The sequence below is a fragment of the Sitophilus oryzae genome, unplaced genomic scaffold (genome assembly GCF_002938485.1).
Source record: "Sitophilus oryzae breed Bouriz unplaced genomic scaffold, Soryzae_2.0 scaffold_170_pilon_pilon, whole genome shotgun sequence".
In the NCBI taxonomy this organism is placed as follows: domain Eukaryota; kingdom Metazoa; phylum Arthropoda; class Insecta; order Coleoptera; family Curculionidae; genus Sitophilus; species Sitophilus oryzae.
In genome coordinates, this window is record NW_022146402.1 from 534,772 (window position 1) to 645,785 (window position 111,014).

At 33.8% G+C, this 111,014-nt stretch overlaps 5 protein-coding genes across 6 annotated transcripts; 3 read left to right on the plus strand and 2 right to left on the minus strand.

The window, feature by feature from the left end:
• Nucleotides 1-3,804: 3,804 nt before the first annotated feature.
• LOC115881239 (glucosidase 2 subunit alpha-like) lies at nt 3,805-26,310 on the plus strand. Its single transcript, XM_030898656.1, has 7 exons — nt 3,805-3,881; nt 6,706-6,822; nt 8,812-9,036; nt 16,795-16,948; nt 21,301-21,518; nt 23,814-24,000; nt 26,230-26,310. Exons 1-7 carry the CDS (start codon nt 3,874-3,876, stop codon nt 26,260-26,262), a joined length of 942 nt encoding a protein of 313 aa, XP_030754516.1. The 5' UTR covers nt 3,805-3,873; the 3' UTR covers nt 26,263-26,310.
• Nucleotides 26,250-41,797, plus strand: LOC115881238 (neutral alpha-glucosidase C-like). Its single transcript, XM_030898655.1, has 8 exons — nt 26,250-26,803; nt 29,100-29,357; nt 30,689-30,938; nt 32,943-33,097; nt 37,652-37,762; nt 38,433-38,554; nt 41,514-41,587; nt 41,650-41,797. The coding sequence occupies exons 1-8, from the start codon at nt 26,690-26,692 to the stop codon at nt 41,742-41,744; spliced, it is 1,179 nt and encodes a 392-aa protein (XP_030754515.1). The 5' UTR covers nt 26,250-26,689; the 3' UTR covers nt 41,745-41,797.
• Nucleotides 41,798-54,739: 12,942 nt separating this feature from the next.
• On the minus strand, nt 54,740-73,819 carry LOC115881234 (protein Smaug homolog 1). 2 transcript variants are annotated; one of them, XM_030898650.1, is made up of 6 exons: nt 73,264-73,819; nt 73,052-73,180; nt 72,283-72,783; nt 67,476-68,100; nt 65,688-65,886; nt 54,740-55,236 (listed from the first exon to the last, which is right to left on the minus strand). In XM_030898650.1, exons 3-6 carry the CDS (start codon nt 72,778-72,780, stop codon nt 54,909-54,911), a joined length of 1,650 nt encoding a protein of 549 aa, XP_030754510.1. In that variant the 5' UTR covers nt 72,781-72,783; nt 73,052-73,180; nt 73,264-73,819; the 3' UTR covers nt 54,740-54,908. The 2 variants fall into 2 exon arrangements, with proteins under 2 accessions (XP_030754510.1, XP_030754511.1); XM_030898651.1 differs by having other exon boundaries at nt 73,052-73,194.
• A 97-nt stretch (nt 73,820-73,916) lies between these two features.
• LOC115881235 (ras-related protein Rab-32-like) lies at nt 73,917-94,234 on the minus strand. Its single transcript, XM_030898652.1, has 6 exons — nt 93,790-94,234; nt 93,700-93,732; nt 85,808-85,961; nt 81,602-81,662; nt 78,780-78,960; nt 73,917-75,060 (listed from the first exon to the last, which is right to left on the minus strand). The coding sequence occupies exons 1-6, from the start codon at nt 93,926-93,928 to the stop codon at nt 74,894-74,896; spliced, it is 735 nt and encodes a 244-aa protein (XP_030754512.1). The 5' UTR covers nt 93,929-94,234; the 3' UTR covers nt 73,917-74,893.
• Nucleotides 94,235-96,571: 2,337 nt separating this feature from the next.
• On the plus strand, nt 96,572-107,534 carry LOC115881246 (NADH dehydrogenase [ubiquinone] 1 alpha subcomplex subunit 9, mitochondrial). Its single transcript, XM_030898664.1, has 5 exons — nt 96,572-96,689; nt 96,805-96,998; nt 97,063-97,490; nt 97,813-97,974; nt 107,106-107,534. The coding sequence occupies exons 1-5, from the start codon at nt 96,659-96,661 to the stop codon at nt 107,470-107,472; spliced, it is 1,182 nt and encodes a 393-aa protein (XP_030754524.1). The 5' UTR covers nt 96,572-96,658; the 3' UTR covers nt 107,473-107,534.
• Nucleotides 107,535-111,014: the final 3,480 nt, after the last annotated feature.

A 111,014-nucleotide genomic window follows, 5' to 3' on the forward strand; every position in this document is an offset into this window, starting at 1 on the left:
CATAAGGATTAAAGTATAGCATATTTCAGATAAGGTGCAAACTTTTTTCTATAACAGCGTTAATATATTTTTTTTTACTTTCTGTATGTTAACCTTTACCTATAATGAAACTTTTACCTCTGTAAGTGACATTAGCTTTTAGTTATTAAAAAACTTTAGAAACTCATTCTAATTTATCTTTCATTTAGTAACCTGTTTACATAAAAAAAAGCTATAATATAAGCAAAGGTGGCCTGGTGGGTATCAATATCGCCCGGCCTGATTTCTAGTGCCAGTCCGCCGCTGGCTATATTATCAGTCTAATTCCAAGAAGCGTCATTGCCAATTCAGCAGAATCATGAGAAACCATGATTAATTAATAAAACCTTTGTATTATAAAATAATTCTTTGTCCTGTTTGTAAACTGTATACAGGCTGTAGTTTTTGAAAACAAAATTTTTGAATGTTTTTGGAAACAAAACTTGTGAGTGAAAATTCAAGGCCGTGACACACCAGCTCGCATTAGCCATAACTCGGGCCTTATGTGAGCTAGAGGGCTCGAAGTGCTCTATCTTTTCATGATATTTTCACAACGTTTTGTGCACTATGAAACTCCAAAAATCAATGGCAAAAAATCGTCAGATTTAAATAAAATTTGATATTACGATAGATTCGACCAAGGCCAACTTGACCGTGTCACTGTGACACATAGTTTTGACGTAAGAAACGTCAAAAGTGGATGTCGTCCGATCGCGACTAAATTTGGTGGGTAAGCTATGTGAGCTACGTGACGGTACACACGCTGCAAAGTTGGATACGATGTTTCGTTTACATCTTCACCAGGGTGGGACGGACAGACAGATAGACAGAAACGAAAGTCTGCTGAAAAGTCACTTAAGTGAAGCAATTTGTTTTAAACAAAGCACAGTTTTTGATAATATTGTTGTTTTTTATACCAGCAACGGCAACGTAAGCACTTAACAGAAGCGCACTTAAAATAAATAAACTTATTTTCTTCACAAACAATTTTATATAAATTATTATATAAACAAAGTTTTCCGGCAAATTATTAACTAATTTACCTATCTCTCAGGAAATCTCGAGTATTTTAATCAGCGTAGTAATAGTAATGACCATGTTATTTTGTACTATTTACGGTTTGTTTTTACATTCAGTCACTCGTGTAGATTCAGCGGAATGTTTATATTTAAAAACCTATATTACATGATAAAGATGTATAACACTACAAATATTATCTTTTTTAATAAAATAAAGATGTTCCAAAAACTCGTTTAAAAAATTGATATTTATGATAGTCCTTGTAATTTTGTGAAATAAATAAAGTCGATCCAGCAAGAGAAGGAGTGATTTTGACAGTCATATATTTTCTCGTTGGCACACTAGGCAGATGTAGAATCTAAAGCCGGTCCCAGACACTACGTGCAATTGGCGAACGTGCGAACATTCGAATTATGTACTGCGGCTTCGGTCACCTTCCCACACGCTACGTTATTTGTAAAAATGCGTCCAATGAAAAATATTTCCCGTAGTAGAGCAACGCGTAGGGGAGCGTGCCGCTAAAATAAAAAAACACGTAAACAAATAGCCGTAGCGTTTGGGAGTAATTCCGAAGTTGACTACGCCCAAAGAATATCTTAATACCGTACGAAATATCGCCGCGCGTAGTCCTCAAAATTTAAAATATTAGCATTTTCAGGCTTCGATTATGTTCAAAAGCGCCACCCTGTGACAAATCACTAAAGTTTCCACACGAGAGTTCTTAAAACTATAATATTCTTTGCTACGCCGCACTACGAGCTCTTTTGATTCGTGCCAGTTTACCGACAACTGCCGGGAAAATGACGAAGTACGAATCTTCGTCGAAGGTAACCTCCCACACGCTACGCGAATAAGCTCGAATACCGAATATTCGCCAAATGCACGTAGTTTCTGGGACCGGCTTAATAAAAGCATCTAACATTTGTATCTATTTGTGATGAGAATGTGTAAAAATTAGGTGAAGTTTTTTTTTACTTGAAATCACTTATAAAAAAAACAGCAAAATATCCAGTATTAGAATTTAGAATAAGTGGGAGGGGGGTTAATCTCTGCGACCTTAGAGATCTATTGTGTCCCCCTTTCTTGAGTTATAACTCATCATACAGTCCCAGGACTTCCTACGGAGACCCGTTTCCTTCACGGTCGAGGAGCTACGACCCAGGCCGGGTAGACGAAACGGTAGCTTGTGTCGCCTGTTGGGTTTAGAGGTAGGAGGTAGGCTCCCGACCCTTGGAGGAGCTGGTAACTTGTATGCCACTTGCGGAAGATGGTCTGATGCAAGTGTCAGCCACCTCTCCTGTAGTTCTCTTTGGGTTTGGCCCCTTGGAACTTTCATGGTTACTGTTCCCAGTGTTGCTAGGGGGTTTCCCCACAGCTCCACCGGTGATGTTTTTATTACTATTATTACCAGATCTCATAGTGTTCCCATGAGTCGCTAGGGACAGTCGGTCCACTTCTACAGAGCCCCGCATGTAGAAGTAAGGGGTAAAATACAATGGAGTGCCCCCCGGTGCCCCAAGGTTGAGGCTGTCCGTAGCCCCGCCCGGTATCGTTATATGTCTTGGTGCACTTCCCTGGCCACGACACTACAGTCAGAGACAAGACGATGAGTGAGATGCTTCTTAGACCAAGCAAAGTGCTAGGGGGGATTCCCCCCAGCACCTGACCAGGAGCTTCCCCACCAACGACAAGGTCTTGCATCTCCTAGGGGAAGAAATATCCAGTATACAGGGTGTCCCAGAAATAAGTGCAAGTATTTTAACTGGTGGTATAGTTCAACCCCAGAAAACGCCTATGAGTTTTTTTTTGAAAAATGTTTTGGATTTTTTTTAATTTTTAGTTAAAAAACATAATTTCCTGGTAATATGGCAACATAGGTATTACATTAAATTTACAAGAAAGAAAATCCAGAAAAGATCCGGTGGTTCTCAAAATTTTAGCAAAAAATCATCTTTTTTTTCGAAATTTTCAAAGTAAAATAACTCCGTTATTTTGGACTTATTTGAAAAACGATAAAAAGAAAATATATGTTTCTTTTATCGAGATCTACCAGCACCCCTTAAAATACTTGCACTTATTTCTGGGACACCCTGCTATAGAAGTCTCCCCAAACACAAAATCATAAAAATTTCTCTGCGGAAATGCATCATTCTCTTTTTTCCGACTTTTAACTGAAATTAGTTAAATGAAAATTTGTTTATGTACGTATGAACTTATCCTAGTAGATACTGTAATTTAGACATCAATACCGTACCGGGAGAAAGCGAAAATAAACAAAAATGAACCAACAAACCAAACCAAAACAAATCTAACCAAAGCAAACTTGAGCTTTAAATTTTATTCCCAGCAACTTTTGTCGCTTTTTTAGATAAACTGTCTTTTGTATAACTTAACTTTTTACATAGGTACTGGAAGTGTTCTTTTGCATATTGTTGCCATGACACATTCTTGTCACATATTAGTTATTTGAACTATGTGAACTTTTTGACTCACACTGTATATCTTTTATTAATATTACGTGATAGTTTTAGTAACTATTGTGATATTATCTTAGGGAAACAAGCATTTCGAATAATTATTGTTTTTAGGTGCTATTTTGTATGTCAATAATCTATAATTTGATTTTTTCGATGCCCCTAAAGTATGCACAGTACTTTAAAAAATTAAGTTACTAGGTGAAATAAAAAAAGACAGGAAAATCTCCTTGAGTGGTTTGTTTTTATTTATCAAGCTTAAGTAGGTTTATCAGTAATTAAATACTTTTAGGTATAAAATAGGAAGACGACTGGCTGTAAGACTTAGTTTGTGTCCATTAGTGGTACCTTGCTTTTAATAATGCTAAGGTAAGAGAATATAGATAATATATTTATTTTAATTAGATCTTAATTAACTGAAAATAGAAGTAGAATTCAGATGAAATTGCCTTTTTATAAATAAATATACAGGGTGAGTTTTAAATAATGTGCAAATATTTTCAGGGCTGGTAGATCTCGATAACAGGAACATATTGTCTCTTTATCGTTTTTCAAATAAATCTAATATAACCGAGATATTTTACTTTAAAAATTTCCAAAAAAAAAAATTTTTTGCTAAAATTTTGAGAACCACAAGTTCTTTTCTGGATTTTCTCTCTTGTAAATGTAATCTACTACCTATGTTGTCATATTATTAACAAATTATATTTTTAACTAAATTTTTTTTTAAAAAATTCCAAATTTTCAAAATTTTTTAGCGAAAAAACCTCCATAATCGTGTTTCTGGGGTCGGAAAATACTACTCCTAAAAATATTTGCACTTATTTAAGACTCGCCCTATATATTATTAGAGTAAATTTTGTTTTCCTGGCGTTTTTGGCATTAAAATTTGGTACACACATTTTAATGGCAAAGCGAATAGCCCTGAAAGGGTACTATTAGGGTTGAGAGCATTACTGGCGGTACTTCTTTAATACTTATAGATACAGTAATTTCAATAAATACCATAAAAAGCTAGGATTTTTGTACGTAAAAAAGGGCTCTTTGTTTAGTTGAAAACGGTGAACGGTTTTAAAGATATTTGCCTTTAAAAGTTAGGATGCATCGATTTTAGTATTAGCAAAATCAGGAGATTCATTTATTTATAATTTCTATACACCACATTTTATCATTTCACTAATTTTCTTAAATTTTAACACCTTGTAGATCAAAAATTACTTTACTTATTTTTAAATGACTTTATATTTTTAAAGTACTTAACCCATGTTCATATAAACTTTGTGTCTTAAATCACACCTTAATTTTTTTACACTACTTAGAAAACACTCTGTATAATTTTGAGTTAAAAGGAAAATCAAAACATTTATTATTCAGCTTCTGTATTTTGAAGTTTTAACGTTCACTGTTTTGTTTTTGTTCAGTTGAAAATTTTCATTCATAATTATTACAGTTAATTCCAGCATCTTCGTTTATTACATTAGGTTTTTTTATTATATCTGCCTTTACTTAAAAAAATAATTTTTGCTATTTTTCTTAAATAATTTTGTTATATTAACTTTAATTTTTTTAAGCTTTACTTGACTTAAAAAACACTGTGTTACAGTATCTTTTATACCGGGTGCATCTCAAACGCGGCTCACCCCCTATAACTTTTTTATTCTTTCAAATAAAAAATCCAGATTTGGTATGTTAGTATATGACATAAATTAGGATTGATTGACGTATTCAATTGTTTTTGGTCACTTTCTGTTTCACCGGAAATGACTACAACTTTTGATTTTTAAATGGCACCTTCGGTATTGTTTTACTTTATTCGATAGAAAATGACATTCTGAATAGAATGACAATTTCTTAAAATCATATGTCAACTTTTAACATTCTCGCTTAATAAAAAATTGTACTTTAAAATTCAATCTAGAGTGCCATGGCTATGTTAAAAACACTAATTCTTCATCAAGGAGCCTTGGAAAAATAGATTTGATCATCTAATGTTTTTCGTGTCTTGTCCTGGCCAGTTGGAAAATGCTCAAATCGTATTTTTAATCATATCTCAATTTTTTCAAATTGAACGAGGGTGGCTCATTAGCATATTTGGAAAAAGCATTTTTTACGAATAAGTTGATACCACATACTTGGTATTTCAAGTCGAATTTTCGTTACAAACCGCAAGTTATAATTTCAAATAAACCATATGCAAAAATGTCAAGAGTTGACACATGATATGTCTATTCAGAGTTTTGTTTTCTATCGAATAAAGTAAAAAAATACCGAGGGTGCCATTTAAAAATCAAAAGTTGTAGTCATTTCCGGTAAAACAATTAAATACGTCAATCAATCCTAATTTATGTCATATACTAACATACCAAATCTCGTTTTTTTCTATTTAAAAAAAATAAAATACTTATAGGGGTGAGCCACTTTTGAGACGCACCCGGTATACTTAAACTCTTTCAACTATTATTGTTTTGGCCCATATTTTGTAAAACTCGATATACATAGAGGATGAGTCTCAAATAAGTGCAAATATTTTTAGGGATAGAAACAACTCATCAGATTTTTTTCGCAAAAAAAATAAAATTTGAAATTTTTCCCAAAAAAAACTTTGATTTTTTTTAATTTTTGGTTAAAAAGCATAATCACTTGATAATACAGCAACATGGTAGTAAATTAAATTTACAAGAAAGAAACCCAGAAAATATTCAGTAGTTCTCAAAATTTAAGCAAAAATCTTTTTTTTTTAATATATAAAGTAAAATAGCTCTGTTATTTTGGACTTAAAAATATGTTTCTTTTATCGATATCTACCAGCCCTGTGTGAAAATATTTAAAAAACTTATTTAAAACTCACCCTGTATATCTAAGTGTAGTTCTTCCTTTGTTCTAATTATAAATACATTAATAAATAATATTTTCTTGCCTTTAGCTGTGTATTTTTTCGAAAGTAGAGAAAAAAAAATAAAAAGAAAATTGTTTTGCTTGTCGTAAAGGGGGGAACCAAGCTCCACCCCCACCACCGGTTTCTGGGCCTACCCGTCATCAGGTGGGCTGTCCAGGGGCTGGTTCTCACCGATACGGAAAGCAAAACTTTTTCAATATCAACAGACGATGTCGTAAAGGGTCGGTGAGATATTAGTGCATCTCCCGTCAAAAGATGGCAATATACATATGTTATTAATAAAAAATATTTTTGTAGGTACGCATTAGCAGTGGTAGCTGGCCTATTTTTGGCCTCTACTGTTACAGTAGTAGTAGCAGACAGGAATCTTGACATACCCTTTCCATTCAACTGTTCAACAAAGACAGTTTGCTCGTAAGTATTTGATTCTATTTATAGACACAATTAAATGAAACAATCGTTAAAAGCTTAATTTGTTATCTCAATTATTTGATAATATTATGACATTGATAAAATAAAATCATTTAAAGTCAATTGATTATTATATAATGACATCTTTAATCAGTGCGTTTAAATAAATGAATAAAAAAAATTATCAGGTTGTAATCTCAATATACCTTTTCTATAAGTAGTTTATAAATAAAATTCGAAGCGATCAACGATGATTGAAATAGTAAGATAAAGGAAATCCAAAAAATTGGCATAATTTGTCAAAAATTTTCGAAAGAATAGGTGTCTGTGTTTAATGCGTTCGTGTGTCGGCGGTACGGCACCCAGGTTTCGCTTCTATGTAACATGGTGAGGATAATTATTACTCGGTACACTGAAAGTTTCGTTTTTGTGCTCAAGTCATGATTGTAGAAAGTTCTGTCTTTTATCTTCTATCTATTTCAATCACTGTTGCTCGCTCAGAATAATACATATATCTAAGTAAATACACTAGAAACACTATTTTTTTCTTAATTCTAAATTAAATATCATAATTTTAAAAGGCAATATTTATTATTTACTCCATATCCATTATTATTAAAATCACGTTTATTTTTAAGTATACTGGCTGTTTCTCAAAAGTGGCTCACCTCTATAACTTTTTTGAAAGTTGATAAATAAACAAGATTTGGTACATAAGTAGGTATATAACATAAATCAAGATTAATTGACGTATTCAATTGTTTTCGGTCACTTCCTTAGTGATTCCTTATATGATTTTTCTTCCTTATATGATTTTCACCGGAAATGACTACAACTTTTAATTTTTAAAAAACACCCTCCGTATTTTTTTACTTTATTGTATAGGAAATAACACTCTGAATAGAATGACTATATCCTATCTCAACTTTTGAAATTCTCGCTTAAAAAATCGTATTTTAATTTTCAATTTTGAGCTAAAAACACTGTGTTAAAAACACTAATTTTTAATCAAGGAGCCTTGGAAAATAGATTTGATGGTCTAATGTTTTTCGTGCCTTGTTTTGGCCGGTTCAAAGATGCCCAAATCATATAGAATGAAGGTGTCTCATTAGCATATTTAGAAAAAGCATTTTTTACGAATAATTTGGTACCACCCATTTGGTACCGTATGATCGAAAAAAACCGGCATCAGTGATGGCTATGAAATGAAGATCGCTGTCATTTTATATTTAAATTTGTATGGGTAATGTCATCGATTGTCATTTCCCAGCCAACTGGACGCCGTTTTTCTTTCGAACATACGGTATTTCGAGTCAAATTTTTGTTGCATTTATGGCCATGACACACTAAATTCAAATTTAAAAAGCTATTTTTTTTAATTGAAAATGTCAAAAGTTGACATATGATATATGTCATTCTATTCAAAATGTCATTTTCTATCCAATAAAGTAAAAAAGTACTGGGGGTGTCATTTAAAAACTAAAAGTTGTAATCATTTCCGGTGAAACAGGAAGTGACCGAAAAGAAGTGAATACGTGAATCAATCCTAATTTATGTCATACACTATCATACCAAATCTCAATTTTTTTTGGTTAGGTATAGGGGTGAGCCACGTATACGCCACCCGGTATACAGGATGAGTCTTAAATAAGTGTAAATATTTTCAGGTCTCGTTGATGTCGTTAAAAGAAACATTCTTTTTTTTTCAAATAATCACAAAATAAACGAGTTATTTTAATTTGAAAATAAAAAAAAATTGGCTTAAATTTTAAAGATCACTAGATTTTTTCTGCGTTTTTTTGCATGTAAATTTAATCCACTACCAATGTTGCCATATTACCAAGACATTATGTTTTCGAAAAGTAGGAAATTTTCAATTTTTTTTCGCGAAAAAACACTGCACTTGTTTATGAGTCACCCTGTATAGTTTAACCATTATTTTTCTTTCCAAATAATTTAGTTAGAGTTATTTAATTGTAATCTATCTTGCAGGGGATTGAGAATAAAACTGCCCAACGAAAATGAAGAATATAACGCAGTGTATGATGACTATGTCGACGGCGCACTATATTTCAATGTATCAAACAAAGTTGGTAATAATTTGACTTTGCTCATCGGAGGACTCGAAAACAACAGATTCCGTATCATTATCGAGGAACCAGATCATCACAGATACAAGTTGCAATATTCCCTTGAAAAGGAACCTACAAATGTCTCGTAAGTTTTTTTTTAATTTATATGGAAACACATTATCATGATATTAGAAATGTTTCACGCTTCACAGTCTTCTTCTGGAATACATTAATCGTTCCTATAATTAATTATTTCTATACAGTCTATATAATATACGGTATGCAGGGTGGTCTGAACTGTATTCCGGAAAATTTCACACCTCTACTTTTCAACCAATAACATGCTTTAATGTTGACTAGTTACCATGGCAACTGAAAAAATTTCCGGAAATTTTTTCGAGGCGCCACGAAACTTTAGTGGAAATTTTTTGACAGTTGAAAAGGTAAACATAAGATCTACAATCATAATGTGAATGAACTACAATGTCTATATATTGAAATATTACCCATTTGAGTTTTAGCATTTGATGTAACTAAGGTTGGTAATATTTTTTATTTAAGGAAATATGTTAGATATACCTACATATGAATTTCTTCGAAATTGCCATGTTCTAAAAAATATAGTTCTGCCGCCTTTATTTAACTAAAGCTGGTATTTTTCTATTTAACGAAATATGATGGATATATCTATATGATTTTTTTAGAATTTATTTCATGTTGAATTATCTTCAATGCCAAATCTTTAATGATATCGACTAATATAGCAAAATAATAACGAAACACATTTAGTAATTATAGGTTTTATTAATATTAAAAACACAATTATTGTAAATGTTTGTAGGCTGGCTTGAATTGGTGGTTTGAATCTGGGTATTTTCTGTTTTATTTTGCATTGTGCTCTGATCATGATTGAACTGGCTAGTACTTGATGAAATGCTCCTCATGGATTCAATCATCTGTTGATGATGTTCAGCGTCCAACTGTAAGTAAGGTTTGATCGACTGACTATTACTATGTCCAGTAATTTTAATGAGCTGTTGTTCACCAACTCCTTTCTTGGCCAAATTCGAAACAGCTGTTGCTCTTGCAGAATGATTGGTTATTTTAACTTTTTTAGTGTCAATTCCTATATCTGAAGCTGCTGATTTAAACCATGAAGATACAATGTTCTTACCAACTGGGCTATTCTTGTACCATCCTTTCGAATTGGGTTGATTCCAGTATGGGTTTGGTGTTAAGAATAGTCTGTCGGTTTGAATAAGATTTCCCCTTTTTTCCATCAACTTTCTAAACAAGCGAACCGGACACATTTGTGGATTTTCGAAATTTCTAATCAACCATTTACTATCCGACAGTTTTTTAGAACCACCTTGTGTGGTTTTAGAGAAAATTGGATTATATTCTATCCGACCTTTTGGGTTTCCGAAATTATCAGTTTCTTCTTTGAAGTATTGGATACAAGCAGAATGTCCTTCCCCTCCTCTCCATGCCAGCTCATGTGAAACTATGTGAAAAAATTTACGCTGCAACCCATCTGGAGTATTTTCATCCCACATTTCAATAATTTTTTTGTATTCGTCACTGGTTAAGGCTGAAGCACTCACTTTTCTTTTTGCTGAATCTCTCTGTAGTATTTTGCGCTTAGCATCGCGTGCAGCTCTGGCGGTCACAAATTCCACATCAGAAAACGGATTAAATTTTATTTTATATTTTTCGTAATAAATTTCTTGCAACTGCTTAGCAGTAGAGTTCCACATCACTTTGACCACACTTTCCTTATAATCTTCAAAATTTTTCTTTTTCATATTAAATGCGTGTCCTCCAGTATAGTAGCCAGCTGTACTACACTCATACACTCATGAATATTATACGACTTTTCATCACAAAATTCAACAAACTGTTTCCATACACTTGATTTTGATTTTCGGGTGTTATCTGGTTTTATATTTTCAATTTCTTCTTTAATGACTTGTTGGTTTACTTTTCCAAATCGCGACATTTCGCTATACACTTCTTACTCTACGTACAGACGCACATAGGAGTATTTATGGCAAAAATGCGCGCAAAATTATTTTATTATTTTTTTTCAGTCTAAAACACGTATACTGAAATAAAAATATCATTCTAAAATATAACATTTTATATTTGAAAAAATACTATTGAACTCCGTGTTATATACAAGGGGTTTCACTAACGTCTCCAAGAAAAAAATGTGGATTGGTATCTTGAATTAAAAAACATACCAAATTTTTTTTTACGTAAAAATTATAAATGTGATGTAATAGTTTATGGTTAAAGATAGAATACAGGTACATATAAAAAGTAATAAACGAAGAAAAAGAAAAGTAATAACGAAACAATATGCGAAATGAAGTTTTTCGCAATATAGGTATACTCTGAATAAAACAAAGAAAACTTAATTATTTCAAACGAATTAGTCAGTCCTCGTAATCAAAATCCTGATCAATATCATCTACTAGGTTTTCATCACCCGATTCATCATCTAATACTTGATGGACGATGCTGATGTGTGGTGGATCTATTGCCACCATAAGATCCAATGCTTCTTTGGAAAATGGCTTTCTTTTCTTTTGATGTTTTGGACGGATAGAGCTTAGATATGGATCCGAAGTTAGCAGTAGTCTGTTTAAAATATCTCGGTTGCACTGCTCACGCGAAAATTTTCTTGAGAATCCAAGCCTGTACTGCCGAAAAGTTTTATTGCGAGCCTCTGCTGCCTCCTCCAACAACTGTCCTATTGGAAGAATTGCGTGACTTATTACATTGGCACCGTGCATTAATACTTTGTGGATTGTGGGTGTCATAGGACACCATCCGTATAACTGAACATACATAGTTGCTGTGTTTTTTGCGTATTCACTAAACTTTGGAATATCTATGCTCATTCCACTAGAAATTACTTCCAGAATTACTCTAAACCGTGTAATTAAGTTTATATCGATTCCGGTTATTCGGGCAGATGTATGTAGGTCCGCAAAAAATCTCCTTGACGTGTTGCCGTCATTGGTGTTCCCAAATCCTGCTTTGGGAACATCCACCAATAAACCCATTTGTTCCCTGAACATCTTTTGTATTGTTGCTTTCCGTTCCTTGACAATATCTTTTTCTGCTTGTGTACGGGCCTGCCACTTTTTAAGTGGAAGCTTGTAGGCTAAATGCAATAAGGATTCAAAGAACCGAATTCTTGCATGAAGAACAGACAGTCCAAATTGTAAAGCTTCGACATTTATTTCTTCTACATTTAACAATTTATTAAAGTCTTTTGCGGTCTGCCCACAAATATAGCAACGCATAGTAGATGTAGTGTCAGTGGCGGCATTACAGACCTTTCCGTCAACCATGGTTAACAACATGGTATATTTGATTTTTACAATACCATTATCTGTTTGTAGTATTGTTTTATCTAGACTATTTGCTTGGTTGTGTATGTATGCTATTTCTTCTTTTGTGATATCCTTTGTTTCGCTCACAAATCTTATGCGTATAGGACGACAAAATCTTATAGAAGAGGGAACTGGGTTTTGCCATACAATTTTAGTATCTCCATACGTTGTTGTTACAATCAGTCGCAGAGGAACTAGGGAACTTTGAAAAATGTTTCCATCATTATTGCTCACGTCCTGAAATTTTTGTTTGTACTGACTTTGTTGGGAGCCGTCACATCCCCATTTGAGAATCAATTCCAAATTTTCTTTTTCACTTTTTGTACAGGTTTCAATCACCTCGGCTAAATATTTGTACAAACGTAATGATGTATGATCCAATAACGACTGAAGCTGTACCTCAATATGTGTCTCTGTAACTATGATTTCTTCAAGGTAACATTCTTTTTTCGCTTTTTGAAGAAGGGAATAACAAGGGTAGATATTTTTATTTGCCCCATGAAGAATTTCCCACTGCCTCCTTGTAAAGTCACCTTCCACAAAAATGGCCAATGCTTCTTGAGGACTATGTTTTCTAACGCTTACTTGTTTTTCAGAGGATTTAAATGCTTTGCGATATGTTTTTGCTCTCGTTGGGGTAGACATTAGTTCCTTTAGTACTACAGAGGCGTCTGTATTGCCACTAGTGCGTTGACTAATGCTAGCTGCATACAGAAGCTCGTTAGCAGGTACTTGCTCTCTTAATTCTTGAGTTTTGCGTCTTTTACTGCTCTCGCTTAAATCCTGGAAACATTTGGTCGGACGCCCAGCTTTTTGTGTCCTTGTTCCAAAAAAAGGTAACTCTATTGAAGTTGCCAGCCACTTTTCATTATTTTTCATAAAACGGTCTTCTTTGCGACAAGCTGCAGACCATCTTTGCTTAAATTCGGTTCTAAAAAATCTTAATGCGCGATCCAACACAGCTGCTTTTTCTACAGGACATTTGGTGATTTCTGTAAGTTGTAATTGCAGTGAGTTAAGTTTTTCTTCGATCCTTTTTCCTTTATCTTCTTGCATAAGGGCGTACAAGAATCCTTTTGTATAGCGCCTAACAGAATCTACACGTTCTGAAAAACCAAAAAAAAAATGCTACAGTTTATCTCTAACGATATTGGTAATTTTCAAATAACTAGCAAAAAATCAAACATAACCAGATTATCCAAAAATTTTATGGAGTCTGAGAGCAGGGCCCTCGAGTAAGCAGTAAGCAGGTGCAAATCAGAGCAATAACTTTCAAAGTATTGCACTGTATTTCGATTTCTGTTGGTCTGAAATTGCCAGATGTTTCAATATTTTATTGGTCAATATTTTAATTTTCTTACCGAATACCACGCAAGCTTAAATTATTCCTGGAAATTTTCTTTCGGGCACGAATATTTTAGGAAAATTATCCCTCGTCTTCGACTCGGGATAATTTTCAAAATATTCGTGCCCTCAAAAAAATTTCCGAAAATAATTTAAGCTCTTGTGATATTATAAGTGAAAATTCGGCAGCATATTCTGCAGATAAAAATAAGTAAAAAAGTTCGTATAAATGTAAGTTCTAAAATGCTTAGTTTCGGAGGTACAGAGGGTGTAGAAGTTTCATTTTTATTTCTATTTTTTCCAAATAATTTCTTGATGTCAATATGGCTCCTACTTCTAGAGGGCGCTACCTACATATTTTTAACTCGTTTGAAAAGTAATAACTTTTCGTCCGTACCTGTATAAAATTATTAAGTAAAAAGGGACTCTTAAAGGGTAAGAATCGCTACGAGTAATGGTTCTCGAGATATTTGAAATCAAATTTATCAATACATTGACATAAAATAATTGACTATTTTTATTTAAATATTTTGAGAACAGTTGCTTATAGCTATTTTTACCAAGAGACATTTTTTACGTAAAAAATCACGGAAATGTATATTTTTTCACTCAGTAGTTTTATACAGGTACGAACGAAAAGTTATTACACTTCAAAACAGTTAAAAAATAATCAGGTGGCGCCCTCTACAAGTACGGGCCATATTGACATCAAAATCAAATTTCTTATAACAAAAAACTCTCAGACACCAATTTTCATCAAAATATTGACGTTAATTCAGGAATTGTATGGAAAAAATCGAAATAAAAATGAAACTTCAACACCCTGTATCTCCGAAACAAAGCATTTTAAGACATACCTACATTTATACGAAGGTTTTTACTTATTTTTATCTGCAGAATATGCTGCCGAAGTTTCCGGAATACAGTTCGGACTACCCTGTATATTGAAATTTGGGTAAATACTTGGTAAATACCCATGTTTTTGCACCCGGTACTTAAAGGGTCAATAAACGGTATATTGAATTTGGGTAAATACCATTATACCCAATCATACTCACGTTTTTAATTTAAGGTATTAATGCCACATAATAAAAAGAATAAAAATCAAAATTTTTGTCCAAAAAAATAAAAAATATAGACAACCTATGGGTGTTGCATCGTCGAGCGGGACATAGGAAATCCCATGTAAATTTTAATGGGGTCAATTATTGGCTTCCTTAATTATTTTAGAGAATAATTCTATTTAGGTTTATTGAAGAGCACTAAAACCCACATTCAAAAGAATAACTTTAGATATTTTTGATTAGCCCGTTTACGAGTTATCGCCGATTTCTTTTTATATATTTCTCCTTTCTTATGGCCCTGTATTTACTTATGAGCACCAGTCAATGTAAAAAACAACTGTCAAATGAAGTTGTCATTTCAGAAATTTATATATTTAGTGCTTTATTATTATTATTAAAAACTCATACCTACATACTGAAGAAAAAGTATTGATGATTAAATGGTATTATGAGTTGTGAACAAGGAAATAGTTATCAAAAGGTGTCGGACATGTTTGCTGCTCTGTATCCAAATAGACCGATACCTACCTGGAAAATCTACAATCGCAAGGAATATCCAGTGATTTGAGACCAAAGGTACCCTAATAAATAACTGCAGATATGAAGCAAGGCAGGAACAAAGAGAAGATGCAAGAAATGATACCGACTTGGAAGTTTTTTGTGCGTGGAAGAGAACGATGGAAAGATCAGCACAAGGAAACTTGAGGATGAAATAGGAATAGATCACACTACAGCATTTCGAATTTTGAAACGAAATAAGTACTATTTGTTCAAATATGAAAAGCACCAAGAGCTACGAGATGGGGACAAATACGGCGGCAAGCGTTTTGTTTTGATATGATGGAAAGAGCAAACACGGATAGGTAATTTTTAAAAAACATATGTTTCACTGATGAATGCACGTTTACCTTAAATAATGAACCCAATGTTCAAAATTATCGATATTGGAACAAAGAAAACCAATACAGGTTTGTCGAAACAAAGACGCAATATCCACAGAAAGTAAATGTTTGGGCAGGGACATTCGGACACAATATTATCGGGCCATTATTTCTTACGCGAAATTTAAATGCAGAATATTATTTGGAACTACTCGAAAATCATATTTTACCTACTTTACATGATGCCGCTAGGGAAAATCAGGAAGTTTGGTACCAAATGGATGGCTGCCCGGCACATAGTACCCTAGCTGTTCGGGAATATTTAGACAACAGTTTTAACGGAAACGTTATTGGCCTAAATCATACAGTAAATTGGCCAGCAAGGTCTCCTGATATTTCGCCAAACGATTTCTTTCTGTGGGGACATTTAAAAAAACAGGACATATAAGGATAAAATATACCCAAATCTAGACGAGTTAAAAAATGCTATTTCTGCCGAATGCAATAGAATTTCAGTTTACCAACTAGCGAATGTAAGAAGAGAATTTTATGATCGCCTGGGTTATTGTCTAGTAGTCGATGGAGGAATATTTAAACATCTTCTTAAATCCTAAAGTTCTAAAAATTTAATAGTACCTAAATTAATAAGTTATTGAATATTGTAATAATACTATAATTAACCTTGTAATTAATTACTTTATTTTACTTTAATTCATATTAATTTGTATTTATAAATACATCTTTAAGATTTCCGATGTAGGAATGAGTTTTCAATAACAATAAAGGCACTAAATAATTAAATTTCTGAAATGACAACTTCATTTGACAGTTATCTTTTACCTTAACTGGTGCTCATAAGTAAATACAGGGCCATAAGAAAAGAGAAATATTTAAAAAGAAATCGGCGATAACTCGTAAATGAGCTAATCAAAAATATCTAAAGTTATTCTTTTGAATGTGGGTTTTAGTGCTCTTCAATAAACCTAAATAGAATTATTCTTTAAAATAATTAGGGAAGTCAATAATTGACCCCATTAAAATTTACATGGGATTTCCTATGTCCCGTCCGACGATGCAACACCCGGTATAAAAATTCATCAAAATCGGTCAAGCCGTTTAAGAGGAGTATAGTAAGGCTGATGGACTTTTCTCAAAGATATTAAAAAGTTTCTAAGTTGACAGAGGAGTTTAATCAATAATTCTGTTTCAGATTAACTGTGAATGCAATTAGTGAATTCTATGTGATAGCTTCGGACAAATTCAAAAATAAAGTAATCGTCCACTACAATCCATTAAGCATCGAATTCTACCATGATGATGCATTGGCAACTGTTTTGGAAGGCAACAGGATCATTTTCCAAAATGTAAGTGATGGTAAAACATAACTTCAGCTCAACAATGATAATTACACTCACCGGCACGAAAAGCGGGCACCTAAAAATTTTCATGTATTTTAAAGTTTTATATATTGTGTTCTAGTGGACCGATTTTGATGATTTTTTAAGCAATTTGTAGCTAAATTATTTGACTTTTAATAACTCTTTCCATACTCTTTCTAAATTAAAAATGAAAGTTGCCATCTGTTAATTATACAAGGGAAAACAAAATGTGGATATTTTGGTGAAAGTTTGAAACACTCTGTGGAGCACGTTAACAAATCAAAAAATTTAAAAATAATTTTATCATCTAGGTATATCTTTTCTCAATAGTTTGTTTTTTGATTCATCTTAATAGCTTTATATTTTTTGGAGATAATCGCTTTTTTGAAAAAGACACTAACGTATTTTTCGTATTTTTGACATTAAAACCATGCCATTGCTTTTGGTCCTAGTCAACAGACATAAAATAGTGTTAATCTACGACAATGTCATTATGACACACGCAAATTTTAAAATAAGAAACAAGCAAAAAAAGGTACCTAAATAAATTTATTTATTGTAAACATTAATTATAATATCAGTACAATTGGTTAAATTAATTCCAGACGATGACAGGTGAGTTGAATTTTTAGAAAGTAAATTTATTTCCTGAGTGCTTGAAGTTGTTGAAGACCCATCATTGCCAGAAATGTTACCCAAAATATTACATGACACTTTTTTCTTATTTTCTTTGGAATTTTCTATATAGCTCTCTGCCACTGTGTTAGAGCGCCAACCACCATGTCTTTAAACAGTTAATAAATCCACTCCTGAATCTGCAAGCAACGACGCAGACGATCTACGGAAACAATGTCCAGTGTATTGTTGTGGAGTTGGAAGACTTAGGAACAATGCTATTTTATACGGCATTTTCCCTAATAATGCCAACGGGTTGCCTAATACATTTTCCGTTTCTGTACCCCACAAAAAATTGAATATGCTCTTTGTTGCTTGGCCGCATAGCTATATATCTTCGAACCATTTCCACCATATTTATTCCTTTAACATTCCCTTTCGTTATAAAAAAATCTCGTGATATCTTTGTTTTCGTAAATGGAATAATGACATGAATACATTGTCCTTCATCTTTAACATTTTGCAGCTGCAGATTTGTCAACTCGATACAGCAGGCTCCCGCAAGTCCCACTATCAATGAAACTTTTGTCAGGAAATAAGTTTTATCATCGGCTTCCAAAAAAAAACGAGTTATGTCTTTTTTTCTTAAAATTCTCGATTTTTTTGACCGAAATCCTTCCGATTTTCTTTTTAGAAATGCAATTAAATGGACGTACTTACTAATATCTGTATTTTTCTTCACTGATATAACTGAACGTAGCATGGAATAATATACCCAAAGTGATGAAGCCTTCCTATGTTTTGAAAGATGTTCAAAATATGCCAGGAGAACCTTTTCGTTACTACTATTCTTGATTCCTTTCCCTTCACACCCATCTTCAAGTTTTACATAGGCTTGCTCGTACGTTTGTCTTGATTTTTCGGGAAGTAGGGAATCGACAACGTTTTGCGCAATGCCTTCAATATCCGAAGGAACACTTTCAGAATCAGAATCACCCATATTAATATTATTTTTTGTTTTTTGCTAAAACTGAGCGTTTAACACAAAATTGAACATCAATAATTGAGTTGTCAAAGTCAAAATGGAAACAATCAACAAGCACGGTTACCACGGCGTTGACTAATATGGGCACCTAATAATTTTGAATTTTAATTTTTATGAGGATATCTCTGATATTTTAAATTAAATCAAATCTCTTTGGATCGTCCCTCGTGTCGCGTCGTAGATTAAATTTTGAATGATACACGTTCGATACGAACTTTTTAATGAAACTTGTGTAACTAAGCCACTCGGCTAATGCCTCGTGACTTAACGTTACACGCGTTTTATTATGATGTTCGTATCGAACTTGTATCATTAATAACTATTATGATTTATGTATTGTCATTGTCTTTAAAAAATCATTCAAAAAATTAAAAATCATCATTATTATTGTCTTTTGGGCAGTGACTCTAGCAGATATGGTTTTAATTCCAAAACTTATGGTCTCTAAAATGATCAATTAAAGCAGCAATAGCCGATACTTCAGAACATAAAACCGTCTCTACTAAATTAAACGTCAATAAAAAATAATATGACTCTTCAACGACAGTGACATTACAAAAACAAGAAAAACTATTTTATAAGTGTGTTGATGAGGACCCAAAATCAATGCTAAAATTGCTATAAATCGTTACTGTCTTATTCAAAAGCGAATATCTCCAATAAAAATAAAGCTATTGAGATGAATCAAAAAACAAACTATTAATAAAAGGCGTACTTAAATGATAAAATGATTTTTAATTAATTTATAAAGTATTTGCTTCGTTAACATATTCTACAAGATGTTTTAAACTTTCACCAAAGTATCAACATTTTGTTTTCCCTCGTATAATTGACAGTTGGAAACTGTCATTTTTAACTTAGAATAAGACACTAAAAAGTCAAATAATGTATCTACAAATTGCTTAAAAAATCGTCAAAATCGACCCACTAGAGCAAAATATATTAAACTTTAAAATACATTAAAATTTTAAGGTGCCTATGCCTGTTTTTGGTGCCGGTGAGTGTATTAACGTTTTGCTCATATATTTTGCATTAAAAATATATTAAACTAAATTTTCTTCTGTTTTTCACCACTAGAAGAAAATCTACAAAATAAAAGTCATTTTTTCTAAATACCACTGCGTTGGTTCAACGCAGACCAAATTGCAGTGGTATTTGACTATGGAATCATATTTGCCTAACGAACATTAAATGCTTAACGTTTTAGGAGCTTTATACCTCCCCGTTTATTTTTGCTCTTGAGAGGTAAAAATACATTTTATGTTTATATTATACAGGGTGTCAAAAAAATAGTATATCTAACTTCGTTGGGTGATTCTACAGATAAAAATAAAACAAAAAGTTTGGATGAAAATTGGTGTCTGGGAGTTTTTTGTTATGAGAAATTTGATTTTGATATCAATATGACTCCTATTTGTAGGTGGCACAACTGGTTTTAACTGTTTTGAAGAGTAATAACTTTTCGTCCCTACCTGTATAAGACTACTGAGTGAAAAAATATACATTCCATGACTTTTTACATGAAAAAAGTCTTAAAAAAATCTTCGTAAAAAAAGATCGCTACGAGAGCAACCGTTCTCAAGATATTTAGAATGGAAATAGTTAATAGTGTCATTATTGACAAAAAATAAACAAGTTGAGTAGATTGATTATTTGACTGAAATAATAATTTTGGGAAATTTTTATTTTTTTAAATTAATCATAAATTTTTCTGCGAAAAATGATGATAAAACCGTTTCTTTTCAATTTTTGGCACAAAAACATGTCAATGATGACAGGTATTGATAATTTCGATTCCAAATATCTCGAGAACCATTACTTGTAGCGATTTTTACCAAGAGACTTTTTTTACGTAAAAATATATATTTTTTTTTACTCAGTATTTTTATACAGGTACGGGTAGTTGGCGCCCTCTACAAGTAGGAGTCATATTGACATCAAAATCAAATTTCTCATGTCAAAAAACGAGACACCAAATTTCATCCAAATATTGACGTTATTTCAGAAATTATTTAGAAAAAATCGAAATAAAAATAAAACTTCTACACCCTGTATCTCTCAAACTAGCATTTTATTTATTTATACGAAATTTAGAAAAAAATATTATACAGAGTAGTCTTAAATAAGAGCAAATATTTTTAGGGCTGCTAGATCTCGACAAAAAAACATTTTTTATCTTTAGTGTTTTTCAAATAAGTCCAAAATAACCGAGTTTATTTTATTTTGAAAATTTCCAAAAAAAATGATTTTTTGCTTAAATTTTGAGAACCACTGGATCTGGGTTTTCTTTCTTGGAAATTTAATCTACTACCTATGTTATCATATTATCAAGAAATTATATTTTTTACCTAAAAAAAATTCCCAAATTTTTTTAAAAAATCCCAAATTTAAAAGAAAAATTTTGGCCAAAACACCTTGGACTTATTTAAACCTTACCCTGTATATCAAGTCTGTAATCAAATTAATCTGCAAATAAACAAACAGTTTGTTTGCATTTTGCTTGTATGTGTTGGGTCACAATTATACAATAACATTTTTACAATAATTTTTGCACATGTTTATGGGCATTTGAAGCAAAAGATAACATATTAGAGTTGAACTGAAAAAATGAAAATTGAATTTTCTGACTGCATAATATTGTAAACTAGGATGCTCATTTTCTCATCATTTATTTCAGACCGAGGAAGACCAAGATTTCACCTTCGGCGTCAGATTTGTCGGTGCTGAACGCTTGATTGGTCTACATGAGCACGTTGATGACCTCTCCCTTAGACACACAGCCGATTACAGTATCGACCCTTACAGATTGAGAAACACAGATTTCGGTATGGTTAAGTATGATCTGAACACAACAGAATCTATGTACGGATCCGTCCCAGTCATTTACGGTTTTGGGTGAGTATTATTTTTTACCAACTTCCTCCAAATGTCTGATTCTACACTCAGATGCGCAACAGAGAAATTTTTGGTCAAATTAGCAAGCCGTATATAATTATATTAACTTTAATTTGGAAACTCAGCGTTTTATAAACTTTAGTAACTGACATATTATACAGGGTTAATCGAGAGGTTGTTTTTTTATCCTAAAATATAATTTTATGGTCAAAACCATGTCTACTGAGCATTTTGTTTTTTGGGTCATGTCAATACATGCTTTGGTTAATTTTTAAGAGCGAAATGAACTGATCACAATCAAATTGCAATTTTTTTAATTGTCATTACTTTTGATGTAATTTTTTAATACGACGAAATGGTTTTGGTGGCTATTGTCGTAACGTCATATTACGCTGCATTGGATACTCTGTACTAAATTAAAAAACCGTTAAAGGCTAACGATAGAATCCTGGTTTTAATAAACATTAATAACGGTAACGGAACTAACGATATTAAAGGAAACATCTGTAATACTCAAGTATACAAACAAAAAAAAATTGTAAAAATACCCTAATACGTTCAATTACTTCCCCTGGCTGCTATAACCTGCCTGCCTGTATACGTCCGTTCATACTGTCATTGAGGCTACATAAGTCATATTGCGTTATGCTTTCCCATTCTTCTTTAACAACCAAGTGAAGTGCATTTAATGAAGCTTGTACCACTTCGCGACCTCTGACCCTTCTGTCAAGCATTTCCCAAACGTCGAATATGATGGACAGTTTATAGTAATATATAGTTCACAATAATCACCAAAGCTAGCTTGTCATATTGAAAAATAACTTCAAAAAGAAATTATAATTGAAAAAATTGCAAAGTGTTGGTGGGAAGTTCATTTCGCTCTTAAAATTAACCAAGACATGTATTGACATGATCCAAAAAACAAAATGCTCAGAAGACATGGTTCTGACCGTAAAATTATATTTTAGGAAAATTTACAGACGAAATTATTGCGCAGGGTGTGTTAAAGTTACGGTAAAGAACAATCTCTCGATTATCCCTGTATAATGTGCCAAATACTAAAGTTTATAAAAAACTGAGTTTACGAATTAAAGTTGATATAATTATATACAGCTTGCTAAAAAATTTATGAAAATAGGGCTAAAAATAACAAAAATAAAAATATAACACTTTAAATTTTACCAAAATTTTCTCCGTTGCGTTTTTTATGCATCTGAGTGTAGTAGTCAAACCAAGGGGACTGCCAGACCACCAAATCCAAGATGGCGGTGGGTCATAAAATGCTTGCTGTTGAGGTGGTGGAGATGAGCCAAGTATAGTGGAGCTGAAACAACAGGCTGGTCTGAAAACAATAGTTATAACAGCTGTAGCCTGGTTTAAAGCAGCCATATCGTTTTAATAACTGCTATAACAGGTTTTATAACAGTTTTAACCAGTTCTTTAACATCTATAACTAGTTTTATAGCCGGTTCTTTGGTCATTTATAGCCCTTGGAAAAGCCGCCGTCTTGGATTTTTACGAAAAAAAGATGCTCAAACTTCATATTAGTTTCAAAATTTTTATTGTTCGTTGAATTATTATATCCTGTTTTACGGTTTACTGGACTGATTAATATATTTATTTAAAAAAGAAAATCTAGGAACTAGTGGGGTTGCAGTCGGAAGGGTTTGACAAAGAATTAATACACTTTGTTAATTGTCAAGCTTTCGGAATTTATTCATTCCTTCCTCAGGATATTAACGTGGTACAAGAGACCTTTATAAAAAAAACTACATTAAAAAATTGGCTTGTGTTGAAAACTCCACCGTCTTCAGACGGAATTGAATTTTTAATCGAACATATCGTAATTATTCCAATGTTTTAAATAAATATCAGGCGGCTTCACCGCCTCACAAGAGCACTCTCTTTTTTGTGGTTGACTGGTCAGCGATGCTTCACGGTGGAGTTTTCAACACAAGCCAATTTTTTAATGTAGTTTTTTATGAAGGTCTCTTGTACCACGTTAATGGCCTGAGGAAGGAATGAATAAATTCCGAAAGCTTGACAATTAACAAAGTGTATTAATTCTTTGTCAAACCCTTCCAACTGCAACCCTACTAGTTCCTAGATTTTCTTTCTCACTAGTCAGTCGAGACTACTTTCTGTTTATTTAAAAAAGTATATATTTTCTCTGCTCATAATTTTTAAAAAATATTTCTAAAATTGTCTATGATTTTTTTAAGGGTATGTTGTTAGGAGTATGTGGTCTATAAGCTAACCTGTGTCATATCTTAATTTTATTATTTGTGCTTACAGAGCCAACACTTCCGGTATCTTTTTGCACAACGCAGCTGAGATGTTTATTGACATTGATAATAACAGAAAATCAGCTTATTTCATGGTTAATGGAGGTACTCTTGACTTATTCGTCTTATTAGGACCTTCTCTAAAGGAGACTGTCAGACAATACGTAGATTTGACTGGAAAACCTCATTTGCCTCAAGTAAGTAATCATTTGCTAATGTTGTTAATAATGGATCTGTAAATCTAAAGAATATCTAGCAATAAATATAAGAAGTATATAACAAGATTGTTATATACTAAATATACTGGTAAATATATTTAATTACAGGTAAGATGAGAAAGAATATCTAATTTTTTTGTATAATTTGTGTTTTTTTGCAAGTGCAGAAGAATTGTTTTTTTTTAAGATTCCTTTATCATGTATCATGTTTGTTCTCGGTACTGTTTTTGACGTTGATAGCGTAGTGTGTCTTCTGTTAATTAAATCTAATTTTATAATAGGACTACTCTAGTTCTGTACCCTAAGTACTCTTCTTCTTCATGTGCCTTCTCCTCATCGGAGGTTGGCGACCATCAATTGGAATTCCTCCCTGTCTTGAGTCAAACGGATAATTGCACTGGCCTCTTCTATATTAAACCACTGGCGCAAATTCCGCAACCAGGAGGACCGTTTAAGCCCGATGCCTCGTCGTCCTTCAATCTTTCCCTCAACGATCAGCTGTAGGAAACTATATTTGTTATTTCTAAAAATATGACGAAAATATGCTGCTTTCCGTCGTTTTATTGTAGTCAATAGTTCTTGGTCCTTACACATTCTTTCTAATACTTCGAGATTTGTTATTCGTTCGGTCCAGGATATTTTCAACATTCGTCGGTATAACCACATCTCAAATGAATCCAAGCGTGACATGGTCCGTGCCTTCAACGTCCAACCCTCGACTCCGTACAACAATGTAGAGAGTACATAGCATTTGGTAGCTCGCCATCGAGTAGTCAGATTCAGGTCTCGGTGGCAGAGTAGAGTTTTCATTTTGAAAAAAGTGTTTCTGGCTATTTGAATTCTATGTTTGATTTCTTTATCAGAATCCCATTTATCATTTAGCCAGCAACCCAAGTACTTAAATCTTCTTACCCTTTCTATAGTTCGATCTTCTACTTGTATCCTCATATTTTCAATATTTAGTTTGCTGATAATCATAAATTTTGTTTTGTTTATGTTTATTTTAAGACGATGACTCTGACTGATACTGCTAACTCTGTCCACCAGGCATTGCAAATCTTTCTCATTGCTAGCTAGGAGCACCGTATCGTTAGCATATATACCCTTAGTACAGAAATACTATTTCTGTTACTATTTTAAAAATGTATTGTAGAATTCTCCTGCTAAAGAGATAAACTATATAGAAATATTGAGATTAAACACAAATGGGTTTTATTTAATATAATAAAACGCTAAGAGATCGAAACAACCGATATTCTACATTTAAAACAGTTATATACAAATATAACAATTTTATTATACAAACACTAAATGCAAATATCAATACAGTGTTCAGCAATAGTGCGTCGGGCATCTGTAGCTCCTAGAATAAAAAAAAATGGAATTTTGTGTAAGTGCAAACCTAAATTATGTACTAGGATGTATTTGATGAAAGTATTTTAACTTCTACAGAGTGGCTCAAAAAAGTGAGTAGATCGGGATAAATTTTTTTAATTGAACACCCTGCATATTATTGCGTTTTTGGCTTCCTTTCAGACCACTTTACATAATCCTAAAATATAAGTAAATATATTTCAATAGTTTTAGAGATATTAATAAATAAATAAAAAATATCTAGTTTTCAGTCTTTCTTAAAAAAATTAATAAAAATACAAGAACTGTTCCGAAAGCAAAACTATATTAAGTATTACTTTAGATGGTCTATACTGAATCATCCCGATCCACTCGCACGATTTTGAGCCACCTTGTGGAAGTTAAAATATTATTCTGAAATACATTCTAGGTTACTTTACTTTAGGTCTACACATAAACAAAAATTCTTTATTATTATAGGAGCTACAGTTGCCCGACGCACTATCGCCGGTTCGGAATAAGATATTTTCACAATGATAATCATTTTATTAGATACCGGTTACTGTAGTTCTTCTGTAAGAAAAATATCAATTTTAGTGTTATATAACAACAGTAATATATTATGATGTAAAAACGGTTTAGCTTTAATAATGTTTATATTAATCGTGATCAAGTACTATCGTAACAAATACAACTTGCAAGTAGCACTGAAAATCAAAAAGTTCTATAATTTTATAGTATAAACGACAATGCTAGTTAAAGAAACTGTCTTATAAAATTTGCTCAACTATAAACCTTCTTGATCAAGCACTGTTCTTATATATGATAATATCTTTAAAACCCGTTTATTTTTAGCTTTGGGCTTTGGGTTACCACCAATGCAGATGATTGCTACAACACCACCGAAGACGTTAAAGAAACCATCGGCGACTTTGACAAATACGAATTCCCATTGGACGTGCTCTGGCTGGACATCGAATACACCTCCGAACGCAAATGGTTCACCTGGAACGCTTCCAGCTTCCCCGATCCCGTCGACCTATTAAACTGGGTCGATGCCCAAGGCCACCGTAAACTGGTCCCCATTTCCGATCCCCACATCAAGATCGACAACGACTACAAAGTATACACCGATCTGTTGGAGAACAACTACTTCGTAACCAATCCAAATGGCACTCCGTTCGTGTCTGAATGTTGGCCTGGCGAAACCAGCTGGGTGGATTACTTGAACCCCGATGCCAGAGATTACTATGCCAATCAGCATTTGTACACTAACTTCCCATCCACATCCGCTCTTGGTGGTTTCTGGAACGACATGAACGAACCTACTTTGTTTGATAATTTGTACGAAAGATCTTTGCCTTATGATACCTTGCATTATGGTAATGTTAAACATAGGGATGTGCACAATATTTATGGTATGCTCCAGGTAAGATATGATTTTAATCATTGAATAATATTGGACATTTAAACATTTCTTTTCTCAAATATTTTTTTTGTAATATATAAATAAGTTTTCTCCCCTTTGCCAATTAATATAAAACATGAATAGTATATTTTGTTAATCCATTTTACAGTTTTTTTTTGAGACTCCAGAAATACATACTAAATATTTTATCATAACTTCATAAATTATGATTCACTTTTTATGTTTTTTTAATATTTAACTGTTCATTGGAATGATGATTTTGATATATCAACAACACTACAATATTATTTATGGTTTATAGAGAGATTTACTGTATGAGTATACAGTATGTCCCCGGATAGTCTTTACAAGAGAAAAAACTTTTTTTAACGTTTTGAGAAAAATACATTCTTTATAAAAAATGTTACTTGTTCTAAAATAGTTTATCTCGTTTATACTTTTCGAAATTTCCATACCGTATTAAAGAAAATTAAAAAATAAACATGAAAATATACTTGATTTTTTTCTAAATCGAAATGATATTACCATAGAAACGCTTTTTAATTTTTTGGGCTTTAAACTTAAAACGGTATAAAAAATTAAAAAAGTATAACGAGATTAACCATTTTAGAACAAGCAAAATTTTTTTATGAAGAATACATTTTCCTCAAAATGTTAATAATAAAAAAATGTTTTCTCTTGTCGACAATCCGGGGATATACTGTATATTTATACCAATTCTTTTCACTCTAACTCGAACTTAACATTCTGGTAGTCGTATGATATAAACGAATATTTTTTTCTTTTTATCGGGGTATATGTTACAGTAAAAGTCGAAAATTAAGTGATAGTTAACATTCAGTATGAAATGCTAGCAATTACGCATTGGAGCAGTAAATGTGGTAATTTAAAGAGATTTGTCGACTTTCCCTAGTAATTTCAAACATTCACTATATATATACTGAAAGTAACATTTACTAAAGGTTGCCAGTAAAAGTTGTTATTCTATTGTACAGGGCGAGTGTGGTGGGAAAGATTGTTGGTGGAAGTTAGAATAAATAATAATTTTTTTAAGAATATTGGATAGCCTCAATATTCAACCTCATCCACATATCTTAAAATTACAATTTACTTCTTGAATATATTTATTAAAAATTATAGAAAATAACGACATATTATAACCTTCTAAATATTATAAGGGAAAACATAGTAAACATTTTAAAGTGTAGAAAATAATTTAAAATAAAAAACATTCATAGACATAAGATTATTTATTAGTACAGGGCTTTTTTAATAAAATTCTTCATCGTGGACAAAATAAAGTATGCCCATATTTTCTTCAACGGAAGTTATTCGTTTTTTCAAACCCGCTACTTCAAGCATAGTAAAACGTTTAATAAGTTCACAGTCACTAGATCCCTTAATATCTTTTTCTCTTGCATATTTAACTTTTGCTATGATTTCATTATATTGCAAAAATAAAAAACAAGCACTATTATATTCTTGCGAGTGCCTAGCTTACCTTAATTTTTCACAGAAAAATTCTTCCATGGGGAAAATACCGCACAGCACTTTTTACAACGATTATACAACTCCATGTATATTTATCCTATATAGAAGGATGTGATTAATAAGTGATAATCATTTAAGTGATTGTCGCTTGGTGGCCATGTTGTAATTGTCATTTTTTCAAATATTAATTCAGAAATAATTTTAAATAAGTCAGTTCCACAAAATATCCCGTCAATTCTTATTACAAAATGGCAAAATAAGAAGGATATATGTACTTTATTTCTTTGTATAATCTTTTGAATACAACTTGATGTTTCGGAATTACCTAATACTTTTGCCTGACATTCAATGCGATAAAGGCAACACTAGTCGTAGTGTTGCTGGGTAACGCATTTCGTGTCAGGTAAAACTATTATCCGGTAATCTCGAAACATCTTGTGGTATTACATTCGATAACAAAACAAATATACATAACCACAAAAAACAAAGCAAATTTACGCCAGATGTCTGTCACATATACAAAGATGGTCTATCAACGTTATTTAACTTATCCTTATTTATCCTCATATTTTACAACATGTGGCAACCGCGCTTACTGAATCTTTCAAACTCACTGCTATCGTCCAGGGAATGCTAGCATTCACTAGTAAAAGTTGATTTCAAAAATAGCTGTTGAACTTTTACTGGTGTAGTTTTAGCAAATCAGTGAATGTGAGCTTTTACTAGTAATTGTTAACAATCACTGATTTCCAACTTTTACTGTAACATATACAAACATAAGGTACTATTTCATTCATATTTTTAGACAATGTCAACTCACCAAGGTCTTATCGCTCGTGACGGAGGCAAACTGAGACCTTTCATTCTTTCTCGTGCCTACTTCGCCGGACAACAAAGATACGCCAACAAATGGAGCGGTGATAACTGGGGCCACTTTGAAGATCTGAGATTCAGCGTACCTATGGCCTTGACCTCCAACTTGCTGGGAGTAGCCTTCTACGGAGCTGATATTCCCGGATTCTTCGGAACCGCCACTGAGGAGTTGCTCATCAAATGGTACCAGGTAAGATTAAGAAAAAAATAGATTTAAAAAACTTATTTTAACTTTATTAAAGTTATTCAATTCTGTAAAATGCAAAGAAAATAAAACTCTTCACTCATATATTCAACCTTACTTACTTCTAACATACAAGTATTTATATATTAATATACTACTGTTATACACTGGATGTACACTGCTGTAGTTAGATCAATCATCACCTATGGAGCACTAGTATGGCGGGAAGCGGTACTTAAACGGACTAATAGAAAGAACCTCAAAAATACAGCGATTACAGCTCTAAGTACAATTGGATCAAGGAACAACACAGCACAAGCTGCGCTAGAAGTAATTCTGAGCTTGTGATCAATCGACTGGCTCGTAAAGGATCTGGCCGCTAAGAGTACCCTAAGATTAAGGAAATCCAATCTATGGAACCAGACCAACTACGGTAGCTCGAGGATATTGCCAGTGATAGGGAAATCATGGCGAACACGAATCCACATCTGCTAGACCAGACAACAGACTATATGCTCATCAAAAATGATTTTGGAGAAAATATAAGGATTCGCATCCCGACAAGAGAAGAATGGGAAAGCAACCGAGTAATGAACACTCAAGAGATAGCAGTCTACACAAATGCTTGCATAACTTCAGGAGACACAGGTATAGGCATCTTCTCAGAGGAACGAGACATCAGACGATCTTTAAGGCTATCGGATGGCTGTAATGTTCTACAAGCAGATGTTTACGCTATAAAAAAAGCAACCAGTTATATACGAAGAAAAATCTCTCTCGATGGCAGATGACCCACCACTTGTGACGATCAACACACTGAAGGAAGCTATCGGAACTACCATCAAGCCCAAGCGGCAAAAGACGTGACTACTCCGTGAGGACTGCGTCGAAGTCTGTCGAATGTCTACAGCTCGAAGAATGTGCCCAATGGTAGATAGCCAGACAAAACAACTACTAAAGTAAACAAAGAACCTAGTAAGCATAATTGTAGGTGTCATCACTGGAAACAGCTCCACGTCGGTAAACCTCGTGAGATGGCAGATTTCCAACGATGACTCCTGCAGAGAATGCGATGAGGCAGAAGAAACCATAAAGCAACCACTGTGCCACTGTCCGGCACTAGAATACCGACGCTTTAAAACTTTAGGGCAAGGTTTTTTGGGGGTACTAGAGGAAGCAGCAGAAGCCATCTTTGCAAAGAGCTGGAAGTGCATTAACGCAAAGAAAGAATGAGAGATCACACTGCCCTTTTTTATTTCCACCTATACCTATATTTATTTATATAAGAATAAAGAGGATTTAAGCTACTTTACAAATCTGCAAATTATCTCTTTCAGATTGGAATCTGGCTGCCGTTCTTCAGAGCCCACGCTGCCAACGGCTCACCTAGACGTGAACCCTACCGTTTCAACAACGATACCCAGATAATCCTTCGTGAAACCATCGGATTGCGTTACAAGCACTTGCCTTACTGGTACACCTTGTTCTACGAGCACACCAGAACTGGAGACCCAATCGTACGTCCTCTGCTTTACGAATACCCTGAAGATAAAACTGGACACAGTCTTACCGATCAACTGTTAGTAGGTAGGTACAGTCTAGTTATAGTTCCCTCTAGTTCATATCATGTATACAATATGTCCACTGATTGTCTTTACAAGAGGAAAAACTTTTTATTATTAACATTTTGAGAAAAATGCATTCTTCATAAAATTTTTTGTTTTTTCTAAAATAATTAATCCCGTTTATACTTTTCCAAATTTCCACACCGTTTTAGAGAACATTAAAAAAAACATGAAAATATGTTGATTTTTTCTAAGTCGTAAAAAATAAAAGGCATTTCTATGGTAATATAATTTCGATTTCGTTCTCTGATAGATGGTTATTATTAATTTTCATTAACATCATATTTTTGGTGATGTTAAAATATCATTTAAAGTATCAAATTTTCCGATAACTATTATCACCCTTTCCGTAGCATTAAATTAAATAATTTTGTGCTTTTGTAACATCTTAAAACAGCAAAAAATATGACGTTAATTAAAATTCCATTAATAACAATCTATCAAAGAGTAAAAACAAAATTGCATTACCATAGAAACACGTTTTGATTTTTACGCCTTAGAAAAAATCAACCACGGATAACGGAACTAAGCTTGATTTTCATGCATCCGTTGTCCGACGATACGTTGATACGATATTAATTTCATTGGTTGTATTTAAAGGCTTGGATTGATTAACCGTTTCTAACCAATCAAAGTCATTAAATTCAACCAATAAAATTAATATCGTATCATCGTGTCGTCGGATAACGGATGGATGAAAATCAAGCTTTAAGCTTCCGTTATACGGTGATACGTTGGTCCGTTGATACGTTTGTACGTTGGTTGAATCCGTTATACGTTGATCCGACGGTGCTCTGATTGGTCATAGCGTTTTTGCGCCACTTTTCATCCTAAAATATTTTACTTCAGCCCGTCAATGGACCCGTTCATACGATAACGGACGTTTTGGCACTTTTTTGACAAATTTAATCTAACCATGATCTAACCTTAATAAAAATATAAGCAAAATAGCAAAATCGTTATGGAAACGAAAATATAAAATGACACCAACGTATTATATATCCGATAAACGGAGCCTTAAAAATGCAATAAATTTAAAAAATGCGTTATTTTCTAACCAATAAAAGTCTTTAAATTCTACCAATAAAATTAATATCGTATCAACGTATCGTCGGACAACGGATGCATGAAAATCAAGCTTTACCCGCACAATAAACGGAATTACCCATTTTAGAACAAGCAAAAATTTTTGTGAAGAATGCATTTTTCTCAAAATGTCAATAATAAAATATTTTTCCTCTTGTAAAGACAATCTCGGCACATACTGTATATAGGAAGCAAAATTCAAATGATGATTAAAGATAGATTTATTGTGAAATGGGGTAGTGTGAATGCAATATTCAGTTTTGTTGACCCGACTGTTGTGTCAACCAAATTGGACATATGTAGGCCGCATTATATTTGTTATTATACTGTTTCATAACATTCTGTAGATAACAAAAGACAACAAAAGACAAAAATAATAATAAATCTAAGTAATTTAATAATAAGTGTCTTTTGGAGTATAAATAATTAATAAATTTACTTTATGATATCAATAAATTTACAACAATAATAATTTTAAACAGTAAAGTATTTTTTATAACAAAAAATCTACCGGGTAGTGCATCGTTGTTTGAATCAGAAAATCGCATGCAAATTTTGAATTGTCCAGATATTGGCTCCCTTGTTAATTTTTCAGCGAAGTTGTAAATAATTTTTTTAAAGGTCTGCGTATGCTGAATACACATGCCAAATTTGAACAATTTTGATGAAGCCGATTTTAAGTAATTTAAGAAAAACAGCATCTACTTTTAAATTAAAACTAAACAAGTAACAATGCAAAACCAAGCAAATGCCAACTTACCTTAAATTGTCATCCTATAACTTTGTCAATGTCAAATTATATTTTCTAAACCTTATATTAATATTAATAATAATACAATAAATCATTTTTAATGGATATTTTATTTTCGTAATTTTTTAGGTAGCGATATTCTGACTTCCTCTGTATATGAGTCTAATGCTACTTCAGTATCCATTTACTTCCCTGGAAATAACCAATCCTGGTTCCAAGTTACTGGAAATCGGGTGGTCTTTGAGAGTGGCACATGGAGTGATGTTCCAGTTGATTTAACATTCGTAAGTACCTTTTGCTATAAATATATGCTAGTTTATTACCTAATAAGTTTTTTAACTTATATGTATATAGTGACATTATTTAATAATAATTGTATTATATATAATAATAATATATGTCTTTTTAATGATTGACATTTTGAGAAAAATGTATTCTTCATAAAAAAAATTCCTTGTTCTAAAATGGTTAATCCCGTTTATACTTTTCCAAATCCTAAAAATCAAAACGCGTTTCTATAATAATATAGCTTCGTTTTCTTTCTTTGATATATTACTGTTAATCATAGAATTTTAATTAACTTTATGTTTCTTATTGTTTTAAAATCTTAAAGAAGCACAAACCGTATTCAATACTACGGAAAGGGCTACGGATAGCTATCGGAAAATATGATACTTACAACAGCAAAGAATATGACAGTAATCAAAATTAATAATAACTTTAGGAAAAATATAAACGAACCCTTTTAGAACAAAAAAAATCATGAAGAATGCATTTTTCCCAAAATGCCAATAATAAAAATATTTTCCCTCTTGTAAAGACAATCCGGGAAAATAAGACTGTACAAAAAAAACTAAATAAAGAAATTTTATTTCATACTATATTGTAAAACACACCTTTCCATACATGATTTCAATATAAAAAGTCCGGAAAATAAGGTTTTATTGTGTTTGTATTTGTTGTTTCCACAAGTAAATACAATAGTATCGGTATAGTATATAATACATACATACATACATACATACATAGCCGTTACTCGCTGACGAGTATTCGACACACATAAAGAAAATGGTCACGCAAGGCGTTTTCTTTCATGAGCTTTTCTGTGACTGAAAAGCCCGATACGTGATGTTATCTGCCTACCGCACTCCGGACATTCAAAAATCTCATTGCTTTGTTGCCTCTCTACTTTTTGGTTGCCGCTGTTAACTGAGTTTACAACCCTTCTCCATTGAGTTCTATTGTGAGCTGCTTTTTCCCACTCATTCTGCATGTTAATTCCCTTTAAATTTTCGTGGAAAATGTCCTTGTATCTTTTCAGTTGTCCACCCGGCCTCCTCTTACCGTCCACAAGCTCACCGTAAAGCAGAGATTTTGGTATGCGGTTTTCTTGCATTCTGCATACGTGACCAGCCCATCTTAAGCGGGATTTTGTGACCATGACTTCAATACTCTCGCAGTTAGATTTTTCAAGGACCGATACGTTTGAGACATGATGGAACCACCGGACTCTTAAGAGTTGTCTAAGGTGTCTCTGTTGCAACTTGTTCAATGCGTTCATGTGTCGGCGGTAAGGCACCCAGGTTTCGCTCCCATATATCATGGTGGGGATTATAATTGCTCGGTATACTGCAAGTTTTGTTTTTGTACTCAAGTCATGATTGTAGAAAACCCTGTCTTTTAATTTCCAGAATGCCCTTGAGGCGCTACTAATCCTGTGCTGAATTTCAGAGTCAATATTGGCCTTTTCCGAAATCAAACTGCCAAGGTAATTGAATTCCGCCACATATTCCAATAGTTCTTCTCCGATTTTTATAGCATTGTTGTGATCTTCCGGGTGAGTGCACATGATTTTAGTTTTGTCGATGTTTAGCTTAAGGCTCAAAGCCTCGTATGCCCAGGTATATGTGTTCAACATTTCTTGTAATTGTTGTACCGTGTTTGCAACTAGAGTGCAGTCGTCAGCGTATTGAAGTTCTGTGATAAATTTTGTACGTGTTTTTGCCCTGAGTCTTTTTATGTTGAACAGACCGCCGTCATATCAGTATCTAATGCCCAATCCTCTCTCCTGCAGTTTGCTGTCCACTATAATGGAGAGCGCTGCCATGAATATGTTGAATAGGAGAGGCGCTAAGACACATCCCTGCCTAACTCCTGTATTTGTTAGGAATGGGTCTCTCAGTGATCCATGATGTGACACTCTTGACTTGTTGTTTTGGAGGCTTTTACACACTGTAAGAAATTTGTTGGGTACTCCGAACTTTTCCATAATTGCCCAAAGCGCATCTCTGTTCACAGAGTCGAAGGCTTTTGTTAGATCGATGAATGCAACATAAAGTTTAGACTCCTGCTCTTTTACTTTTTCCTGTAGTTGACGGATGGAAAATATGGAATCGACGGTGCCGCGGTTGGTACGAAAACCCCTTTGCGATTCTGGAAGGATTTTTTCTATATATGGGTGCAGGCGGTTTGACATTATTTTTGCAAGAATTTTTCCGCCGATAGCCAATAGCGAAATTCCCCGGTAATTTCCGCAGTCTGATGCACTTCCTTTGTTCTTAAATATATTCACTATATTCGCGTTCGAAAATCGTGAGGTACCTCTCCGCTTTCCCATACGACATCAAAGAGAGCCTTAAGATGATCCATAATTTCTTTACTTGCACACTTATAGATTTCCGCCGGAATCGCGTCACAGCCAGCTGATTTGTTGCTGTTTTATGGAGGTCTTTATTTCTTGTTCTGTTATTGGGATGTCTAATACATCGAGGCTGTTATACTGAGGTATTGTGTTTAGTGCTTCCATATTGGGGTTGTTTTCTTGGTTAAGGATATGGCTGTAATGTTCTTTCCAGTGATTTCTGATTTGTTCTTCCTCTTTTAGAAGTTCGCCATTTTGAGCCATGATTGGGCAGCTTACCTTCTTAGTTGGACCGTATACTTCTTTTACAGCCTCGAAGAATTTACGATAATCGTGATGAGTGGCGTACTCTTGAATCTGATTCGCTTTTTGTGACCACCAGTTATCCTTTACTTGGCGCAGTTCTCTTCGAAGGGTGTTGTTGGCTGCTTTAAAGTTATCTACCAGTCTTGGATTAAGTGGATTTGCAGTGACGGCTTGATGTGCTCTATGCTTTTGTTCCAAAAAAGCCTGTATATGCTGTTGATTTTCGTCAAACCAGTCTGGTTGTTTCTTTTTGTTCGACTTTCCCAGTACTGCTTCGCTGGTTTTATGAATCGCATCCCTTAATTGTGTCCAGTCTTGTTCAGCTTCCAATATTGAGATTGAAGTTATCGGTGGAAGTGATTCTTTGATGGCTTCCCGGAGGGCGTCGGCGGTATTCTTGTTCTCTAGATCCCGTACGTTCAATCTGGTCATGTTGTTTTGCTTTTTACAGCGTGGATGTTTGGGTTTTAACTGGATTTTCATTTTTGAAATTAAAAGTCGGTGGTCAGTGCCGCATTCGGCATCTATTCTAGCTTTTGTGAGCCTAACATCTTTTAGATGCATCCTTCGAACGATTATGTGGTCCAATTGATGCCAGTGGCCTGATCTAGGATGTTTCCAGGTATCTTTAAACTTGTTCATCAACATGAACCACGTATTGGTGATGCAAAGATTATACTCTGCGCATGTTGTTAATAAGCGTTCACCATTGCTATTTGCGTTTTCCATTGTTTTCCCAATACGTCAGGCCATATTTCCTGTTGTTTGCCTACACGGGCATTAAAGTCACCTAGCAAGATGATTCGTTCGTGCTTTGGAATTCGTTGAAAGGCATTTTGTAATGCTTGGTAAAATTTATCCTTATCTTCAATTTTAGCGTCAAGGGTGGGAGCGTAGGCACTAATGTTGTTGACGTAAGTTTTGTCTGATATGGGGTACCTTAGGGTCATAAGACGTTCGGAGACACCAATAGGTACTTCTGTTAACTTGGTGGCGATTTCGTTTTTGATCGCAATGCCTACACCATGAATTCTCCTGTGTGTTGCGGGGTGACCTTTCCAAAAGAAGGTGTAATGCTCCTCAGTGAGACTACCTTATCTGCAAAGCGTGTTTCGCTTAGAGCGGCAATATCTATATTTAATCGGTGGAGTTCCTGTGAGACCAGTGCTGTTCTTCTCTCTGGTCGATTTGAATTTATCTTGTCCAGTAGAGTGCGGACGTTCCACGCCGCGAACGTGAAACATTGATGTTTTTGTTTCTCCGATGATACGCTCAGTAGGCACCCCTCCCGGAGATCCGATTGAGGGGTATTTTACCTCCGGACGATAATTTTGTCCCACTCAAATGTTCCATCATTGCTGTGTGTAAGCTGCGTGAAAAGGTTTAACTGTGGCGGTTACGCTGCCGCACAGTTTTGGCTGCAACTGTAGCACGGGATGGCTATGGCACAGTGAGGACTGCGACGATAGTTCCCTTGTGCTACGTTCTCGGCCGGCTAGGTGTATTTTATTACTCCTTTTCCCCAGAAGATGGTAGGTCTGAGGGTTGTATAAGGTTATACCGCCTATACTCGGACGTCAGAGCCTCGTTTGTGTAAACAGGGTGCACCACGTGAAGGTGAGGTTGACTTTTGGGTAAGCTAGGCTATATGTATCGCTTCAATACCCCTTGCACCCCCTTGTATATAATAAACCATACATAATCGGGTTAAAATATACTTATAATACTTTATAATACTTATAATACTTTAAATAAATATTTAAAAACATAAGTTTTATTCAAACTGTATGAAAAGAACTGACATTGTACATTTTGTTATATTACAACAAAATACAAATTTATTTGCCTATGTATAACAAGATACTAAGATATATCACTTTTTTTATTTCAGAATCCAGTTTTCTACAGATCTGGAAGTATTATTCCTAGAAAACCCAATGTCCAAAGATCCACTGCTGATATTAAAGACGATCCTAACGAACTTCACGTTGTACCAGACCAGGTAATTTTTGAACAAAATACTAATTCAGTAATTTTATATTTTTAATCAATTTGCAAAAAAGTATATCAAATAATTTAACTGCTTTATAATACAAAATTTGATTGTAAAATCAAAATGTAGAGTGCGTATTTTATACTCAAAAATATATTTTCCAAGGAAATTTATAAACATGACAAATTTTATTTTATTAAAATATGCAAAAATTTTTGATTAGAATTAAATATGTCAACATAGAAATATTATTCTTTTTTTAGTAATAATATATTCTAATATCAACAAACTTCGTCGACCCAAATAAACATTTTATCATAACTTCACAAGTTCTGATTCACTTTTTATTATTTTTTAAACTATAATAATTAATAATTATTTTCAATAATGATTATTTAGAAATTTGAACTATACTGCTACACCTACTAAAATATTATTTATGGTCGCTAAAGAGACCTATTTTGATTATATATTCTTGGGCATGCCCTTTGATTTTAATATCAATTAATAATTCATATTACAAAATAATAATGTTGTAGTTTACATAAAAAAAATGGAGACATTTGTTGTCCGATTTGCTCCAAGTTTATCTAGATTTGTAATACCTAAATATTACAATTCTTATTATAATTCTATTTATATTTTGATTTTTTTCATATTTTTGTAAACATTTTTGTAGAACGGAAACGCTACCGGCAGAATCTACATTGACGACTTCGAAAGTTTCAACTACGCAAACGAGAAACAATACTTATATGTGAATCTGGACTACGATGCATCGTCTAAATCTGTTCAAATAACGTAAGTATCAGTTATTTTGTAATGCTGCTGGGTCTCACTATATACAATAGTGACAAATAGACTTCAAATTCATATTAACAATTTATAAGTTAACCAAAATTTCCAGTAAGATAAAATCGGTCTCTTTTTATCTTAAGCTTTTTCGAACCATAGTAAATTCGCTAAATATTTATGTCAAACTTATATGTCAGGGTGTCAAACTTATATGTTATTATATATATTATGTCAAACTTATATGTACAGGGTGTGTCTTAAAAAAGTGCAAATATTTTTAAGGGTGCTATATTTCGACCCCAGAAATACGTCTATAAGGTTTATTTCGCAAAAAAAGATGTTAAAAGAAGACTTTAATTTTTTTTACCGCAAATTATGCGGTAAATTATATATTAATATAATATTATAATAGTATATAATAGTATTATAACACACTAAAAGGGATGCAAATACAGAAAAAATCCAGGGGTCTCAAAAATGTTTTAAAAATAAAACAATTTAAAAATTCAAATCAATTATTAAAATATTTTTTGCTTAAATTTTGACCAAACCACTGGATCTTTTCTGGAGTATCTTTCTTGTAAATTTAATCTAATATAAGCGATACCAATTAAACTTATAGTTACGTAATCGAGGGCGCAAGTTCTAAATTCATTGTTGCCATCCATGGACATTTTCGGCGCCGGGCTGACTAACTGGAATTTAAAGTTCCCGCTGAGGATTCAGGTGGTAGCTCTGATGTAAAAAATGTCAAGTTGCCAATTTTTTTTTTATTTCCTGATATGGTCATTTGTTTTGATATTTCAGTTTTGTATGACGAGTTTTTGGTTTAAATGAATTATGTTGTGATATTTTATGCTTAGCAGATCTTACAATCGAACAGTGTTTTTTTTAGAGCCTCTTTTAGTGCAAAGTATATAAGATAGCTTAATAGCCAATACAAAAACTCATCGCAAATTTATTAGAATATTTTGAACGGAAATGCCTTAGTTATGGCTCTTTATGTCCCTTAAGTGTTGTTAGGGAGGTGAGTTTTGTTAATGTACATAAATAATAACTGTTTATATGTTTATAATTAATTTATTTTGGTTTCCTATAATATTTTGGTTAAAAGAAAATATGTAAAATTGGGCAACGCTGTGCTGGTCAAGCTTAATCACGTGACTAAAAGTTTAAATGGTATATATCTATGTTGCGATATTATCAAGATACACACACCCGAAAAGTCTAGGGATATTACAATTTTATCCAGCCATCGTCAGTAATTTTATTATTTGCATTTCTGATATAATAAAATTAAAATAAACAAATAGTTTCTAGGACGTATTGGAAATAAAAATGCGAAATTTACCGAATTTTTCAAATTTACCTTGATTTTTATTGATCTCAAAAGAATACACACATTTTTTTTTATTCTAAACTGTGAATTAAAAAAAAAGATAAAACCATTTTTACTTAATAAAGGGTATGGCCTCCTCTACTGTTCATTACAGCCCTACATCGTCTCTCCATGCTCCTGATCAGGTTGTCGATCTCTTCTTGAGGTACAACTTCTTGAGTACTTCGAGTTTCACTAGGCATACCCATTCTCAAAATTTTTCTTTGGACCGCATCCCATACGTGCTCGATGGGATTGAGGTCAGGAGATTGTACCGGCCAGGGTAAGATGTTTAATTGATGAGCATTGATAAACTCACTTACCACTCTGGCTGTATGAGGCCGTGCATTGTCATGCATGAGAATGAAGTTTCTCCCAAAATCATTGGCATATGGTAACACGACAGGCTCAAGAATTAAATCACGATATGTGATTCCTGTTAGAAACCTTTCAAGAAAAACGAGATCGGTTTTTCGGCCTAACTGGACTCCTCCCCAGACCATAACTGTTCCACCTTGATAAGGGTGCACGTCCTGAACATGATCCAACCGAATAAGATTTCCCGGTTCTCTCCATACCCTAAGCCTTCTCGAATCCGGATGAATTCCAAAGCGTGACTCATCCGTGAAGAGAACATTGGCCCATTGTTCATTCGACCACTGAACATGATCTTGAGCACACAAATATCGTACCTCTCGATTTCCTCTCGTTAAGGGTTGAACTCTCCAGGGGCGTCTGCTTCTTAAGTTGACCTCTCTTAATATATTGCGAACAGTGAAGTTTCCTGGAGAATTAAACTAAGCTCTGGTGCTGTAAGAGTCGGTCGGCGTCGAGCATTTAATTGTAAAAAATGATCTTGCTGAGGGGTAGTAATGCGATGTTGCCCTGTGTACCTTCAGCAACATCACCACTTTCACGGTAGCGTGCACTTAATCGCGATATGACACTTTGCGTTGTATTTAATGCTCTAGTTACGTCGATTTGGCGCATTCCAGCTTCGAGCATACCCATGGCCCTTAGCATTTCGTCCCTGTTAAGATGTCTACGCTCCATAATGTCGTTTAATACTAAACAGAGTTATTTGAATGAATTCTGGCCAGTTATCACAAAAACATAGCCAGTACAGGTTAAATTCGAACAATTGATGCTAGGTGCTTTTTATACATTTGACAAAAAATGCACTAACACTTCTGCAAATATCCCAAATTTAGAAATAACTAGTGTTACTACTTCGTTTCAATCGAAGTAGAAAGAATCGGCCTACAAATGTGTGGTTGTTTATTCAAAACATTTATTTTTAACTTTAATAAAATGATATCCCTAGAATTTTCCGGTGTGTGTATTATAGTTTTTAACTAAAAATTAAAAAAATAAAAAAGTATTTTCAAAAAAAATCCTTTTTTGTTAAAATGTTTGCCAAAAAAACTCATATACGAATTTCTGGGGTCCAAAAATATACTACCCTTAAAAATATTTGCACTTATTTAAGACTCACCCTGTAAAGTCTTGTGTTTAGTGGGATATTTCTTTCACTTACTTTACTGAGTCGACGTTATTTATTAAAGCCATTGATTTTTTCTACTTTAGATCAGTTGACTCAGACAATGATGCATCCAACTTCACTCTCTCCGTTCAAACGATATACTTGTACAACAAAAAAGGTAAACAACAATATAAATTATAAATATTTACGTTCCTTAATTATGTTTACGTTCTATTTCAGACGATGAAACTTTCACCATCGAAAAAGTTGAACAAACCAGAGACGGAGTATCTTTGGTAGATCTTGATCTTTCCACACAGCCAATCCTTTTGTAAATACTTTAATGATATTGTAATATAAATAGTTTTGAATAAAAAAAATAACTTAAGTCAGTTGTTTTATTGTCTTGTAGCCCTTCTTTTAGGTTTAAAGGTTACACGTTGTAAACGCAAAGATGTCTAGACGTAAATCAAGATGTGTAGGTACAGGGTAGGTCAAATTCGACCCTTTTAAATGGAAACACCCTTTTCTATAGGAGATAGACAAAAACTAATATCGGTATCTGGAGCTCAATTTTTGTCAAAAACATGATGGTGAAAACCGCATATCGATATCTGTTACAGTTTCGGAGTTACGGGGTGTTTTTCAAAAATATGCATTTTTAACAAATCGCTGTAACTTTTTTGTTATTGACTGATTTTTGTTATTTTGTATTTTTATGAAAATATTTCCAAAGCACCTTTTTACGAAGAATTTAATGGTTTAAGTATAATTTTTTTACAATTAATAATTTAAGAATTATCAACAGAAAAATTGATTTTTTATATGGGATACCCTGTATATTTTTAATTTATTGAAAATAATTTAAAATTACCATTCCAAAAATATAACACACTTGATATTTTGCTCCATTCGTCTTCGAGATATAGAGTATATAAAAATTCGCCCGCTTTAAATAAGTAGGCTTTGAACGGCACCGGCTGTAATGCAAAAAAAGCCTAGCTGTGAGCATCAATTAAAACGAAAATAATATTACGTGTGTTAAGTTAGCACAACCACTTTATAAAAAATGTATGAAACTAAAAATTAGCCGTAAATTAGCCGTAAATTAGCCGTAAATTTGCCGTGAAAACGAAAAATTTGCCGCTCTTAGCCAATTATGTTAAATCGATGGTTGTGCTAAGTTAATATTAAGTTAGCACAACCACCATTGGAAATCAGTGAAAGAACATAGCTAGGAATTTTATAGTATAGCAGGAATTTGCCGTTTTTTGCCGTTCTTAGATACAATTAAAAAAAATATCCTCCTATCATTCCCTATCCCCCTGCAACAAAAAATGTAATAGCGTCAAGGTCACATATTAAGTTAGCACAACCATTCCAGTAGACGTTAAGTAAAATGCCTGAAATTAGGTGGAACAATTGCCGTAAATTAGCCGTAAATACACCATGCAAACGAAAAATTTGCCGCTCTATTATTTGTTTACAAAATCGATATTTTTTTTAATTAACGTGATCGATAACGTTAAATTAGCGCGATTTTTCTTAAAATTCACTAAATGGTATCAATAATGACTTTATAGTACAACAGGAATATGCCGTAAACAAGCCGTGAAATCAAAAAAATTGCAGCTCTTTTATTTCGATTATGACACAAAATACAGGGTGTTCCATTTAAAATAGTAGATGAAAATACAACATTTAGTTTTGACTCACCTTGTATATATCAAACAAAATTGCAAATTCTGGAAGACCGAATTTTGAAGAAGACACTATTATTCAGTACTTCCTGTTAATTTTTTTTTAAATTCTGTGAATTTAAAATTTTCAGAGAACTTTAAATAAGCAATAAGTTTAGTTTAAAAACGGTTATATTTCAAAAACCATTAGGTATAGTATATGAAATTGGGGTATTTTGAAACAGAAATTTAGTGGCAAATCCACTGAGCTAAAAAAATATACAGTATCCCATTTAAAAATATACAACTTTGGTTTAAAAATATGTTTGAATCACCCTCTATGCTGACAAAAATATTTTCAAAATATTCGTTACCATTGTAACGCATTGTAACGTATTATATAAAAAATGAAATGAAAATTCACAAACCAAAAACCTAACATAGAGCTTTTTCGGAAGCCTGAATCACCCTGTAGATTTTATAAAAAAATAATAGAGCGGCAAATTTTTCGATTTCACGGCTTATTTACGGCATATTCCTTTTGTACTAAAAAGTTATTATTGATCCCATTTAGTGAATTTTAAGAAAAATCGCGCTAATTTAACGTTACTGTTTACGTTAATTATCGATTTTGTAAACAAATAATAGAGCGGCAAATTTTTCGTTTGCATGGTGTATTTACGGCTAATTTACGGCAATTATTCCACCTAATTTCAGACATTTTACTTAACGTTTACTGGAATGGTTGTGCTAACTTAATATGTGACCTTGACGCTATTACATTTTTTGTTACAGGAGGATAGGGAATGATCGGAGGATATTTTTTTTAATTGTATCTAAGAACGGCAAAAAAACGGCAAATTCCTGCTATGCTATAAAATTCCTAACTATGTTCTTTCACTGATTTCCAATGGTGGTTGTGCTAACTTAATATTAACTTAGCACAACCATCGATTTAACATACTTAGCGAAGAGCGGCAAATTTTTCGTTTTCACGGCAAATTTACGGCTAATTTACGGCAATTATTCCACATAGTTTCATACATTTTTTTAAAGTGGTTGTGCTAACTTAACACACGTAATAATATTTGCTATGAGAGATGCAGAGTTTTATAACAATTTAAAATATATTTCACCCACATCAACACATTTAAACTATATCTAATAACAATAAAAATAAATAGCAAACCAAGACATGAGATTTTACTACAGGTGTTCGACATATCGACCGTCTTCTGTTATGAACAGACGGGGCAGTTTTTGAACATTTCTCGCGGAATTCAATAACTCATTGGGGGGTGAAAGATACTCTCTCATAACTGCTAAGTATTTCTAATTCTTGTCTAGATTATACGGAAGAATAAGGAACCGTTATTCTTCCGCAAATATATCCATAGGATTAGATCCATGGGCATGGATCTAAGTCAGGCGTCCTCGACGGCCAACAGCTGGGATCTTGGTTAGCTATTCAATTATTCTTGAAATTGGCTGCAAAAATTGACTGATAACTTCAGCGTTCAGAGGCGGTGCGTCGTCTTGCTGGAAAAAATATGTTTTCGAGTTCCATTAAGGTCATATCATCAACAAGGGGTCCAAAGCCTACTATTTAAAAGAGGTGGACTTTTAAAAATTCTGTATTTCGAAGGGGATTATAACAAAATATCAAGTGTGCTATATTTCTGGAAAGGTAATTTTAAATTCTTTTCAGTTAATTAAAAATATAGAGGGTGTCCCAAATAAAAAATCAATTTTTCTCTTGATAACTCTTAAATTATTAATTTAAAAAAAAATATACTTAAACCATTAAATTCTACGTAAAATTGTGCTTTGGAAATGTTTTCATAGAAATATAAAATGTTCCATAGCAAAAAAGTTACAGCGATTTTTTAAAAATGGACATTTTTGAAAAACACCCCGTAACTCCGAAACGGTAACAGATATTGATGTGCGGTTTTCACCATCATGTTTTTGATAAAAATTGAGCTCCAGACATCGATATTAGTTTTCGTCTATCTCCTATAGAAAAGGGTGTTTCCATTTAAAAGCATCGAATTTGACCCACCCTGTACATTGATTTTACAGGCTGCTAGAAGTTAAAGAAAGAATATTGATAGTAGAGACACAGAACAGATTTAGATGAGGGTTTTTCTGAAAACATACAAATACAACGAGATGTACGTCAGGGATGCATCTTCTCTCCCCTCCTTTACAATATATACAGGGTTGTTCACCACATACAACACGGAGTATTGTAGCTAAACGATTAGATTTTTAGAAATTGTAAGTTTTGGGTTCGATGAAGAACTATTAAAGCTACAATTTAAAAATATTTTTACAAGATACAGAGTGTCTCAAATAAATAAAAAATATCAAAGTTGTATTTTTTTAAATGGAACACGCTGTATATTATTACATTTTTAGTTTCTGCGATTAAAATAAAGGTAAATTTGATTAAGATCAACCAAACCGTTTTTGAAATATTTTCAATTTTGTGAAATTACAGTAAAATTTTTAAGGCTTTATTTCTCCAAAGTTACCAAAGTTTTTAATACTAAGTATTTACTAAAGTTTAATTATTGATCAGTTATTTTGTTGCAATAATAAAAATAATACTACCTCATACAAAGTGTCTAATAATTTATTTCAAATAATTTCTAGCTTTAACCCGCAATAACTTGTTTAATTTAAATGGAACGCCCTGTATATTTTAGGAGAATCAGATGCACAATTTAATTGTCTATCAAACTGTATTACCTTTTTTTACCTATCCCTTCAAGTTTCCATAGAAAATGCATTTTCTTAAAATTTAGACCTTTTTTATCAATATACCCATGGAATAATTGACATTTGTCGAATGTTTTCTTCTTTAGAGAAAGTGACATTCTAGATTGAATATGATTGAATTTCCTCCATAAGTTATCCATGCTAACAAATATTCTACTATTGATTTCTGGTAGTAGAGATCCTGAGCTGTGTATTAGTTAACCCAAAGATATATATTCTTCAACTATTTCAAGAGTTGTGTTATTTATTAGAATGTCTTTTCTGTCAACTAGTTCGTTGTACATTACTTTAGTTTTTGCTAAATTCTTTTTGAAACCCACTTTATTATTTAGTTCGCTAATTTGTGCTTGTATTTCAGGACTATTGGACTATTGGCAATTAGGACTATGTCATCAGCGAACCTTAGATGGTTAAGATATTCAATTATAACTGTTACAAAAGTAAGTTAACCAAGAATTAATAGAATATATATATAGAAGTTAAATATCCCTTTGTGCGGAAAAAGTTAGTAGAATATGATCAATCAATATTGGTTGTTGTTGGTCAAAATAAAAAAAAAACTTTTATACAATAGGTTGGAAAACATCTATTTTCAAAAGGAAACGGGTATTTCACATTCATCGCAAAACAGTTTTAGTCAAAAATGGTATCGACTAAATGTGTTCATGAATGATGCTTCGATACAAATTAAATGGACCAGCGGACACTGGTTAGTCGCGAGCGTTAAAACAGGCTTAGGTTTAGGCTCGTTTAGTTACAGTCAGGCTTCGTTTTTAGGCCAGTCGGTACGTCGCACAGTGCTTCGTCCCATGGACAAAAATCGAAAAAAAAAGTTAAACTTTACTAATATCTGAATATGTAATTTTATACTTATAGCAATGTTCAACCATCCTGTATATTATTTTTCATAACCAGCGTTTTTTGTTAGCAAATATTTTCACTAAAAATAAATTTTGCGATCATTATCTTATCAGTGAAAAGAATAACATTCATAGTACTTCTGTGTATTATGGAGTTAAACGGTACGTACTTAATTGAAAACCACTATGGATATTGTTAAACAAGGTATGTACTTTAAATTTATTTCTAAACAATTTCGTAATTGTTTAGTTTTTATTTATTTTTTAAGATGATTCTTAAATGGGTATAAAAATTTTATGTTTTCAAACTTCAAAAAGGCATTTAAAAAAAACATATCAAAACATATCGTATTTATTGAATATTTTTGTTGTCATATTCATACACTTTTAATTTTTGTTTAGTTCACCTGCGTCTGCTTGCGACGAACTTCATTTTATAATACTTTTCAGATGGAGTAAAATTGATAAGCAATGCCGATCTAGTTAATACTTGACTTGATCATAAGGACAAGAACTGAAAATTATTTGTATTTCAAAAAATGTGTTCTTTATTAGATATTGATGAACCTTCCAGTCAAATGAGACACCACTTGTGCCTGAAAAAGCCCACTATATTGAAGCGAATCGTCGCATAAAAAACTTTCCATCTTTCAATTTATTATAAAACCTCATACCCAAGAAAAGGGAAAAATAATATAGAGATATGGTCTATTAAAGAGGTAACTGTTAACATCCGAACCCCTCACAGCAACAAAAAGAACAGTAACAACGCGAACCAGTAACATATTAGAAAATGATGTACAGAAATATCTTATATGTGAGGATACTTCATCTACCTGTGATTTGGATACTATAAATTTGGAAAATTCTGTCAGCAGTGATTCTTCTGAATCAGAGTAGTTACGATCTATACATTTTGTTGTCCTAAAGTAAATTTATAGTATCTTAAGTTTTTTTTTTAATTAAATATATCATTAATGTTTCTTTTTCATTAAAGAAAAACATTTTTATCTTATATTAGACTTATATTGTAGGAATCATGTTCTAATGTCATTTCAATTCTTTTTTATCACAGGTATTTATTTAATACTTACACCGTTTTCATACTATAAATTATTATTTCCTTAGATGGAACACAGCTCTAACATTTTTATTATTTATAAGATTTTTTTTCATAAACGTGGGACTAAGAACATCATCATTTAGTACAATGAGAGTACTCATCATTTGTGTCAAATAAACCTAGTTTAAATAAATTACCTACAGTAAAAGAGAAGTTCTGCATTTTTGTCCTTTAGAGCCATATGTTCGAAGCACTGTGCGTCGTTTTAAATCGGCCTAGATGGAAATAATTAGGGACAAGCTGAATTATTTTTTATTTTCTTTGTTTTGATGTGCTGAATGATATATTCAATTTGCACGGTCTGTCGATCCCGAATTTGGCCGGTCGATAACTACATTTTTATGGATTTTTTTAAAATATCTCGGTCTGGGTGCATTGTAGAAAAAAAATGCAGGTAACCAAAAATAAAGCAAATTAAATTCTCTACAAAAAAGGTTCTATTAATTATTCTCGTAAACTTATCAGTTCTAAAGTTATAGCAAATAACATTTAAAGCTTATTTTTAAATACATCTTAATGTGCGCTAGCATTAAATTTGATACTTGATCTATTCGACAACAGCGCGAGACGGCAGCCGGGGTGCGGTCAATTACGCAAACCAGTTCTTTTCAAAGCAAGGAAAGGGAAAAAGCTGGAAATACCCTCTATTCACCCTCTGCATCAATATTGGATACGGCTGTGAAAGAAAACATTTTGTTTTTACATGCATTTAGTGGGTGCGACACCACTTCAGCAATTTACAGGCAGGGTAAAATGAAGTTCATTAAGGTTCTAAGAAATCATCAGACAAGTGTGAAAACTGCCATTTACTGTTTTAGAGACCCAAATGCAACTCCAGAAAGTATAGCCAAAGTTGAAATTCAATTTCTTCTTGCACTTTATGGGTCAAAGAGCAACGACACATCACTACACATCTATAGACATCGATTTCTTGCGCAATCTATAACAAAGAGTTTATTTAATCTTGCATCCCTTCCTCCAACCGAAGATGCGGCTCGCATGCACTCATTTCGTACATACCTACAAGTCGAAAAATGGTACAGTAACGAAAAAATACCCACTGACTGGGTCTAGAAGCAGTCGTCGAATGGACTTATACCGATCCCTATGCTGCAAGACGCCGGTCCCTAAGAGTTATTGAAGATGATTTCTTGTAAATGCATAAAAGGTTGCAACGCAGCCTGCAGCTGCAGAAAAGCAGGATTACACTGTTCGTTAGTGTACGGTTCGTGCCAGGGAAAAGCGTGTTCAAATTCTGAAATAACTCTAGAAGATCCAGGGGACGAAGAAGTCGATGAAGAATATATTGATGAGTCAATTGATCAACCTTCTACATAAAAAAAGTAGAGAGTGAAAACACATACTTATAAAGCATATCATGTCATATGGATATAAAAAAAGAACATTTGCAACGGCAAGAAAGTGGATTAGGCCTATAGGGGAAACCGCTTAAAAAAAGTGCGCCGAGTGCTCTACCGCCAGGTGGTGTGGAAACGAGCACAAGAAAAAAAAATTGTACTGGCAAATTATTCAAAGTTACATAGAATCGGTTTCTCATATTAAATGAACCACTAGAAAATATATGCTTTGTATTTAAGCGCCTGTATCTCGTTAACCTGTTCATGCACGAAATCGGTGAATAGGACCTATTTTGTAGAGAATTCAAATAGCTTTCTTTTTGGTTTCTTGCAAATTTTCTGTACAGTGCACCCAGACCGAGTTATTTAAAAAAAAATCATAAAAATGTCATAATTTGAGAGGATTTTCCAATATGGCGGCCAAATCCGGGATCGATAGACCGTGCAAATTTCAACAAAGTATTCAACAAAGCAAAACAAAGAGAATAAGTGTTATTGCAGCTTGCCCTTAATTATTTCCACCTAAAACCACTTGTCGCGACTGGTCTATTTATCATATATCATCTTTAGTCACGACCAGTTCTGTATCTACTGCGGTGCATATCTGGCAAATGAAACGTTTTGCTTCTCTTCAAAATATAATGTTTTTATAAAAGACAAAAACGTTTCAACATTGTCCAGAACAAAAACAATTTTGCCCTTTCTGTGTGCATCCCAGCCTAAGATAATAATATTCTTTACAGAGAGCTAAATGCTAGAAGAATATTTGATACATCAAATAGATAAAATAACTAGAAAATACCGCTTCAAACTAAAATTATTCTTGTAAAGGATAGATATAAAAAAGAGAAATCTGTCACTTGCAAACTTTGTTAATAGCAAAATATAAGGGTTTTAATTATCCTGCAAGTGGCTCTATCTACAAAGTTATTTCTACCTCAGAGTAAACTAGCTATTATCTGCTTTATAAAGCTTCTAAACTGAGTAAGTATGATAAGAAATCCTTTATCCTCTAAATATACCTGCCGTTAACATTTTGTTATAAAATAAAAGAATTTTCTCAGGAAGTTTGAAGGAGTTGTGGGAATATTATTCTATACAGGGTGGTCCGAACTGTATTCCGGAAACTTCGGCAGCATATTCTGCAGATAAAAATAAGTAAAAAGTTCGTATATATCCTAAAATGCTTAGTTTCGGAGATGGTGTAAAAATTTCATTTTTATTTCGATTTTTTCTAAATAATTCCTGAAGTAACGTCAATATTTGGATGAAAATTGGTGTCTGGGAGTTTTATGACATGAGAAATTTGATTTTAATGTCAATATGACCCCTTTATTAAAAGGTTTTAACTGTTTTGAAGATTAATGATTTTTTCCGTCCCTACCTGTATAAAACTACTGTGTGAAAAAATATACATTTCCGTGATTTGCTACGTAAAAAATGTCTCTTGGTGAAAATAGCCAAGAGTAATGGTTCTCGAGATATTTGGAATCTAAATTATCAATACCTGTCATCATTGACATAAATTTAAACATGTGGACGAAATAGTTATCAATGCACTCTCAGACTTGCCAAAAGAAAACGGCAAAAAGAAGGTGGTGGATACTGAATATACATCGCAATAGAAAATTTAAAAAAAAGTCTTAACAATCAGCTGCTGATCGGTAATGAGCAACAAGACAAAAATAGTAGGGCTGCCCGAGTACCGAGTAGTTCAGTGCTCGGCCAGAATTTTAACCGAGTAAAATGTACTCGGTACTCGGCCTTACTCGGTCGGGTAGGCCGAGTAAAGTATAGTAATAGAAACAATTCATTTATGCATGTCCAAAACAGAAAGAAATGAGACTCACAGTAGCAAATAATAAAATAAACAAAAAGTTATTCATTCATAACTTTAATTAATGTATTTTAGCAAAGTAATATAATAATAAGTATAAGTAATAACACAAACAGAGTGAAATAATAATTTAATACTTATAATCTAAAAGAGGTCAGCATTGTCACTCATTTTAATATAACTTTAAAGGGTATTATTAATTGTTTGAATTATTTTTCACTTTTAAATTAGTTACACATATAAGTTTTGCTTAAAACAAAATCAACGTCGCCACCGCACCTCAAAAGAATCAATTCTGATCAATTCAGAATCCAGCACATTAGAAATATCAGTTTGCATGGGGAACCACAGAACAAAACAATATCTCCATAAGCAAAACAAACCAAGTCATTGGTTTGTAGTCGGGGAATCCCAGCCGCTCGCCAATCATGGGCAAAACAAACAAGGTCATTGGTTTAAGGCCGGGGAATTCCGGGAATTTTAACTAGCTTTCTTTAATGTTAAATTATATATTTATATTTATATTATGTATAAAATATAATATTATTATGTTATGGTGTATAGTATAATTAGTATATATTGATAAAGGTCCCATAACTGTTAAGACTATTAAAAACCCGACAATTCCACTACTCGGCAGCCGAGTAGTAGGTACTCGGCCATTACCTTTAGCCGAGTACTCAGTCAAGTTAAAAAACAGGGCTCGTTACAGCCCTAAAAAATAGTAACCTTTTGTTTTGATTGGTCGGGATTATCCGTGACTTTGTAACTCCGTTAAATTCTAGTATTGAATATAAATCGAATAAGTCTCCAAAGCGCAGCGCGTAGAGTTTCCGACTACGAACCGAAAATTCAGAGTTCGAGACCGGGTCAGAATTTAAAGGACTAATAAAAATATAGGATTATCTTTCAAGGCGCAGGCGCAGCAGGGCACGCAACGTTTACGGGCAGCCAGACGGGCCGCATGCTGTTCTAGAAAGCATAGTAAAAGATATATCAAAGAGCCAGACGTCTTAAAATACTTATTTTCCCGACGTTTCTAGCTCTCTTACTATTAGTAAATATGCACACAGTAAATTATCGACCAGTCAGTACAACCAACGTGTGAACGCATCTGCCAGCGCCAAGACCAACTTCATGTGATGTGCCTTGAAAAATGAGACAACAAACGGATCGATCACCAATGCTTGATCCAACTCAGCCAATGCCGCCAACATGACCAATAGTTCCCTCTAAATGTTGGCCATAAGCTCTGACTAGCTATATTGGCACATGCATTGGCCAACGTGTAGAGGAGCATTTAGTCAATGATAAATAATCCATTATTGACAAAGAGTTATACAAGGTGTTTCAAAAAACATGTGGCATCTCTCGTGGGGAGATTCCTCACGTAAAAATAAAATTTATTTCTGATTCTGCTTTGTTTGGTAGCACCCTGTAGCTACCAAACGTTAGTTAACGTTTTAATATTTTTTTGATTTATTATAATTTTCTTCCAAGTACTTTTAGCGTTTCGAATGAAATTTTGATGGTAAAAGTAACTATAAATTCGACATATTTTAAAGCTAAAAAAGTGTCGACATATTCACCAGGGACGTGCATATGGGTTATCACTAGAATATTTTTCTAAAAAAAGCATGTACGCCACTGACTTTTTTTCTCTTGTTAGCAAAATAGTGTAAGCAGTCTAATGTCGATTAAAAGTTGTCTCTTGATATTTTGTCGATTTCATCCTCCTCCTTATGAGATAAACGCAATTTTATTAATTTGCCTTGATCCAAATCTAATAGCAACCTTTAAAAAAATGTAATATCATTAACTTGCGAAAGTTTTAAATAAGTAGGTACTCATTGATTCCTCATCAAAAAAATGTGAAAAAAGTTTCTATAAACATGGGTATGGAAAAATACAGAATGCATAGTTTTAGAGTTACAGGATGTTAAAACTTTTTAAAAATAGGTTTTTGGTAATTATCTTAAATACCATTATTTTTTTATTTGAAATTGCTGTATATATGTTGGACTAATAGTAATAATATTTAATAATAAATTAGGTAAAATATGTAATTTATTAATTTTGTTATTATTTTAATTTTATTAATTGTAATTAATAAAATTGCTTTTATCTCATCAAGGAGGTCGAATTGGACAAAATATCAAGAGATAACTTTTAATTGGCATTAAACTTAAAATTACACAAATTTTATATCAAAAGAAAAAAGTCAGTAGCGCACATGTTTTTTTCTTGAAAAATATTCCAGTGATAACCTATATGCCCTGATGAATTTATTGGCACTTTTTTAGCATTAAAATATGTAAACAAAAACACTTATAGGAACTTTTACCCTAAAAATGTCATTCAAATCACTAAAAGTACTTGGAAGAAAATTATAATTACTTAATCGAAAGATCATTAAAACTTTAACACCCTCTGTAGCTACGAAACAAAGCAGAATCGGACTTATGTTTATATAAAAAAAAGTCTAATTTTTACGTGAGGAATCTCCCCGTGAAAGATGGCACATGTTTTTTGAAACACCCTGTATAGAGGGTTCAGTCTCCTATTTTAGTTATTAAACTTTTTGAGAAAGATAAGACTGGAGAATATAAGCTAAAAATCACAGAAGAGCACAATAAACCCGAGAAGGTAGCCGCCTGAAAAATATAATACTTTTAATGCAAAAATAAAATAATTGTTAAACAAAGTACAAAAAACAAAAATAAGGCCTAGCCCCTACTTGTATGCTATAATCTGCATTAAGTTTATCACTGAAGGGAACAGCCATTCGACGACCGGTTTCGGAGATTTATCTCCATCGTCAGGCCGACTGACAGATAAATGAAACAAGTTTAGATTGGAAAGTGCCCATAAGGACAATGTAAACACTATTTGGCGCTATACTTGCAACGGTCACGACCCAAAGCTTTTGAAAATTTCGGAGCGGTTTGGCTTTTTCCGGAATTATATCGCTAAATATTAGCTTTTTTCGTTTTCCTGTTATTACCGATTCTGAACCGTCCTAGAATTGTGATGCGTCTGCGCAGAAGGAAATATGAAGACATTATTTCATTTGCGCATGCGCTGGAGAGTTCTAGGACGATTCAGAATCGATAATAACAGAAAAACAAACAGGCCTATTATTTATTCAAATTTATTATTAGTTTCTTTTAATTTTATAAATAAAATACAGTGTGTTACATACAAGAAACTTTATTTTATATAAAGACATGTATGAAATATCTATGAAACATTGGAAACCGACGTTATGCCCCTAGGTTATGCCATGGTTTTTGCAGTTCACAGTTCACAGCACAGCCTTTTAAGTTTTTAATGTCACATTTTCACAATTATCACGGATTTGAGTAAATAAAACTTAAATTAATAATAAAATGGACGCTTTAAACACTTTACGGATTTTTTTCAATGAGAGCGGTTTAGATTTTGGAATATTTTATAATTTTTAAAGATTCTGACTTTGACAAGAGAAAATTATTTCTGTTTTTGTTTACAATTGTTCTTAGGTTAGGCAACCTAAATAGCAACCGTTATAGCAGCGCCAGATCGCGTACAATGATCGCGACCCAAAATTTTGACCGGCATTCCAATCTACGCAAAATAAAGGCAAACGCAAAATAATTCTTTTCTATTTCAGGTACAGGTATTGATTAACTAAAATAAAAACACACTAATATCTTGTCATAGATGTTTTATTAAAAACATAACATTAGTTGGCTTAAATTACATCACATCACATATATATCAACATTTTCCTACAAAAAATTGTAGTACTAGCAAACAGAACACGACTAGCCTCTAAAAAAATAAATTTGTCAACAGTCAATAAATATAAAATATACTTTACGGTCCTAACGCGTGCTCCATCATCTGTATACATAAAGACTCTAAACTACTCTCGATGTCCAGATTGTTTTTGACAGACTGACAGTTCGACTTCAGCCTACTCGAGTTCGTACCGCATTTATCGTTAGGACAGGGTTCGCGTGAACTCGCGGGGTTTATGTGCAACAGTTGGCTTTTTAACGTGACACTATCCACGGAATGTCTATGGCCTAAATAACTCGAACTGCTCTGCATGTTCGGGTACGAAGAACTTTTTTGGGTACCTGACGACGGATCGACCGACGCTTCAAATATATAGGATTTCGGATTTTTCGTCTGTTTATTCCTGAAACAGAAAAAAAACAAATTAGATAATTATTTCAAACCGTAGACTTGTAGCGATTATAGCGTAAAGCACCATCTATACTCTGGTTTACGACTCAGGGCAGATTTCGACAGACGATGACAGAAAAAAGCCAGATGACGTCCTATACCAATATATATATATTGTTACGGATTCCGTGGGTCCACTAATTTAAACTCACGATAAAATACTTAACGAATTTATTTTCTCACTTTATACACAATTACTAACTTATAACACACAACAACTAACTATTTATAAGATTCCTTCACCAAATTGTCCGATTTTCAATTTCCACGCGGTATATTCAAATTTCAAAAACTGTCTCAGTTGTCGATGGCTCCGGCTTATATACTCTATTGACTGCTTGTCGAAATTTCCCCAATTCTCGGAAAGCGTACTTCTTCATACCAGACAATTCTATTGTCTGATTCCCTTACTTCTCGGCTTGACTAAAAGATGGCGCCTGAAAAAGTCTTTTAATTTCTGGCGGATACGTTGCGGTTGTGCAGGCAACCAGTAATACATTTTTAATTTCTGGCGGATGCGCCATTTTCTTGACATTGCCCCCTTCTCAAATTTGATCGTCCCGATCAAGGTTTCCTGTCTGGTATCTCTTCAATCGATCCAGATGAACTACTTTCATCTTACTTCTAGGGCTGCGTTGAATCCGGTACACAACATCATTTATCCTCTTGATGACTGTATAAGGACCTTCCCATGCTGGAGTTAACTTTGGGGACCTCCCTTTCTTGCGCTGTGGGTTATATAACCATACCATATCGTCCTGTTGAAATCCCGTAGAATTGGCTCTGAGGTCGTAACGAGCTTTCATCCGGTCACTGGCTAGCGTAATCTTACTTCTTACGGCCTTATGAATTTCCATTAACCTTTCCTTCAGTTCATCCGCGTAGTCCTCTACATTTGTGGTGCCGTCGTCTGGTGATCCGAACACCAAGTCACAAGGCAACCGTAATTCTCGACCAAATAAAATCTTCGATGGTGAAAGTCCGGTGGTGTTGTGAACTGCACTTCTATACGCCATTAGGAACAGCGGTATGTGTTGATCCCAATCTCTTTGATGTTCGGCCACCATTTTCGAGAGGTGTTCTTCAATGGTCTTATTGAATCTTTCGACCATCCCATCAGACTGCGGATGTAAAGCTGTTGTCCTAGTCTTGTGAATACCAAGCAGATCACACATCTTCTGGAACAGTCTTGACTCGAAGTTCCTTCCTTGGTCAGTGTGAAGCTCTAAGGGAATTCCAAATCTACTGAAGACATTATTGACCAATACTTCAGCTACAGTCGATGCTTCTTGGTTTGGAATGGCAAAAACTTCTGGCCATTTACTGAAATAATCCATCGCTACTAAAACGTACTTGTTGCCCTTGTGCGTTTCAGGGAATGGGCCTGCAATGTCAACAGCGATTCTTTCGAATGGCAGTCCAACGTTATATTGTTTCATTTTTCCCCTAGAGCGAGTGCTTGGTCCTTGGCTGGCTGCACAAGTTTTACATTGTCGACACCATTTCTTGACATCTTCGCAATAATCCACCCAGTAAAAACGATCTCTCAGCTTGCTCAAGGTCTTGTTTACCCCAAGATGGGCTCCAGTTTTACCACCGTGAATTTCTTCCAATACCTGGGTAACTTTCTTCCTTGGTACCAGTAACTGAGTTGTTACTGTCCTGCCATCCGCACTTTCCCACATGCGCTTTAACAATCCATTCTCAATAACCAGTGAATTCCACTGAGCCCAGAGAGCTTTGAAAACTAGCCCTCTGTCCGCAATATCCTGCCACGGTGGTCTCTCGCCGTTACCTTCCTTGAGCCCTAGTATTGCTCCGATGTCTGGATCTTCCATTTGGTCTTTCCTCAACTGTGCCGTCGTCCACTGTTCATCAGCTCCAAGCTTAAAACTCCTTATCATGACAGTGCCTTCACGTTGTTCCGTTTTACAGCAGTGCTTACAATCGGTTTGACAGGGTCTTCTGGATAAACCGTCTGCGTTACCATGCATCTTCCCAGCACGATGTTGGATGGTAAAGTGATACTGCTGGAGCTTCTCGAGCCATCGTGCTATTTGGCCTTCAGGTTGTTTCATCTCCATAAGCCATTTGAGAGCCGCATGATCTGTCCTAATTAAAAATTCTTGGCCATACAGGTATTTATGAAATGATCAACTGCCTTCACAATTGCTAGCAGCTCCTTCCGGGTAACGCAGTAATTCCTTTCTGGTTTGGATAGAACTCGACTGTAATATTCTATCACTCGTTCTTCGCCATCTTGCACTTGTGATAGCACTGCACCTATGCCGATATTGCTGGCGTCGGTATCCAGGATATACCTCCCTTGTTGTTGCGGGTAGGCTAGAATAGGACTTGAACATAAAGCCGCCTTAAGTCTTCCAAAGGCTACATCACAATCGGTGTTCCATTCGTAGCCGACTTCATCACCTGTAAGTCTATGTAAGGGTGCAGCTATATTGGCAAATCCCTTGACAAATCTTCTGTAATAGGTGCATAAACCCAGAAAACTTCTAAGTTCATGTTGTCGCGAGGTTTAGGCCAATCCTTGATTGCAGCGATTTTCTTCTGGTCGAGTGTAAATTCCGTCTGCTGAGACTACATGGCCCAAAATTCCACTTGTCGCTGGAATAAGCTACACTTCTTCGGGTTCAAGTACAGGTGAGCATTCCGTATGCGGCCGAAGACTTCTTCTAGATTTCGCAAATGCTCCTCAAAAGTTCTTCCCATAACCAATACATCGTCGAGGTAAACCAAGCACGTTTTCCAAGTTAATCCTCTTAACACCACCTCCATGAGACGTTCGAAAGTGGCTGGAGCATTGCATAATCCAAACGGCATGACCTTGAATTGGTATAGTCCGTTTCCTGTAGAAAAAGCCGTCTTTTCTTTGTCTTCCTCGTCCAGACCAACTTGCCAGTATCCACTCTTTAAGTCGAGAGTGGAGAACCAGCACGAACCTGCCAGTGTGGTTAACGTGTCGTCTATACGTGGCAGTGGGTAGCTGTCCTTCTTAGTGACGTCATTGAGCTTCCGATAGTCCACGCAGAATCGTGTACTACCATCTTTCTTCGTCACCAAAACAACAGGAGATGACCATGGACTCGATGATTCTTCGATAACTCCATCTTCTAGCATCTTATCTACCATTGTCTCCATTTCTTGTTGTTTGGAAAGGGGCACCCTTCTAGGACGTTGTCGAATCGGCTGAGCATGACCAGTATTAATCCGGTGCTTCACAAAATCCGTTCTTCCACTGTTATTTTTCTCAAAAATACTGCCATGCTTTCGCAGGAACTGCTTAGCCTTCTGTTTCTCCTCAGATGTTAGGTGATCCCATGGCTGTTCTAGATGTTTTAGTGTTTCTTTGGATGCCATTTGTGTAACAGCTGACGACACTTCATCACATCGGGTGACACTTCTTACAGGTTCGCAGATGGCTATCTTGTCACCTTTTTGAATCTTGACACAATTCGGGAAAACATTCGCAATTCTGATCGGTATATTCTTGTCGGTGTTCACCAATGACTTTCCTACTAAGTACCTATCTTGTTTCTTGTCGCCACTTTTTACCAGTCCAACACAGCACCCAGCGATTTTCTCCACTTTACCGAATACGATCTTCTCGGTATTACCAGGTATCACCACAGTTTCCGCTGATCTTACATCCATTCTGCCTGGTCCCTCGTCTGGAGATAACATGAACTCTTCATATCCAATATTTAAGATATTTCTCTGGTGATCGAACGAAAATCCATGTTGACGAATCATATCCATGCCCAAGATGAAGTCATCTTCAATATCTGCCACTAAGACGCTATGCTGAAACTTCAAATTTCCTAACTTCAGTTCGACGATAGCCTTTCCCCGTGCAACGGCCATTTCCCCCGTAACTGTACGTAAACACACTCTTCTTCCCAGAGACATCAGCTTCAATCCTTGCACTGAGTTAGCCCGCACCAACGATACCATAGCGCCAGTATCCACAGTCATTCGAATTCCCTTTCCATTGACTTTCCCGTCGATCACCAAGCTGTCAGCGGTTGTTCCTAGACTCCTAATGGAAAAAATCCTGGGGGCTCTGTTCTCCCCAGTCAATACTCGCCCCTTAGTATTGACTGATTTTAGTTTTCCTGGTGCCTACGTTCTCTGGATGCTGAACGGGATCGCATGAACGCGGCAATCCCGTTTGATGTGGCCATTCCTGCCACATCTATAGCACCTTATGTCCTGTGATCTTCTATAGCTCTCTGTCTGGGTGTTGTTGCTACTCTTGTTCACTAGTAACTCACATAGTTTACTAAACATCTCCTCCAAACTGTGAGAACTTCCGGGCTGTTCCTCAACCGTTACCGATCTTATCTTCGGTCTAGGGATGGCGCTAAATGCAGCTTCGATTTCCAGCGCCCTGACCAGTGCTTCGCTGCTGGTAGAAAATCGGGATATTTGCAGCGCCCTCTGCAATTCGTTGTCCCTCAGTCCGCTGATAAAGCACTGAGCAGCCAGTTCTTCCCTAAATCCTTCCGGTGCTTCTGGATACGCTAGGTGTACCAGGCGACGTAAGTCTGCTTCGAATTCCTGAAGACTCTCTCCGGACCTCTGCAGGCGTGTCTTGATCTGTGTGTGGTAAAGTTGGCGTCGATGTTGGTCGCCATATCTTCTGTCCAGTGCAGCGACCAAAGTTTGGTATTCCTGCTGTTGGGCTGCAGGAATAGTTTGAAGGAGTTCCAGGGCAGGGCCACGCAGCGCGATGACAAGTACCGTTGCTTTCTCCTGGTCAGTCCATCCATTGGCAGCAGCCGCTGCTTCAAACTGGCGGTGGTACATCGTCCAGGTGGTTTGCCCATCGTAGGTCGGGGCCTTGAGGTTCGCAGTTCCATGAACGCCAGGTGTCCTTACTTGTACCTTGGTCTTCTGTAGGTCCATCTCTAATTTTTCCATTTTTTTGCTGAAGGCGTTCCTCCAGATCTTCTACGGCTTCTTGGAAGTGATTCTGCTGTTCCTGGCAACGCATTTCCAACATTGCTTGTTGCTTTTTTTCCATGTCTCCGAAGCTTTTCTGAAGTCGAATTTCCTGATTTTCTAAGATTTTCTGAAGCCGGTCCTGTTCTTCTTGCTTTTCTCTCTGACGTCGCTCCTCCAAACGAATTTCCAAATTACCCAATATTTTCTCAAGCCGGTCCTGTTCTTCTTCTTTGTCTTGTTGTCGTTGAATTTTCAAATCTTGGAAAATTTTTTCAAGCCAGTCCTGTTCTTCCTGTTTATCTTGTTGTTGTTGGAATTTCAAATCTCCGAAAATCTTCTCAAGCCGGTCCTGTTCTTCTTGTTTTTCTTTTGTCGTTGTAATTTTCCTCTTCTTTATCTTTTGCTTTCTCTTTTTCTAGTCGGGCTCGCTCTTCTTCTCGTTCTTTACGGAGTCTTTCTTGTTCTTCTGCCTTCTCTCTTCTCATATTCTCCATAAAATCGCCCAATAATTTGCTTACTTCCTCCATTTTCTTCGCTTGTTCCCTTGTACCAACCATAAAAATACTCTAATTCGGTCTAAAATCTTCCAATCCACTTAATTTCTGCTTAAAATCCTCTTGAATCGCACTTCCGACACCAATTGTTACGGATTCCGTGGGTCCACTAATTTAAACTCACGATAAAATACTTAACGAATTTATTTTCTCACTTTATACACAATTACTAACTTATAACACACAACAACTAACTATTTATAAGATTCCTTCACCAAATTGTCCGATTTTCAATTTCCACGCGGTATATTCAAATTTCAAAAACTGTCTCAGTTGTCGATGGCTCCGGCTTATATACTCTATTGACTGCTTCTCGAAATTTCCCCAATTCTCGGAAAGCGTACTTCTTCATACCAGACAATTCTATTGTCTGATTCCCTTACTTCTCGACTTGACTAAAAGATGGCGCCTGAAAAAGTCTTTTAATTTCTGGCGGATACGTTGCGGTTGTGCAGGCAACCAGTAATACATTTTTAATTTCTGGCGGATGCGCCATTTTTCTTGACAATATTTTACTAAAAAAAGTTTCTAATATTTTTTAAGTTAACTATGGATTGGTTTAATTATAAATCCGTCATGCGTCGTCTCTTTGTTGTTTTTAACCAGTTTTATTGGTTTATTTCAAAAATGACAAATCATATTTCAATTTTATTGGTTTGACGGAACGATGAACGACAAAAGGACGCCGATGCGTATGAACTCGCTTTTAGATTTTTGAGGCTTTTCAAAGTCTTGCCAAATTATAGGTTATAATTCTGTGTCAACTTATGTCAAATATCTGCGTTTTGGAAGATGATGCATTTTTATTCATGTTATTAGATGTGTTTTTTGTCTTTTCAAGTCAAGTGGAGGAAAAATCGAGGGAAAATTAGAACTGTAGACCCAGAGCACAGTTTATAGTTAATACTCGCTATCCAGGCAGAAAGTCTTAAGGTTGATTTTCATGCATCCGTTGTCCGACGATACGATGATACGATATTAATTTTATTGGTTGAATTTAAAGGCTTCGATTGGTTAACCATTTCTAGCCAATCGAATTCTTTAAATTCAACCAATAAAATTAATATCGTATCATCGTATACTCGGATAACGGATGCATGAAAATCAAGCTTTATACACCAATAAAGTTACCATCAATAAAGTTTGTATACCATCTTGTCGTAGACCATCTCGTATATTATGCAACATTGTGCAGGATTGTACTAAACATATACTACAGGCTACAGGAGTAGCTGTAAAATATCGACATCACACGATAGGTAAATAATGGATTTTAGTACTGCAGAAAAATAATGTCAAAAGGTACTGGTTTAAAAAAATTAAGATTAAAGTTAATTAATCAACCTTTAAGGTATAAAATTTGGTAAGTGTTATTATTAATAAAATAGTTTTTTTTATGTTGTTCTATTTATTCCTGTGGAATATTACAAATTTGTATTTATACAAAAGTTATATTAATAAATATGATAATAAATGCGGGAAGTTTCTTGAAACTTGAAAGTAAGAAAAAGTTATTTTTTATATTTTTTGGTATGTGGTGTTTTGTAGTAACACATATACCGGTTTTTTTTAAATAATATAACTCGATTACATTTTTTCAGTTTTATACAGTTTTTTTTCACAATATTTTGAAGTAATCATAAGTCAAATTTTAAATATATTAATTTCCTGCTATGCGTTCCAGTTGTACCAACTTATTTCTTTGTAAAATAAAATAAACTAGTTTGAAATTAAAATGGCAGACACATCTATCACTGTCAAGGATCTTGTCGTTGGACAGACTATATTGGTTTGGTTAAGCAGATACGTAATTGTCTATTGCAGTTAGGCAGATACATATGAACTCGACTTAAGATTTTTGAAACTTGTTAAACTCTTGTCAAATTAATATTTATTATTTGTGTCAAATTATGTCAAATAACCAGCGTTCTAGAAAATGATAAAGATTTTCTATAGGCTTGGTGCATTCTCCGCCGATGCTGCCACTATCGGAGAATATCGTAAACAACTGGTATATCCAAATAGAGATATTATTGAGACAATATTATGACTATCAATTTGAAATTTGATCGTCTAATGTTTTTCGTGTTTTGTCCTGGCCGGTTAAAAGATGCCCAAATCGTATTTTTTATCATATCTCATTTTTTTCAAATGGGTGGCTCATTAGCATATTCGGAAAAAGCATATTTTTACGAAGAGTTTGATACTACACACTTGGTATTTCGAGGCAAATTTTCGTTATGAACCGCATGTTACAATTTCAAATAAACCATATCGTCGGTGAAACGTGATAAACTGCTAACTCCATTATTCCTAATTTTACAGGAGATCAAAAAAACGGTACAAAAAAATATGTACCGTAGTTTGGGGCGAAATTGATAACCGGGGGCGAAATTGATAATTACATGGTTTAGTCACATTTTTAAATTTAGCGCCAAATTTATGCAACTAGAAGCAGTGGTGTGCATCAAAATTAATTAACTAAAATTAAAATTTTAACCGCGTTTTTTGCAAAAAATAGATAAAAAATGGCACACCCGACTGCATACGTCTTGTCATCAAAGCTTTACTAAACAAGACTGATGCACACCACTGCTTCTAGTTGCATAAATTTGGCGCTAAATTTAAAAATGTGACTAAACCATGTAATTATCAATTTCGCCCCCGGTTATCAATTTCGCCCCAAACTACGGTACACATGTAGGAAGTATTTTGATGCGTTAATATGATAGGGAGATAAGAATTTTATTTGCCGGGGAACAATAAAACTCAATATATCGTGTTACGTCATTTTTTTCAGGCACAATAGGGAGATAGCAGATATTCGTCTTGCAGAAATAAGAAATAAAAATATACTTCTGGAGATAGCAACTTTTGTTTGAAATTTTGAAAATGGAAATGAATATTACCCAAACAGATTTAGAAATAATCAATTAAATTTAAAAAATATGATATTCATAACCATATATTTATAATATCGTCGGTCTAGAAGCAAAACAAACATAGTCCAAAAACGAAAAAATTTTTAATAAAAATTTTAAATTTTTTTGCTTTTTTAAAGAACTGAAGTAGCAGAATTTTGGACTTAATGAATATGAAAATAATTTAAAAATTAAACTTATAATTCTTAGAAGATATGGTAGAATCCTTCCATGCTTATCCTAATTTTTATACAACGGTAGTAGACCGAGCTTGGAAGACCAGTGCGTGATTTTATTAAATTTTTATTACTTTTCTCCTTATTTTTTTAATTTTTATAAAAATTTTGGATCATTTACGTGAAAAAACGCCGAAAAAAAATAAAACTGATTAGGTATTATGGAAATTCTTGTACAAGTAAGTAATGTTCTTCTTCTTTCAGTGCCTATCCTCTATGGATGTTGGCAATCATGTTGGCCCACATAATCCTATTGACAGCCGCCCTGAATAGATGTACGGTCGTCATTCCCGTCCACTGTCTAATATTTTTCAGCCATGAGGTTCGTCGGTGTCCCTCACCTCTTCTACTATCTATTTTGCCCTGCAGTAATGTTATTTAAACTATTTATAGCACGCCGATGAATTGCTCGTATATAGAGAATTTCGTTTTTCCCCTTACCCTTTACGGATACCCCGTATTTACAGAACGGATCGACGCAGGGTCGGACTGGCCATATTATATAGATAACTATTAGGGGGGGGGGGTCCAGCCCCCTAATAGTTAGCGGGCCCCCTTTATAGTTCATTATTTATTCTTAACAATATTTGCTTTTGCATTGCATTATGGAATTTGCATTGCATTGGTTTACATTGCATTAGAGTAGTTCTCTGAGTTCTATACAGGGTGAGTCTTAAATAAGTGCAAATATGTTCAAATCTCGATAAAAGAAACATATTTTCTCTTTACCTTTTTTTTCAAATAAATCCAAAACAACCGAGTTATTTCACTTTTAAAATTTCCAATTTTTTGCTATAATTTTGAGAATCATATATTGGATTTTCTTTCTTGTAAATTTAATCTACTACCTATGTTACCATATTACAAACAAGGTATGTTTTTAAACTAAAAATTAAAAAAAAAATCCAATTTTTTTTAAAAAATTCCAAATTAAAAAAAATAATTCGCGCAAAAAACCTCATAATCGTGTTTCTTGGGTCGAAATATACCACCCTAAAAATATTTGCACTTATTTAAGACTCACCCTGTATATAATAGGGAAAAATTGACCAAAATGTAAGGCGAAAAAATACGCAAAAAAACACACGGACCCCTCCTTACATTGCCACCCGGGTCCCTTTGGCCTAGTGCGACCCTGGATCGACGTCCTGTACTAAAAAAACATACGACTAAGAATCTGTGTGTTTGCTTTAGCGTGATCGTAACGGAAATTACGGAGATAGCAGCATTTCGGTGGCTATTTCAGATCACTAGGAGTTAGCAGATATTATTGAGTTAAAATAAAAAAACTTCTTTAATGGGAAAAAATGTGTTTGCTTTCCCTACTTAAAGAGTATTTTTTTTCTCTTTCTAATGGTATAAAAAAACTTATTAACGTAAAAAATGGAGTTAGCAGGATATCACGTTTCACTGACGATATGCAAAAATGTCAAAAGTGACATATCATATGTCATTCTATTCAGAATGTCATTTTCTGTCAAATAAAGTAAAAATATACCGAGGGTGCCATTTAAAAATCAAAAGTTGTTGTCATTTCCGGTGAAACAGGAAGTGACCGAAAACAACTGAATACGTCAATCTATCCTAATTTATGTTAAATCCGAGTTTATGTTATTCTAACATACCAAATCTCGTTTTTTTATCTGAAAAAAAAAGTTATAGGGGTGAGCCACTTTTGAGACGCACCCGGTATATTCTTATATGATGAAATACAAAATGTCAACCTACCTTATACTCTTTCGACAACAATTTCCTTGGGGGTAAATTGGTAAGTTAGAACCGACTGCCAGTTGTTCCCGCCACATCGACAACTTCTTTTTATGGTCGTAGGTAAATCCATCCATATCTTCAGCCTTTTCGCACATTGAATTGAACAAAACTAGATTTTCGTCCGATGGATTGCGCATCGTCAACAATTGCGCACAAACTGTAACAAATTTTATGATTGGCAATGAGCTATGGCCTTAGATCTTATAAACTTCGGCTATGGCAATTATTGATAAGAATATGAACAAACAATAGCAATATTATAAAATTAAAAAATGACTATTACAGTAAACCACCTCATTTATATGGTTTACCGAAAATAAACAAACAGGGTATACCTTTTAGACCTATAGTCAATAATATAAATTCTCCATGCCATCCGTTAGCAAAATTTTTACTAGACATATTAAATCCGACTACAAATAACACCGATTCATACATTAAAAACACACCACACTTTATAGAAAAAAAAATCAAAATTTAATATAACACCTAACAGTTTAATGGTTAGTTTTGACGTTGTTAGTCTTTTCACTAATGTGCCGGTAGATAAATCGCTTAAAATAGTTATGGATAGATTAGAACAAGATACACATTTAATAGATAGAACAAAATTAAACATAGATAGTATTTTGGAATTGTTGACACTTTGTGTTAAAACTACTTATTTTCAATTAAATAATGAATTTTTTCAACAAGATTTCGGTATGGCAATGGGATAACCTCTCTCTCCTTTGTTAAGTAATATTTTTATGGAATATTTTGAAAATAATACGATAAATAATTTTTCAAAAAAGTCTGTAATATGGCTGCGTTATGTTGATGATGTTTTTGCAATATGGCAACATAACGTTTCTGAAATAGACATTTTTTTGGATTATATAAATTCTCGCAAACCTACTACCATTAAATTTACTTTAGAAGTAGAGAGACGTAATCGTTTGCCATTTCTTGATGTTTTAGTGTCAAAGTTTTAAAATAAACTAATTTTAGATGTTTACAGAAAACCCACAAACACAGATAGATACTTAAAATTCACATCTAATCACGCCTAAATTATAATGAAAGAAGCGATAGCCTCTGAAAGAAAAATAAAAGAGGTTTTTTTAATCCAATTTAATAAAAATAAATGTACTTCTCATGCATCTGTAGATGTTAGTAATGTATGGCAATCCCTTCTTTGACTTTGACAGAACATAACATAAATAAACATAACATACGTAAAATTTAAAAATAATCATACAGAAAGTTTGGGGCTTTTTGGTTTTACCTTATTAAGTAATTGTTTATCATATAGTAATTGTTAATTTTGAAGTTTAACTCGATATAATGTCATTTTAACAGAACGTCAACGGTTTCTTGTAGACGTATCTGTTTTAAAAAAGTAAAGTGTTCTCGAATAGTTGAATTTAAATATTTTAAATAGTTTTTTTCTTTATTCTTTGTATTTTTTTTTGCTTCCGACGACGGAAAGAGATAAATTTTCCGAAACGTTAAGCATTTTTTTCTTTGTCAGGCAAATTTGTATAACTGTAAACATAACTTCTGGCAAGTAGTTTCCGTTTGGGTTTAACGCAGAAGTGTTTTGGTTTTGAAAACAAAAAATAACTATTTTATTTTGTAGATTTTCTTGCAGTGCAGTGGTGAAATACCCATAAAAGATTTTTTTTGGAGAGATGAATCGGCCACATAGGTATAAACATTTTTTATTATGAAATTAATTTCGTTTTATTATTCTTAAAAGCTTACCTTTCCCCATAACTCTGACAAATTGAGAATACAAATCTTCTCCCATAGAAATCTGCAAAGGCGTATACAAAATAGATTTCAGTTCTTTTAAAGCTTTATTCAAATCCCCTCCGTGCAAAACCGCCATTTCCAAGTCTTCGAGCGCCCTCATTCGTCCCCTTAGTTTCTCCAAACTTATCAGTAACTTGTGTCTAGCACCTTTAGTCACGCCCACTCCTATCAAATAGTCCTCCGTGAGATTCAGCATTTGACCTGCCGTTAAATTGTTAAATATCCAACTGTATTTGTGCAACCGAAGCGACTTCAACCACGACAGGATAGATTTCATAATGGGCAAATTGTTCTTGATTATGATCTCTTGAAGTTTCGTCTCCGAACTGCTCGTGTGAATTTGGGGTATTTGTAAAGTGTTTTTCTCGCACGATAACGAGTAACTTCTTGGTTTCGATAACCTGTTGACCAGATTCTCTTGAGACGACCAGTTCTCTATATCACATACGTACGTCGATTCGGGTATCAAACTGTTCGATCGTTTTTTGTTGTTGTTTATTAAATCTGGATTGTCGCTTCCGCTATCGCTGATTATCTCGCTGACTGGCGAATGTACAAAATTCTCGGGACTCACCTAGAACAAGATGTCGTTTATTGCATTTGAAATACAGGGTGTCCCAATATTCCGTAGACAGAACTACTGCGTATTTTTCGAATCAAAATAAGTTCTTTGGACACAATTTTCCTCTTTACAAAAGTGCTTCGTTTGTGCGCTAGAGGGCGTCAAACTTTAAAAAATAAACCAGATAACCGTTATTTCGATTTCCATGAGATTTTCGGTGTCTATGTTCTCCTAAATGCTCTAACATTTGACTTTCACAAAAACCAAGAAAAAGTGCAGGAAAGGTGGAAACAACCCCCACCCCTACATAAATTTTAGTATAAATATTTTCCAAAGCCACCGACGGCCGATTTTCTTTTAGTAAAAAGGTCCCTCTAGTATTTACTACATTTTTTGTCTGTTGTAAAAAAAAACGCCACCGTGCATACTTTTTGAGAATAAAAATTATTTTTTCAAAGGGGACTTCCAAAAAATGTTTTTTGTCACATCAAGCTATGGAGGCGCATAAAATCTATTATGCTCTAATAATCTAGTTAACAAAAATATGGAATTTTATGTTAGTATCACAAATTATATTGAAAATATTTATCGGAAAATATTTATACTAAAATTGATGTAGAGGTGGGGGTAGTTTTCACCCTTCCCGTACTTTTTCTTAAATTTTGTGAATACCAAATGTGAAAGTACTTAGCAAAACATAGACACCCAAAATCTCATTCAAATCGGAATAACGGTTCCTAAAATATCTGAAAAAATGGGTTTATTTTTTTAAAGTTTGATGGCCCTCTAGCGAACAAACGAAACACTTTTGTACAGAGGTAAATTGCATATACATCTAAATTATATACAGATTATCACCTATCCCTGCAATGTGTTGGAGTTAAAACCGAGTTAGAGACAACCAGGCCCTGCGCACTCTCCGCGAAACGTCAAACCACGAAATTAGTACGACTTCAAGACACCGTGCGCTAGTGTCGCCTGGCGGGAGAAAGCAACAGCCAATGAAAATTTTTCTGTTTTATGATTGGTACCTGGTCAAAAGAAGGGCGACCGGCTGAATTTTAAAAATGTTCAGTCTATCACCGTCGTCCTTTGGGCTTGTTCGTGGTTTGATCTAAATTTTTGTAATTGTTACGAAGTGTTATTGTGTTGACTTTTTAAAAATGGTGTTATATTGCTGTGTGTTGGGCTGTAAATCCTCTCTAGTAGATCATCCATTTTGCATAGTATGCCAATGGATAAAGAGGTAAGTGTATTTATGTTTTTGACCCGTTTAAAAATTCGTATATGTAGTATTTTTTTAGGGTTATGCAAGTCCAGGAGATCCTCTAAAAAAACTTGCATTTGAAGTATTTTAAAAAAATAAAGTAAAACATAAAAGCCTTAAATAAAATTAAACAAGTCCCTTTATAAAGTTTAATGTTTTTATTGATTGCTTTTGCTGATAAATATTGTTTATATTATAATGTAAAATGTCTGTATAATGTGTATGTCAGGTACTAATCTATATAACGAATTATTTTTATTCAAATGTTGAATGGACAATATTATAGTATTATTTGATGATTTTTAATATAATTTTTGTGTTTCATATTGGTTTTTGTATTATTGTTCCGTATCCGTCTTATTAGAAATATTATATATACATATTGTTTTTTTTCTAAACGTAAAAGAATTAATACTGTTTTTTTTTAGTTTTCTGTAGAATAAAAGTTATATCTTACAGAAAACTAACAAAAAAACAGTATTAATTCTTTCACGTTTGGTAAAAAAGCAATAATGCAATTCAATTTTAAATTCCCAGCACCTGGCGGGAAAAATGAAGATTTAGTACGTCTTCAACTCACTGAATGCTGTAAAACGCGTTCTCGATAAATGACGAGAGTTGCCAATCTAAATGTTTGTGGTCTGTGGAGACAACTAGATAACCGGTCCATGTATATTTCGCATAAGTTCGTCTGTTAGGCAGACAACAGACGAACAATTCCAAATATCGATTAGCCCTTACTCTGAGGATTAGCCAATAATTGTCAAACGGGAACGCAAACGAAAGCCGTAGGAAGTTGTACGAATGAACAGCTGGTGCTAGCGTCTAGTCTCATATTGGTCGGTAATTCAATCTATAATTCAAAATCCGGGCTTGCGCACTACGCTTGCGCAGGCCTAACTGAGCGATTTATGCCAAATTCCTTCAGAGGATTTATATACCCATTTCACCGGCTCGGTTTCAGAGAATGTAGTTTGGAGACACTATGTTTACTTTATAAATATACGGTAAATTGTGACCAATGAACTTATTTTGATTCCAAAAATATGCAGTAGTTCTATGTCCACGGAATATTGGGACACCCTGTATAATAATTCTATATATCGAATTAATTTTAGTTATATACCATACAATCGAAAAAAAAACGGTGTCAAAGACGGCTGGGAAATTACAATCGATAATAATTTTGGCGAGGTCAAGCCTTAGACGACTGCCAGTTGGTCCTAAGAAGATTGTAATTAATTTTTAAATGATATAGTTTAAAATACCGGAATAAATATTTTTTTAGAAATAGATTTGCGTGTCTGGAAACGTTCTATCCTTTTTTAATCTTTTCATAATTAATGTTATTTTTTGACTGAAGTTTTATGTCAATTTTTAGTAAATGACGTCTAGAGATTGACCTCGCCAAAATTATCATCGATTGTCTTTCTCCAGCCGTCCATAACGCCGTTTTTTTTTCGATCAAACGGTATTTAATAATGCCAATACAGTACTATACTTCTTTTTGTACGAGGAGGGTATCACCCAGTATTTCAAAGAAGCTCTATTCTAATAAATGGATCTGACGCAGAGTGCGAGCAAAAAAACGATGTTGTCAAGTTTAACTGTCAAAAAACAAAATTACTCGAAATTACCTAGAGATTTAAACTAGCTTCCCAAAGTCAACTAGTCAACTCGCATACCCAACAATGTTGCCGTTTGTTGTCCCTTAATTTCGCAGTTCTGCACGCGCATAAACGATAATCGATCGGGTGTTTCGCGTGCAATCTAAACAAAAAAAACTTACCACAGAGACTAAACAACGCAATCAAAACACGCCTACGGCGTATTTTGGCTGCTATTACCGACAACTGTAAATAAATAAAAAAAAATTAAAAACAGCAGTAAAAAAAATAAAAAGATATGGTTTGGGTTGGGACATGATCCTGGAACCTCTCGTTCTCGAAGCGACGCGCGACGGCCTTACCAATGGATCAACAGCTACCTTTGCAAAATTGGCTATAGCTAGGGGTTACTTTCCGCCATTCTTAAAACCGTTCATAAAATAAGTTGTCTGCAAACAGCAACATTGTTGGGTATACGAGTTGACTAGTGAGACATAGAAGCTTCTGAAATTTGATACTGTGCCGAAAAAAAAACGGCGTTCACTTGGCTTGGAAACGAACATCAATTACATTCCCCGTATATTTTTACATATAAAATGAGAGCGATTTTCATTTCATAGCCATCGCTGACGCCGTTTTTTTCGATCATAAAAAAAACCACATCCAAATGGAAAAATTTTAAATGTTGTATTAGACTTGGATTAAGGTAAACTAATAAAAATGCGTTTATCTCATCAAGAAGATGAAAACGACAAAATATCAAAAGAACTTTTAATTGGCATTAACAATCTACACATTTTTTCTAACAAGAGAAATAAAAGTTAGTGTCGCGCATTTATTTTCTTAAAAAAATATTCCAGTGATAATCCATATACACGTCCCTGATGAATACGTCAACACTTTTTTTAACATTAAAATATGTCGCACTTGTGGTAACTTTTACCCTCAAAATTTCATTTGCTTGGAAGAAAATTATAATAAATCGAAAAAATGAAGACTTACCAAACCATTGGCCATATAAATAAAGAGATATAACACTCCAAGAAAAGTAAACTAAGTATAAGAAAACTGCCAAAAAGGAATAAACAGTAGGTACTTAAGTATAGTACAAGTATAGTATGTCCCAACTCTGTCCAACAAAAGATGACAGTGACAGTCAGCGTCTGTAATTTTTTATTCAAAAGTAGAATATATATTTCTGATATTTCTTCGGATATTGTAATTTTCTCATTTCTTGTTGGACACACTTTATAAATATTTATATTGCAGATAAAGACAATGGCTTCTTAATAACAATAATTTAAATACTGAATAACTTACCTTATTTATAACTTGTTTCAAAAGGTGCTTGAAAGACCTCTTGTCGTCCTTATCAAAGGCAGGGTGAATATATACATAGGACATAATTTCCACGCACTCATTATAAATCTTCTTAAATGGTGGCGTTATAAATTCTGTCAAAATTCTTCTTATGGTATTCAAATATGTTTGTGCCGCTTCCCTATTTCCTGGTTTAAGCATTGGCAAATGATGTAACAATAAACACAAAGCCGTTTGAGGAGTTTCTGCTAAGAAACTATCAATTACAGCTGGATTATTAGCATTATTTTCCAATCTTTGAGTGTCGGCTGTATTAATTGTTGGCAGCAGTTGATTTAAAGCATTCTGTAGAAATTTTGCATTTGAAAAGGGCAATCCAACCATTAAGTAATAAAGTGCCACAGTTTTTTCGCAGCTGTCCCATTTTTGAAATTTCACCCGTAAGTCACTAAGATGTTGACAAAATTCCGAAAAATCCTTCGTTGTTTCGAACTCCATAATCTACAGTTAAAGAATATATAATTTAGTAAATAATTAGCACAAAAGAATTAATTTTTTGTTTACTGTGTTAATGTGTCAAATATATGTTTTTTAAATATAAAGTAATTCTTTAGAGGTACTACTGACCAAGTAAATTTAATATAACACTGCTTCTGAATGCTACTTTATAACTATTTTATAAAACTTTTCTATATTATTAAGAGTAAGATATTTATAAAACGCTTCTACATAACTTATTTAGGGACTAATGAAATAACTTTAAACATACCTTTTTTCAAGACAACAGTCTTATAGTTAAAGAACTTTCCAACGTGTTGCTTCTTTTTTAAATCAAATACCTTCCTTAAATATTTAGAACCTGTGTAAGTATCCTGTTAATGAGTTATTCCAAACATTACTGAAAATTTTAAACTATTGCTTGAATAAAGTATAATACTATAGTTTTTAATAATCAACAATAGCCCCATAAACGTTACTTACAGGTGTCGAATTCACGTATTTTTACTCCTTAGAATTATTTCCATAAAAAATACAATAAAAAGGTAAAATTCACCAAATTTTAATAATATAAAAAAAATAAATGTCAGCTGATATTTCTTAACCCACAAATAAACAGAAATGACAGGAGACAGGGGTATTGAATCAAATACCGTGGTAAATCTGTGGTGCAAATGTGCAAATAATTTTTGAAAATATACCACCACGTAAAATTGAACTTTAAAGACTGACCTACTGAACATAAAAATAAGCATTTTATACTTGTATGTTTGTAGAAATGAAATAATTTAGTGCATCTGGAGTCCAGAGAATCAAACAATAATTCTTTTTAATCGAACATTAAAAACAGATTCAGTCAGTTAGTGATTCTATGGATTCTGTAAAATTATCGACATTTATAAAATAGGTTTGAATAGAACCATAAAATTTTGGGTAATATTCGGAAGATGGCGCTGTATACGGTACTTTTAGTAAAAAATTGGTACAGGGTGTCTCAAATTAGAGCGCACTGCATTTTTAGTTGAAAATTTTAAAAATGTTACTTGGAAACACAAATGAATAAAATTATTTTTTAAAGTAAAATTATATGAAAGTGGGAGGGCATACAAAGGACACGGGGTCATAAAACCTCTATATCATATTTTATATAATATAATTATCAATAAAGAAAATAGTAATATTACATAATTTGATTTGTCAGGATAATTAAGAATTTATCATTATACATTAAAAAACATTTCTGCTATAAATACTTATCTACAGTATAAAATCTGTCCTAAAAGTGAGTGATTTCAACAGACGGCGTCCTAAAAATGTCAAAAATAACAATTTACCTGTGGAGTAAATTATCAGAAAACAACTGTCATTGTCTTGTATCCTCTGCTCTGGTTAGACAAACTTTAAATATAACAATGAGTATCATTATTGGTTGTTTTTACCTGGTTTTTACATTACAATTTGCCAACCAATTAATATTAAGAATTCTCCTGATATAAACGACAAACTAATAAAACTAAATATAATATAGGTATTCTGAATAAATTTACAATATTCTATACTCATGAGAGTGCATCCACACATCCACACATCCACACTATCCTAGAAACGGCGTATCGGCGTAACGGCGTAACGACCTTGAATAGATTTCCAGTAATTCTGTTGGCTGAAAAAATCATCTGTCAGAAATTTTATCTGTCAAAAATTTCAGCTAATTTAGAATTACTGGAAATCTATTCAAGAAGTACAATTTTTGCTTATATTATTTTAATTTTATTTATAAATTTTAATCAGAATAATCATTTCTGATGTTAATAAATGATCATCAACTAGAGATTCGTTAATGTACTGTTTATATTAAGACGACACGGTCAAAGTAGTGTATTTGGTCAAAGTTTACTTGGACCAAGTACACTGCGATGCTATATAACTGTCTACTTATAATAACGCTGCGCGCGTCTCACTTCTATTTCGCTTGGATAGTATTGCCTGTTTTGTCAAAGTCGAGTTAGAAGACTTTTACCTTTGACTTTTACCATCAAAGTAAATAGATTGGCTTCCAACTTATTTGTATACTACGAAGCGTCCCAACTCAACTTTGATAAAACCTCTTCGTCTAATAAGAACAACAAAGAAATTTTCTTTCTTTTTCCTCTGCCGAGTTTTCTTTAGTACTTTTATCAGCTTCGGTTGTCAATCTTATTACGTCATCTGTAATAAGAGGAAATTGAAGACTGTGGTGGTTTCTGAGGGCAGCGTGTGTCAGTCTTATCATAGCGTCATCTAAAACAATATTAAATGTTTAATTAAATGTCATTAAAGGCATAACGGCGTCTGAGATGGCTTGGGAACGAATATCGCTGACATGTTAAGGTACATTCAGGCTGAGAGAGTCGAGCGTCGCGTTCGCGTCGCCACGAAATGGAATCAATTTCCTTAACTTTAATTAGACCGTTCAGGCCATAGGTTCAGGCAGAAAGCGTCGCTCTCGGTGTTGCGCTAGCGTTCGCTGAGCGTCGAGTTCAATCTGAATTGTTTTTCGGCGAGATTTATAGCGTTCAGTGCAGGTGGATGACACTTCTTATGGGAGAACTGGAAATGGTTGAAAACTTGACTACAAGCGATTTTCTAGGAATCTTCCTTACCGATAAATTATTGACAAGAGTGACAGATAAAACCTTGACATTCTTATCATCAGTATAACTGTTCATCTCTTTTTCTTTCTAAAGTGTGCGTTGAAAGGAGACAAAAACAATTTTTTGTAACCCATAATTTGTTATTCGAACACCACTTTTCTCCTTGTCGGGTCGTTGACGTTGACTTGTCGCCATTTTATTTCTTTTGTTTACACGCTGCAGTTTGCTTTGTAAATTGAATACATAAATTATTTAGGCAAATATAGGTTTTTGATAAAACTCCTTGGACTAACGTGTAGGTAAGTGTTGATAAATAAGTTTTTTCATCTTAACATGCTCATTGTCATTCTCCTGATTTAGGTGACAGAAAAGGATCATCAAATCAAATTGAATTTTATATTTTTTCATCCCAGGACCCATAATAAAATATATATTTTATGGATACCTTCCTAAGTATCAACGAGATGAGCCATCGGAAGAAAGGGACCATAGTACAAAACAGAAGGGTGATCTTTTTTCTTTCCACTTAGGATATTGAAATTATTATATACTGTAGTCGTGTTCGGCATGCTGCTCTGAGAAATATAGATAAACAAAGAACAACAGATATAAAGCATCCCAGAGGAAAAGAGAGGCAATACCTGTACTCTCTCTCTGATATTTGTGAAAGTTACGGCAAAGTATTGTTGTAAATGTCATCTTTTAATCGACCTGAAAACTTCTTCGAGCAAAAGATGACACTTTCAACAATACCCTGACAGATATCAGAGACGATACAGGTTCTTCCTCTCTTTTCCCCTGGAATACTTTTAATTTATTATTCTTTGTTTATCTAGATTTCTAAGAGCACTATGAACGAACTCAGCTTGTATGTTTGAAATAATCGTCCAGCTGGCTTAAAAATGATGATCGATGACATTTCCTATATAATTTGCCGCCATTTTTTTCAGTTTTGTTATAATTAATTTTGTCTCTTGATCTACTTGTAACATTATTCTTTTAATTTTATTAATTTATTTTGTTGAAATTAATTTCTGTTGTATATTTGATAATGATATTAAACATATTATTAAAAAATGGTGTATTTTTTGTGTTTTTATGTATGTCATAATTAAAAATAAATGAATTAAAATTTTTTATTTTTTTAAACTTCCCGCCATGCGTTACAATCTAGTCCGTAGTTCCTACAAGCGATATTGGGGGCGCTAGTAGCAGTAGACTTGTCAACAGTGTCAAATTTAAACGTCAATTTCACTTTCCAATATTTAGCAAGGCGCTCGCACTTCTCCTTGTATATGTGTTTTGTGGTTCAGTGGTTGTCAGGGCGTATGAGGACCAGCACGCAGAGGTGCTAATGTGCTAATCGCCGAAATACAGGCAAGCAGACCTGCACTGTGGAATGCAAAATTGCCTCAATATAAAAATAGAAATCTGCATGATCGACTACTTGAAGAAATAGCTACAATTCTAGGTATTTCTAGTAATTATTTTTTCACAGTACGAGTAAATATATGAGAGCTGATTTTCTTACCTGATTGTTATAACCATCAGCCTTTGGGCAGGTAAAATACCGTGCTGGCAACTGTTACTTTTGGGTCGGCATTTACATGTGTGGAAGTAAATCACATAGGGATCTTATTAAGTCGGAGTGAGAGAAATGCGACCGACCGACGCGACGCGCGACGGTGTGCTGTTGCGGCGTTGCCGATACGCCCTTCCCTATCAAGTAAAGTAAAATCACGATCGCAAACCGCTTATTTTTAAAAGACTTTTTTTCAAGAGATAACTAGATAAAATCATTAGACATGTTTCTGAGCATCTGAAATGGAATTATAAGGACATCGTTAGGGTGTCATTTTTTTTATAACGAGAAAACATCAGTATAATCGCGATAATTTAAAAACTCAACTTTTTAACACATAAAAGGCCATAACTCAAGAACCACTTTAGATATTGAAACTTTTTTTTATTTTCAAGATCGGATGTTTTACAATATGTTTACATAAGAAAAATTAAATGAGGTTATTTTTTCCATTCAAAAATTGTAAACAATCCATCTATTTACTTTTAGAGCATAGCAATTTTCAGCAATCGTGTAATTTTTTATTGATAAAGATTTTCACTTACTGACTACAAAGAGAATAGAGCAGAAATATTAACAAAGTTCTTGAAAAAACTACAATCTATTATTTCTAATAGATTTCGAGATATCGATTTTTGAATTCAGAGTTCTAATAGCGCCACTACTATCGAACACCCACTCAATTCCACTTATTTTTACCAAAAATGCAAGTCTAGCTTGCACTTAAAAAAATTCAAGCTATAGGGAAAATTACAACGACTCGTTAATAAATAAACAAATTAAGTATCACGAGACGTAATTAAATCGTGAAGCTGAACGCATGACGTACACCTTTCCCTAGAACTTTAAGTACTGACAAAGGTATTATTAACTCTGCAGCGCATGCGCAAATGAAATAATGTCTTCATATTTCCTTCTGCGCATACGCATCACAGTTCTAAGACGGTTCAGAATCGGTAATAACAGGAAAACGAAAAAAGCTATTGATTAGGTCGACCGGTCAACTGCGACAAATCTGCTATATCCCCTTCCACGTCTCTTAGCGATGTGCACAGTTACTCGGTTTATTTCATACGTTTAGCAACGTGTTTACTGTCCTCTGTTCAGTACGTTATAAACGCATTGTACTCTTCTTACATACGGAAATCTCGACCCAAAACTAACCTTTGCCTAGTATATGAGTTTTTCTGATAATTAGTGACGTTGTTTTCCAACCTACTAATATTTAATATTAATAATATTTAATTTTTTAAAGCACCTTACTAAGTAAGTAATCAAATGTTGAAATGGACATTCTCATATAGTTGAAAAATCGGTCAGGATGTTCTCTCAATTCAAAATATAAATGATGAAAGGGTGTTTATAGGGTGAATTCCTACTTTTTTGTCCATTCTTTTGAATGTAAAATATGGTTTTAACATTAGACAAACTGCTCTCCTTGAAGCCATTTTACAAACTGAAAACCTAAAGAACAAGCTCATGTGACGCTCCCAGCCTCAAGGATCGGACGCGACGCTAACGCGACGCGACGCTCGACGCTCTCAGCCTGAATGTACATACGTAAATTTTTATCATAAATGTCATAGATTATCATTTCCAAGCCAAGTTCACGCCTTTTTTATCATAAGGTACTAACTATATGATCAAAGAGGTTTATGATCAAGCAAACAAAAAAAGTGAAAAAAATCTAATGTCATTTCTCGTAGGAATTGTTTATAAGACTTTAATCACATTGTGCTTAAGATGCTCCACTTGAATAAAAATTTGAGTTAAAATTTCCTTACCTATATGAACGTTGTCTTTAGCTGATGTAATGTACCAAGCCATGATTTGGTTTTCCTTGCAAAAAACGTCAATATCATTAGGTAATGTGTTTGTAGTTACGTCTCCTTTGTTCGCTAGGAGTATGGTTGGAATTGGTTGACCACCCGGTAAGTGAACTTTATTTCGAAGATCCGTCAGCCACTAAGTTATTTCAAATCAATTAAAATTTTATACTTTAAAAAAAGGATATCGTAAAGGTCTGAGCAAATTCAAACTTAAATAACTTATTATAAAATAATATTTCTCAGTCTTTCATTAAAACTGAATCAGTTAAACTCATAGACTTAAAATAAAATATAGACTACACTATTTACATCTCAACGCGGTCAAACAATTTTTTTTGTACACATGTTTACTTCTGGGTACAGTCGACCGAGCCTTCCTCATCCAGCCTATATTGTCACGTCTTTAATATTATCAATATTTTTTTCTTGTTATACGCATATATTGAGATATTAATACTACAGGTTAATAAAGTAGGTTTTAATATTCCATAGATGTATTAAATAGTCCTTATACTACTAAATTATAAGTCGGATACTGTTTAAAAAGGATAAGTTCTTTACAATATGACAACACCGATTAGAAGCGAGGGAGCCTATTCATTCATTTATTACCTTGTAGTACGCGTCGCACGTGTGCGGTAAAGCTTTGTTGCCGCTATATCCCCGGCTGTATTAACGCATTTTCTTAGCTTGTAGTCTTTAATTGTTTATTTTATTGACTTTTTCTGTTCAAGAACTATAAAATATGGTTCGTCAGTGCCAAATTTGCAAGAAATTTGACTTAAATAATCCATTTAAGTCTTGAAACAACTTTCGACCGGTAGGCAACTCTCAATATACCCATTAGGAGTAAGTGGCGTTGTTGTAGAAAGGCGCTTATTTAGATAATATTTTAGTAAAATGTAAAATCTGAATTTTTTCTCTTACATTACATTATTTACTTACTTACATTGTAACAAAATCATAATTATAACCCTGTTAATAATTAATAATGCTTTTATTAAAAATATATTCCGGTTTATTCTAAAATTATCTTGAGAATCTAAAATAACATACAAGAATTTTAAAATGATATTACATTATGAAGCAATATTTTTTAATATACCGGGTCGTCTCAAAAGTGGCTCGCCCCTATAACTTTTTTATTTTTTCAGATAAAAAAAACAGATTTGTATGTTAGTAGGTATATGACATAAATTAGGATTTATTGACGTATTCAATTGTTTTTGGTATCTTCCTGTTTCACGGAAATGATTACATCTTTTGATTTTTAAAGGCACCTTCGGTATATTGCTACTTTATTCGATAAAAAATGATACTCTGAATAGAATGGCATATCATATGTCAACTTTTGACATTGTCGCTTAAAAACAAATCGTATTTTAAATTTCAATCCAGGGTGCCATGGTGTTGTTAAAAACACTAAGGTTTAATCAAGGAGCCTTGGAAAAATAGTTTTGATCGTCTAATGGGTTTCGTGTCTTGTCTAGGCCGGTTAAAAGATGTACAAATCGTATTTTTATCATACATATGTAATTTTTCAAATGGAACAAAGGGTGACTCATTAGCATATTTGGAAAAAGCATTTTTTTATGAATATATTGATACCACACACTTGGTATTTCGAGTCAAATTGTCGTTATGAACCGCGTGTTACAATTACAATTAAACCATATGCGAAAATGTCGAAAGTTGACATATGATATGTCATTTTATTCAGAGTGTCATATACCGAGGGTGCCGTTTAAAGATTAAAAGTTATAGTCATTTCCGGTGAAACAGGAAGTGACCAAAAACAATTGAATGCGTCAATCAATCCTAATTTATGTCATATACTAACATACTAAATCTTGTTTTTTTATTTGAAAATATAAAAATATTATGGGGATGAGCCACTTTTGGGACGCACCCGGTATAATAAAGACAGTACCGAGTTAAATAAATGTAGTTTTCATTTTATCCACTTCCTATCACCTTCCTTGCATTAATGGAACAGATTTATGTTTTCTCTAATTTACATAATAAGACATCACTTAACCAGAAAAAAAATTACAACAATCATTTTTTTTTCTCTCCCTGTCGCCGATTCTATTTATCTGTGGAATAGATCCTATTTTGATTAATATTAGGGGTTGTAAATGTTTGATTAAAATTAATAATTTATTATTAATTTCAAAAATTACGTAATTTCGATTATAAAATTTCTTCTATAACGTATATTTTATTATTTTTATCCTTTTTGGACTCTAAGACGTTTTTTCTAAACTTTTTTAAAAAACCTGTCCTAAATCTTAATAAAATATAAAAAAGTTTAAATACGATATATTTTTAATTTAATTATAGCTTCATTAAAATAAAAAAATTACCCGGCTATGATACGGAGAGTTCAGGTGTACTTGAGAAACGAAAGACAGTGTTGTGTTTCTCGGCAGAGTCGTCAAGGAACGACTGTTACGACAGAGACAACCTATCTATCGCTCGTGTCGCACTCGTTATAACCTAAAACAATAACACAACAATAACAAGACATTGTCTCACCGCATGTTCCAGCTATTTATGAATGAGATGCTCAGTCTATATTTTATTTTAAGTCTATGGTTAAACTGCTTTAGTGAAACTGTATCCGCCATAAAATTCATTACATAAATAAAAGTAATTTAAAAATCATAAAAATATAACACAGTTTTTATTGTTAATCATCCTGATTCATTTAATGCTAATGCTGATGATTCTCTACTAATTTGAAGTTTGTCTTTTTTTGATTACAAAAATATTACCTTTAGAGTCGATTTAAATGTTTCTGGTCGAGTAAGGTCGAAAACCAAAGCTGCTCCCACCCTAAAATAAAAATAATACATAACATAATTTTTAGAGTAGATACCTGCTTGGGCTATATTTTATTATAATTTTTTATTATATCTCTATTGTATTTTATTATTATTGATAATAATTGATTCCTAATAATTTATTGTTTAACGTACGTTGAAAAATTAAATTGCTATACAGGGTGAGTCTTAAATAAGTGCAAATATTTTCAGGGCTGGTAGATCTCGATAAAACAAATATATCTTCTCTATGCCGTTTTACAAATAAGTCCAAAATAACGGAGTTATTCAAGTTTAAAAATTTAAACAAATATATTTATTTTTAAAAAAGTTTGAGAGCTACAGGATTTTTTTCTGTATTTACATGATAATATCAGAAATTGCCAAATTATATACCGTGGGACAATTTGCGGTGAACAGGCGGTTTTAAAAAGTTTTTTTAAATACCAGGTGCGTCTCAAAAGTCGCTTACTGCTATAACATTTTTATTTTTACAGATAAAAAAATTTGGTATGAATATATGAATAAATTAGGATTGATTGGCATATTCATTTATTTTCGGTCACTTTCTGTTTCACCGGAAATGACTATGAAACTTCGATATTGGCACCCTCGATATTTTTTACTTTATTCGATAGAAGATGACACTCTGAATAGAATGACTTGAACACTTCATATGTCAACTTTAGACATTTCCACCCAAAAAAATCGTACTTTTACTAATTTCAATCTAGAGTGTCATGCACAGAATACCTAGCTACGCAAGCGTAGTTAGATACGCAGCGTAGCTAGATATTCTGTGGTGTCATGGCTGTGTTAAAAAACAAATTTTTAATCAAGGAGCCTTGAAAAAATATATTTGATCGTTTAATGTTATTCGTGCCTTATCTTGGCCCGTTAAAAGATACCCAAATCGTATTCTTAATCATATCTCAATTTTTAGTTCGGAAGGAGGGTGGTTCATTAGCATATTTGGAAAAAAACATTTTTTACGAATAATTTGGTACCACACACATGGTATTTCGAGTCAAATTGGCCTTACATTTATGACCATGGCACTCTAAATTAAAGTTAAAATGCTATTTTTTCAGTTCAAAATGTCAAAAGTTGACATATGCTATGTCATTCTATTGAGAAGTAAAAAAATACCAAGGGTATCATTTAGTTGTAGTTCAACTGTCAATCTCAAAAGTTGTAGTCATTTCCGGTGAAACAGAAAGTGACCGAAAAGAATTTAATACGCCAATCAATCCTAATTTGTCATCTACTAACATGCGAAATTTAATTTTTTTATCTGAAAAAATAAAAGTTATAGGTGTCAGCACACTTTTGAGACGCACTCAGTATACAGGAAATTTTTAAAGAAAATGCACAATTTTGAACATCCTTTTTGCAAAAAAAACTCATAGACGTGTTCCTCGGGGTCGAAATATACCACCCCTGAAAATATTTGCACTTATTAAGACTCACCCTGTATATAACCTTGAATTAATTGCAAATTTAAAGAGCTATGACGTCATTTTTAGCAGCTAGAAGAATAGATAAAAAATAGTAAAGCATTTTTCTTGAGGAGACTGTACCCACACTACAAGCTGCCACGGCTATCAACGTAATAAAAATAGGGTGGTATATTTGCGTCCTTATGTTATACAATATGAAATGGCGTTTTTCAGGTTCAGGACCAGGAATTAAAAAACCTTTTATTTAAAAAATTACCGCCGACATTTCGACGTGTTTTCTCGTCTTTTTCAAGTCTATTTTCAGCTAAAAGGTTATTTTGCCAAAAGTAAGTATCTTATCCTGATAGTATGGGTACAATCAACAACATCTGCCCATATTGACAGATAATTATGTGTACTGTTGTTGATTGCACCCGTACTATCAGGATAATCTAGTTACTTACTTTTGACAAAGGAACCTTTTAGTTCAAAATAGCTTTGAAAAAGACGAGAATACAGGTCAAAACTGGGTCATTTTTTACATAAAAGGTTTTTTATTTAATGGTCCTAAACCTGCAAACGCCATTTCACGTAATAAACATATCTAATTGAAATTAAAAATTTAATGTTCTGTTGTCTTCATCAGCGATCAAAAGGTGTTAAAAAAGTGGGCTTTGTATCATGATAAAGTCTGGAACTCTTATTAAAAATTACATTAGAAATGAAAATTCTTGACTGAATCAGTAACCAGGGAAACAGTAGTAACAAGTGGCCTGGCCGCAACCTAGGAGCGTCATCAATCTGTGTTTAGCGAATTAATTCAAAATAATTAACCACAAAAAAAATCTACCACATTATGTCGATCATTGGAGGATTCTTTGAATTCAAAATAATTTTTATAGCATTAGAAAAAACCAGGGTTGGAAAAAATCATGATTTTTTAAAAAAATTAAAAAAATCAGATTTTTTTTATTTAAATCAGATTTTTTTTATTTTAATTCAAAACAATATTTAAATCGGATTGGGAAATGACTAGGACTTATTTCCAATTAAAGTCCTATCCTAAATGGCTAAATCTATCTAGATTAACATTAACAATTCTACGGGGCGTGTGATTTTTCCACATATATTCCACCAATATATTCCGCAAAGAAAAGTCGTTCGCTTCAGATCAAAATGATTTTTTTCAAACGTCTCAAAAGTATTAATTTTTTGTCATTTTAACGCCTAGGCATAAAAGTAAAGCACTGTTACGCATAAGCACAAAAGTACAAAAATATATTATTAAACTGATATTAAGTGTCAAATTCAACGAGTGTACAAATTGTTGTTCGATTACTGTTTATATTTATTTGCAATGTTTGAAATTGATTAAAAAATTATTTGTAATGTTTAAAAAAAATAGTATGTTTTATTCGGAATAAAAATGTACTTTTTGTGCCTCCCTGTAACGTGGGAATAGCTTTACAATGGTCCTTCAAAGGTCAAAATCGTCAAAAAAAGTATAATTTTTACTCCTAATAAAACAATACACTATTGTTCGGAAATAGTCTTAAATCGAGAATGAAATTAGTATGTATTATCTAATATCAAAGTGTAAAGTACTTACTCATTGGCGTAACTACAGGGAGGCCCGGGGGTGCCGGGTACCCCCTAGGTACTGCTGGGCACCCCCCAGACAAATATTGAATTATGACTCTTGGCTACATAATAATTTTTATTTGCTTGTGATGTAGTAAAAATTACGTTTTCTAGTTTTGTTTAGTTAATATTATTTTGTTGTGTTCAAAAAATGGGTTAATTTTTATTTTTTTGGAAAATTTGTAGGTATTTAAGTAATCTACGGGAACACGGTCTGATAACCAAGTCTATGAAATTTATTGATAGAGAAATTCATGTAAAACGTTTTATTCAAAAAAATATGTTTTTAGCATTTTTCTTCATTTTTTAAAAAACAAAAACCCTAGGCCCCCCTGGCTCAACCCCAAGCCCCCCCCCCAGGATGAATTCCTAGTTACGCTAATGTACTTACCGCAGATCAAAATGTCGGTAGGAATTTGGAAACATACAACCGTTTCAAAAAAAATACAAAACAACATATTTTCTGATAAGAATTATAGATTCTCGGGAATAAAGATATAATCTCTATATTAGAAGAACGTAGTTCTGCACTAGACTTTGCGAATGATATGTATCTGAACAGGGAATTTTTGTCACTTATACAGAAATTTTAAAATAAATCCTTGTGTTTAGCGGTCTAATGGATTCCCACGAAATTAGTTCAAAAATCAGTCCAACAATTAAATTATTTATTATGAATAGATATTTTTATATAGTTTTATAACATTTACAATTATTTTTCGATTTATTATCTGCTACATCTGTTATAGAAAATGTGTATAGTTTTCTAGGACACATTTTTATAACTTTTACAGTTATTTTTTGATTTATTATAAAGTTTCAATAAAATTATTTTTTTTTATTTAAATCACATGATTAAAATTAAAAAAATCACTTGATTTAAATCACGATTTAAATTATTTGATTTAAATCATGCCAACCCTGGAAAAAACCTATCTAGCTGACGCTCATGGATCAGCAAAATTAACAATCAGAAACAAGAGTCGGTTGCAATGCAGTCGTCCAATTGATGATGCGGTGGGTTCTTCTTTAGATGCGGAAACTATACTCTGTAATCTAATGATCAGTATATACTTACGAGTGTCGATAAAAAATTCCTGTTAGTGTTCCAAACCTTTCGTGGCCAGCTATGTCCCATAAATGCAAATGTATTCTAAGTTCCTCGTCCCATTCCAATGTTTTTACGGCAAAATCTGCTCCAATCGTTACCTTATATGATGAAGAAAATTCCCCTGAAAAAGTTTCACGGGCAAATAGTATTTTCTGTCATTTTTTGGATGTCGTATTTCGACATTTCCTCTGTTACGTGAGATACTACAGGGTGTCCTAGAAATAAGTGCAGGTATTTTAAGGGGTGGTAGATCTCGATAAAAGCAACGTATTTTCTCTTTATCGTTTTTCAAATAAGTCCAAAATAACGGAGTTATTTTACTTTGAAAATTTCCAAAAAAAAAATTTTTTGCTAAAATTTTGAGAACCGCCGCATCTTTTCTGGATTTTCTTTCTTGTAAATTTAATCTAGTACATATGTTGCCATATTATCAAGAAATTATGTTTTTTAACTAAAAACTAAAAAAAATTCCAAAAAATTTTTCAAAAAATTTCGAATTTTCAAAAAAAAAATTTTCGCGAAAAAACCCTCATAGACGTTTTTCTGGGGTTGAACTATACTATCAGTTAAAATATTTGCACTTATTTCTGGGACACCCTGTATAATAGACTCAAAAACGTACTTCTACGGTTGACGTGTTTTATGTCATTGCATAACGGTAATTTTACCAATTTTTCTACTGACCTTTAAAACTTAATTAGGGATTTTTTCCAAGTTTAATAAAGTTAAACAAAAATTTAATCGAATTAAACAATATACTTAAGTATTTTTATTAATATAAAATTATTGCAAACGCACAAACGAAATAGGTACATAATTGTATTAAGTGCCGTACGATCGATACAAAACGGCGCGGCCGGCGCACAGTGTAACGAAAACTAAAATAGTGGGACATTGGCATTTTTCTTCAGTTATTACTATTCTTGCTGACATTTTTTGACAGAAATTAAATAATACGACTAGGAATTTTTGCTACAGAGCGAAAAGAGTAAAAAAAGGCGTAATGGAAGGTCAAAAAAAAACGAAGTTTTATAAAAGGACTTCACAGGTATATTTTTTTATTTACGAAGAGTTTATAGCTCTTATGGACCAAAAACGTTATCAAATTGCTGTCGAACAATCATTTATCTCCCGTTAATATGTCAAAACTCAATCAACATTCCTAAATATTCAAATAATCAAGGATAAATTAGATAAGACTGCAAAACTCAAAGAGAACGACACAAGTGGCAAATATCATTTAATAGTATTAAATAATATAATATGCGAAAAAAACGTAAAAATTTCGCAACACTTATATTTTTTGAAGTATTTATTCTTGAAACGCTTCAAACATTTTTATGTAAAAAACTTAAATCTAAGGTCTGCCTGAGTTATGATATACTTTCCATTCCTTAACAAGTTGCTATTAATGCAAATAACTTTTGAGATTATTGTTAACCAAGAGAATTTAAGAATACTTTGCAGTTTTCCAAATTAATAAGTGATGCGATAATTTATGTGGGGTGTATATTATTCCAAAATAACATAATATGTAAGGCACTTACATAAAACATGCTTAAAAATCATTCTCAATTTCTTCTCCATCCATATACAAGAGCTATTTCGCTTCCGGAAACAAGTCTACTTTTTTATTTTTAGAGTGCTTTGGTCGCAGATGTGAAAGTGGAGGATCCGAATATATCAATAAGTTGTGCAATATCTCTTCAATAGTTTGGCACCAAAAATGATGCAGCATTGAGGGTGGAGTGTTAAATATATCGAAGAAAATTTTGCCGGTTTGAAAAAATATTCTCTTGAGTAATTTTTCTCCAATATTGAGATTTTCTGAATTGTTGTAAACTGTCCCCCACCCCAATGTGAGGATGGTTCCTCGCCCCTAAAATAGCATTCAGTATGTTCATAGCAAGCGTATAGCTTTTTCAATAAAGAAATAATAGCACAAAAAATTACTGATAAAAACTACGGTCGAATCAATGGAAAACGTAATTATTGCCGAAGAAATTTATTTTTTTCTTCCAGGTTCGAATCTAGGTGGATGGAATTTATATGTAACAGTATACTAGAAGGTTCACTCTATGATATTTTGTATATATAACCTTGCGCGAATGTAAGCGTTTTTTGAAAGTCATAATAAACATGTAGAAACTAGATTTGAAAAAAATTGGGACATTTTTTTCAGGTTTGTTGTTGGTAAAAGACCTCTTTTTACGGAAAAAATTGTTGGAATTGAACAGCACAAGGAAACTTCTGAAAATAATAAATTTCATTGCATGAAATTTTTGTACAGATTTGGTAAATTAAGGAAACCATAACTTTAACCCACCATAACTCCCCGACTAAGAGGTCAACTCAAGAAATATCTCACATGGTGGGGCTCTGGGATGTCCTTTATCCATCTATATAAAAAACTTGATGAATTAATTTTTTTGTTTTTTGGGCTAATGTCCCGCATTTCCCGATTTCGTTACACTGTGCGGCGTCCAGTTAGCTTGGAAATGACGATGGACATTCCCCATATAATTTTACATATAAAATGACAGCGATCTTTAATTCATAGCCATCGCTGACGCCGTTTTTTTTTTTCGATCATATTGTATTTCTAAATAAATGTAATCATATCAGTATAAATTAATACCACAATACCTATATCCACTATATCATATCCTTATCATAAACAAGACTTACATCCGATTTTCTGATTAAATCTTATTTCTGTCAGTAACTGACTTTTATTATTTTATTTATATCAATTAATTACAGATATAGGTACCTACAATAATTTATTTTATTTTTTTTTTAATAATCTATTTTACAATAAAAATGTTATACAGGGTGACCCAGTGCCGCAAATAGATCCTATTTAAAGTGTATACATAGTGATTCAAATATATATTTTATACTAAACTTATTTAAGACTCGTTTAGAACCTCAAAATTAGTGGTTCCAATTAACGTAGAAGTTTATTCCGCTAATTTCAATGTATGAATTCGGAAAGTCAATATTGTAGTAGATAGTAATTTTCAATTAGTAGAAAGAGTTAACAAACTTTTAACTTTCTCCACTAATTATACTTGTGGAAATAAAAAGTTTATTATTTTATCAATCTCCAGCACTTTTGTATAGAGGTAAATTGTTTATTGGTGAGTTATTGAGGCATTTATAATTTAATAGATATCAAATGGTATATTTGATATCAATTAAACTTTTAGTTACGGAATCGAGGGCGCGTTTTTTAAATTCATTGTTGCCAACCATGGACATATTCGGCGCGCTGCGCCGGCGCACAATGATAGAAAACTATAGCCTATATTTACCTATATTTATAAACTATATAAATCTAGAATTCCAAAAGTCCAATTTTTGGTTGTAAGATAACGAATCAATCACCGTTTTATCTTTAGGAATATTCAGGAATCACAAAAAGTTGACATTTGAATTTATATCTCCGTAAACAATTTTTTTACGGAGTTCCAAAAATGGTATATTTAATTAGTAGGCATGGAGACATTATTTGTCGTTATTTACGCGAACTGAAAAGAGATGTCAGAGGTGTATAGAATGACAATCCCGGAATGGAACATGCCAAGACAATCCTAACTGGGCCATCCAAACGTAGAACAGATGAACTCCTAAAGGCTGGTAGGAATGGAGCGCGTACGCTCACTGCAGTATACACCATAAAATAATAAATACAAGAAGAAGTGTCAAGTCAATGTTAAATTATGGAAACAGCGTGGCTGCCTGGGTAACTAATTTTCAGATATGGCGGCTGGGACATTTGACATGACATAGACATGACAATTTCAATTTTATGAAATTTATTTCCGTTTCCGGTTTTTAATGGCGGGCTGTTCAGGAGGTTTAAATGAGGGTTAATATACTTTTACTCTTTCTAGTAGTTAATAATACAACAAAATTACTCAAAAATATTTATTTGGAATTTAGAACAATATAAATATGCAAATCAACACAATTAAAGAGCTATAAACACATAAACTACTGTATCAATATCAAAATATTTAAATAACATCAGAGATGTTGTGTTAAAGTGAATTAGTAAAGTAACAGTGCACTGACTTACAGAAACTTGAATATAAATAAATGTTTTCACAGCTTCACGGGCGTAAAACTAACTGGAAGCAGGAAAAAGACAACAGGAACCCACGCAAAACCTGGAATCAAAAAAAAAAATATGTAAAAAACATAAATATAGGTACATAAGGCTTTTGTGAATTAAATCAAACAGGACTTGAATGAAAATAAAATGAATAAAAAATATGATACATATACATCTAATACCTCATTTGTATGTTAAAAATAATCTACAAAAAAAATAATCTACATACATAGCATTATTGCTATGAAAATACATAATAGGTACCTATGTGATATGTAATTACGCATTTCTGTTCATCTTGTAGATAATTAATGTAGGCTAATAATAGTTCAATAATCATAATTTACCTTGTGTAACTTGCTTTCAATTGCTCAAAATCACCGATCAGTCTTTAAAGTAGAGATACGGAAAAATCCTTGGTAAAGAATATCCCAAGATCCTTGGATCTAAAGCTAAAAAAATATAAAAACAGTTAATATATTACCTATTTTTACATATAATATGGCCCATACCTACTACACGCAGAAACGTCGATTTCATCATTTTCTTCATGTAATTATTACTATATATACTTTATTAAAGTGTTAACAAGAAACTTTATATCAAAAAACATCTTTGTACTTATAAATTTCAGCCGAAATATCATAAACAAACTTCCAATCAAATCTAAAACGGCAAAAATTAAAATGGCGCCCGACCTTGCCAGAGGCCTCGGGAGTTGACACATGGCTGACACACAGACAAAAGAAGAGGACGCCGACGTGCATAAAAATGTTCCGTAACAGAAATTGACAGAAATCATATAGAAATATTCAGATTTTTGTCTAGGACAGTCTAGAAGGCCATGCTTTCTGCCTGGGTAGGACCGCGCCACAACTGTTTCCAATTTTCCGGTTTACTGTCACCCCCCTGGTATACACTGCCGGCTGAGATTACACCATGCCCTAGACACTCAATGGTAATTTTATAGAACTACAAATTTAGTTTCTTCCGCATCGCCAGACGGCGCAAAAGACATTAAAGTACAGGTTTCTAATTTATATTATGAAGATGACATGACAGTCTCTATGTTAACTACTGTCTATGGTCTAGTTTTTGTCATAGATAAATGCAACAAGTTTAGATTGGAAAGCCCGTAAAAATTTTAGGTCGCGAAATTATTTTGGGTCGCGACCGTTATACGCGATCTGGCGCTGCTATAGCGGTCGCTATTTAGGTCGCTAAGAACAACGGCAAACAAAAACAGAAATAATTTTCTCTTGTCAAAGTCAGAATCTTCAAAAATCATAATAATCTTTCAAAATCTAAACCGCTCTCATTAAAGAAATTCTGAAAAATGTTTATAGCGTTATAGCATTTTCAAAGTAATTATTGCTATCTTGTGAGTTTATTTTAAGTTTTATTTACTCCAACCGGTGATAATTGTGAAAAAGTGGCATTAAAAACTTAAAAAGCTGTGCTGTGAACTGTGAACTGCAAAAACCATCGTGGATCGTGGCATAACGCCGGTTTCCAATGTTTCATAGGTATTTCATACATGTGTTCTTATATAAAATAAAGTTTCTTGTATGCAACACACTGTATTTTATTTATAAAATTAAACGAAAATAATTATAAATTTGAATAAACAATATTTTGTTGATATAATTCCGGAAACAGCCGAACCGCTCCGAAATTTTCAAAAGTTTTGGGTCGCGACCGTTGCATGAATAGCGCCAAATAGTGTTTACATTGTCCTTTTGGGCACTTTCCAATCTAAACTTGTTTCATTTATCTATGGTTTTTGTCTAGTTGACAAAATGTTGGTGATCCGTCAAGTTATTTTTAAATCATTATTTAAATAATTATTAATTCAGATATTCCTGATTTGTCGGAAAGTTCAGTGATTTGTGTTTATAGTTTGTGTTTTTATTAGTTTGTGCATTCTGATACTTACAGTCGATCATCATTTTCGTGTTAGATACTAAACTTTTTTATAAAAGTCATTTTGACATTTTAAAAATAATAATTTATAAACCAAATAAAAAAATAGTTTAATCATAAATAAGTAAGTACATAGTTGGTAATATATAGTATTTTTCGTAATAGTTAATTAGTAGTCTATAATATTTTTACTATATTATAATTTAGTTGTTAAATCAAAAAAAAATAGGCGCTATGTGATCTATTGTTGGTGTTTAAAATGTATGTATTTATAATTTTAATTTTGTTGTAATTATGTTACATTTCTAATGATCTAATAAAACATAAAATGGCAGTAAAAAAGTCTATATTTATTATTTTATATTTTACAAGGAATAATTTTGCGCTTGAATAACGTTACCGTTTTAATTAGCGTTAATAAGTAACGGAACGCTAAAATTATGTTATGCCAAAACTCTCCATTAGTTTCTTCCGGATCACCAAGTGGCTCTAAATGACGGACCCATTTGTTTTATATCAGTGTCCAATCTATCTCTAGTACGTGACATTAGTCTATGGATTACACTACAGAGGATGGGACTGGTGGAAGACGCCGAATGCCGACTCTGTATGGAAGATGACGAAACAATGAAGCACGTTATGTGTACCTGCCCCGCTGGTGGCAGGACCAGGTTTGAGGTGTTTGGCAAACCCACGCTAGACCTATCAGACCTAGAAGACATATCACCCTCGGACATAACGGCCTATGTTAAAAGGCTGGGTCTTGAGGGTGAACTTTAATGCTCTTTTTCTATTAAAGAGCTTGTAGACACTGAGCCACAATAGGCCCTCGCGGCCGCAGTGGAGGGTCCCACCTGGGACCCACTCTTAGTCAAATACAAATACAATTAAGGGAAATATCTTCCCCCGACACATAGTTGACTCACCCTGTGCATTATAAATTTTACTTTAAATATCAATGATTATATTTGAACACAAAAAGAAGAAAATAGAATAATTTTCGTAGGAAATAAAATATATTTTCTTACTAAGAGACTTTTGGAATTCTAGAGTCGTATTTTCTATCACTGTGCGGCGCCGCGCGCAAATTAAATTTCGCGCTGGGGATTCACGTGGTAGCTCTGCTGTAAAAAATATCAAGTTGCCGCAATTATTTATTTATTTTCTGACATATTGTCATTCGTTTTGACGCTTTAGTTTTGTATTACGAGCATATTACGAGTTTTTGGTTTAGAGAAATAGCCATGTTTCAAATAACACTCGGTATAGATTTAATAATAACACAATTCGCTGAATAAAAAAATTACATCATTCCAATTATTGCAGAAAACTATAATATAACAATAATAATTTGAATCACCCGGTATGTCTACGAAAATATTTTTAAAACTTACGCTACTATATTGCCCGAGTATTTTATAACAAAAGACTGAAATGGAAATCTTAGATAAGAAATCTCTGATATGTACGTACAGGCAAAAAAATCCATTTAGTGTTCTGATTGAAATTTGTTTTCATCATCGTCTTTTATATCTCAATTAGAAATACAATCAAAATAAATATCAGACAATAAACATAAACTCTTAGTTCGATCCTTATTCAAACAAAATTCGACCTTGACTTACTAAGGGAAGCGGAAAACCAATTTCCAAGGAAACTATCGATTATTCCCCGAAGAATTCTTGGAATGTGTTTTCTATTGATTATTCGCACTTTTATAAAAAAGTTTTTGTGTTACAGAACGCGCATATCTTTACATACTTAATTAATAGGAAAGTAATAAAATTTTATCTTAATAATCAAGGGTAAAACTTACCGTCAGTGTATCTCTGTATAATCGAAGTTTTACCTGAAATTTTTATTGTTAAATAAAGTGTTTTTTTTTTAATATAAAAAAGTTACGTACCAACACCAAAATCGCCGATAACCACATATTTAAAATTCAACTCTTTTTTATGCAGATTAGCTACCCGCAAACGATCACTGATTGTTAATAATCTGTCCCTGCTTATAAAACCATTTTTCTCCTTGAAATTATTTTGCATGTTCCACAAAAACACTTAACAACTTTTTAAACTTAATTTATTTAAATACAAATTTCACATAATTCGTTGTACAAAGAAAATCGTTTATATTATACCATTAACTTTTGACTATACGTAAAAAAATAATACTGAAATAATCTAATGATAATCTTTCACGGTAGTTTATCAAATTATGAAATTTTATACGAATGAGCACCTGATGATATCTCTGACGTATTGTGCGCGCGCGAATATTTCGAACTTTTATTTGAACATCCGCAGCGCACTCTTTTGAAGAAAATTCCAAAATAATTACGTTGAAAATTTGGTGCGCCATCTTTCATACGTACACAACATTAACACAGAATATAAGTGCAGTGCCTTCTATTAAAAGATCAGCCTACGGGCGAGATTTATGACGTCACGCTAGTTAGATATAACGAATTAATAAATATGTTGTAGAATACATGGAAAACATAATTATTCCTCAGATTTTTGGTTTGTATTTTAAAAATGATATAGTTTAAATGAAATATACATAATATACAGTTAATAACTACAACATATATACCTATTTATAGTAATAAATACTTTGGCAAATAAACTATGAACCATACAAATGCAGCAAATGTTTTACAATGTACAAATAATGTATAGGTACATAAGATAATGGGTAAAATGTAAATATATTTTAAATTTTGGGGTTTGAAAATCGATCTAATTTAACAAAAACATTTAATATCTACTAATAGTGATGTATTATTATTTGCATTTACAAAATTTATATGTATATTTTGCAAGTATCAATGTTCGAAAAATTATATTTACAAATAATACAATATTATCTAAAAAGGCGTCAGCGATGGCTATGAAATGAAGATCGCTGGCATTTTATATGTTAAATTATTCTAAAATTTTGATTTTCTTGGGATTTTTAGGTTCGGGAAAAACGATTAAGTTTTCATTTGGGTTTTCATTTTTTATTTGGTTTAAAACGTTTCGGCTAACTATAGCCTTCACAGTGTTGTGTCATATGAGAAAAATAGTGTCGAGATAATCCAAAAAATTACATATACTATATAATTCACACCTCATAATGTTTACTGCAATTAATAAACTAATATAAACTTATCAAAAGATGACCACATATTTTTTAAAAATTATTATTCTTAACACTAAAATTATCTACATTGACTATGGAGTACGCAGTAAACATTATGTGCGTGGTGTGAATATTTTATATGCAATTTTTGGATTATATTCGACACTATTTTTTTCATATGACACAACACTGATGGAGGCTATAATGTTAGCCGAACCGTTTTTTTTTTAAACCAAATAAAAATAATGAAAAACCAAATGAAAAATCAATCAGCGTTTTTCCCGAACCTAAATTCCAAGAAAATCAAAAATTTAGAATATTTAGAATCAAGGTTCAAGAATATCAAATTTTCCAAGATTGTAAAATTCTAGTTAATTATTTTATGTGTACAGTTATTTAGGGAATGTCATTGATGTTCATTTCCAAGCCAACTAGACGCCGATTTTTTTCGATGATACGGTATAATTCTTACGTAAAATGTAAATAACATTAGACCAATTAAAACAAAGAAATATGAATTTCTTAGTATTTTTAGTAACACCTTTATTCTTAAAACTTAATTTTGTATTATGCAAATATACCAATTTTATTGTTATTTTATTCATATTGTATTCAGCCATCACTTAAATATTTGATATTAATTTGGTATTATAAATAATCAATACTATTCATTAAAATTACTGAACAAATATATGTTATGCTTAACATACATTATATATTATCAAACAAAAACACATTCTTCTTTTAAACTGTATCAGTCTTGTCTTTACAAAAATCTTTTAAAATTTGAACTCAAAATAATAATCTTTTTCATGATCTCTAATACACATATTCTTTATTTTTCCCTAGATCATAATACCTACTTACGTGTTTGAATCTATCGAAGCTGAACCAGCAACACTTGGAGTGGAGATTCCACAATATGAACAAAATAAACATAATTGTCCAGTTTTCATTAATACCATCATGGGAGATTATTATTTTTAAATTTATTAAAGATATTTTCAATAAAATTCTCTTGATTTATAACTCGTACCCACTTTTCTTGCTCTTCCGGACACTTTAGGCTGCCTAGTATAATAACTATCCTTAGTAACTATCCTTTCCACCAGGAACACAACAAAGATGAGGCATAGCACCAAAAACACACTCCACTTAAGCTTTATTGATGAATTGTTAGAGTCTTAAAAAACACACACAAAAATCACGATAAGTAAAAAATGTATGGGCACTTTTAGGTTAAATCACTTACACAACGTGTAATTTTTAAAATTTCTATTTTTTTATGCGAAACCGAGAGTGACCATATATCTGGTAGTAGTTTATGTCACTTCAACACCAAAATAATTAGTTTTTTGCACTACAATAATAAATAATACCAAAAATCAAAGAGTTAAAACCAAAAATCAACCGACAAAATATGAAACGGAATCTAACCCAATATCTAAGTATGTACAGCTGATGAAGTAAACAAAAGTCCGCCCGTAGGCTGATCTTTTAATAGAAGGCACTGATAAGTGTATTTTCTTCTAATAGATGGCAGTACTAGAATTAATATTTGATTATTATGACATTTCACGATTCTGACAGATTTTGACGACTTCAAATGAGATATTTAAAGAGAAATAATTCATAATTTTTTGATAAAGATGAATAAATCTATCTTATTAACAAGTTTAAGTACGTCAAATTTATATTACTGTTATAAAAAGCCGACATTTGTATCCAAGACAGTCATTTAATTTTTCTCACGTTATATAAATTATATAATACATAAACATTAACTGGTTTTCAGAGCCCCACAAATTCATTGCCGTGTCCTTTCAAGTCAGAGGACTAAGCACGGAAAATGACTATACAAATCTAGCAGCATACAAAAGGGGAACAGGAGGACGGTCAAGTTTCAATGGGGTTGTTGCTACTGTATTCGGAAGCACTGGATTTGTTGGTCGATATGTCTGTAATAAACTTGGAAAAATTGGTACACAGGTAAACAATGAGTTGTTAATAACATTTATATACACACTTGGGTAATTTGTAATTATGATTTTAGCTTATATTACCATATAGGGGAGACAATTATGATCCAATGAGACTCAAACTGTGCGGTGATTTGGGTCAGGTATTCTTCCAACACTACAATTTAAAAGATGAAGAATCAATACGTAAAGCTATCAAGTATTCGAATGTGGTGATAAATTTGGTTGGCCGTGAGTGGGAAACTAGGAATTATAAATTTAATGATGTGCATGTAGATGGAGCAAGGAGACTGGCTAGACTTGCTAGAGAAGCTGGTGTAGAAAGGTTTATTCATGTGTCTGCTCTGAATGCCACAGAACATCCTAAGAGTGTTGTTTTAAAGGGTGGTTCACGTTTCTTATCCAGCAAATATTTAGGAGAAAAAGCTGTTTTAGAGGAATTCCCTAACGCTACTATATTCAGACCTTCTGATATTTATGGGTCAGAGGACCGTTTTGTTAGGTATAAAATGTTTATTTGAATGTTGTAAACTGACCATTATCAGTTTACACTTGATCGGTCAGTGATTGATAATTATTGGGAAAACTGAACACTGAACACCACAAATTTTTTCACAAAAATGTTATTCTTTTGTGTAATTTTTTTAATGAAAATCGAATTTTGCCTAGCCCTATAATACTTTTGACTTTTTTGGAAACAGACCACCACAAAATAACTATAAAAACGAGGAATACAAATTTTTCTGAAAAAATATGTTTCTACATTTCCCAATGATTGCCAATATTTATGTAAATAACTGTCTAATTAGATATTCTCTGTGAAGGTACTATGCTCATCACTTCAGAAGAAACTTCCACGCTATACCCTTATGGTTCAAGGGGGAGAAAACTATAAAACAGCCCGTTTTTGTAAGCGATGTTGCTGCTGGAATTGTGGCAGCTGTGAAAGATCCTGATACTGCTGGAAAAATCTATCAAGCAGTTGGGTAATACCATTTATTTTATTGTTATTTAACTCAAATCACTATTTTAAAACCGTGCAGGTCTGGGACTATACAGGGTGTCCCAGGCTGAACGTGCATTAGATGTTTCTAGAGAACTACAAGATCTAGATCGGAGATTTTTTGCACATCATTTTTTCACAAAGAGATATATATCAATTAAAAAGATTTTCAATGGCGGCACTTCCGGAAGTTGACAGCAACTTTCTTATTTTAAATGGGTATCCCTATTTTTTATTACATACTTAAATTCTCTGTAAAATTTTATGAATTTTGATATTAAACACTCTATACATAACATTAACCGTTTTTGAGATAAAAATTATGTAAAATTTTTGGAGGAAAAAAACTGCCTGTCAGAAAAATGTGTATTGGCCGTATACAGGGTGTCCCAGGCTGAGCGTTCATTAGAAGTTTTTAGAGAACCACAGAGACAATTTATTTTCATCTGTCAGAAAATGAATTATTTAAATTTCCGATATTATAAATACTGCCTGCTTAAGAGTTTAAAAAGTGTATTTATAAAAATATGCCTTGTATTCTTGCTCTTTAGTGATATCTAAAGTTGATATTATTAATAATATTCCGTATGATTGAAAAAAAAACAGCGCAAAGTAGGCTTGGAAATGATGCTGCTTTTTGAACAAAGCGTCACAATATGACATAGCCAGATCTATTGTTTTACATCACTTGACGTTTAAAGTCATAGGCTACTAGTTAAAATCAAGAAAAATATACGCTTTAAAACTAAATCTTAAATAACTTAAAAACGATTTGTTAGGTATAGGACCATGTATAGTCAAAACGTAACGAATTGAAAAGTCTTTTCACTAGTGAAATAAAATTAAGTGGGTTTCTATTTGAAAACAATTATTTATGATAATTTTTTAATCGCTAAGTTCTATGACCTCTGCGGCTATTATTATATGACATTCGAACAATTTAATTTTTGTAATAGATAGCCACATGTTTTCTCGTTATGGCGCAGTGGCTGTGATAATCACTCAATTTGACATTTAGGATATACAGAATTTTTTGACAAGCAGTTTTTTTCCTCCAAAAACCTAAAATAATTTTTTTCTCAAAAACGGTTAATGTTAGGTATAGACTGTTTCATATCAAAATTCATAATGTAATGTATTCAGTATGTAATAAAAAATGTGGGCGCCCATTTAAAATAAGAAAGTTGCTGTCAACTTCCGGTATTTCCGGAAGTGCCGCCATATCGTAAATATTTTTAGTCGATAGATCTTATTGTAAAACAATGATGTGCAAAAAATCTCCGATCTAGATTTTTTAGGTCTCTAGAAACTTCTAATGCACGCTCAGCCTGGGACACCCTGTATACTTGTTAACAAATAATATTTTATTAGTTAATGATTTAACAAAATAATATAAAAAAAGTCTTACATTTTTTTTACGGGCTTCAACTAGGGATGGGCAATAATAAATTTTATCATCGATAAGTTATCACAATTTATCTATCAATATATTTTAGTTATCGAAAAGTCGATAATATTCAATAACTCAGAACTATCGCATTATGCCGCGACCGCACATGCGGCCTTTCGCGTTTTTCGAGGGCTCGTCGCCGGTCTCCGATCAGTGTAGACGGCAGAGATGCCAGATTTCACGTTTTTGTATCAAATCTCACGATCTTACGATACGTACTCAGGATCTCAATATTTCTTTAAATCTCACCAGTTTGACCAATTAGTAAATACTGCATTCAGAAATATTAAAATATTCGAGTTAACTAAAAAGCGAAGTTCCTATTCATAAGCTTATTAAATGTTCTAATATTAAATAATGCATATAAAACATATTTTGATTGTTGTTGATATTGGTGTGCTTTATACACGATAATATCGTTATTTCCATATTTTTTTCAATTCCCGATGCCTGCTATTTATTAGGCGCTTTTAGTCGTTGCTACGGAGGCTAAAAGGCGTCCGTAGTTGTTTCATACCAGAAAATTCTACATCCTACGTCTATGTAATTTAATATGTGTAGAGTGAGACATGTAACTCGTGACATTTTCAGCATTTTACATTAGTATTGTCAAGGTGTATTACTGGTTGCATAACTGCATACTGCTAAAAAAATCGCAAAGTGAATTGAGGGACCTGGCGCATTCGCCAGAAAGTAAAGAAAATTATAGAATTCTTTAGAAAAATCTAGAAACAACCGCCAGGGGGTATATAAGGCCCGCGCTTTGACAGTTGGACAAGTTTGAAGTTTGAAGTCTAAGTCTGAAGTTTGAAAATACCGCGAAATACCGTTAGAGTAATAGTAGTTGCATAAGTTGTGTTGTAAATAGTATAAGTTGTGTACAGAGTGAAACAAATAAATTCGTTAAGTATTTTATCGTCAGTTTAAATAGTGGACCCACGGAATCCGTAACAATTGGTGTCGGAAGTGCGATTCAAGAGGATTTTAAGAAGAAATTAAGTGGATTGGAAGATTTTTAGACCGAATTAGAGTATTTTTATGGTTGGTACAAGGGAGCAAACGAAGAAAATGGAGGAAGTAAGCAAATTATTGGGCGATTTTATGGAGAATATGAGAAAAGAAAAAGCAGAAGATCAAGAAAACTCCGTAAAGAACGAGAAGAAGAGCGAGCCCGACTAGAAAAAGAGAAAGCAGAAGAACAAGACCGCTTACTGAAAATTCTAGAAAATCAAGAAATTAAACAGGACCGGCTTGAGAACATTTTCGAAGATTTGAAAATTCAACGACAACAAGACAAACAAGAAGAACAGGACCGGCTTGAGAGAATTTTTGAAGATTTAAAAATTCAACGACAACAAGATAAACAAGAAGAACAGGACCGACTTGAGAAAATATTAGGTAATTTAGAAATTCGTTTGGAGGAGCGACGTCATAGAGAAAGACAAGAAGATCAAAATCGTCTTAAAAAGAACTTCGAAGATCTGGAAAAAAGACAAGAAATACACCTTCAAGAAGCCGTAGAAGATCTGGAGGAGCGCCTTCAACAGAAAATGGAAAAATTAGAGAAGGACCTACAGAAAACCAAGGCACAAGCAAGGACACCTGGCGTTCCTGGAACTGCAAACCTCAAGGCCCCGACCTACGATGGACAAACCACCTGGACGATGTACCACCGCCAGTTTGAAGCAGCCGCCGCTGCCAACGGATGGTCCGACCAGGACAAAGCAGCGGCACTTGTCATCGCGCTGCGTGGCCCTGCCTTGAACTGCTGCAAACTATTCCTGCAGCCCAACAGCAGGAATACGAAACATTGGTTGCTGCACTGGACAGAAGATATGGCGACCAACATCGACGTCAACTTTACCAGGCCCAAATCAAGACACGCCTGCAGAGGTCCGGAGAGAGTCTGCAGGAATTCGAAGCAGACTTACGTCGGCTGGTACACCTGGCATATCCAGAAGCACCGGAAGGATTTAGGGAGAACTCGCTGCCCAGTGTTTTATCAGCGGACTGAGGGACAACGAGTTACAGAGGGCGCTGCAAATATCCCGATTTTCTACCAGCAGCGAAGCACTGGTCAGGGCGCTGGAAATTGAAGCTGCTTTTAGCACCATCCCTAGACCGAAGATAAGATCGGTAACGGTCGAGGAACAGCCCGGAAGTTCTCACATACGTTTGGAGGAGATGTTTAGTAAACTATGTGAGCTACTAGTGAACAAGAGTAGCAACAACACCCAGACAGAGAACCATAGAAGATCCCAGGACATAAGGTGCTATAGATGTGGCAGGAGTGGCCACATCAAACGGGATTGCCGCGTCCAAATGCGATCCCGTTCACCATCCAGAGAACGTAGGCACCAGGAAAACTAAAATCAGTCAATACTAAGGGGCAAGTATTGACTGGGGAGAACAGAGCCCCAGATTTTTTCCATTAGGAGTTTAGGAAGAACCGCTGATAGTTTAGTGATCGACGGGAAGGTCAATGGTAGGAGAATCCGAATGACCGTGGACACTGGCGCTATGGTATCGTTGGTGCGAGCTAACTCAGTGCAAGGGTTGAAGCTGATGCCTCTGGGAAGAAGAGTGTGTTTACGTACAGTTACGGGGGAAATGACCGTTGTACGGGGAAAGGCTATCGTCGAACTGAAGTTAGGAAATTTGAAGTTTCAGCATAGCGTCTTAGTGGCAGATATTGAAGATGACTTCATCTTGGGCATGGATGTGATTCGTCAACATGGATTTTCGTTCGATCACCAAAGAAATATCCTAAATATCGGAAACGAAGAGTTCATGTTATCTCCAGACGAGGGACCAGGAAGGATGGATGTAAGATCAGCGGAAACTGTGGTGATACCTGGTAATACCGAGAAGATCGTATTCGGTAAAGTGGAGAAAATCGCTGGGTGCTGTGTTGGACTGGTACAAAGTGTCGACAAGAAACAAGATAGGTACTTGGTGGGAAAATCATTGGTGAACACCGACAAGAATATACCGATCAGAATTGCGAATGTTTTTGTGTCAAGATCATCAATGAATTGTGTCAAGATCCAAAAAGGTGACAAGATAGCCATCTGCGAACCTGTAAGAAGTGTCACCCGATGTGATGAAGTGTCGTCAGCTGTTACACAAAAGGCATCCCAAGAACACTAAAACATCTAGAACAGCCATGGGATCACCTAACACCTGAGGAGAAACAGAAGGCCAAGCAGTTCCTGCTAAAGCATGGCAGTATTTTTGAGAAGAACAACAGTGGAAGAACGGATTTTGTGAAGCACCAGATTAATACTGGTCATGCTCAGCCGATTCGACAACGTCCTAGAAGGGTGCCCCTTTCCAAACAACAAGAAATGGAGACAATGGTAGATAAGATGCTAGAAGATGGAGTTATCGAAGAATCATCGAGTCCATGGTCATCTCCTGTTGTTTTGGTGACGAAGAAAGATGGTAGTACACGATTCTGCGTGGACTATCGGAAGCTCAGTGACGTCACTAAGAAGGACAGCTACCCACTGCCACGTATAGACGACACGTTAACCACACTGGCAGGTTCGTGCTGGTTCTCCACTCTCGACTTAAAGAGTGGATACTGGCAAGTTGGTCTGGACGAGGAAGACAAAGAAAAGACGGCTTTTTCTACAGGAAACGGACTATATCAATTCAAGGTCATGCCGTTTGGATTATGCAATGCTCCAGCCACTTTCGAACGTCTCATGGAGGTGGTGTTAAGAGGATTAACTTGGAAAACGTGCTTGGTTTACCTCGACGATGTATTGGTTATGGGAAGAACTTTTGAGGAGCATTTGCGAAATTTAGAAGAAGTCTTCGGCCGCATAAGGAATGCGCACCTGTACTTGAACCCAAAGAAGTGTAGCTTATTCCAGCGACAAGTGGAATTCTTGGGTCATGTAGTTTCGGCAGACGGAATTTACACCGATCAGAAGAAAATCGGTGCAATCAAGGATTGGCCTAAACCTCGCGACGAACATGAACTTAGAAGTTTCCTGGGTTTATGCACTTATTACAGAAGATTTGTCAAGGGATTTGCCAATATAGCTGCACCCTTACATAGGCTTACAGGTGATGAAGTCGGCTACGAATGGAACACCGATAGTGATGTAGTCTTTGGAAGACTCAAGGCGGCTTTATGTTCAAGTCCTATTTTAGCCTACCCACAACAACAAGGGAGGTATATCCTGGGTACCGACGCCAGCAACATCGGCATCGGTGCAGTGCTATCACAAGTGCAAGATGGCGAAGAACGAGTAATAGAATATTACAGTCGAGTTCTATCTAAACCAGAAAGGAATTACTGCGTTACCCGGAAGGAACTGCTAGCAATTGTAAAGGCAGTTGATCATTTTCATAAATACCTGTATGGCCAAGAATTTTTAATTAGGACAGATCATGCGGCTCTCAAATGGCTTATGGAGATGAAACAACCTGAAGGTCAAATAGCACGATGGCTCGAGAAGCTCCAGCAGTATCACTTTACCATCCAACATCGTGCTGGAAAGATGCATGGTAACGCAGACGGTTTATCCAGAAGACCCTGTCAAATCGATTGTAAGCACTGCAGTAAAACGGAACAACGTGAAATTACTGTCATGATAAGGAGTTTTAAGCTTGGAACCGATGAACAGTGGACGACGACACAATTGAGGAACGACCAAATGGAAGATCCAGACATCGGAGCAATACTACGGCTCAAGGAAGGTAACGGCGAGAGACCACCGTGGCAGGATATTGCAAACAGAGGGCTCGTTTTCAAAGCTCTCTGGGCTCAGTGGAATTCACTGGTTATTGAGAATGGATTGTTAAAGCGCACGTGGGAAAGTGCGGATGGCAGGACAGTACAACTCAGTTACTGGTACCAAGGAAGAAAGTTACCCAGGTATTGGAAGAAATTCACGGTGGTAAAACTGGAGCCCATCTTGGGGTAAACAAGACCTTGAGCAAGCTGAGAGATCGCTTTTACTGGGTGGATTATTGCGAAGATGTCAAGAAATGGTGTCGACAATGTAAAATTTGTGCAGCCAGCCAAGGACCAAGCACTCGATCTAGGGGAAAAATGAAACAATATAACGTTGGACTGCCATTCGAAAGAATCGCTGTTGACATTGCAGGCCCATTCCCTGAAACGCACAAGGGCAACAAGTACGTTTTAGTGGCGATGGATTATTTCAGTAAATGGCCAGAAGTTTTTGCCATTCCAAACCAAGAAGCATCGACTGTAGCTGAGTATTAGTCAATAATGTCTTCAGTAGATTTGGAATTCCTTTAGAGCTTCACACTGACCAAGGAAGGAACTTCGAGTCAAGACTGTTCCAGAAGATGTGTGATCTGCTTGGTATTCACAAGACTAGGACAACAGCTTTACATCCGCAGTCTGATGGGATGGTCGAGAGATTCAATAAGACCATTGAAGAACATCTCTCGAAAATGGTGGATGAACATCAAAGAGATTGGGATCAGCATATACCACTATTCCTAATGGCATATAGAAGTGCAGTTCACAACACCACCGGACTTTCACCATCGAAGATTTTATTTGGTCGAGAATTACGGTTGCCTTGTGACTTGGTGTTCGGATCACCAGACGACAGCACCACGAACGTAGAGGACTACGCGGATGAACTGAAGGAAAGGTTATTGGGAATTCATAAGGCCGTGAGAAGTAAGATTACGCTAGCCAGTGACCGGATGAAAGCTCGTTACGACCTCAGAGCTAATTCTACGGGATTTCAACAGGACGATATGGTATGGTTATATAACCCACAGCGCAAGAAAGGGAGGTCCCCAAAGTTAACTCCAGCATGGGAAGGTCCTTATACAGTCATCAAGAGGATAAATGATGTTGTGTACCGGATTCAACGCAGCCCTAGAAGTAAGATGAAAGTAGTTCATCTGGATCGATTGAGAGATACCAGACAGGAAACCTTGATCGGGACGATCAAATTTGAGAAGGGGGCAATGTCAAGGTGTATTACTGGTTGCATAACTGCATACTGCTAAAAAAATCGCAAAGTGAATTGAGGAACCTGGCGCATTCGCCAGAAAGTAAAGAAAATTATAGAATTCTTTAGAAAAATCTAGAAACAACCGCCAGGGGGTATATAAGGCCCGCGCTTTGACAGTTGGACAAGTTTGAAGTCTAAGTCTGAAGTTTGAAAATACCGCGAAATACCGTTAGAGTAATAGTAGTTGCATAAGTTGTGTTGTAAATAGTATAAGTTGTGTACAGAGTGAAACAAATAAATTCGTTAAGTATTTTATCGTGAGTTTAAATAGTGGACCCACGGAATCCGTAACAGTATTAAAGGGCTCGGTGATTCCCCGGTGTGATTGCTGCATACCGGGAATCACCGAGGCCTATTCTTATTATTGATTATTATTTATTAAAATGTTCCAATTCACTGTAGGTTTTTAACTCTTTTTTATTGTCTATTCAAATTTAGGTAATTTTTACCTTTTACTTCTGACTTTTCTTTTAAGTTAAGGCTGTTTAGATTGAAAGTTTTTTATATAAAAATAAAGAAAATTAAATTGTTCAAATTCATAGATTCTTTTTTATTATTCTAATAATACTCTATACTCTCTGAATAGAGTGGTATTAATTTTTGAGAAGCTCATAGCAAGGCGGATCATATGATTTATAAGTATACAAGGTGTTCCATTTGAAAAAACAAAACTTTAGTTCATATCTTCAAAACTATTTTTTTCGTACGTAACTGTATTCTACGTAAAAAGTTCTACAAGAATCAGTTTTCACCTTCTCGATATCATCTATAATAACGGAGATACGGGGGCTGTTCCAAATTGCAAAATTTTCGAAAAGACCCTGTAGCTCAGAAACGAAGAGGTCTATGAAAATTTTGTTGACAGCATCTTCTGTTTGACAAAAAAGTGGGACAGGTTTGTACAAACCGCATCCTCCTAGCTTTACTAATAACGGAGATACCGTATGATTTCAACCAAAATGGGACACCCTCTACAGGGTGGCTCGAATTCGATGCTCATCATTGGGATTTCGGAAACCGTAAGAGATACAGGATCGGTTAAATGGAGGCAAAGTTGCGCAATTTGATGCTCAATAAAATGCCGTATTTTGGTTAGGTTAGGTTAGGTGCATTTTGGAAAATTCCGAATACTTCCGAATATATTCGAAAAAAAACCGGAATTTTCAATTTTGTTTTCTATTGTTTCCTGGCTTTATTTGGTAAGATAACTTAAAATGAAAAACACATTTTCATGGCCACTTTTTCTGCTCTATAACTCTGTACGATTAAATATTGACTCTGACGTTTCGGCTTCTGGCGACCATCATCAACTTAATTTTTTTAAATACGAACCTGACTTTTTTCAATTTAATTAAATCCTTTCATCACTCTTAAAACACTATATATAGTCACTTTGATAATATTTGCCGACGTTTCGTACAGAAAATTCCATCACCAGAATATTTTATGCAAAAAAAAATAAAATAAATAAAAATGCAATACTTACGGCATTTTATTGAGCATCAAATTGCGCAACTTTGCCTCCATTTAACCGATCCTGTATCTCTTACGGTTTCCGAAATCCCAATGATGAGCGGATGAGCTCTTAAACCATTGATTGTTATAGTTAATAAAACTTATTTATTGGTTAAATAATGCAATTTTTAGGCCTAAGAAGTATTTACTGTCAGAAATTGTGGATTATTTCTACCGGGTGATGCGAAGAGACCAGGATCCGGGCTACCTTCGCTACGACATGAGATGGGATCCCCTGTTCCAGTTGCGAGTGACCCTCTGCGGCAGGTTCTCCGTGGGCTGGCCCATCGCCAACCTACATTGGGAGAAGATCGAACGAGAACACGTATCGGACAGTGTCGAATCTGATATCCCCACGTTGGAAGACCTGGGCGTGGCTTTGACTGAACTGGAGAACCAGATTCCGTGGGAACTGAAACCCTACACGGCGGCATTGTATCACGGATTCGACAGCGAGGAGCCGTTCCCTACGCCTGCGCCGCCCAAGGTCTTGTTATAAAAAGTTGTACATTTTTATTTATAAAATAATATTATTACTGTAATAAAATATACTTCAAAATTGTTGAATGTTTCTTTTCGGGTTCCTTCTTCTTCTTCTTCTTCCTTCTTCATACTAGGCGAATCGCCTGTTTGGTTTCGTCGTCTCTACCGGTCAGACTGACAAGTTGTCGCTTCATCGTTTTCGTGGACTTCCTAAGCTTCTGCGACCTAGCGGTGATTTGTCGCGTGCAACTCTCGCTATCCTTCTGTTGTCCATTCTGCTGATATGGTCGTTCCATTCTTCCTTTCTGCTGAGTACACTCATTTACGTTTTCCACCTTGCACGCTCTTATATGCTTTCATTTCTCTCCCTGTCCAGAAGCGTCTTTCCAGCTATTCTGCGTAGTACTCTCATTTCGGTTGTCTCTAGTAGTCTCTTTTCGGGTTCCGTACATCAAAAAGGAAATCACTGGAATATTTTAGTGTACAAACTTAAGGAATTCTTCTTCGTCTACTTATTTGAGATTAGTCGATTTGTTAGTTTTAAGATTGCCTATGTAGGAGTTCTTGGGAGACGGATTGTTAACTGTCTTTCCATCTTTTTGGAGGTCTTCCCGGCTGTCTCTTACCCATGGGTTTCCTTTCGTAGTTGCCTGTTTTCTTCCATGCGTTTTACGTGTGCGAACCACTGTCTGTTCATTTACCTACCCCATTTACTAACAAAACCAAAAGCATGTTAAGAGTCGCTGAAATAGAGAACCTAAGAACCATAATGGGGAAGACTAGAAGCTTGAGTTAAAATTAGTTTTGTTAATATGGAGTACAGACATCTTAATCACCTAGTGATGGGTTGTTATTTAACTATCTGTTAATTTATAACAATTATTTAGAAATAACATAACGCAACCGTTACTGCTTCTAAAAAATAACAGATATAAAATAACGACACGTAGAGATCGGCCGCTCGTGAAACGAAAAACGAAGTCGGCGCTCTGCACCGCCCCGAAATTCTATGCTGCTCGAAGCAATTCCAAAAAACAACTAGTATGGATGGAAAACCTGTTATTTCGTCAACTATCGATACAGGCGGCGAGACAACGGACAACGGAGTGGGGAATGCGCTACGGCGAACGTAGCTGCTTCGGTCGATCCCGTCGACGGTCTTATATATATATCGTCGCGCTTATAACAGCTTAAAAATAATAGGATATAAAAGAAGCAGGTTTTTTGAAACAGTTGCGGGCATAACGCCTGGCGGTCGAGATAACAGGAGTGGGAAAGGAAGGCTGCTGCATCGGTCGATTGTCGATGGAAGTTCGAAACAGGTTGGAGAATAACGCATCAGTTGTTTTAGATATATTGTTTTTCAACCTGTTACGAGCATAACGGGCGGAGGTCGAGATATTATGGCGCTGTATGTTTCAGTACGTTATTAAGTTTCAATATTTAGGTATTTATTTATTCTGAAAAATTTTCAGAATAATATTTTAAGATTTTTTAAAAATGTATACAGGGTGTTTTGAAAAATCTGGTCATTGATTAATCACGATCCTGCTTAAAGCCCTTGACGTAAAAAGCTGATTTTTGGAAAACGGATTGACTTTAGGGTGTAGAGGTTCGATAAGAAGGGATTTTTCGAAACTCGAATTCAAAGGGGGTGAAACCACCCTCAAATATTAGAATATTTTTTATTTAAAAACCGGTGAGTTTTCCGGAAAAACTCTTAAACACGTATATTTTATTTCGTTGTTTTACATATTTTAAGATTTTTTAAAAATATATACAGGGTGTTTCATAAAATGTGACCATTGAGTAATCACGATTCTGCTTAAACTGCTTGACGTTTAAAGCTGATTTTTGGCAAACGGATTGACTGTGGGGTTGAGGTTCGATAAGGAGGGGTTTCTCGAATCTTAAATTCCAAGAGGGTGAAAACGCCCCTCAAATATTACAATATTTGTTATTTAAAAAACGGTTAGTCTTTCGGGAAAACGCTTGGACACGCATAATTTATTTTGTTTTTTTACATATTTTGAAATTTTTTAAAAAATAATACAGGGTGTTCCAAAAAGTTGAGTAATTGATTAACCACGATTCTGCTTAAACTGCTCGACGTTTAAAGCTTATTTTTGGCAAATGTGAGAAAATTTTATCCAGTTTGTATGTCAATAGAAATTCTTGCTTTGCTTTATCATCACCATTACAAATTATTAATTCGACGCGAACGAAGTCGCGGGTACACGCTAGTTTAAGTGTAAAATTAATTCGAACTCTAGTGTATAGTTGGTTTACTTATGAAGAATATACTACACATTTTCTTATATTGCTATTTTTTGACCACAAATGGTAAAATTATAACTAAGAGCTTCTTGCCCGTCGAGTGAGATGCACCCTGTACACTGCTACGCAATTCAGGATCTACGCCGATCGAGGGGCAAGGCGTAGGTAGATCGGAATGTATACGTATAGACGAGTGGCGGAATTTTGGCTTTTTTATATCGCAATTTGTAAACAGCGCTTATTTGTAAACAACGACCGTTTTTAGAGAGGTATTTTAGATAACAATCGATATTTAGAAATGTTTAGACACCCTGGAAATACTACCACCGAGCATGTCATTGTAGCAACTTGCAACTGCGTTAATACGCCTGGCGGCGACCTCATACTCTTTCAGATATTTAGCAATAAAATAAAGAAACCTGTTATTTTTAAGCTGTTATTTTAAGCTGTTTTTTATAAATAACTATAACAGTTTCAACTGTTATCTAAAAATAACAGTTTTGCCCATCACTATAATCACCTATGACGTCACGATACGAACGAAATTCAGCTAGTTTTTTTATTATATACTAAGGGTTGGCAAAGGTTAGTCTCGGGTCGAGATTTCCGTATATAAGAAGAGGGTAGTGCGTTTATAATGTATTGAACAAAGAGGGAACAGTAAAACGTTGCAAAAAGTATGAAATAAACCGACAAACTGTGCACATTGCTAAGAGACGTGGAAGGGAATATAGCAGATTCGTTGCGGTCGACCGGTCGACCCAATCAGTACGATCATTACTTAAAATTCTAAGGAAGCATGATGTATACGCATTCAGCTTCACAATTTAATTACGTCTCGTGATACTTTATTTGATTATTTATTAACGAGTCGTAATTTTCCCTGTAGCTTGTAAATTTTTAAGTGCAAGTTAGAAACACGTGTACTTTTGGTAAAAATAAGTGGAATTGAGTTGGTGTTCGACATAGTGGTGGTGCTATTAGAACTCTGAATTCAAAAATCGATATCTGGAAATCCATTAGAAATAATTGATTGTAGTTTTCTCACAAATCTTCTTAATATTTCTGTATGTGAAAATCTATATAAATAAAAAAGTTACACGATTGCTGAAAATTGCTATACACTAAAAGTAAATGGATGGGTTTTTTAAAAAAATTTAAATGAAAAAAAAAACAAGCCTATCGAATTTCTTACTTAAACATCTTGTAAAAGATCCGAACTTCAAAATAAAAAAAAGAAGTTTCAATACTAAAATGGTTCTTAAGTTATCGCGTGTTAGA

Bases quoted from the DNA above. Each gene is read 5' to 3' on its own strand.
- LOC115881246 (XM_030898664.1), top strand. From the start codon at position 96,659: ATGAATAAATCTATCTTATTAACAAGTTTAA. The intron at 96,690-96,804 runs GTACGTCAAATT...ACTGGTTTTCAG, and splicing joins TATCTTATTAACAAGTTTAA to AGCCCCACAAATTCATTGCC. The intron at 97,491-97,812 runs GTATAAAATGTT...TTCTCTGTGAAG, and splicing joins TCAGAGGACCGTTTTGTTAG to GTACTATGCTCATCACTTCA.
- LOC115881234 (XM_030898650.1), bottom strand. From the start codon at position 72,780: ATGGAGTTCGAAACAACGAAGGATTTTTCGGAATTTTGTCAACATCTT. The intron at 68,101-72,282 runs GTAAGTTATTCA...ATCTTGTTCTAG, and splicing joins TGAAACAAGTTATAAATAAG to GTGAGTCCCGAGAATTTTGT. The intron at 65,887-67,475 runs GTAAGCTTTTAA...AATTTGTTACAG, and splicing joins TGTCAGAGTTATGGGGAAAG to TTTGTGCGCAATTGTTGACG.
- LOC115881239 (XM_030898656.1), top strand. The intron at 9,037-16,794 runs GTAAGTTTTTTT...ATTCTGTTTCAG, and splicing joins AAGGAACCTACAAATGTCTC to ATTAACTGTGAATGCAATTA. The intron at 24,001-26,229 runs GTAAGTAATCAT...GTTTATTTTTAG, and splicing joins GAAAACCTCATTTGCCTCAA to CTTTGGGCTTTGGGTTACCA.
- LOC115881238 (XM_030898655.1), top strand. From the start codon at position 26,690: ATGAACGAACCTACTTTGTTTGATAATTTGTACGAAAGATCTTTGCCT. The intron at 29,358-30,688 runs GTAAGATTAAGA...TATCTCTTTCAG, and splicing joins TGCTCATCAAATGGTACCAG to ATTGGAATCTGGCTGCCGTT. The intron at 30,939-32,942 runs GTAGGTACAGTC...GTAATTTTTTAG, and splicing joins TACCGATCAACTGTTAGTAG to GTAGCGATATTCTGACTTCC.
- LOC115881235 (XM_030898652.1), bottom strand. From the start codon at position 93,928: ATGCAAAATAATTTCAAGGAGAAAAATGGTTTTATAAGCAGGGACAGA. The intron at 93,733-93,789 runs GTACGTAACTTT...TAAAAATTTCAG, and splicing joins TATCGGCGATTTTGGTGTTG to GTAAAACTTCGATTATACAG. The intron at 75,061-78,779 runs GTAAGGAAATTT...ATATTGTTTTAG, and splicing joins TAAAGACAACGTTCATATAG to ATGACGCTATGATAAGACTG.